Source organism: Cimex lectularius, unplaced genomic scaffold, assembly GCF_000648675.2.
Source record: "Cimex lectularius strain Harlan isolate CLEC.00 unplaced genomic scaffold, Clec_2.1 scaffold104, whole genome shotgun sequence".
Classification (NCBI taxonomy): Eukaryota; Metazoa; Arthropoda; class Insecta; order Hemiptera; family Cimicidae; genus Cimex; species Cimex lectularius.
The window spans coordinates 29,939-174,117 of NW_019392737.1; the positions used below are offsets into that span (position 1 = coordinate 29,939).

Consider the following 144,179-nt stretch of genomic DNA (forward strand, 5'->3'; position numbering starts at 1 on the left):
AATAAGTAGTCAATTTTACTTATGATTTGAAAAATGATGAGATTCAAAATTGTATAAAAAATTATTTGGCTTGTTTTACAGATTTATTCAAAACGTTTTTCACTATTCGGGCATTTATTCCAACCTACTGTTTCCTGATGATGATCAAAGGAAATTTACAAACCTTTAAAACTAAAGACATATAATTTAAATTTAAGACAAGAGAGTACTTTTCTTAAATGCATTTCCATTTCTTGATACATGACACTTAAATATAAATTTCTTGGGTACTAGGAAAGTGAACTAATTTGAATTCACATGAACCCATGTAAAAGAGAGCCAACCTTTGTTCATTTATTGTTTAAAGAGAAATACGGGATAACTTTTTCGTTTCGAGTAAGTTTGCATACTGGAAAAACATATTAAAAAAATATATATTAAAAGACTACTTCGATTTTTTTATGTTTACTTAAAAGATAACAACAAATGTCTAAATTCTTGAACAATGAAATATTCGATTTGAAGCATGAAAGAATAGGTTTTGGAAAAAAACCAGTTCACCAATGAAGTACTCCTTTGAACTACGCCTATTGTTCGGCGTTAAGCATCTGCATTCAACGTCAATAGTATTCAAATTCATATTGCCAATTAGTCCAATAAGGCCACTTGAGTGAAACCTAATTAAACAGCTTAGAGTGCATTACCAGAGATCGAATGTTTGTCTAAATTAATTTTAAATAATCCATAAAATAATTCATAAGATCGATTACTTTAAAAAACCTCAAGCGCCAAACATTCAACAGACAAGCTGAGAGATAAAATATCAAAGTTAAAACTTGGTTTCGAATTTAGATGGAAAGAAGATATTGAGGAGTTTATAGATTCCATTAATACTCAAAATGGGAGGAAAACTCGAAGAAAGTACATTTTTAAAAAGTTTGTATAAACTATTATTAATTAAGGTTTTTAGTTCAGATGAAAAAAAGTTAATGGCACGAGAGGGATTCGAACCCACGACCTTCGGCTAGATACGCCGCTGCTCTACCACCTGAGCTATCGTGAGTCGTGACCTCGATCCACTCGGACACTAACCTCCCATCTAAACCCCACCTTATGAGTTTTCCTAGAAAAATGGCAAAAGGAGTGAACTTTTTTTCATCTCAACTAAAAACCTTAATTAATTGTCAAGTATCAACAATCTAGAGCTAATGAATGAAAGATCGAGGGACAATGTGTAAGAAATGGAAAGAGTAGACGAGACGTAAATGTGTGTGAATTTATAAACAGTGGAAAATGTGGAAAACAGTGAATGATAAAATGGATGAAGGAACGAGAAGAATCTACCGAATATTTATTTTAACTTACGATTTCCACGTTTATTGGAGAGAATCTATCAAATTTCAAAAATAGAAAGCGGTTTTTTAATTTTTCCCGTTAATGACTATTTTGTAAATTATTCAACATGAAAAGATAATATTTGAAGGAGGTTAGGAAGCCTTGTTACTTTTTGAACTTTTATGTCACGTTGCACTTATCTACTGAAATTTTTAAATGAAGAAAACTATTTTTACATTCCATTTCATTCCAAAGTAGATAAGACAAGTATTTTTTTACATAAGAATTTTAATACGTAATAATAATTGTATTTAAAAATTAAAAGTAATTTTTTGTTTAGAATTTCAAAATTTCTTATCCACCGAAAAATTGACTAGTTCCAAGGAACATGCTATATTCTGTTTATAGCAGTAAAATATTGAATATATAACTGACAGGCAAAAATTCCACACAGCTTGATTTGTATATATTTTTATATATTAATCAAAGTTTCACGTTTTTTAACGTTGAATTAATTGAGTCTGTCTAAAAGGATTTAAAAAAAGTAAATTGGTAAGGAAAATTAAAAATATAAAAAAGTCGAACAGATTAAATTTGTTTTAATTTTGTTGTAGATTTTTAATTAACATTTCAATATCGCGTATTTTCTCCTCTCGCGTTAATTCCATTTCGAAGACGCCTCGGCATCCTTTCTACCAGACTGGAAATGACTCTTTGCTGGAGGATAGCCCATTCTACACGAAGAGTCCTTTCAATATCGTGGAGTGTATCAGGAAGTGATGGACGTGCTCTTAATCGTCTTTTGAGGTTTTCTCATAAATGTTAGATGGGGTTCAAGTCCGGAGAACGGGCTGGCTAGGCTAAAACCCTGATGTTATGCTGTTGAAAGTACGTTTGTACTATGCGAGCGACATGTGGACGGGCATTATCGTGCATTAGAATAGAATTGTCGCTGATTTCATCGAGGATAGGTAACGCATTGGTGTTCCAAAATTTCATCCACATAGCGAGTGGCCGTCAAAGACCCTCCCCGAGCAACAACCATCTCTGGGCGACTCTCCATTCCAATTACTGCCCACATCATCACTGAGCTACGTTGAAAAGGTTGGCTCTGGGAAAATTTACAGGCCTCGTGCCTTTCATTTCGCATTCTCCACAATCTTTCACGCCCATCTGGAGATCGTGGAACAAATCTACACTCATCTGTAAAAAGTAAAGAAGACCAATCTCCAATGGCTGTGTTCTCGAGCAAATGCGAGCCAGGCAACTCCGTGTTCTGGTCAATTCTGGTCCTCTTACGGAGCGAAACGCCATTAGTCCATACTGATTTAATCTTCTTCGAGCAGTGCGTTCAGAAACTTGGACACCTCGAATTTCCTGGAGCTGATGAATCGAATGACCAATAAGATGCCGGTTGCGCAAAATTCTCAAAGTCAAAAACGGCCATCTTGCGATTCTGTCATCCTAGGGCGTCCAGAACCGGGCGTTCTATGGTAGGACCCAGTTTCTCGAAAACGTCTAACGGCGTCCCGCAGTGTTTCGTAGGGAATTCCGATGGCAATAACCGCATCCCTGATGGAATGTCATCGTCAATAAGTGCCAGACCATGCGCAACATCCTCAGCACTGAGTGGCATTTTTAATTTTAAAAATTGAAATTAAGAAAACAAAGATGAAAACTAAACGGTTTAATGCTTCAGAATTTAAATGTGATGGAATAAACATTTTAAATTCTATAAAAAGTAAACGTTGAAAAATCCTTTAACCTTGTTTTGGATTAAGCATTAAGTGTGTTTACCTCTCCTGGTGGTTTGTCATTCAGTTATCAAAAAGATCCAATGAACAGTAGTTTTGAAGAGTGTTAAAATATAGGGGTTTTGTCCTAGTTAACTGGTTAATGCATATTGGCGGTTACTTATGTGTGAAGTACGTGTTGGGCCGGCCCGAAAACCAATTTACGACCCTCGCCCTCCCACGAGAAGACGGGGGTTGGAGGTAATCAATCCGCTCTCAGCCTTGAGCCACTCCGCCGTTTGCCACCCCGGCCCGGCCCCGGGGAGTCGCTAATAGACAGTTCACAACTTTCAACAAATAACGGGAAATTTTTCGGAATGAAAACTGTCCATCTTCGTATTCTTTCCGGCCATCGGAAAAACAGAAGACTTATAAAAAAATACGATTCTTTATCGCCGCCCCTCCGCCCTCTTGTTCGAGATAAGTCTTGGGTCAACTCTTGATGATAGGTGACAAGGTGAGCCGAGCTATTTGTCATTTGTCACGTTTCCCTTTTTTGCCCTCCTTTTTTTGCGAGTATCGCTGGAACGGTAAGACTTTAATTTAAACTATTTTCCTTTAGTTGGAAATTAATTCCTTCAGGATGGCAAAATCGGGAAACAATAGATAAATCTATTATAAGAAATAAAATTTTAATTTTTTACTTCATTTATTGGTATCTACAACTGTACATGTATTATATTCAACAAGGAGATTGGATTTAAATTTATGTTTGGGGCATTACTGGCGTTATAGAGAAAGCTACCCCGCTCTAGATTAATAAAATGATATTAATCATTTAAATGGATTCTTATCCATATTCATTTCAGCCCTTTACGTGGTAATTGTGGGGAATGAAGTAATTGTATTTGTGTGTTTGTGTGATTTTGTAATTACTGTGAAAACGTCTGTAATATGTTTTGATGGATGAAAAAACTGTTGGCCTGTGTAGATCTCTGTGAAGTGTGTTATTGTTTACGTAAAAATGGGCAAAAACAATTAGTCTTAAAATATTGGATTGGAAATTTTGTAATCTTTGAATTTTGGAATATTCGGCCGTTCATTATTATTTGGAGATCCAGAGATGCGGTCTGGTGTGACGTAGGTTTTAGAAAAACGTTTTCTTTATCGTGCCAACGTTTCAATCTTTATGGAGATCATCTTCAGAGCCTGGGATTCATAAACATTGTTTAAATTATACAAATACATGCAGGATGTGTAAAAATGCATTTTTTATTATGCTAGAAATTTTAGACTCAATCAAAGTATTTGTACTCACTCCAAGTGTTTGTTTTATGTGTAGATGTGTCGTGTTGAGAGTGCCTGTGAGAATTGATGTTTTATGTTTATATACATTGGATTTTGAAGGGAAAATGGGAATGTAAGTCCAATGTAATTTGCCGGACAGTTAAATAATTGATTTTGTAAATTACCTCTCACTTAGTTGTTTCTGGTGTGGGATCTTAAATTTTGGAAAAAGTTATTAAAATTACATCCCAATATCTGGATAAGAGAGTGAAGCTGTGATTGCAAAAAAACCAAAATCGTACAGCACTGGCTACTCACCATTTTGAACACAAACACAATTTCGACTTCAACCATCCAAATATATCACACACAGAACAAAACAAACAAAAACGTAACTTTTCAGAAATAAACAGGGGATAAACATGGATGGCATCATTAGAGAACAGACACGTGTAACCTCAGCCGGACCTACTATCATCACATCACACACAACATATAATATAACATACAAAGCAATAATTACATTCCTAACATCAAACATTTCTACATAGTCTAATTATTCAACAATTTGGCTTTCCTTTCCCTAATTATCCCTGCCTATATAATCCTGAAATGATAATCAGGCCAAGGCCAACCATTACCCATTCTTTCTCATTGTCCACTCCTCATATAAAAATGCTTTTCTGTCCCTACTTCACCACCCCCTTCAAAATCCAACGTATATAAACATAAAACATCAATATCTCACTGGCACTTTCAACACGAGACACAATAATGGCACATCTACACAGAAAACAAACACTTTGAGCCCTGAAGATGATCTCAATAAAGATCGAAACGTTGACAGGATAAAGAAAACGTTTTTCTAAAACCTACGTCACACCAGACCGCATCTCACGATTTCTGAATAATCATCGACTGACGGTCACTAAACACCACATATTTGGTCGATCCATAAACTTGGCAACCGTACATCGAAATAGGTTTGAGAATGTATGCGTATGATTTTCATGGTAATTTTGATTGTCGGTTGAGTAGGTAATAAAGCATTTTAAATCTTTGTTGAATGCCTGTTTTTTCAATCGTGTGTTTGGATTCCAAGCTAGCCTTCTATCAAATGTAAGTACTAAATAGTTAACTTTGTCGGATTGAAGAACAGGCTCATTGTATAATTATATGATAGGACAAGTCTGACGACAGTAAAGGTGATATGTTGTGACTTTGAGGGGTTTAATTTAATATAAACCACCAGAACAGCTGAGTCATACTGTGATTATATTCTAAATGTAAATTTTTTTTAAATACTTTACCCATCTCAATCTGATCAAATTTAATGGCCGAACATCCCTCGTCTTAAAGAAATTCCTGGGGAAAAATATTAAGCTATCAACTTTCGGCATTTTCCTCTCCCAAGCCTGACATATTTCCGAATGAATATTGGCACTACATCAACAGTTTTTTCACGACGCTTTTCCGCCTCCAGCTTAACTTTTCAAACACTATCAATCTGCCAGTGTTTAAAAATTTATAAAGATTTATTATGATCTCAACCTCAATTAAAGAAATTATTCTTCTAAAATTAATAGCCGTACTTTTAGTGAATGTTTCAAAACATCAAATATTGTTAAAATGTATAAAAGTTTGGATAAACACCAAATCTAACCAGTATCTATTTGTAGTGATTTATTTGCTATTTTTTACACAAGTAAATATTTTACGTAATATAATTAGTAATATGGAGTTACTTAATACATGCACATGTACCTGATAGCTTTTTTGAAGATGTAGGGTTCCTGCACTCTAAACCCGAAATCTTCTTACAACATGACTGCAGATTCGCTTGCCCCATAAACCGGTTGTCCTGATTTCTTGGCTGGTGGCATTGTAGAGGGGAATTTGGAAGGGGTTTGATTGCTTATTTACCCCGTGGGTTGGTGTAGTCCACCTTCTTTTTCCATGCTTTCCTCTTTTCTTAGTTTGTTTCAAAGAAATGAAGCAGCCGGTAGGTTTTCTCCTGATTCTATCTAGCTATTTAATCTCGTTGCCATATCTTCTCTTATAATAAAATAATTGATTAATTTTGGACCGTATTCCGCAGATATAGTCCGCTTTCAATTGTATTTTTTTTCCATTTTTCTTCCGATTTCAATATGTCATCTTTCAAAATATTTTTTACGTTTGTATACAACAGATAGGCAAAACGTTTGTACGCCTGTTACTCTATTTCGAAGCAACATTCTAACAATATCGACCGTTTCGCTTTCAGATGGTGTTTTATAAAAAAAAAAATTTCAGCGTCATTCATTAGGCCTGGAAAGTTCAATATTTTTAGTACTTTCAAGAGGTGCAAATGATTCCCTCCAGTCCGACAGAGTGCATAGCACCACTTTATAAAGCTGTTTAATGGAACTTTATTTAGCTTTCGCATCAACACTGGAAAAGTTTACTGTTGGGCCAGACTTTTCATCCACGAACCACTAATCTTCTAGGACAATAGTTAACGTTGAGGCTTTGAAAACAAATCAAAACATAAATTCTCTCTCATTAATTTTTCTGGGTTAACAATCATCAAATTGCTAACACAAACAAGTTTGTTTTTAAATGAAAATAATTAAGAATATCTGTATACAGAATTTTTTTTACATCATTTGTAGTAGATATATAATTACGTATGTACTGGTATCAATAAAATATAAAAATATTTTATAATAATATTATTTTTTAAATGCCACAAATAAAGCTATTAAAAAATAGATCAACAAAAAGCGAGTTTATTTATTTTAACATATTTTTAGACTCATCATAGAATATAAATACTTTAAATTCAAGGTAAACATACACTTTACATTTCTGCAATGAATAAATCTCACTTTATGTCAAATAAAAAGAGGACGAGTTTGTTATTGACTAATTAGAGAGGGGATCAGGAAATCGCAATTAATTACAGACTAAATCAGTCAAGTTTATTATAATCTTGGCAGTTTTGTGTTCATAAACAAGGTGTAGTTTTGTTCGAGGGGAAAATCAACAGATCTGCCGAACTTCAGCCCATTAGCAATTTAGTCAACCTTAGAATCTGAAGCGCAATGAATTAAATACAAACAAAACTACGCTTTTCACTACGAGAAAGGAGGAAAACTTTTGATGAGTGCTCTGAAAACGAACACGGGATTGTTATCAGATATAATACTTTATGAGGTATTCTATCCAACCATAGTCAACAAATAATAAAGGCTATTAAAAATCTACTAGACACTAAATATATTATGGTCCGTAAGGCCACAATTAACCGCAATTTGTCTCTGTATATCGTTTATTATATCCCAACGTATATTAATTGCAAGGTTTCATAAATTTAGAAACTTTAAAACCTGAAATTAGTCTCTTATCTCGAACTGTAAATTATCTAAGATAACACTGAACATTGTTTCAATAATTATTTATTGCTTTTCATACTACATACTTTACATAGAATAGATTCTATATCTTCTTATTTTGATTGAATTATATCATTATATGTACTTCTATATGATGTCCATTTAAGGAATAAACTCAACTATAATATAATTTGAGTGATATTTATTTAACAATGCACAGTTTACACACATGTACGTTGTACTGTATGTAAGTTGTAAACCCAATTGGTGTTACCACGGAGGTCGTACCGGTCATCGAATTCATACTGTCATCGTGGATTCACTAAATAAAACGTATTTCAGTGCCACCAGAACGAGGTTTCTATCTTGACTCTTTCCTGAGCTATTCACGTTTTTCTGATTTTAATCTAAAATCAGATTATTTTTTTTTACATAAAATCGTAATTTCTCAACTTCTATCTTAGAACGTATTTAATTTTTGTTACCTACTAATAAATGTTTTTTATTAAAAATAAGACATGTTTATGTTCTTGGGTTGCTGGCCTCCTTGGGTTCGATATAACGTTTTTCAACCTTGCAAAAAATATTTCACTAAGGAAAGCAGTAAAAAATGTAAAAGTATGTCCTTGGAATACTTATAGAATAAAGCAACTTTGGCGAAATCAACAGAAAATTTTGATGGAAAAGTCGTTACACGAGCCACAATTAAATATTTTCAAAAAAACACGGGTTTTCCCATTTGTTATTCTTTGAACGGCTACACTGTATTCGAAAACGCGAAATTTTAAACGAAAATGTTGTTACCTTGTAGTCAATTTTTTGTAGTTTGCGAAATAAAGGTAAGATTTGTTTGTTGTTGTTAATGACGCTAAAGCTGAGAAATCACGATTTTATACTAAGATCACAAAAATGTATTTTCGCAGGGAAGAGTCAGGATAGAAATCTCGTTCTGCTGGCAAGGAACTTTTGAGGTGAATCCACCATGTCAGTATTGACATTCAACCCTGTTACTCCCTATATCAATAAGCAAACAAATATATATATATATATATATACACGCACTGTACAGCTACACAATAATAATATATTATATTTACAACATTATGAGGAAATACCGATATAAATAATTTATATTAAAAAATTAAAAGAGAACCCACCAACAACTCACTCTTATGTCAAAAGACAGTCTTTATGCCGGATGCCATACGCTCCCAGTAAGGAGCCAAGGTGTGGGACTCCTCGATCAGAATTAAATTCGTTTTTAATACGAAATATTAAATATTTCATTGCCTGAACAACCTTTCTCTAAAATGGGGCCACTTGCGCGGGTTGCTTCCAAAGCAAGTGTCCTTGTGTCAATCGGGTATGGCCTATTCTCAAAGACAAAAGTTGTTCTATGTTGCTTTGGTGTGAAAGCAGCTTAATAGCAACTGCATTAAAGATAAGCAGAAGGTTCGTTATTACTTTTCATTTGAGTTTTTAACAAATTGTTGGAGTAATAAAATCAAGGCGTGGGAAGATTTTATCGAAGGCATAATCCAGCGATTCAATTGATAGAAAGTTAATAGCAGAGCAAAAATTATCTACTGCAATATTTCAAATTTATTACAATATTCTATTTCTCTTGCTAAAAAATGTAAAAATACTAGTAACAAAATCCTACTTTTTCTCCCTTTGGCAGGTGCGAGAAATATTAAGAGTGGAAAAAAATGGAAAAACGAAACGGACAAACTCTGAATTTCTAAATGAATTCACAAATCAGCATCCACTCTAGCGCACATTCAAATGGTTCCTGAATTATTCAATTACCTACCGCCGACAATAACACGAGAGAAATATATCTCTCTGGGGACCGATTGCGCCATCGCTTAAACGCGAATCATTTGTTTTACGAAGGTGGGAAATTAAAAAAACAAAATAATTTTTACCTCTATGAAGCCTCGTAAACAATTTCGTTTTAAATACGAAATATTAAATATTTCATTGCCTGATATTAACTCCTGTACAAAAATATAGCTGCGTTTGTAAATTCAGGTATTGTAATAATTTTTAAAAAATTGTAGGTGAAAAAATTAAATTGTTTTACTATAAAAGGATTAACCGTGTAATCATGTTTTTACATCACTGATCATAGTTTTTTTTATTATTTGACGATATTTCATTTAAAAATATTTGTAAGTAATAATTGCATAAATGCATAAAAAACGTTATGATTTAAGAATGTGACCAATAACCATTACATTATTCATTTACTGATAAGGGAATTCTACGTGAGATCACCGATGAACTATTATCATCAAAAAACTTTTTATTGCAATCGGTGATTCGACGTCCATAGACTTCCCACGTCAGTACATTGGTGTAATTAAAAAACAATGGATATACAAAAAAGTCGTTACTATCGACGAAAATATGACTGAACTGGGTCTTTACCAGAATAATGCCATTTATAAATGTTAAAACAAACTTTTTATTATTAAAATGCATGTATTTTAATTCAAATTCTTTATATTACACTTATTTAAACAGAAATTTCAACGAACAATATATACATAAATATAAAAGGTTAAGTCATGCACACATTTTGGGAAAGAATTCTTCTACCTTTGTAAGACCATCAGATTGTTTTTATTTTCTTAACTCATACGTAGCGGTAGTTTTTAATTACATTCTCATTGAAAATATTTGATTTACATTTGTTCATCCGATTACTTGGAAATATGAGAAAAATACAGACAAGAAAATTAAAAGGTTGATACAAACAACATATTAGGCTGTTACTAATTTCAAACAAAACTTTTCACTAGCCAGGCTTAAAAAATTAATTTCTGACGTACAGAAAGAACAGAAAATGAATACAAAAACAAACAAATATGCAAACTAACTCAGTTACCAGAAGGAATCAAGATACCAATCAACCACAACTTACACACATTATTTACTATAGTAAAGAAAACTACGGGGCGTGCAGACCAATAAATATGACAACCATAAAAAAACTCTAAATAAATCAACGCCAAAGGGCACATTTAATAACAAATGTAGGAACTAACGATTATAAGAAAGTGGGCGAAGAAATTAACCCAAAACAATGGGAAAATACTGAAACCGCCTGACAAACGACCAAATTACATGTTTATTACCCCGCAGAAATCTCAAAAATTTTACTCTAACTGGAAGCACTTGAGTTTACTTAAGTCTGCTTTTTATCTGAGAACATATTGATACAAATGTCAAAAAACAACGGATAATGAGAAATATTAGCATTTAATTGTCTCGACCTGCTAAGTCAAAAACTTGTTCCAAGTTCGTATTTAAACTGTCAAGCTCGTCGGATAAATCTAATCAACGTCCAACAGTTCAAAACAATGTTCAAACAACCATTTGGAATATCCTAAATGCTATTTTGATAATCTCGACTAAATAATTAAGACAGATTAAGCTAAAGACAGGACGCTGTTCAGCGAGAAGACAAACTTATCTTTAAATTTTTAGTTATACCAAGTGTTAAAATAAATCGTAGAGAAAGTAAAGACATGACGCAAAACTGAACTTTTTTATTCAAAGATAATTATCGAACAAATTGAAGGTAAAATTTCCGTAAAAGCACCGATAAATGGGCCGGATATAAAGCGAATTTATCTGTACAGGAATTCCTTTCAAACCGCATTTTCCAAATAAAGAAAGTCAAGTGCGGTAGAAACTTGTGTTCACCTTGATGCTTTCTGTACCTTTATGTTCAAAAACCCGAGCATGAAATTGAAATCATTAAAATAAGTTTAGAACCATAATAATCATGCTTTCTTTAAAGGTTTTACATGTTCAATAATGTGAATAATGTGGAAATTACAATACGACATGGTTATACAATACAACCAGGCGTTAATTTGAAAAATTAGAGAGGACTGAGTTAACGTTGTTGACCAGAAGTGGCGAACAGCGGCACTCTAGATGTCCTGTGTCAATCTTACATAAAGCACCTGCCAAACTGTCCAACAAAAGCAGATTTGTCACACTCAAGAGTGAATCGCCGCTTAAACAAGTTAGGGGAAGTGAGAAGGGCATGAAGAGAAGTTCCACACTAGTTTACCTCACAACAAGCTGGAACATGCCAGGCGCTACTTCACCTTCCAAGTGATGAAGATTTCATTGAAATAATCGCTGCCATAAAGAATCATTTCATTTCAAAATAGGTCAATTTTTTAAACGTTCAAAAATATTTTTCAATTAATTAAGGTTTTTAGTTGAGATTAAAAAAAATTTTCATCTCAACTAAAAACCTTAATTACTTGTAAAGTATTAATTGGTCAAGCGGACCACGGAATTAGTGAATTTAATGAATTAAAATGAAGTACACTTCACTAAAGCTCTCCGTCGCCATTTCAATTGTCGTCGAGAATCCAAACCGATTACACGACATTTGAAAAATGGCAAAAGGAGGGAGAACTCATAAGGTGGGGTTGAGATAGGAAGTTGATGTCCGAGTGGATCGAGGTCACGATAGCCCAGGTGGTAGAGCAGCGGCGTATCAAGCCGAAGGTCGTCGGTTCGAATCCCTCTCGTGCCATTAACTTTTTTTCATCTCAACTAAAAACCTTAATTAATTGTAAAGTATTAATTGGTCAAGTGGACAACGAAATTAGTGAATTCAAAAATATGTAAAACATTGAAAGGTCAAAAACAAAAAATCAGGAAATATTGCGATCAATTTTCAAAAAATAAATTAAATTAATTTTTGAAATATAGAAGAGCTTAAATGGCCGACTACCCGTTGGATATCACAGCCGAGGGATCAAACAACTTTACAATACTATTTTTTTTATTTATACTCAATTAAAATTCCATGGGCTATGACGGTATTTGAACGCAGAACCACCATCACGGCATATACGAGTCGGGCGCACTAACCACTCGGCAACCACGGTTTTAAAACATTTCAACACGGAAGTTTGTGAAAAATAAAAAAATAAAAATATTATTTTAAGCTGTTTTATAAATAATTATTCCACAAAATTAAAGTTTAACATACAAACTTTATATGAACAAATAGATCGTACATAATTTCCATCATGTATGACTTTTATAAATTGTTGATCAGATATGTGTTTTTGGGATGGACATGAAATCTTTTTTGCGAGACCCTTTTCACGTCATTGATTTGTGGTTACCAAGGTATGCATGTGTAGGTTGAATAAGGTTAGGTACGATGGGTTTAACGTTACGGACTGATTAGGTTAAAAAAAAATTTAAGTTAGGAAGAAGTATGGAAATTGGGGTTACGTTAAGTAGGATTAGGGTATGTAGAGTTAGGGGTTAAGTTAGGTTTGGTTAAGAATGATTAGTTTAGGTCAGGGTTAGGGTTAGGAAGAATTTCTAAGTTATGTTTAGGTAGGTATAAATTTGGATTAGGAAGGTTAAGTAAGGATAGGTTAGATGGAGTTAGTGTTAGGCAAGATATGGTTAGGGTTAGGAAGAGTTAGATTAGGTAGGGCTAGATCGGGATCGTTAAATGTGAAGGGGGTTGAGTTAGGACGGTGTAGATTAGGTAAAGTTAGGGTAACGCAAGGAAGGGTTAGGTACGGCTAGGAAGTAAAGTAGATTAGTTGGGATTAGGGTTACGAACGGGTTAGATCAAATTTGATGGGATTAAAGTTATGGATGGTATAAGTTAGGTTTAATAGGGATTGGGTTATGGTTAGAGTTAGGGATAGTGTCTTGTACGGGGTTGGTTAGTTAAGAAAGAATTAGAGTAAAAGTTTATGGTTAGAGAGAGTTACGTTACATATTATCCATAATTCAACGTTTTTTTATCTAACGGTGAAAGCATTTGATTCCAAAGCGGGATTTAATTTATTATTAATAACATAGTCACATGACATGTATTCTAGAAAAGAAGGACGACGTTTTCACAAAGGAACAAGAAAAGTGGTCACAAAAAGTTGCCTCTGCATGATTGAACCTTTTATTATTTACATTTTTTTAAATTTAATTATATAAATGTAATATAAAGATTTTGCATAAAATACCTATATACATTTTAACAATGAAAATATTCATCCATTTATGCTTAGTGGTCTGATTGTCCATAATTATTATTTGAATTAATTATTATTTTTATGTAAGGTCTTGGCTGAGATGAAAAATTTAGTGTCACGAGCGGATTCAATTCGTGAGCCGAAAGTCGTGGGTTCGAATCCCACTCATAACGCTAACATTTTCATCTCAACCAAGACCTTACACAAAATGAATAATCAATTGGAATGAAAATAATATTTATTACTGGGAAAGTCCCAGTTCAGTCATATTTCCACCGACAGTAACTTATATATTTTGGTACAATTGTTTCATTTAAACTTCATTCATTTACCCAGGTGCATTGAGGTAATATTTAAACAATGCAATTGATCGATCATTTTCATCTCAAAAGTTGATATAGAGGACGGGAAAGGAGTCGACAAAAATGAACTGTTGATGTTCTAGTGCCAGCAGCCATTCGGAAACATCCACGAAACGGGCCTGGGAGAGGAAATTGCCGAAACTTGATTGCTTTATAATTTTTTCCCCAGGAGTTTCTTTGAGCCGAGGAATGTTCGGAAATTGGATTAGGTCGGGTTGAGGGGCTGCCGGAGGAAAACGGAGGACAAGGCGATAAATCCAAGGAACGTAACATCTTGGCAACCGGCCGACCCTTCTTTGCATAAAATGTAAGAACAGATAAAAGGATTTGTGATTTTAAATCTTTCCTTTCCGCACTTTCCGACCGCTGAAAAGTGTATAAAATGTGTATACAAATGTACGAGTGAAAGGTAATTGTGTAGCTACATTTTTGGAAGACACATAGAATTTCTCATTTGATTTTAATAAATTGATAGGCCAAATCAACTTTTTACATATGAAAAAGGTACTTTAAACTATTTCGTTTTTTTTATATTATATCTGTGGTTCCTATGCTGAAAAAATACTATTATAACGATGAACTATTAAGGATTAATCATTATTAATGTTTATAAAAATACAAGCTATCAACAAATTGTATTAATATATTCAAGATTTATTTTTATTAAAAAAATATAATTCATTTCTATTATTTAATAATTTACTATCAAAATTAATTCGCTTGTTACTGAATTTAAAGGGACGCTAACCAGGACTTGATCCAACAATAAGTCAATTATTGTGGTATTTTATTTAATTGAAAGGTTCACGCAATCCTGGCCGGGGCGGTTCTGGTACGGCGTAGGGTTACAAAGGGACCCTAGACAAAGGAAAAGGGTCTCTTGTGTAAACAACAAGATAATCACATAGAGTGTTCTTGCTTTCGTGGACGGCTCAAAGATTTTCGCTGTGGTTATGCAATAAAGACCTGACCTCTCTTTAGATTTAATTCATTTCTGGCCAATATCCAACGATCGCAATATCGTAAACAATAATAAATCTGTTCATTTTCAGCGACAAAACCGAGGATGAAAAGTCACTACAGAGGCCATAAAATGGCCGTCTGGCTCAATTTAATACCCCAACTCCACCAGCCTGGAGAGCAGGATGTCAGCATGAGACACCACCACTTTCACGAAAGAGCAAATCATTTTTATGCAGGTAAATATTTTGAATTTCAACTTAAAGATTTTGAGATGTGTGAGTTAATAGTAAATAAAAACAAATTGTTCTGTTCGTTTTGAGTTTTGTTTGTTATAAAGACTCAATATTTAAACAAAATTACATTCTTAAATAATAAATACCAATTATATTATTTGTTCATCAGAATTTAATTACTTAAAATAATAGTCTTGCTTTAAAAAAATTATTTTACCCTCATTGCCTGTTAGATTCATACTGCTTTCAGTTTGAATTACATTGTGTTTAAATAATTAACTGTGGGTTAAGTAATTTTAGATATCATATTAAATTTATAAACGTAGGTAAATAGTTCTATATGTGTATTTATTTGTTTATGACTATACTATACCTACTGTATAGTTTTCATTAATTTACTTATAACATTATTATCGAACATTAAATTATACATAATAAACTTTTACATCACAATAAACCATTTTTATTATATAACTAAATTTATAAGCCAATTACTGTTACCGTTGTTTTACAACTGTTTTGAAACTAAATCTATAATTAAATTACTTCTGTTTTATATTACAATGCTATCATCGTCTAACATAAAATTTTGTTTTAGTATAATATTAATGTGTTTCTTAGTGACGGGGTGTTTCATAATATGTTGAAGTCGTGGGGAGCGATCAAGAATTTGATAGTTTAGAAAAACACCTTTTTTTTTTCTTTTTTTACCGACGCTTCGACCTTTATTCGGGTCATCTTCAGGGCATAAACTGTGTTGCTATTCTTGTAGTCATAACACTTTCCCACAAAACCAATATGACACCACAAGAATAGCATCACACTTTATGCCCTGACGATGAGCCGAATAAACGTCGAAACGTCGGCAAAAAAAAGATGTTTTTCTTAACTACCAAATTCTTGATCGCTCCTCACGACTTCAACAAATTATAGTATTAATAATTAAGAGGAGATTGGTTTTAAAATTTAAAACACCTATAAAAATCTTTTATATGAAAGGTTTATTGTGTTTTTATAGTCAGGTGATCTCTCCTATTATACTATTTATTTTATTTATTGCTCCACTCTACATACTTTTTTAAAAAATTTCACCTTTTCATATTTTTATATATCCCACTTAGGTCAAGGCGTTTTATTGTAAATTTCGCCCTTGCGTATATCATGTTGATTTAATAAAAGCTTTCTCAAGTTCTCGTTTAGCATAGTTTGCATTAAAAACGTTTTTCTTGTCGTCAGCTTTACGTGCAGAAAAGTTTCTTATATTGTTCAGAAAAAAGTTGCAAAAACGAAGAAACGCTTTCGCTAAAGTAGACCAAAAAATTTTATTTGTCAAAAGTCGTTTGAAGCGCCCGCCCATCCCTTAAATACGAATTACTATAGCAAAAACCGTCCTGTGTTTCATATAAACATGCATTACCCCCTCTGGATTTTATATAATTTCTACGTTATCACAACTCATATTGGTTTAGTGGTCACAATTGACCATATTAATTATTCCAATTAATTATTCTTTTTATCGACGGTTTTTGGTTGAAATGAAATTCCGAATACCGCTCGTGACACTAATTTTTCATCTCCACCAAAACCTTAGATAAAAAGATTAATTAATTGGTTATTACCACCGTTCGAAAATGTTATATATCTGGTTTCAGGTTATGTTAACTACGTTTAGATTTCATAGCATTTTAAGTGAGAAAAAGAAGGTTAACATTAACCACTCAAACGTTTTATGTGACATCTTTCGTTATTTTTTATTTACAAAGACCGATTTGGCTTCATTACGAAATGAAATGTTTTAATGTAACCCTCCAAAATTTTCCGGTAGACGTTTTAAATCCAACAATATTTTTATGAATTTCGAAGTGAAAAAAAATTCGTAGGCATTTGCCAGGCACGCGAAAATTTTGATTTTCCGGAATAATTTAATTTTAGTGTTTTTAGGGTGAGAAAGGAATATAAAGTTTCCTTTTTAAATTTAAAAGTATCGAAGATACGTTTGTGTCTTTGTTATTCATGTATTTCAAGTTATTATAAATCACTTGATTGATATTTGTATCTAAGAGAAGAAAATAACGTGCTTTATAAGTTACTACATAAGATATATAATATTCTATAAGATTTATCTATCTAATCTGTACTATACGATCTATTATACTATAGAATATCTTGTGGATCGGTGAAATTGATTCAACTATATCCCTATTTTTCTAATTTTAGAAAAATCGGAAGCAAGAACGTATAGAAAAAAATATTCTTTGATTTTTACAAAAATTTGAGAGAAAACACTTAATTATATGCCTTTTTTAGGTGATTAAAATAATTAAATCTATTTGTTTGGTTATTACATGTGCCATTTTGAGAGCGGTATTATCCCGTTAATTTTTATAAATGGTCCAATTTAAAAAAAAAATTAAAATGCGTAAAAGCGGCTACATGCCAACTTGCCGCTTGTTTATTGAGACTATTTTTTTAGTATGTAAATCTAAACAAAACCAAACAAAAATTTTCACTCGTTTTCAACACCAGTCAAAGCCGTTATTTATATAAGAATTCTTATAGCAAATAAAAAAGCCATTTTTCGGCTGGTAGAGGGTAATTTGTTTTCTCCGATGTCCTGTGTTCCACATAAAAATTCATGAGTCCTCTGGTTTTTTTTAAATAAATTCAACGTTATAATAACCGTTAGAAAACGGAATATTTTTACTTTCAGCCTATATCAACAACGTTTAAATCAACAGTAAACCGAGGTCAGGATTTTGCCGTTATGTGCAGTTTATTATGACGTGATAATGCCCAATAAAATTTTCTGTAAATAAGGAGAGTCGTGTGGAAATCAAATATTTTCATTTTCACATTCATAGCGAATTGCACTTAGCAGTGTGAGAAATAAAAAATGTTCTTACATTGGATGCAATGTACATTTTTATTTTACATACACAAATCGCTTATAATATTTTGCATTTTATATATTTTGTCTAGAGGATTTTTTTTACCAGCTTTTCTTTCATTCATTCCTTCCGTAAACAAACTTTGTGTCGCAACATTTTTATATTCTGGTGTAGAAAATAATACAATTTTAATTAAAAAATTTTAGGACTTTTCTAAATTGTTTTTTACCAGTAGCGAACTCGTGAATTATCAGGATTTCTGTTTATTACATTTGATACATAAATATGTTACAGTTTTTCAAATGATTATTCAGACATCGTGAGATGCGGTCTGGTGAGATGTAGGTATTAAAAAAATATTTTCTTTATCGTGCCAACGTTTCGATGTTTATTGAGATCATCTTCAGGGCCTGGGATTTACGGACATTGTTTAAATTTAACAAATACATGTAGGATGTGTAAAAAAGTGAATTTATACTACGCAAAATATATTTTTTATATTCAATCAATGTATTTCTACTCACTCAAAGTGTTAGTTTTCTTTGTAGATGTGTCATTATTGGATATTGTGTTGAGAATGTCATTGAGATATTGCTGTTTTATGTTTATATATGTTGGATTTTGAAGGGGTGGGGAAGGAAGTCGGTATAGAAAGACATTTTTGTATAAGGCATTGGCGTCTTTGAGGTGAAAAGAGCCGACGAAGGGAAAAAAACGTTAGTAATGGTTCGACCAGATTATCCTTTCAGGATTATATAGACGGGGTTAAATACGAAAAGGAAAGCTAAATTGTTGAAAAATTAGACTATGTGAAAATGTTTAACACATATATCATCACATCACATTCCACACATCAAACATTTTCACGTAGTCTAATTTTTCAATAATTTAGCTATCCTTTTTCCTATTTATCCCCGTCTATATAATCCTGAAATAACTATTACCCACGTTTTTTCCCTTCGTCGGCTCTTTTCACCACAAAGACGCCAATGCCTTATACAAAAATGTCTTTCTATACCGACTTACTTCCCCACCCCTTCAAAATCCAATGTATGTGTACATAAAACAGCAATATCTCAATGGCATTTTCAACACAATATCCAATAATGACACATCTACACAAAAAACTAACACTTTGAGTGAGTAGAAATACTTTGATTGAATATAAAAAATATATTTTGCATTGTATAAATTCACTTTTTTCACGTCCTACGTATATTTGTTTAATTTAAACAATGTCTGTAAATCCCAGGCCCTGAAGATGATCTCAATAAAGATCGAAACGTTGGCACGATAAAGAAAATATTTTTCTAAAACCAACATCACACAAGACCGCATCTCACGATCTCTGAATAATCATCGATTAACGGTCACTAATCACCACACAGTTTTTCAAATATTTATGCACATTTTCTTTCATTTATTTATATATAATTTGTATTAATAATTTATGTAGACATATAGTGGAGATACTGCCATAAAAATAATTTTCTGAAGAGCGGTGTGCAATGGTTGTTAACAAACGCCCCACACCTTAATCCTAACGCAATTATTTATTCCAAATATTGTAATTTCAGGACTCCTGAAAAAATGCTGAATAAATCATTCTCAGAATGTTTAGTACTACGACATGTTTACAATAGCATAAAGAATAGTAATGTTAGTTTATTACTTATGAAAGCAATTCGGCTGTGTCAATTAAACTTTATGTCCAATTTTAGCCAAGACCGTTTACGCAGTTAGTTTTCCATTTTTTGAAAAATCAAACTGAAACATTATTTTTTAGAGTTAAAAATTTTGCTATTAATTTCTGACTCTAATGTATTAATAAAGTAGGGATAGAAATTCACTTTTCTATGAGGAGTCGGCTTCTTTGAAGTCTCTAATTCTAACCATCTCTGAACAATCATTATGTACAACGTTGAAAGATCGTTAAAGTAAATATTTCAAAAATATGGGTTCTAAGATGGATCCTTGTGTAACTCCAAAATCCACTAAATTGTATTTTACGTCATTCTATTAAAAGCAAACACTTTTTTTTATTTGACCAAATGACCGGATGGGAAGTTGGTATCCGAGTGGATCGGGGTCACAATACCTCAAGTGGTAGAGCAGCGGCCTATCAAGCCGAAGATCGTGGGTACGAATCCAGCTCGTGCCATTGACTTTTTTATCTCAACTAAAAACCTTAATTAATTGTAATACATTAATTGGTCAAGCGGACCCCGAAATTAGTGAATTTAATAAAATAATTTATTGATATACAATAATCTTGAAATACATGCATAACCATGGCAGAAAACTATGCTTTAAAAAATTTATGGCAATTATTTAATTTTTTATCAGCTCTTAGGGAAGAAAATTGTCAAGAACACTCGGACACGTTTCTAATAATTTTCGACTTTTATTTTTGACTGGGGCTTCCCAAATGACCTAGATGTCGGAAGCCCCAGTCAAAAAAATAATAATAATAATAATTTTCGACATTGTACTACCAAAAAAGAGTCAATAAATTCGTTGATCCTATCTACGTACCCTCTCCCCTGTACGTATAATACTTACAAACACCTTCAACGGTTTTAATTTTAGAAATTATTTTAGTATTATTGTATACTCTTTATAAGTAGAACAATCATGATGATAATTTTATGAAGTTTCTCAATTCCAAACAGTACTGAGCCGTGATATTCGATGAGTAGTATCCGAGTTGTGGGAGTGTGGATAGGATTTTGATTTTACCGTCTAAGCTCTGAAAATTATTTGGCATCACATTCTGCTGGGTGCAGAGCCTTGAAATAACAAACTTGCCTCATTGCCTCCTCGGAGAACTGCGATAAAGGTGAAAGCGTTCACTGTGATCAAAACTGAATAACGTGGGAAGTGAAAATTGTCTCTAAATTAAAAGGGGCATGACGCACTTCCAAGATTAAGATATCGTTCTGATTGGGTTCGGAAATTGAAAACCTCTTGGTCAACTCCAATCATTTCCTTCGGTGCGATTTCGTAACGAAAATTGGATTTTTTATTTACACAACTCTGCTATTTTTATGATAAGAGCAAGTTGGACTCCTAACGAATACAACTTGAACCTACTTTAATGTTTAAGCTGATAATCAAAGATACACTCAGCATTTTATTCTTTTAACTTTTACTTAAAAATGATAAACATACATTTATTGATGACATTTTTATAACATTAAAAAAAACATTAGGTTATAACATTTTTTACAGTTGTCAACACAATTTTCAACTTTTTTCAATATAATGTATAATTAAAACTTAACACAAACCTCTATTATATCAGTCATGCTGGTCGAAACTGAAATTTCTTTAGCTAAAACGTATAAACACTGTCGGCTCCAAATAATTTGAAACATGCTACACATTCCTGCCACAAAAATGCAACAATTTTTAACTAAAACTTGTAAAAACCAAAGATGAAGATATTAAAAAAAGATATAGGTAGATAGCTCGATAGTAAAGATAGATAAAGAGAGGGTGAGGGAGAGGGAGAGAGAGAGAGAGAGAGAGAGAGAGAGAGAGAGAGAGAGAGAGAGAGAAAGATGGCTATAGAAATAGCTAGATAGATTAAAGGATAGAAAAATAAGTAGTTAGATATATATACTGAAAGATAAAAATAAAGATAGATAGAGGGGGAGAGGAAAAATTAAGAAAAGGTTGGAAAAAGATTTAGACAAAGAGAAAGAGGGGAAGAGAGAGAGCGTGAACTAGGTTTTGTGAATTAGCAAGGGCAGGAAAGAGAAAGAGAGGGTCAAGAACATATATAAAAGAGAGAGAGAGAGAGAGATGACTATAGAAATAACTAGATAAATTAAAGAATAAAAAAGTAAATAGTTGTAAGTAAATGTTTATTCTGATAGATAAAAATAAAGATAGATAGAAGGAGGGAAGAACAATTGAATGAGATTGGGAAAAGATTTAAACGAGGAGAGAGAGGAAGAGAAAGCGATGACAAATATAAAAGAGAGAGAGAGCAAGGGAGGGAGAGGGAGAGAGAGAGAGAGAAAGAGAGAGGATCGAAAGGTTTAAATAGAGAGTATGGAAAGAAAAAATGAAAATTTGAAAGAGCGAGTCAGAGAAGAATTAAGACAGAAAAGAAAAAAATGTGTGCAGGGGAAGGAGAGAAAAGGAGAGAGATGGAGTGAGTGAATAAGTGAGAGAGAGAAAGAGAAAGAAAACTGAAAGTAAAGTACAAAAAAATATTGAGAGTTACAAGGGAAAGCGGAAAGAAAATAATTAAGATAAAATGAGTACTAAAGAGATGAAAGGTATACGGGGAAGAGGGAGCGAAAGGGAAAAATAAGTAACATGGAAAGAGAGGAGAGAAAAAATTGAGATAGAGAACTAGAAAGTGAAAAATGTTAACGAAATAAAGAAAGTGAAAAAAGTAGAAGATAGATTTTTTTAGGAAAGGATAGGATAGATAATAATTTATTTTTCTATTTAATGTCACTTCTTTTTTTTTTCTATTCATAGTTTCACGATCAATCATTTTTCGAGCTAGATGTAGTTAAATTGAATTTCAATATAGCAAAAACCTCGCCTTTAATCACAGACTTCTCCGATAATACAACCCATAAATCAAAAATTGGGGCACCGGGAGTGTTTGACTCGGGTAAAATTCTTGAGGTGAACGAAATTTTTTTGACATTTTTACACAGACTATTTCCTTTGTTCAGCTGTTTGAAACCGATCATCTTTTATTCGTTGAAGGTTTGAAAGAGCCGTCACACGATGTCAAAAATTATGGGAAGAAACCCTACTACCGTATTCCATTATTCCCTTATCTTTCATCCTAAATAAAAACTGACAAAGTGGCTGAAAAAGAAGTCTCCCTTCGGGCGAATCGATTATACTTGGAAAAAGGGAAATCTTGTCCCCTTTCAACAAGTTAACTCTTAAACGTCGTCGGCTGAGTGTATATATTAATTTTCTCATCAGAGAGAAAGATCATCTCAAACATTCTGTGTTTCAACACAGACACAACAGGTAAAATCGAAACGAGAAATACTACATTGAACTTTTTTTAAACATGCGAATCCCTCAAAATATTTAACAAAATTCCTTTTTAAATTGATGAATCATAATCAAAACGTTTTTTAAACTCTTTCGGGAAATACGCATTTTAATTATTCCAGGAAGAGCTTCTGGAGGTCTTCTTGACCTTTGGGTCGTTCTATCCAGCCACAGAAGTTTGGTAGGATTGCGGTCGGATGACTGTGGTAGGAAACCCAGATTATTTTTTTATCTCTGGTTAGTTTTTTCTTTGGTAATCTGACAAGAGATAGAGTTTAGAAAAAAGATTTCCGAGGAATATAGCGACAAAAGGTTTTAGCCTAAAGCAACCCTCGTAATCACAATGATAATTGTGTAATATATATGAGGACGAAAATTGTATATTTATATACAATAATTATATAGTGCGATGACTCAATTTTTGTAAACATTAACATTTTGTCCCTCTTTGCCATTCATTATAGACTTTAATTCGCTAGTTCGATAGTCCTATATCATAGAGAGAGAGAGAGAGAGAGAGAGAGAGAGAGAGAGAGAGAGAGAGAGAGANACTTTTTTTCATCTCAACTAAAAACCTTAATTAATTGTAAAGTATTAATTGGTCAAGCGGACCAGGGAATTAGTGAATTTAATGAATTAAACTTTATCTAAGTAAAGTAAAACCTTTTCTAATATTTATTCAGAAATCGTGAGATGCAGAAAAACATTTTCTTTATCGTGCCAACGTTTCGATCTTTATTGAGATCATCTTCAGAGCCTGGGATTTACAAACATTGTTTACATTGAACTACTCGAGTAGAAATACTTTGATTGAATATAAAAAATATATTTTGTATTGTATAAATTCACTTTTTTCCACATCCTACATGTATTTGTTAAATGTAAACAATGTCTGTAAATCCCAGGCCCTGAAGATGATCTCAATAAAGATTGAAACAGTGGCAGGATAAAGAAAATGTTTTTCTGAAACGTATATCACACCAGACCGCATCTCACGATTTCTGAATAATTATCGATTAACGGTCACTAATCACCACACTTTTCTAACATTTTAAAGTTCATATTTTTTAGTATAAATTTTATATTTTGTAAAAAATTAATTAGCGATTTGATATATAAAACTTGTATAAATTGTGTTGCTCCACTTCTTTCTTTAATTTATATGAACCGACTGAAAAGACGGATGGAACATTTTGATGAATAATTTTTCAAACATCACTTTCATTATGACTACATTGATATTTTGTTTTCGAAAAAAAGCAAAAAGCCCCCACTGCATGTTATCCGATCGAAGAAACTAATAAGCATTTCAAATCTATTCAAGCCCTTTGAAATAAGGATCCCCGTCCCACGTTTCAAAGCTTCGTAAAAAAACACTCCTTTGTGAAAGAGACAAGTACGATAGTCCTTATCTAAAAAGAACTTCAGTCTGACATCTTTTTCTGATCTATGGTGACAAATAACGAGAGGTCTATTAGTGTCACAAGGGGTGCGCACAAGGATCAGCTTGTGAACTTGGATTTTGGGTTATTTTGGGTCTCTACAACTCGTTTTTGAAAGAGCAGTTGTCTGTTAATTTTGAAGCAGTTGCATTTACCTACGAATATTTATCGATGGTGCTTGTGAGGGACCCTTGTGATATTCAACTAACAGCTAACAAAGCCTTGAACGGTATACACTCATGGGTTAAATCAAATTAAATTAAGTTTAATGGATACAAATCAAAGGTTATCTTAATAACCAAAAAAAGCCGCGTAATAATAATATTTATTTGGATCATCAAAAACTGAAGTTTGTTAAACATCTGAATTATTTAGGAGTTCCTTGTAATAGTTAACTGACTTGCGATTTTCATATATAAAAGAAAACTGATGATGCTATTCGTTGATATTGCTAACTCATAATAAGCAAAATGAAGCAGTAAGTTCCCAAGGCCTTAAAATTATATATGATGGTGCGATAATTTCTAGAATTACATACGCTTTTTCCGTGTGGGCTTAAAAGTTGTACGAGACATTGGCAAAACTGCAGCAAATCATGACTTTATAAATAATTAAAGAGTATCATACTATTTCGTACGAAACGGTTTGTGTCATTGCACATATCAAGCCTACAGGGAAAAGAATAAAAATTAAACGATTTCACGAATAAATGAACATGAACTACATATGATCGACCCTTGCGATATGAAGAATGACAACATCGGCAGATGCAATTGACATTTAATATCGACAAACTACTAAAAAATCGGTGAATAATTTTCACTCGCGGAAGCAAGTCAGAGTATGGAATTGGCAGCGCTTTTGTTTGTTTAACGAATGTTATAAAAATTTATGAAACAAAATACTGACTACATAAGGCATGTTCCAAAAGTTTTTCTTTTCGCATTATTGTTAAGTATTATTAACATAACTTGTTAATATTTTATACTTATTTGAAAATTCTCCATGAGATTTACATCGCTTTCTCAAGCCATATTTGCATTTTTGTAAAGCAATCTATTTATTAAATATTTTTAAATTCTGTGTTTGAAGCCAATTCGAATCATGTAAACAATTTCTAAAGAAAATTACGTAAAATTTATCTTTCACTAGAATTTAATTTAATATTTTTTCTATAAATTCAGCTTGAAATTGAGAAAAAACATGAGATAGTAAATAGTGTACTACTTCATTTTTTTTACTATTGGTTTTCTCTGGTTTTTAAATTCATTTACAAAACACAAAAAAAGAATGGAGAACTTTTATGTGAGTAAGACAATATTAAATCAACGGTTAATTGAAAAGGAAGGTTTAAATTATTTAATTGCCTTTTATTCGAAATATTTAATTACTCTAAAAAGGTAATTCACAGAATAAATCTAAAGCGAAATCTCGTTCTCAAACGAAATATAATTTTAATTGCACTCTTCTCACCCCTCGCCAATTTTCCCCGACAGAAACATTTATCAACGACAGATTTTCTCTTTGGAACGAGTTTGCAACGAAAAAAGGTGTCTACTAATGAATAAGGACAATTTAACACAAGAAGGTAAATTTCTGACTAAGTTAAAATTATTATTTACTCGTTAGAGGGTGATGATACCATGATTCTGTGTTAATATTTTCTTTGGTGATTTATCAGCCTTCTCAGTTTAAATATATTTTTCTTTCCAAAAGGTAGATTGGGTATGAGGCCAGGAAGACAGAAACAACATTTATTTTCTTGTCGAGCTTTCGACAGAATATATCGCCTTCATCAGGACTTCGAAAAAAATCGTTATATTATATGAACAGGTACATGTGTGGTAGAAGCCGGTAGAACTATTCTGTGTTAAGGTAAATTTTAGTAGGACCGTTACCGTCCTATTCTAACTTAAATTATAGAATAGGTTTAAAACTTATTGAATCATAATTACCTCACTATTAAAAGTACACTAATGGCCAGTTGGGGCAATAAACCTATTCTATAGTCGGAATCACGGAACGATCTGATTTTTTGTACGAGGAAAACGGATAAGCAACAATATATAGGAAACTTTAGAACATTTCTCTAAGAACACGAGCTATAAACTTAATAATACAGAGTCATGAGGTACATATTGGAAATGAAAGAGAAGACGGCTTTGCTAAAAAGGGCCACAAATTCCCTTTTATTGGTCCCCGACCTCCAATACTTCATTCCGTGTGCTCCGGCCATATAATTATTGAAGGCCGGGCAAAAACCAATATCTCAGAGATTCGCTATCTTACGGCAAGCAGTCCGAAGATAATTTATAAGCAATCAAACCCGAGGGTTGATTAATCCTGAATAAACGGAATAAATTCTTGCCCGATCGTTTCTATCCAATGTCCTTTAATTGAATTAATAAAACCCTTTTTTTATTTTCTAAATGAACACGTTTTAACATTTTATGTTTTTGTTAAAATATACCTAATTAGAAATATTAACGAATTATTAACATAGCGAATATTGCCTTGTACTCTTTCGTTTTTAAATATTTATCGAATCCAATGAAATTCGGTTTTAAAGAATTCAAAATTTACACGGCAGAAAAGAGGGAAAAAGCGCAAGAAGGAGTAGATGAAACAGAATAAGAAATAAACTGTCAAGGAAAGACCCTTTGAAGTTATGAGAATAATAAAGTCAAACGAAACGTGCTACTCAAATTTCACAAGATTGAAAAATACAATAATAAGGTAGAACAAAGCATATCAAATAACTTTTGTATAAATTCAATTTTAGATTTAACAATTTTATCGGTTTTTACGTCTATTTTTATATAATCAAAGTTATTTATTATCAAAGTGTCCATAAAGGAAATATATATAATTTGTGTTATTTCGGTTTTATATTTAATTTAATTTATTTTTTAATTATTCAATTAATTTTAATTGTTTATTCGTTATTTGTATTAATTAGTAATTAATTTAATTTTACCAACTTTTATTATTTTTATCAAGTTATTCTTAAAAAATTGAGTATAATTTAATTATAAATTACTTGGAGTTCATTATGAAGTGAAAAGGATAATTGTTTAGATAGATAGGAGTTAAAGGCTATACTTCTGAGAAGAGGAAGACAGCCCAGGATAAGCTAAAAGGAGGAAATAAGCATACAATATATTCAGTTTATCCCGCACTTATTCAGAGAGGATTCCCTTTTACCCTTGACCGAAAAACATGCTGATTGGGTTATCAAATATTGCAACCTTTTATATAAAACTTCAGACCGGTTTATATTTGAAAAGCATATCCGCATAAATATATCTCTTTCTCCAAATCTTTCTTTCTCCATAAATCTTTTCCCCATCTCACTTTACCTCCCTCTCTCTCACGCGCTCTCACTCTCTCTCTCTCTCTCATATATATATATNTAATCGTACTGTCACTTTCCTTCGTGTTCCTCATATCTCTCTCTCTCTCTCTCTCTCTCTCTCTCTCTCTCTCTCTCTCTCTCTCTCTCTCTCTCTCTCACTCATTTTATATATCTATATGTCGCTTCTCGTTCTATAATTATCGATGTCTACTTATATATCCAGCTATCTGTCTATCCATATATTTAGCTAGTTGTCCTCTGTCTTTTCTTCCATCTCTCTCTCTCTCTCTCTCTCTCTCTCTCTCTCTCTCTCTCTCTCTCTCTCTCTCTCTCTCTCCCTCTCCATCATTGAAGCAAGAATTTAGAATGATAAAGGAACTTTTTACTGACCATTTCACTTTAAATTAATATCGCAAGAATTTAGATAAGACTGAGACATCAGCTCGTTTAGCATGCTTTTGATACCGATAATAAAAGTGAATAACAGCTCACTAAGAAATTTTGATGTGGTGCCGATGAATGTTTTCAAATTTAGGGAAAAAAGGTTTACTTGTATATAGGAATCGTTCACTCTTCTTCCAAATAGCCAACGTTGCGGTGAAATGGTGAGAAAAATAATTTTTTGTTTAATGAATGTGTCAACGGTAACGATTCTTAATTTGAGAAATATTATTCATAATAGTTTAGAACCAAAGCCATTTGTAGGTTTGGTTGTAAGAGTGGGTGTTTTTCCCTCCGCTGTCATTTCAAGAAGGGTGACTACAGGGGTGACTAGGGGGAGAAATAATCGAAGCGACAATGAATTCTAACAATGGAAATATGTCCAGTCCAGTCGGTCGGAAACGTTTACAGCGGTTGCTCCAAGAGTAAAAAACAAGGACAAACCGATTGCTCGAGTCACATGCAAGCTTTAGTCGTGTATAACGCCCGCAGGGACCCAGCAGTCCGAGTAAAAGTTTAATTCACCGGGGTGTTTTTCAGGATCCAATGAAGTGAGTAAATCGTCCTTCCGCCCTAGCCCTGCTCCGTTAAATAACCCTTTAAAGTGAAGTTAATACGATCTTTAAGAAGTTTCTTAGACTTTCGATTCTTCTTGACCGCCTTACAGAACCTCCACCTTTAATAACTTTTCCGACCCTGTTCCCGTACTTTCACCAGGGGCGACATCGCCCCGGTATTTCAACTTTCGCCAAGGACCAAACAAAGTTGCACTATTATTAAAAGTATATCCAACACGTTCTTGCGAATCGATAACAATCAGAGAATGTCTTCTAATCCTGCAATATAAATCAGAAGACGGGGGAAATATAAAATGGAGATATACAGGGTGTATAAACTTCTGTAGTCCACCCATTTAATTCGGAAACGATTAACTTTAGTAAAAGATGGTCTTATACAAACCGAAAGTTAATTTTTGCTAGAAATCACGTGGTGGTAACAGATTTAACATAACTATTCGTATTAATTACTCATTTCATCTAAAGTTTTTGGATAAGATAAAAATTTATGAATTGTACAAATAATTAATGATTTCTTAAATGAAAAAAATAATTAATGTGAACAATAAATATGGTCAATTATGGCCACTAAACAAATATGAATTTATTAACGTAACTTTCTCATCAAGCTGGGAAATGACACTAACTTTTTAAATGAGAACTCCATATTTTTGTTGTAGAATTTGATTATAGAGGTTATTTTTTTGCCACTTTTACTGAAAGAAAAATTTTGATAGGATTGAACATGGCTGAGTTATGCCCGACGGAAGACGCATTGGGTAAGCTTTTTATAACTACAACGAGCCCCACCCCTTTTTTCGAAAACGATTGAAATTAGCGAAAAAATGGTCTAATAGCAGATTTAACATCACTTTCTCATCTAGCTCAGAAATGACACTAACTTTGTTATTTAAAATAAGAACCCTATATTTTTATTGTAGAATTAGATTATAGACCTTGTTTTATACCACTTTTACTGAAAGAAATATTTTGATAGGATCGAACATATTTGACTGATCTTGAATACCATTACCTACAGTTCACAAATTGGCATTGAAGACAATTTATAACTTACCTTTTAGGGATATTACACTTGAATACCATTACCTACATATTTGACTGACGGAATACGCGTGGGGTATGCTTTTTGTAACAAGATGGCCCACCAAGTTTATTTTGAAAACTATTAGAATTAACAAGTTAATTTAGGATAGGAATCGTCTCAGAATACGATTGGGATCATTGGGCTGCTTTTATCCTTAGCTTACATTATTTTTTTTAAAGAACTCTTTTTACAAAAAAGGATTTTTTTGTCATCATCGAGTCGATTTTATTTTTAAAATGACTCTCAGCTGTTATTACGTATTATTGTAGATTTGACCATTTGTTAAAATTTATGTATATGATAAATGCTCAAATACGTTCCCTGCGCAAAAAGGCACAGTATAAAACCCCTGCATTTTAAATCTAAAACGGGGAGGCCCTTTTATCTTTTTTGGATTTTTATCTTAACGACGAGGAAACACATTGTATACAGTAGTCGAAAAATAACTCGTTTTGGGTTATATAAAACATAGTCCACTCACGCGCATAACGTCGGGCATAAGTCAGAAATGGTTGATTCTATCAAAAATTTTCTTTCATAAAAATGGTACAAAAAAACTCTAGAATCGAATAGTACAGTAATAATATGAGATTCTCATTTAAAAAACAAGTTAGGGTCATTTCCCAGCTAGATCAGAAATGTGTGGTGATTGGTGACCGTTAATCGATATTTATTTAGAAATCGTGAGATGCGGTCTGATGTGATGTAGCTTTCAGAAAAACATTTTTTTTGTCTAGATGAGAAAGTTATGTTAAATCTTCTCCACCAAGTGATTTATAGCCAAAATTAACTTTGGATGTGTATAAGACCATCTTTTACTAAAGTTAATCGTTTCCGAATTAAATAGGTGGACTATAGGACTATACACCCTGTATATGATGGGAGAGGTGAGGAAAACAATATTTTCCGTATGAATTTCAATCTTTTTCATCCCGCTTTTTAGATGCATTTTTACGAAATTAGATAAATATGTCAAAATTCGGGATTTCTTGATTCAGTACGTCATTTATTTCTTTGTCTGGTTTATTTATTTACTGTTTTCTTTTAATTTTATTTTCTTATTAATGAATGATAATTTTACTTTGTTTATTTGTTTCATTTTATTTTGCTTTATTCCTTTACCTATCTATTTTTATTCGAATGTTTATTTATATTTTTTATGTAATATTTTATATGTAATGTTTTATAATAAAATAAATAATATATACATATATATATAATAAAATAAATAAATGAATAAACTGTTGAACTAAGGTTTTTGTGCGGGTGTAACTCCTCCATCCTCAAATGAAGCTCCCGGGGGTGGCTGATTGATGGGGGTTGCAATGGCCAAGGATTGTCTCCTCTTGCGATACCATGTAAAGACTCCATAAGCTGAGGCTGTGGCCAATAAACAGCAGACTGCATGGTCCATATGCTCATGGACGTTGAAATATAGGAAGTGCTGATGATTGGCGAGTGGTACAATTCTCTGTTCCTGTAGACCACTTTACTGCCGTTGATGTTCAATAAAAATACTCCTTTTAGTCGTTTTACTGTAGTCCCATCCTGGCGGCTTATAGGAAATACAGCCAAATACTGGTTGAGCTCACGTATCCAAGTCAACATCAACTGTCGCTGAACTAAGTTTATATATATATAAATATATATAGGNTATATAGTTTTTGCTATATTGCCTATATATGTATATTTAGTATGTTTTGCTTATTTTCTTATTTATATGTCTTTTAGTATGTTTGTATGTTTTAGAAATGAAAACATTTTTTTAGTCATGTTGATTCGTCACTTAGGATCTCTTAGAATCTTTTTTAGGCCTTTTGGGAGTGTTTCGTAGACGTCGGCGGGAGTGAGTATTGGATATCTACCCTCCAAGTCCGGCGTTACCAGAGATAGTTGCCGGCTGTTGCGTAAAGGACTTAAGGTTACAAAAAAAAAGAATAATTCGTTGGATGATTAAATTTATTGAATGACAATTTATGATAAAAATACGGAAACTAAAATCTGGCCAGAAACAAAACAAAGTAAACGAATATATAGAAATATAGATATATAGAGAATCGGTTAGAAGAAAGTTAATACAAAAATGGCAATGTTGAATTAAAAGAGTAAGGACGTTCGTACGTCTTGTTGACTCACGACAGTGAAAATCAAAAGGTTTGGCGCTTATCGTGGAGCTTGAGATTGGAGTCTGGGCCACTCGCCGGATGCGTTCGTTCGTACCCGTCGAAGCCAGAGAGCGACAGACTGGAGACCGCTGATGTACTTTCGTGCGTATGGGTTGAGTCCTCGGGAGAGACTCGCTGAAGACAGCTGATGTACTTTCGTGCGTACGGGTTGAGTCCTCGGGAGAGACTCGCTGAAGGCAGCTGTACTTCGTGTGAACAGGTTGAAACCCAAGGAGCGACTCACTGAAGAGAGCTTTTGTACGTTCGTGCGTACGGGGCAAGAACCAGGCGGTGACTCCCTCCTTTTACGAAGGATTGTTGAAAATTGACCTGTTTCTCCCTCCAGCGTCGTGATCCTCATACAAATTTCGTCTTTATAATTTTTAAAAATAATAAATTTAAAATAACACAGGATAAGACTTCTACTTAGCTAACATATCTAAAAATGTTTACATTGGCGTAAACAGGGAGGTTGATTACTTCTCTGGCTGTTTTTAAAAGTTGATATTCAGTTAGTTAATATATTTGGTGTCCTGGTCAGAGTTACTTCTTCTTGTCTGCTTTGTCGGAAGGATGAAGTCCATCACCTGACAGAATCTGTGATGCTTCGTAGTTTATTGTTTATGAAGTTTTTGCCTGTCTTGATCCCAATCTATCCGCATTTTATGTTTTAGGTGTGATTCTACATTCCCACGTGGGTGCGCTGTCATTGAAATTCCTTGTGTTGTTGCCTTTTTTGCTTGAATGTCAACTTGAGTATTGCTTTCAGAGAATTTCTCAACATATTATACCCCAATAAACCCGCCTCGGACATTGTTGTCAGTCCGCACCAGAGTAATTCACCTCTCTGGAAAAAATATATTGAATTTCCATGTGAACAAATAGTCGATGCGATCATTTTAATTGTTTGATGTCAAAAACGTTTCAGGAAGGTGGGCTAATCATTTAATCCTTTACTGGGAAATTTTAAATTTTGTGTTTTGAGCTGAGCTGTTAACCCATTCAGGGATGTGAGCATGACATCGCGCTCTTGCTTCCCACAGTGAGTACTTCGTAATATCGCGCTCTGGTCTCTTCATTTTTAGATTGAAGTTCAAAGAAGCAGTGTGTTGTTTTTATTCATCCGCGTACGTGAATATTCTCAACAATGGCTAGGGGCACAAAACTATTAGTACTATATACCCCAGATGCTGCCCTGCTCAAGCCTATTTTCATTTCGGGTGGCAGTCCTATGTTTGGAATCTGGGTCAAAGTCCAAAGTACTACAAAAGTAAGTAGCCGTGTGTCAACCTGGCATGGGATATTCTTCTTCGGGTAAAGATGACTCTTCTTCTAAGAATAGGTCATCCGAGGGCCCAACTATCTACAATACAAAATTCTATATTGTATATAGTAGCTATTTAATGATCACATTCATGTTGAAGACTCTAGATTTTTGCCGTTTTTAGAACACTGTCTCAGTGAAGATGATGACCGATGGGCCTTGTTTCTCCCGGCCGGTGGGAATTTTATTAAAATTGTCCTTCCTCCCATCAAAATATTACAATTTTACAAAAACAATCTTTAGAGAATTTTTCGTTCCATAATTTTGATAATTTGCTGTTTTAGGCGCAATTCGGGCGGAATCGTTCACCCGCATACCGCCGACGGTCGGTGGAAGCACGACGAACCCCGGGATACCGCTTGAATGTCCGCCGAACGTGACAGGTTCCAGCGACGAACCCATGGGACTCTCGGACATCGTTGCGAGCGGTGGCGGTCAGAAACCTGTCGAAGAAGAAGAGGAAGAAGAAGACGAGACGGATCTACTTCAACGACACTACTACAGCACTTCGACAGCCCTCGGAGTCACCGTCGGCGTCGGATGCCTTCTTCTCGTCTTGAACGCCGTCATCTTCTCGGCCATCTACTACCAGCGGAGGCGAAGAAAACGCAGAGAAGCTGAAGAACTCGAGCAAGTCGAAATCAAAACCCTATCTGACGCCACGTCCAACGCCATCCCCTTGAAACAACCGCCGACACCTCCTGTCAGGACGTCCAGTGTCCCCCCTCCGGGAACGGTGAAAAAAAGGGTTCAGATACAAGAAATATCAGTGTGACTTCCGTAAAAAGATATTTTTAGAACGACTGCTTGTGCAACCTTGTTTTAAATGTAATAAAATAAATTAATAAAAGTCGAGACAGTTTTAAAATATAAAAATTAATTACATCACCAAGTTTTTTCTTTAAACCTTTTCACGGTATTTGTATTAAATTAAATTCAAACATTTACTTTTATTCAGTTGGCATTCATAGAAAAGTTTAAACAATAAAAACAATCAGATTAGAATGAAGAGAAATACGAATTTTCTTATATTTTTTGTTGAATTTATTTTAGATGAGGCAGTTTTTTGATAAATTGAAACGCTTTTTTAAATTTAATAATCAAAATATTTCAGCAGAATTTATTCATTATTCAACCAACAGTTTAGACTGGTGTTGCAAAAAGCTGATCCGTTCAATTGACAATTTTTTTGTGTAAAGAAGTCATGCTCGAAACTGTGTCGCAATGAAAACACATTGGCTGTTAAAACAAAACTATAGTTTTAAAAGTTGTTGACTTTTAAATGTTCTAATTAATAAATATGGTGTACAAACTGTATTTGTGAGTGTTGACTTTACATAAGATCTTCAAACCTGTGAGTTCTTAACGAAGAAAACTTTTATTGATCAAAGTGCTTCTTTAAAAAAAAATACGTATATAAACACAAATAAAAACAAAAGTCAAAATGATTATATATATAATTAATAAATTCACTAAAATTATAATTATAATTGTATAAAATTATAAATATCTGAGGTAAATAATTTGATTAGCAAAATGAAAGTTGTAATATTTCTAAATTGGATAAGAAATAATGGTCATGTAAAACATTTATGTATGATTTTCGAATTTTGACGATACATAGCAAATGTTCTGTTCAATTCAAAAATTGTGGAGAAATTTGTGAATCTTTTTTTCCAATGGTTTAACAAAAAAATTCAAAGTTTAAAATGAGTTATAAATGTTATGACATTTTGTTCATTATTACATATCTTGTTAGAGTAATGTTAATGTCAAAGTGACCTAAATAAATTGTAAATTTAACAGTTTGTTAAATTCAACTGATTTCTAATTTATTTCCTTTTGTCAGAAAAAAATTGGTTCAGTCATTCTAACCAATATGACACAACCTAAGCCAGCCATATTTCAAATTCAAGATAATTTGTAAAAGTAGTAAAGGTTTTTCAATTCATGCTAGACTACATTAACATTACCCCAGAGAACTCAATATTCCTCGGGGTAATTGGGGATAAACCCTACCATTCATGCTAATAAATTACTAAATTCACTAGTTTTCGTGGCCTTACCACCATTCTTGACCAATTAATAGTGTGAATTTAATAAGTTTAAATGAAGTATACCTTTACTAAAGCTCTCCGTGGCCGATTTATTTGTCGCCAAGAATTGAATAGATTACACGACATTTGAAAAATGTCAAAAAGGAGGGAAAATTCGAAAGGTGGGGTTTAGATGGGAGGTTAGTGTCCGAGTGGATCGAGGTCACGATAGCTCAAGTGGTAGAGCAGCGGCGTATCTAGCCGAAGGTCGTGGGTTTGAATCCCGCTCGTGACACTGACTTTTTTATCTCAACTAAAAACCTTAATTAATTGAAAGCTAATAAATTACATTCACACGCCAGACTACATAGTACATACCCACTACCCCAGAGTACTCAATTTCCCTCAGGGTAATTGGTGATGTGCTACTTTTCACGCTAATAAATTACACTCATACATTCATTCACACTACCCCATAGTACTCGTTATTCCTCGGGGTATTAGAGGGATAACACCTTCATTCTTACAAATAATTACATACCAATAAATAACATGTATCACATAAATGAAGACCCAAAGATCCTATATACAATTAAAAATATTTATGGCCCTATGATATTGGAACAGCGATCTGTGCCTGCTATCGTGCTTCAAGGCTGTGCATTTGTCACTCGGGATGTTGTATTTTTTTCTTTGCTGACCTTTTACAGTCCATTATTATATGCTCTACTATGGTAAGCTGTGTAGAGACACAACAGACACCTATATCGTCTCACCCCCATTAAAAAGTGTCTAAATAATGATATTTAATGCAAATTTTATCTCTTTTTCTTTTCTAAATTTTGAAACCAACAATAATTTTTTTAAATTAAAACAAACAGAAATTATTATTTTCTCGTTTGTTCTTAATTTTTTTCATTGCAATTTCTAATATCAAAATAAAATAAAACGTTTTTAGGACTATCGAAATGAAATGAACTTTTATGAGTGTGATTTTTTAAAAATTATTTTGTAAATCAAAATTAAATAAAAATTATATACATATATAGACATAACAACTACCCGCTCACAATACACATTCACTCTAATAAATACATTCATTCCCACTTGGAAACACAAAATATCTACCAAGTACTACAGTACAATAAAACAGTCTTTCCTCCAAAAATTAGAACCCAGATGCATTGCTGTGTTCAAGCACAATTATCGCTTGGATGGCAATCCTACTCTCTCACACACATATGGATATCTAGAGTCAAGAAATGACAGTCCTCAATTATGTGGGACACATCGAGCAACCTTTCTCTACATGTTAGGCACATAAGTGGGCTTTGGCCTAAAAACAAGTGTCCATATGTCAACCTCGTATGGCCTATTAGTAAGGTATTATCTCTTTTCTTTGATTCAGATCCTCTGCCAGCCACCCAGCCATGCTCGAGATACGTCAGGGTTACACTGCTGATTCAGCCCACCAATGCTACCACAAAATAAAAGAATAAAGTCTTCTAATAAGCAAACATGGCATAAAATTTGTTGTTTATTATTTTCTGATATTAAAAAATCAAACTACGATATTTTTCAGACATGATAAAAATGGTTGCAGCCATATATCAATCAATCAACAGAAATAAATTATAAGAATTTTTTAGTTTAATAAAATTGACATTAAAACTAATGATTATAAAATCTCCAAATAATGTCAATAATCTATTGAGCTAAATTCCATTTTGCAAGAGAGCTAGAATGAAATAATTATACTTAAACATTAACAGAACTCAGGGGTGAAAAATGAATATATTATTTGACAAAACAAATAAAATCAGCTGAAAAAACTTTGCAAAAACAATTTCACACTTTTTTACATTTAACACTGAACGGACAACTGTCAAAATTGACTACATATCTACAAATATTTAACAAAAAGATCTACAATTCACAATGAGTTCTCAAAGTTCGCAAACGTCGTAAGTTAAACCATAAATGTCTGTTCTGATATAGCAAAGCTAGCATTTTGATGTATTCAACATATGTTTTAAAGAATGAACACCTGTACTAATTTATATTTTTTATTTTATATAGATTAACATCTTATTATCTACGATCATGATAATATAATTAATTTAAGCAATTTCAAACTTGGTTTTTAAATTGTTAATTTATATTATTTTATGTAATGTATATTCCAAAATTAAACTGCATATAAGTTTTACAATATACAGCAAATGAAATTATTACAAAAATAAAATAAAATCATAATTTATCAAATAGAACATGGTTAATAAAAAAAAATTATATTATATACAACTCATAATCATAATGGAAATTAGTGAATTATGCAGGGTGATGAACCTGAAGTTTAATTGTTCAGACCAATTACACAACTAACAAAATATCATGTTGGGACACTGCGTAGCACAAGTGGTTAAGGCGTCAGGCTCTCTGCTAGTCGATCCTGCGGTCGTGGGTTCGATTTTCACTATCACCTCTGAACTTGTTTTCTGACGCCTAAGGAGACTGGTGGGCACAATGAAAATTGACGTGGCAGTCAATAGAAGGTCTGAAGCAGGATCGGATCTCAGTGACCTCAAATTTGGTCCCAACAATTCGAAAATGAGTTATTTTGATAGATGAACACCAGCACACTGGGGGGTTATTCACAAACATGTCGCGAGCTCCCAAAAATGGAGCCAAGTAGGAGTACAATAAGCCGTGTAGAGCTTCAATGCTCACGGGAAACTCCTCCAGTTCCTGATATTCACCAAAAAATGCTTGTAAACGTTAATCAACATATGAAGCATTTTGTTCCACTACCTGTTGCTATCAAACAGTTAAACATTTTGTAGTTTCTTCCTTCCAGAATTTCTCAGTTTTGGAGCAAGGAACCCCTCAATGGATTTTCTGCAGTCCTCGAGTGAGCGTACACTTTTTCCAATAATAAGTTTTTCTGAGTCCAGAATAAGTGAAAATCTGAAGAGGCAATGTCAAGCGAATGTGGTGGGCGGGGTAGCACATCCCAGCCAAGCTCCAATAATTTATGATGCATCTGCAAAAACATGTAAGGGTGATCGTTATCCTACTTAAAAACAATACCCTTGTGATGAGCCAATGCCAATTGATTTTGGTCAATTTCTGAATTTAATCACTTTAATGTGTGCAATATGAAATAGATTGAACAGCTTGGTCGGGTAACAGAAGCCCACAAGGCACACCCTTCCAATCCAAGCAAATGCATAACTTTTTAATTTCTTGGGATGTAATCTGTCATTTGAAATTATGAACAGAAGGTGACTTCATTTTATTGCAATTTTATCATTAGATGGATAGCAGTGGTTAAGTCTGAAGGTTGGGACATTAGCAATATAATAAAATTAATAGAACAAAAATCCTATATATTTATATTATAATTATGAATCATGAATATGAAGCATTGCTTTAATGTAAATCTCCCACAGCATTTCAGAAACTTCAAACATTTCAATTGAATCTGCAAAAGGTGAAAATGAAATTATAATACCATATTTAGTGACCAAGCGTTTAGGAGAGAATTTCAAAATGATGACCAATGTACCAGGAGCACTAATGGCAGAAAACTACGGTAATTTTTGTTTTTTTAACATCTTATTATTAATATCATTGTTTTGAATGAAACATTTAAGAATCCCAAAACATGAACCAACAAATACCATCTATAACAAAAGTGGATCTAAACTTTCAATTAAACGGATTCTACCATAAATCAAATATGTACGAAGTCATGAAGAGAAATAAGAACCCACAGCTTGTTATAAGAAGAGGTCAGCCATTCCGAGTTACTGTAACTCTTAACCGTCCTATTGGCCTTGATGAACGAATCAAACTATTGATTTATGCAAAGGGTAAATAAAAGAATTGTTTTATTTTGGGTTTACAATTAAAAAAAAAAAAATAATAATAATCCGATATTTGTTTAATTTTGTGTTTCCATTTAATTCTGCTAGATCTAGATAGTGCTTCAGTAGAAGACAATACACACTTTACAATCACCCCTAAGAAAACGCAAACGGCACATTTGGATAAAGGAAAATGGGTCGCTGTCTGGGATTTCATCTCTCAAGATGAAAAAACTCTGTATATTCTGGTAAAACTGATATTTTTATTTATTTTAACAAAAATTTATACATATATCATTAACACAATGTAAAGGTGAAAAATGTCTACATTTTGTTCTGAATTTTTCAATTTAGTTGTTTTCTGTTGTACACTAGAAAGTCTATCTTCTGGTAAAATTTTGAATCTCAATAGTGTCTGAAAGACTGAATCAGCAATATCAATTTTACAAATGTCTAGCTTTGTTAAGATATATTTAATTACCCAACCATATTTGAAAATTTACAAGGTTGATCAGTACACAATATGTGATATTCATTTCAATCATCATCAGCTTTCAACCAATTTTCAGTCATTGCATGAATCAAAATTCCTTTAAAATTATCGTATGCGGCACATTTGTAAGTATACATTTTATTTTATTTTGTTTTTTATTTATTTATACAATATAAATAAGGCCTAGTAACGAATGTGACACTAAATTTTATCAGCTTCTATTAAATATATAAATACTCAATTAATTATACACAATTTTTTTTCTAAATGAAAAATTTGTGTCACAGGCGGGATTCAAACCCACGACTTTCAGCTCAATACGCCACTGCTCTACCACTTGAGCTACCGTGACTTCGATCGCCCATGCCTCAAACTTTTACCCGCCTGTGACACAAATTTTTCATTTTGAAAAAAATTGTGTAAAATTAATTGAGTATTTATATATTTAATAGAAGCTGATAAAATTTAGTATTAATCTAGAATCACACCTGTGAATCGTACACAGTCCCGCTAATCTAGTACAATCGTTAATAAAAAGTGTTTCTATATGAAGCCGCGATTTGCTTACAATTAGAATAAAATCGGGGAGTCGAAATGAGAAGTTTGTGGCATGGGCGATCGAAGTCACAGTAGCTCAAGTGGTAGAGCAGCGGCGTATTGAGCCGAAAGTCGTGGGTTCGAATCCCGCTGTGACACAAATTTTTCATTTTGAAAAAAATTGTGTATAATTAATTGAGAATGTGACACATTCATTAATGTGCATCAACATATTTAATAAGTCAAGTATTTTTATTTAATCCTAATATCCAATCTTTATGATTTTTTTGGGAATTGTAAAAAATTAAGCTGACCCATCTATTTCTATGAAAATCAATGATATTAATTCTCCTTCTCAAAGTGCTTTAATTTTTTTCCCAGTAGTAATAGCTGAGTTTTCAGTTCTGCCCAACAATTTGAAAAAATATTTTTTTATTTTATTGCAATGGTATAAAATTTATGATTGCAAATCAGGAAAAAATCTTTACCTATTGCATTTTTATGAATGGGGGGGACTATTACCCTGAGCTTATAAAAAAATGTTGGGCTACTTGCAGTAACGTAGTAACATATAACACTTTTATCAATGAGATAGTGCACTTTATGAGGCCTAATTAAATTAAAATCTAAAAACTCACAAAATTCTTTATCGAAAATTAAAGTTCAATCTGTCCCCCCCCTGCTCTGTTGGAAAGTATAGAAATCATTCATCATTTTAACATGGCGCAAGCGATATAACTCTGATCACTTTGTTGTTATAATTCTACCTAACACTAATTTTTGCAATTTTAAAAAGGTCATGTCATCGCATGATTCAGCAATAGGAAAATGGAATATGGAAATATGGTTGGACAACGGTATCCAAAGCAGCACCCCTTGGAAAATGGAAGACCCTATTTTCCTCATTTTCAATGCTTGGAATAAAAGTAATTTCATGCAGTATTTATTGATGTGATATATTGATATATTTTTATGTATAATATAATGCATAATTTTTTTTTTTAAGTTAAGTTCATAAGTGTTGTATTTCACTTTAGATGATGAGGCTTTTGTCCCCGATCCAAAAAGCAGATTTGAATACATTATAAAAGATGTTGGGGTTATTTTCCGAGGGATTCACAACTCTATAACAAAAGTGTTCTGGAAGTATTCACAGTACGAAGAACAAGTGCTCGAATTCGCAGTAGACCTGGTACAAAACATCGGCAAGTTGCCGCTGGCCGAATGTGGAAGCCTGGCCCTCGTAATGAAAAAGATCGCCGAATCAGTATGTTTGCAGCATGTTGGAAGAATTGAACAAAAAGTAAATCACTCTTTTAGTAGATTATACACCCTCCAGGTATTGTTGAGGAAATGAAAGCGGAAAACTACTCTACAGACATGACCATCTGGACTGGGACTAATACATTACTGCATAGGTTTTCAGTGTTGAAAACTCCAATTAAATATGTACACCATCATGTCATCTCTGCTCTCATTGTGTCATGTATCACACATATCAATGATTAATTAATCAAACAATCGGTTTTACTTCTTTTACTTTTTGCAGGCTTGAGAACTTTGGGAGTTGGATGTAGAAATGTGACTTGTTACAATTGGGCAATCAATCCAATAGAACCAATCTACACAGTAGATTTATTATACACCAGTAATGAAATGTCTGATGTTTTCGCAAGAAAAATGAATTCAATAGCGTAATTAATTTTTTTTTAAATAAATTACACTGATTAGTTTAGGAATAAAACTAAAATATTTTTAAAAAATGGTTTTCTTTTCTATTTGTTTATATGAACTGAGTTTCATTCTGTTATAGATGCTATTTTGTGTACACAGAAGTTTGGGCAAGGGGAATTTGCGCAAATAAGGAAGTGACCGGCTGGTACGGACTCACACCAGATCAGGGCCCATTCCCGATGAGACTTATTAAAAAAATATCAATGGAAAAGGAAATTCAAAACAAATCTTTCTACGGAAATTTTAATTCGGACTGTATCATCTGGAAATTTTTCCGCCACAACCTACCAATCAAACTGGTCACCGTTGATGTTAAAAGGTAATATATACAGTCTGAGTTGATTGATTGTGAGATCTAATTTTCAGAGGTTTGTTTTAGTATTGGCTCATTAGTGGCGACAAAGGCAGAAAATTCATGGCGTTTGTCAAATATTACATCATACTACAAAAAACAGAAAGGTAAGTAAAAAATTCAGTGTTCAAATATTTCTAGCATTTTTTTTTTTTCAATCATTAATTACCTACCTTTTAATGTTTACCATTACTATTTTTGTACTGTACTAAACAATGTACAGTGCAGACAACAGAAGAAAAAATCAAGGAAGTTGTACTTTTCACAAGGGAAGAACCATTATTCCAGAGATTTTATGTTAATAATGAAAACTATGATTTATCATTTGATCTAAGTGTTAATCAGACCTTCAAGATTAATGAAACTATACGGTAAATATTTAAACTGTATTAAGATCAATACAATTTTTTTTTAAATTATTTCTTTCAGTGTCACATTTGGGGTTAACAATGTTTCCAACATTGCCAATTATAGTGTAGAAATCCGGGTGATAGTGGCTTCAGTTTTATGCACTGGGCAGTTTGTCGATTGTGTAAAAGATGATAGAAAATTTATATATTTGGAGCCAAAGTCCTGTATGTTTCAAAATTTTTATTGACAATGATCAAATCAATTTTTATATGAATTTTATTGTTTCAGCACGACACCACACTTTTATGGTTCCAACGACGGAATATATACCAAAGTTATCTAATGAATGTATTTTCAAAGTCATGATGCAAGCATACGTGAAAGAAAATACTTACGACTATTACGAATGTGTTTTCATTAGAGCTATTTTGCCTGAATTGATGGTTTCAGTAAGTTTAACCGTATTTTTATAAGGACCTCATTTAGGTTTGCTTCAAACATTACCAAAAAAAGTAGGATATGTACACATTTATCCAAGTCCCTCGCTTCTATCTTTCAAGAAACAACCGACTGCTGCTATTGACAACGTGGCGGACCCAATGATTAATATTCATATTTTTTTTTTTTTTTTTTTTTTTTTTTTTTTTTTTTTTTTTTTTTTTTTTTTTTTTTTTTTTTTTTAATTCCAGACATAGATAAATGTTAGAAGCAAAGAAGGAAAATTTAAGTAGTTTTAAAAGTACAATATAGGCTTTTGGTATAGCAAGAAATGTATATGACTCTTTCAAAGTAATAGTCCAATGAATAACTGTTCATCAGAAGCTATATTTCCAATTAATTATAGTGCCAGTACAAAATATTTTGGGTGTACTACTATATAATATTGTAATTTGTCATATTGTCAGACTGTAACTGAAAAGGAGTCTTCACAACCAGGGTTCAATGACTGATTAATTCTGCCACGATGAAACTTTTTGTTTTATGTGTGGTGATTAGTGACCGTTAATCGATAATTATTCAGAAATCTTGAGATGCGGTCTGGTGACCAGACCACATCTCATGATTTCTGAATAATACTTTTTGTTTTAGTTTGCTTCAACCAAATTAATTAATCCGGTGTATTTTGGGTCTAAACATTGTTCTAGACATCTTAATTTTCTTCATCAAATCAACAATAATAAGTCTGCCAAGTTTCATTTAACCAAACACATTCCCTCCTTAAATACATTTTTTCTTATTTACATACCATTCATTTAGTTAGGCAGTGGGGTACTCGATATTCCTACATCACCATGCCTTCTCACACTATACAATACACATTCATTTTATTTCCCTGCTCCAAGTCTGGGTGTATTCACAAATTTTGGTCATCTAGCCCAGAGGACCAAAATTTATTACTACTCTGTCAGGAGAATATATTGTGAAGGTTTGTATACTGCAAGACCAGGCACTATCAGAAAATTACTGCCGGTTGTCTTTTAAAGAGTTTAAACTTAATTAAAAAGAATCAATTTCTTTACTACATGACAAACAATGAAAATGAAAGAAAGAAAAAATAGCAAATAATGAAAAATAAAAAATATTTAGATATTTAAAATAAAGTACTTAAATAAATGACAAACTAATTTTGAAAAACGAAGGACAGATCTCTATAGACAATATAGAGACCAAATTGCTGAAGAATGTATGTTTATATGGACTTTTGGGCAACTGAAGTTGAAAATTGACATTCATACATCCTTATGAATGACTAGAAGAAGTTCCAGTGTGTACTTCTTAAAAATCTACAAAATACTGAAAAAAAGAGAAGTTACGTTCATTCGTACGGCTGAACAATGTTGCCCCTTCTCCCACCAAATTGTTCTTTTCAGAAATTTAAAAATGTTTGGATATGGCAAATAAAATTGTATACACTGGTGTGAAATCATATTTCAACTTAAATGAAATCAGTCATGACTTTAAGTCTCAAGCTAAGCAAGTTTTGACTTTAACGACAAAAGGCTGGATCATCTAAAAAGTTGGCCAACTCAATTAAAGGCCTCATGATAATTGAATGGTATGGGAATGGACCTTGATTACCTTGGGCATCATAGCTGAGGCGTTAAGATGTCTGACTAGTATTTGCCAGGCTAGCAGTTCTGGATTCAAATACCAGCATAGCTCATGGAATTTAAATTGAGATAATTTGGTGAAAAAAAGGAGGTATGTACTATGTTTAAAAAAAATATGTTAAAGTGGTTCTGACTTCCCTCATCCATGGCGTTCAATGATTATAGTATGTCAGGTCATTTACTTCAGGTTACTTTACTTTATTTTTATATTGTAATTATTCTGTTATTTCTAGTATTACTTTAGCTTTTTCAGAAAATAACAAAAAATAATAATACATAAATACATTTATAATTCTGCATATATTAAATTTTTTTCTTTGAATGAATTATAAGATTGAGCCATACAATTTACTTGTAAAATTTCTTTTTTTGGGCCTGCATGATTGCTTGTTTCTGTCCATTTTCATGGATGTGACTAAAGCAGCAATGGTTCGCCGACTTTGATTCAAAACAGCCAAACTAAAAAATACCGTTTACAGTAATTAATTTAAAATAACGGCTTTTAGATAGAGCCATTTGCAAAAGTCAACTGTAAAACAATAGTCGAGTTGAGTTTTACTAATTCTACCCTCGAGACAATTGAAGAGGCTGTTCTAAGTTTGGCTGAACTGGACAGTTTGAATGTAAAGATTTTCAGAAAGTTTAAGTATGGCATTTTGAAACTGATCCTAATTCAGAATAATGTGCTATGTTGTTATTTCAGGATCATGCCGCAATCCTCAGTGCAGGTACAGTTCGCCATGGTCCCACGGCAGATCGGTACTTACCACATGGCCGCAAAGCTGTTGACCGATCACTGGAATGTTGTCAACTATGTTAGAATCCCTGTGAAACCACATAATCCAGGCAATGCCTTATTATAAAACTGTATCTCTTTTACATTGTCAATACACTGTACTACATTTTATTTTTATTAATTATCCATCATATAAGAGGGTTTTAATAGAAAAGAAATGAGCTTCTACAAAAGTAAATTTGGTATATTTTTAAAGACTATAGATTTTTAATTCATTTTATTTGAAATCACATTACAACCCACTTGATAAATTATGTTGTAAACACTGAGGTGGAATTCACTTTATTTGATGTCACACAACACATACATTTTTTTAATTTTCTGTACAATAATTTGAAAAATGATTCTTTAAATATCAATATGACAAAAATGGCCAGTCCTTGGAGTGAATTTGTTGTAACCAAAACACACCGAATCTTTGTCTTTGGTTCCAAAATGTATAAGATAATTTCAAATGACCAGTTCACAAAGTGCACAAAAAGCACTTTAAATGTTGTCTTCAACCTAAAATAGTAAAAGGTAAACTTTATATATAGCTTCAAAGATTTAAACTTAAAAAAGCACACTTTTCTTTATTAGCTTGATACTGTTTCCCTTCAAGAGAGAAGTTATTTTTAGCCCATTTGCATTTCAACGCCGACATCATAATAAGTATAAAATCACAACCTATGACAATACCCTCAGAAATTAAATAAATGAGAGAACCATGTGATTTATCTAAAATTCAAACAAAAATTACACATTAGAATAAAATAAATTGTAATCCTGCTTGTAATAATCCACTTACCGTCTAAGTAATATTCTTCCTCCACCATATTCTCGGATAAAGCGCGAACGACCCCAAAGTGATGAGCTGTTATTATAAGAAAAACATAGATTGCAGCTAAGACCCAAGCAATTTCTACAGCTATTATAGGCTTTGTTTTATCTCTTGCTCTTCTGTCCAATAATAGATTGGTTTGAGAAACAATCAGCTATGACTAAACATCTACAATTTCACCCTACATGTACTTCGTTGCATACCCAAAAGTCATCCAGATACTGAAGCTTGCAACAGTCAGCCATAGAAAAGTACAAAAGCTCCCAAAATGATGTCCATACCCTGTAAATTGTATTAAACCTCGTAAGCATTAAAATAAAATGCTTAATTTAAGCATGTTAATATTGAGAATAACTGCATAGAATAAATGCTTACCATTTAAGAAATTAGGATTTTCTTCTCAATAAGAAACTCTTTGATATGAACAATATTATTTCCAAAAAATATTTTTTTCTTCCAATTGAGTGCTAATTTTATTGAAGCAATATTATTAATATTTACTTAATATTTTATTGATTCCAAAAACAATTCTTTTTTATTTCAATTGGCAATTGAAATCAGATAAATCTATTTGTTAGTCCCAAAATTTTATTATACTACCAAATGGTGGATTGATTTGAATTTTTGAAAAATATATAATAAAAGACAAACATTATGGCTTATATCAAATAGTTATCGTTTTTATATTTTTACCATCAATCCACTAATACTTCCATTGATTCATACAAATGTGAGTATTGTTTTGGGATATTGTATCAGTATGATCTGTTATCTGTAACTACTATAACAGGAGAATATAATTATTACTACCACTAGTTAATGTCTTTACATTAAAGTTTTTTATTCTTTTCTTAAGAATAATTCTGTTTTATTTAATATATTCAATAAGAAGAAACAAGATTTGAGATGAAGAGGATGACATCTAACCTTGGCAAGGATAAAAAAATGTAGTTTTTCCAGATGATGGGTAATGGGGTGAGGCATGGGTAACTCTTTAGCCCCGTATTGTTTTTGTTTGTTTTATGTTTAGTTGGTTGTCTGTCCTCAAGAATGGTATACACATCAATAACAGCCAAATTAAAGTCATGGTATATTCCGATAATTTGGTGCTTGTTTTTGTCATCATATTGGAAAAGTTCTTTGAACAGTGGTGTTTGTCCTTAATATTGACAGATGTAAATAATTTTTAGGAAGGGTGAAAGACTAAAGATAACACAAAAGCAGTTTTATAAATTAGACAAATGTAATGAACAATTATAATTATTTAGGAATAATATAGACACCTAATTTTTTATTTACATATATAAATTTATATAAAAATATAAATAAAATTTTTCAGATAGGAAATACAGACTGCAATTGATTAAAGAGTTTAATTATTAATTTTTTATGTCTTTTGTGTTAAATATATTATTATTATGCTATATAAAAGGACTTCAGTTACTGATTACTAACATAAGCTCAATTTTACACATGTGTGTACATACATACGCATGTGTAATGAATCGAGCCTTGCTTATTTGCAGCTAATGGCGATTCCTGTTTTTGTAACGCAATAATCACAAGGTAAGACCTAGATGTTACCCACCCCACTGCTCATGTTAGGCTAGGTTAAGTTAGCCTTAGTTTATATCTAAATAATCTAATACAGGGTCTGTAGGGTACTCAATATTCTACAGTAGGCCCACTCACATTACACACTCACACAAGTAATTACATTTGCTCCGAACATACTAGGAAACCCCAAACGACATATTTATCGGTGCTACATACACAAAAACAGCCCTGTCTCCACCAAGAATCGGAACAAGTGACCTAAATATTCACTGCATTCTCAAGCACGGTTCTCATATTGGTGGCATTCCTACACATTTCCTAAATGGAGTCAGGAAATAACACCATCCAATGAAGAGGGACACATCGAGCAACCTTTATATACACTTATGCAGGTTTTGGCCAGAAGTGTCTGTGTGTCAACTTAGCATGGCTTTTTCTTAATCAGGTAAGGATGATGCCTTTGCTAAGAGTCAGATCCTCTGAGGTTACTTACAGTTAACTAGTAACATTTTAATAAACATTTTTTTTAACTATATGTGAAAGTATTGATCAGTGAAATTTTTACTCTTGTTGAGGTTAGTGTGAGTTTTATTATGTTGGGTTAGAGGATTAACCTATTTATTCCAAGCACTTCCTGGAGTGAGGCAGCCTATTTTTGGATCTCAGCATATTTGTCAATGGGAATGTGCTTGCCTTATAATAATAGCTAGCCTTAATTTTTTATATTAAAATTATGATGTTATTATGTGTGTGTTTGTGTGTTGTATATACACANTGTGTGTGTGTGTGTGTGTGTGTGTGTGTGTGTGTGTGTATATACAACACACAAACACACACATAATAACATCATAATTTTAATATAAAAAATTAAGGATAGCTATTATTATAAGGCAAGCACATTCCCATTGACAAATATGCTGAGATCCAAAAATAGGCTGCCTCACTCCAGGAAGTGCTTGGAATAAATAGGTTAACCCTCTAACCCAACATGTATGTATGTATATATATATATATGTTCAAGTTATTTATTCTGTACTTACCTAATATTTTGCTGAAATTGTGATACTCCTCCGCTTTCATTTTGATTCCTCGCAAAATCGTAAGGAATGTAAATCCAACAAATAGGCTAATAAGGTAAAAACACATCGCTTTGTTATGAATATTTTTGAAATTCAGCATACACCAATATAACATAACTGAAAGGAAGAGTAAAACACAAGAAGTGATCGACGTCGAAAAAACTATGGTAGGGCATGTTATCATACAGGCAGAGTCATGAAATGTCGTCACGTCAAGACATGTCATGTAATATGCATATGGGCTGACTTTTACTGAGTGATCGACGCAGAAATCGCGATAAAAGTGCCTCCCGTCTGTAAGCACACCGTGTAAGTTAAGAGACAAATTTTCTCCTTGCAAAACAGAACTGTTAAAACCGCACAGACTTCCGAAGCTAAAGCCGGGCTCGCGGAGGGAAGATACCACGTTGTCGGGGCGATGGAAAAATTCTAGTTTCGGAAGTGCAACATTTGTTTTGGCGCAGTTTCCTTCGACGACGCTGTAGCCATCCGGGCAGCATTTCTTGACGCAAGGGCGATCGCCTTTTGGAGAACAGACTCCTTCAGCCGTTAAGCAAGCCCGGATCACGACAGTGTCTGAAGACTCTGTCAAATCCAGGCAGACATCATCCGGGTTGAACCTCATCTCAGGTCGGCCTGGAACGCTCAAGACGATGGCCTCGCTCTCATCACGCAATACTTGCGTGTAATGCAGTACGAAATCGACAAGAACCTGTTTCTCGTCGCACATCTCCATCCCGTAATTAACATCCACTCCTCCACTCGACCTGGACATTAAAATATTGAAGAAAGCACTAGGCCTGCCCGTGTCGCGGGATTCCGGCCCCCAACAGGACTGCCAGGAGGTGTCGTAAGACCTGTTGAACTGGCAGCATTTCCGGACGTAGTTCATCGGAGGGACTCGGCGTCCCGGACCCGTACTACTCGACCCTTCGCACTTCGACTTCACCATCAAATAAGAAGCCGTCTCGAAAGAATTGTCGAAACAGTAAGCAGAAACGCCTTCTTCCGCGAATTCGACGGTGAATCTGCAATTCGGAAGTCCGGTGGTCGTTACGTTCAGGTAGTGCCAGTGGTGGGTCGAAGGCACGCACTCGAGTCCGGCGTTCAACGAGTGGTCCTGCGGGCAACATTTTCTCGCCGTGTAACTGAATTCTCCGAGACAATCGTTGTACGCTAGAACGAGGGAGATGAGAACGCTTTTCAGGCGCATGGCTGGGCGCTGAATGGCACAAAACATGTAAAAAAAGGAGTCACCCATTATTGGCCAAGCCCTTTTATACCATACAACTCCCTCCCACAACGGCAATCCTTTATTTATACTATAGTTTCAAATAATAATAAGTCTTAAATGAACTATCAAAACAACAGAATATCGACTATAGAAAATATTATGATACATTTGTTAAATTAAAACACTGACAGGCAAAACCCACTTGTAATATAACTTGATTTGTACATATTTTTAAATATTAATCAAAGTTTCACATTTTTTAACGTTTAATAATTGAGTCTTTGCCTAAATAGCAAAAAAAAAGTAAATTGTTAAGGAAAATGCAAAATAAAATCATTTAAAAATTTGGTTTTAATTTAATTTTTGTTTAATTTGTTATAATTTTGTTTTAGAGTATTAATTCATGTCAATATCGCGTTATTTCCTCTCTCGCCTTAATTACATCTCGAAGAAGCCTCGGCATCCTTTCTACCAATCTGGAAATGACTCTTTGCTGGAGGATAGCCCATTCTACACGAAGAGTCCTTTCAAGATCGTGGAGTGTATCAGGAAATGACGGACGTGCTCTTATTCGTCTTTTGAGGTTATCTCATAAATTTCGGTCGGGTTCAAGTCTGGAAAACGGGCTGGCCAGGCTAAGACCCTGATGTTATGCTGTTGAAGGTACGTTTGTACTATGCGAGCGACATGTGGACGGGCATTATCGTGCATTAGAATAGAATTGTCGCTGATTAAAGGCAACGCATTGGTGTTACAAAATTTCATCCACATAGTGAGTGGCCGTCAAAGACCCTCCCCGAGCAACAACCATCTCTGGGCGACTCTCCATTCCAATTACTGCCCACATCATCACTGAGCTACGTTGAAAAGGCTGGCTCTGGGAAAAACTACAGGCTTCACACCTTTCAATTCGCCTTTTCCACACTCTTTCACGTCCATCTGGAATCATAGAGTAAATCTACAATCTTCTGTAAAAAGTACAGTAGACCAGTCGTCCAAAGATCAATGGCTGTGTTCTCGAGCAAATGCGAGCCGTGCAATGTGCGTACTGTGTGTTCTGATAAATTCTGGTCTTCTTACGGGGCGAAAAGCCATCAGTCTATACTGATTTAATCTTCTTCGAGCAGTCCGTTCCGAAATTTGGACACCTCGAATTTCCTGGAGCTGATGAATCGCTTGAACAACAGGGTGCCGGTTTAGCAAAATTCCCAAAGTCAAAACAACGGTCATCCTGTGGTTCTGTCACCCTAGGGCGTCCAAAACCGGGCATTCTCTGGTAGGACCCAGTTTCTCGAAAACGTCTAACGGCGTCTCACAGAGTTTCGAAGGAACTCCGATGGCAATAGCGACATATCTCATGGAACGTCAATAATTGCCACACCACGCTCAACATCCTCAGCACTGAGTGGCATTTTTAAGTTTAAAATTGAAATTAAGAAAACAAATATGAAAACTAAACAGTTTATTGCTTCAGAATTCAAATGAAACTGAATAAACATTTTAAATTAACATTTAAAATCCATCAAGGATTAAGTGTGTTTACGTCTAATTGATATTCCCAATTTAAAACGTAGCATAAACAAATATTTATTAATAAAAACAATGAGACAAATTAAGGGCAGAAATTTTGCTTGTCAGTACATAAGCTACATTACATAGCCTTGTCTACAGAAACAATGATTTCCTAACATTCTTTCTCTTGTCTTCTAGTCCCATGATCTGTTTTGTTCCCCCTAAGTTAATAATTCCTTCTTGTGTGAGATTAGCATTTTTATAAAACCTGGAAGCTTTTTGATTTTAAGACATTTTTAAGAAGACGAGAAATTTGAGAGTTAATTCAATTAAATTAGCACATTTTTATTACTTGATTTCCTTGTTTACTTACGTGTTGTGTGCATCGTGCATTTTATTATTCCATAAATTCTGATATGATCCTCCTTTGCGCGAAATGCGTAAAAAGAACGGGGACTGTGCCAAAGTAATTAATTCGGTTATCCAAATTATATTGAAGAGGACAACGCAATCTAATTTTTTTCTGAGTACACTTAGATAGAGCTTAATTAAAAATCATCCTTGAAACTCATTTAAAATTAAACTTTTAATCAGCTAAAATCCAGGTTTTTTGGAACAAAAGAGCAATCTGGTATTTTTCAGCATTGAATAAAACAAAATAGCTGATTAGTGAAGTGCATTATAAAGAAATAAGAATATCCCCCCCCCCCGAGAAAATTATATAAAAATGATAAATATAACATTTTGGTCTTGAAATATTCATTTCTGACGTTGAGCAGAAAATAATGTCATTTTTTCTTAGTATTTATTTTCATTTTATTTATTTTTTTAAAATATTTTATTGGCATCAAACCCGGAAAATTTAATGTGACGTTACTCGTTGAGTCGCATCAATCTAAAAGACTAGTGGCGTCCATTATGAAGCCGTCAGGTTCGTTGTAAAGCCCCAGAAGTACTCTGATATGTTAGAATTCCTTTTTTTAATCGGCGTTCGATGAACCACCTTGATCTGGATTGTCTTTTCCTCCGAGATTCTGTAAGGGTAATTACAGATGACCAAAAAAGAGCTTTCTCTATGCTTGAGTCTAGATGCTCGAACAAAAAATTATAAACAAGCAAAAAGATACAGGTTTTGCAGTGGAAGTTCCACTAAATTCTGGTTCGCTCTCGAAGAAGTCGAAAATTTGAAATTAAAGTTATGTGAAAAGGTCAACGTGTAAAAAGCCAATAAAATATCAGTTTTGTGTTCCGTTTTATGTGACCGATGAGAAGTAGCATTCAAAACTGGCTATTCTTCCAAAGAAGCCGCCGGAAGACGCCACGACGCTTCCCAACCTGTAGGCCCAGCGGATTTAAGACTATATGTTAGTACCAATGCTGGTTCGAAGAAATAGAAATAGCCTGCCAAACTGTGACAGGTTATGGGCGACATCTGTGTTTGGTCCACACGGAGAAGAGGTCATACTGACAATACTGTACGTAGTCTTACAAGAATAACACAATTGCATATTTTGCCGGGAAGTGACCACTAAGTCTTCTTTATGAAGGATTAACAACGGATAAGCAGATTTTCAATCGTAGAAAGATTGACGTACAGTGTGGGTGAGATGAAAAATTAGTGTCACGAGCGGGACTCAAACCCACGACATCCGGATCAGTACCGCCGCTTCACCCCCTTGAGCTCAAAAAAGAGGGAAATTATTCTCGATTTTACACAAAATTTTGAATCAATTTAAATCATTACTTTGGTTAAATAGGGCTAACTAAAAAACGGCGTACAGGTGAAAGGTTGAACTAACCTGAAAAGTGAAATAACTCTAATACAATTGAGAGTCAGACTTTGGACAACATTGACGTCTGTCGCACCTCTTCTTTGACAGAAAGACTTTTTTTTCTGCTGTTCGCTTATCTATGAAAAAATATATGTGTATGGTTTGTGACATTTTTTTTTCTTTTTTACAATGGATACCAGGGATTGGAGGAGTTCCCTCCTGAGCACTGCAGCTGACCTGTACAGCTTATTGTACTTTATCCCTGGCTCCATATTTTGGGCGATGGCTCGCAACACAAATGTGAACTTGAGCCTCCGTTGTACAGGTTTAGGTACTCATTTTTGAAGGGGGTTGGGACCAAATTTAGGGTCGCTGAGATCCGATCCCACCCGTTCCATTGATGAGAGCCGTGTCAATTTCTTTCAATTGCGGCCACCGGTCCCCTTAGGCGTCAGAAAAAGTCCAGAGGCGACGGTGGGGATCGAACCCACGACCGCGGGATCTACTAGCCGAGAGTCTGACGCCTTAACCACTTGGCTACCGCGGCCCCCTTGTGACAGTTAGTATGAGGACGAAATAAAATTTTCTTGCCATAAGGGATGCCCGGTTATTAGAGGTTTGGAAAAGATCGATTGAATTTTGGTACATCGCCGGACTTGTGCATTGGCTTGGGATACGGTAGCGGGCACAGATCGCTGTTCAGGTACCTCGGGGCTAATTGAATTTTTAAATCCACATATGTAGTATTGGAGGTGTGTGTGACGTCTGGGAAGTAAAGGAAATTGTGAGATTTCCTTCTGTGGTCTTCGGGATGATGAAACAGTAATATGATTCTTACTGATCATCTTGGTCACCTATCCTCGACGGGTTGGTCTGTCAGACGCGTTTCGCTGTCCTCAGTGTGTATATGTGATTCTATTAAGTTAATACTGTTTTCTAAGGTCAGCACTATCTTTGTTTTTCCGCTACAGACGGTAGAACTCCAAGGAAATGTCTGTAGGCAGAACCAACGAGGATAGACAGACAAGCCGGACAGAGGATCTAGCTAATGATTCGTCTTTCCGAACTCACCATACTTCTCAAGTTATTTAACAAGTCTATAGCACCTCCGGGAACTTTGAAATAATCCCCGTTCAAATTATGTTTATCGATTTCAAGATCTGTATTGGGTGGCTGCTAAGCCCATCACACTGCGTCCATCAAAATTGGACTATTGTGCTCCTCCATGCACTCATTATAGCTCACCTTCCAGCTTTAGGCTTTTCATTAGCCTCCTTAGCCTTGGTACTACTCAGGATTCAGATTTTTTCCCAATGGCAAGTACATATTAGCATAAAATTTACTAGGTTGATCTGTGCGTCGGTGAATACATGTCAAACCGCTTCACTTACTGGACCCGTCTACACTTGCGCCATTTTCAGTGAGAAACTCGGTTGGCCGCGTAGGTCCGTACGGGCGTTTATTGGTGGGTTATGTTATATTTTTTCTTTGAGTGTGCTAGTTTCTCGATTGAGTTTCCAATCTATTCGATCCAAAGTTCTACGTACAATATTCCATGTCACAAAACATACCACCCAATCCGATCTAAATATACGTCCCAAAACTGGCCCAGTCCCGCAAACTGTCTTCTCATTCAATCCAGCAATCCGCAATCTATCTAGCTCAACCCTTTCTGTAATTTGGTCGTTAATGAACAAAAGGGTTGTCACTTAAACGATTTTTGAAAATCGTTTGCTTTAAGTAAGCAGGAAACAAATCTGTGTTGTTAGTGACTAAAATTCTTACCGTAAAAAGGATGGCGATGGACCAGGCGTTATGGATCAGGCAAAAAGTTAAGGACAAGCAGATCAAGATGATCGGCAATGACCGAACTTATTAGCGAGAATGGAGAGGATATGAATACTCTGAGCTGGGGTGATTGTCTTGGAAATAAAAGAAAGTAATTATCTGTACATCTTTATGTTTTGTCCGTATTTGAAAGTTGACAACCTGAACAAACGAAAGACTACCATTTTAGGATATCGTTTTAGAATAAATGTAAAAGCGGAGAGTCAGCAACCAGATTGGGACGTTCCAATTTCTGCAGATTGCAATTTGCAGATTCCGGAGGGCCGGTGATAAAATATTTTTTTTTATCGATGTTTCAAGTTAAAATAAATAATGTACACTTTACTTTTAGGGCACATGGCATGAAATCCTTATGCTTATTTCGGTTAGGTTGAAGAGACGGAAAGAGGTTGTATTGAGTAGGTTGAGAATAGGGCAATGCCGGACTACCAAAGGTCACTTAATGACCCTCCGCCTGTATGCGGAGCATGAAATGAAATAATAACAACAAAACATATTTTACTATCATGTTGCATGATGACTTAAGAAAATTTTATTCTCTCCCGAATACGCTGGATGAACTATTAGGGGACAACCAAAAAAATTTGACCAAATCATTATGCTTTTTGATAACAGCAAATTTAATAAATAAAATGTGATCTACTATACTGATAACGATAATTAAACAAATAAATGAATGAAAAGTAAATAAAATAACTGGAGCATCGGCCCGGCCCGGCTGGATCGGAGCCCTAGGCCAAAGATTCAGGGCGAACATGACCCTTGGTGGTTCCTGTCCCTTGGAAAAAAATATTTAAAAAATAATTTAAAAAAAATAAAAAACCTCTTCGTAGGCAAACAAAAAAGATCAAAATCAATCATAAAGCGTGCTTTAAATATTATAATATGTGAAAAATTAATTTATTACAAAGTTATTTCTCGATTTCCTTAATATGTATCATTAAAAATAACACAATGCAGAGTCTTACCACTGGAAGTGAGATTCTATAATTTAAGTTTTACGTTTGTTTACAACAAATTTTCAACTTTTTTCCCCTGCTAATTTATAACAGCAAAATTGTTAGGCTGTATATTATAAAATAAATATATAATCAATTGTTCGCTAATATTAGCGGTTGCAAAAAGAAAACAAAAAGTATAAACTAAATATAAAAGTTTGGAATGACTTGTAGTCGAATATCGAATTAATTGGAATACGTAAATTGAGTAATTTTGCGTATACTGGCATAGCGTTTGCCTGTACTCTCTCGTCGCAAAATATATATACTTGAAAAAAGGTCACAATTAAAGCGGCTTATGAACTTTTTTAAAATCATATCGTAGGAATCAAACGGCTTGAAATTCCTAATTGATTGGTACAAGCAGAAGACATACATCTTTGCGGTAGTTTTCTTGGAGAAGGGTTGCCGACAGACAGCCTGTCGCATGAAAGCATGCTGTCGGACGTGCTTTTCTTCAGCGGGTGAGCGATTTTCACCTCGTTGCTCAGAACAGTGAAAAGCGTTGACGTGCTTGGCCTGTGATTCTTCGGCTTCTCGTTGCAGACGACCGCTTTCAACTTCCCGTGGATCGCTTTTAAAATCTTTTTCTTCAAAATGAATATCGAAAAAATCAGGATGCCCTGAGATGCGTTCAGGAAGTCGAGGGCGGCCCAAACCAGAGAGTCCTGTACACCGTACTCGGAGATCGATTCCAGAAGCCAGCTGATACCCATGACGACAAACAGCTTGAAGTTCATGATCAACCTAGTAAGGAAAATGACATTATTTTACAATATAATGAACTTTGGTGCTTCGGTTTTACTTGGACTTGTCGGCTTGGAATCTCTTCTCCGCCAGCACGCTGTGGGCTACGCGATGCAGCTCGTTTTTGACATTTGAACAATGGATCGCGGTCAATATAAAGAAAACAGTGTTGCTACAAACAAATACAATCATAGGTCCAAGAAAAAACAGGAAGTGTGCATATGTTCGAACTGCAACACAAAATCAATGTACGGTTAAATCACACATGAAAAACCTTTGCATAACAAATCTTTTACTTTTGTAACAAACAATCATAAATCAGAAAATATTGAAAAACAAAAGAAGTAAATTTCAAATAGAAGGTTTATCTTGGAATGATTCTTTTTTGATAAAAGTAGCAAGTATGATTTATTAAAAAGTAATATATTCACGTTGACAACTAATAATAACTTATAAAATTTAATCTTTTAAGGCAGTCCTATGCTTAAAATAACGTACTTTCCATCCCAATGAAAATTTCCTTTATTAGAATGATTCCAATGCCTAAAAACCTCATAACCTTCATCATTCTACCATCCAATTAGGCTCTTGCCCATAATGATCAAAATCCTAGAAATCAAAATCCTCTTCCCATTCTTCATTCCCGTTTAAATATCATCGCTACCACGCTTCAGCAAAAAGAAGTTCGATTGGGAATGGTACAAGGGGCTGCTCTGGAAGCTTAGTCTTCTCTTTTAACTAATACCTGATCTTAAAATCATACCTAACCGATAGATACTTTCAAGTCGTCCGTGGCCCCTCTCTATCAGTTGGCTATTGCGTAGATGCACGAGTACCACAAGTATCTTAGGACCCAACTCCCAAGCAGTATACTCCGCAGGCCTACCCTTTCAGAAACTATACTTATCGATATCCTCCTAGACGATACCGCCAACCTTTGTTTTCATAAAGATCTTGTCATCTCAACCTGCAAACTCATATCACATCCCTTGAGCAGTGGCTCAAGCGGTGGAATAATAAACATACAAAAACGTGAACATGTCACATTCACTCTTTGAAAAATGACCACAGCTCTAATTAATATCCCTCTCCCACCGTGTAGTCAGCTTCCTTGAGTTATAAACTGATAAACGACTTATATTGAAACCCACACACGCGACTTAAAAGACAAGTACTAAATAGACGTTTCAGCCTTTAGGACTATTCTACAAACGATCAAAACTGACTACAAAACAAATGACTCATTTATGTATATTTCAATTGTAAGACCCAGGTGGACATACGGCTTATAAATCTGGAGTTCAGCAAAACGTTCTGCTACAATAGTCCCAGTACAAACTGTCTTCCCATTAAGAACGTTTTCTGGTTCTGTCAGGCGTATTTCAGCATTGGGTCAACTTCTGGGGTTTGTGGATGGTATTGAGTGGCGTGCGTGTGTGGGTGCCCTTGGATTAAGCCTGCTGAGCTAGAATTATTGCAGTCGGTTCTTTTGCTTTTTAATTGAATATAGTGTTTTGAATACGATAGGTAGACCAAAATGACCATACTAAAGGTTCAACATCCCAAAGACCACACCAAGAAATGTCAATTCATCCCCTCTTTCCAAAGTTGCAGAATGCTGATGCCTCCATGCCATAATGACCATTTTTATTGGATGGTGGCCGTTAAAAACTATGACGCGAGACAGTTACTACAGTTCTTTTTGACGGAAAGTAAGATTTTATTTATGTTCAAATCAAAATAGTCCTAAAAATTGTTCTTCGTATATATCGTTCATACGTCCACAACGAAAGTTATGAATATAAATTTTAGCCGATTTGCCTTGATACTTACGTTCGAAGAAACAAACTTTAACGCCGATATTCGGCTTTAAGGAGGCAGGAAACAAATCTGTGTTGTTGGCTACCAAAGCTCCCACGGTAAAAAGGCTAGCGATGAACCAGGCGTACACCGAGTAGAATATGAATCTCCTCCTTTCACTTTTATTTCTGCGCGTAGGTGATCTAAACGACCTAAAATATAAATTAGTTGTTAAAAAGAATCACTGTTTTTAGTAGGCTGAAAATAAACACAAGCATACCTATTAAAATCAATGATTTTACGTATGTAAATGTAATTTTTTGACGTTTTAATTAAACTTAACCGAGGCGTACCTTTCTTGCCCAAAACAAAGGGGTAAATAGAAATTTGATATTTTACAATTAATTTATAACGTTATTGTGTGTTTACTGATCTTGTGTGTTTACTGAGGCGTTAACGTAACACGTTGATAATTAAGCGGATGAATTCCGAGTTGTTTACAATCCTTCCAAAATTGATCTAACCATGAAGTGCGATGTTACGAAGATCAATTTTAATATTTATTATATCAAATGTATTATGAATAAGTATTATGAAATTAATCTCAGGATTATCATGAATATTTTAAAAGCCTATTGCCCAGTTATAATTAGATAGTCGATCTAACGTAACTGTAATAATTTAACATACATCTCAAAACTACGACTAATTCAACATAGAAATGACGTAAAAGCCTCTTGCTACAAACAAATAATAATTTCTAACGTTTATTAATATTCTTATGTTACAAAAGCGCTAGAGTTTCTGTTGGAGAAGTGGAGAAGTTATCATTTAAATGCAATACACAATATACAAATGGAAAGAAATCGCCTTTGGTACTTAGAAGCGAAGGGGTCTTAGAGGATTTTCGGGGTGAAAGGTGTTGGACTGGGGGTTGGAATGAGGGGCTATGGTTTTATAGACGAATCTGTATTGACTTCTTACGATTTCGAAGAAAAATTGGATTTGGAGGAATGTATGAACAGTAAAGTTAGATAAGAAGTAGAGCAATAGTACGAAATATTTGGGAGGATTATTTGAGGATGGAACGCTTGGTTGAACCCCACAGTTCGATTCCGTCCGGATTGCTTGTATCAATGATGTGTACACGAGGCGTTTGTTTTGTAGTGAGAGTTTCGATCTGTTTTAAAGTAGTCTTTTGAGTAAATTATATCTTCCGTTTACTTTTATTCTTTTGAACCTAGTATGGAGGTTCCAGATAAGTCTTTTTTCGATATAAAGTCCAAAATTGCGTACGTCATTGGTTGTTGGGAAAGGAAGGGGTATGTAATAGATTGGCGAAGTAATATGGCGGAGGATGAGTCGTTGAGTCTGATCCTATATTTCTTGAACCAAACAGAAGGATGGACGTTTCTGAAGGTTAATATTGGGTCTAGGTTCGCTGAAAGGATGATGATATCATCAGCGAATAATGCATTGAGATTAACAGGAATGTCTGTAGGTAATGGAGATGGTGGTACCAAGGTTGCTGCATTGCAGAAAATCTGCTTCAGCAAAATGGATGGGGGAGAAGGATGTTTCGATTCCTACATTAAAATATAATTAATCGGACATCGTGCCTCCAGACCGCATCTCACGATGCCCAATAATGGACTAACGGTCACTAATCACCACACCTTAAAATATACTTATCGGACGCATAGGATTTTTGATGAGGTAATAGGGATGGGAAGTAGATGATCAGTCCACTTCTTTTTGGTCGATTGTGGGGTGGAGTTCCAAGTTAGTCTTTGTTGGTAAAGTCCAAAATAGAGGACGACATTGGTGCTTGACAAAACTAGAATTATAGAAGTAATGCGGTGAAGGGTGAAGGTTGTTTGTTGGCGTTTAGTACGATCCTTTTCCATTCTTCCTAAAGTGCTTGGGCCATGAATTTCGGACTAGAGTGATTTCGTTCTTTATAGATATTGGAATAATTGGTTGATCCCACATAATCCAGAATGGTTATAGTATTGATGTGTATATAAAGTGATGAGTTTTTATTTATTTATTTTATTTATTTATTTATATATTTGAGTCGAGCGTGTGGATTCCAAGCAAGTCGATATAAAGTCTCAACTTCTACATGTTCTACAATCTAAAATAATCTATCAATTCTAAGCAGTGGGTGAAGATGGTATTTCAATTCACATCCTGGGCTGTACTAACTTACTAGAAATGTCTCTATTGTTAAATTTCTTCCTGAAGTCTTCATGAGATGATCTTGTAACTGCTTTGTCTGCAATTTGCTCTCTTTAGTGATTTGTCTGTTGTTTTATCAAGATCACCAGTTATGATGGCGAAATGCCAAAACAAACAGGATATGGTGACCATGATTGTACACGACCAAAATTACACCTCTATGAGAAATCGTTTTAATAGAGTTTTGACATGCCACGATCACCCACTGCTTCAGATATCTAATGCGTGTGGTGATGCTGATGATGATGATTAATATTAGAAAGTGTGGGTTTTAGTTCCCCAAGCATTGCAGCTTTTTTGCTTTTTGTACTTTCCTAGTTCCTTAGTTCAGTACAATTCAGTACAAATATTTGTATCCCAGGTTATTCTCGATTGTGCGGTTGCTTTGCATTCGAAGATTATAAGGGTGGCTGTTTCTCCTTCTTTGTTGTAAAACTACATCATTGCATATGGCCATGTTGTGTAGTTGACTTCTCAGATGCCAGTGACCTGTACATAGCCATTCTCTCTATCTGCAGCAGTGAGTTTGCCAGTCTTGATGAGAGGTGTTTTAGCATAAGCGTACTGGGCCTAGCATTTTTAGACTTTATCCTCTTCTCCTATTGACTTTTCTGGATCCACTTTGTGATGGAAGAGTTTGTTTTTGTTATCCCAAGAATAGGTTCAGGCTATATAGTCTTGCAGATCTGTCTGCCTTTTCATTACCCGGCTAGGCCTTTTTTTTCTTTCTCTGAATATTCCCCCTGTAGGGCTCTAACAGGAATATCTTTTTTCGGCCTTCTGGCTCGGCCTAGCGGTATTTTCCACTTCGCCTATGAGTTTCGAATTATTCATGTTTTTTGAACACGTGGGCTGTTATTTCATATGGTGCCCCGCACGGACACTATAGGTTTTCTTTGAGACGGAAACTGTGCAATTTTGCAGCAAAATCTCCATGTCCAGTCGGGGACAAAAATGATTAGGTTTTTATCTTCAGTCTCATGGTTATGACTGGGAATATGTGGTGAGTCCCTTTATGGTTGAATCCCACCGTCGCTGCCGTTCTGCTACTGTCCATTCTATGGTTTCTTTTACGTTTTTATCATTGGTGATATGTCATAAGTAGTTTTTAATATCCCAGATCGAGTTTCGTACCATTAACCGCAGGGATCACGTATTGGGACCTTACTCGTGGACTATTTTTTGATAGCCTGCTACACGAAAAAGATCTTATTGCCGTTGCCTAAGTGGACGACCTAACAGTTCCCTGCAAGCAGACGCGAAGAGAGGTCTAAAGATAGTTGGGACAACAATTGTGTAACAATAGTCGATAAATGGTGTACTACAAGAAAGTTAGGACTAACAAGTGAAAAAAGTAACATAATTATGCATAAAGGACAACGAAACATGAGAAGCCCTCCTGTAATCAAGATAAATAGACGAACGATCCCTTGTCCCAAAGTTAAACTGTTTTGTTTTGTAGATTTGTGGTGTGTTCCCTAGTTCTTTCTTAATGCAATGTTATTAATTTACTTATGTTTACGTAAAAATATTGTTTTTTTTTATACATATAGTACTTTACGATAAAATTACTAAGTGTCGTTATGAGTATTTGTAAATCATTCCTAATAAATTGCATATGTTTTTCTCTAAATTTCATTAAATTCGGTTTTGAGATTAGTTCACTCTATTTTCCCCACAAGGCGAGGATATAAAGTTTGCCTTTCACTCTCACTACTATTCTTTTTTTTAATTTGGAGTCATAACGGGCTAGAACGTGACCGAAACATCAAAAATATCCCGATTTGTTTACTTCTTTTTGGAACACACATACGGTACAGATCAAACATAGTGGTAACAATCGAATCTAAACAATCCATTTCTTAGGATCAGTAGTTACCAGCGGAGATCTATGAGTCGGCTAATCTAATTCTCTCCTTCCTCGGCACTTAGACCATAGTAAACTAGAAAACGGCTGTTATTGTACTCAACGCAAAAGGGATCGTAAAACGTGGAAGCAAAACAAACTCGGTTTTGACATTAAAACAGCCTCCAGGGACTGATGTTTTTCTAAGGGCGATTTTTTGAAAAAACAGAATACAAAAACAAGTAATAGCAATTCAGAATATATTTTTATTTTTACTAGTTTTCTTTAAGTCTGAGACATAATGGATTAAGATACTGAAAATTAGCCCTAAGTTGCTTCGTGATTCAAGTGCCTAAATTTAAATTTCCTTCAAAGAACCAAATTACTCAGTCAATGCTTAAACGAAAATGTCTATTTTAATCTTTGATATCTATTAATCACAATTGTTTTGTTTTGAATGAATAATAAAAAGTTTTAATATAACACAAACGGTTGAAAGTGAGACCGAATACCAATTTCAAATAAATTACACTTTCTTTAAATACAGATGTAACTTATTTTAACTTATGTTTTGCTATCTATGAACTAAATAAAGACGGCGCGAAGGTTTTAAAAGCATGTTTGTTTCGATTTTTAATTCATTGTTTACAATTTTATTTTGATCTGGATCAAATTGTATCCTGGTTGATTTCAAATCAATTTTGAAAACTTTGAAAAAATGTCAGGTCCAATAACAAGAAAAACAGCAAATTATAGGCCAAACAATCGTGTATTTGCCCAAATTGCAATATTTATGTATGAATTTTAACGTACTACCAACATAAAATACTTGCATTTCATCAAAACAATAATCGCATTTTAAACTCTAGAATTTTCCTTATATTACATGTCAATTTTGTTTATAACATACAAGCAGTCTGATGTAGTATGCTTGTACTTCCTATACGCACTAGATTTGATTTCATAATCAGTTAAAATTGTAAATTTACATGCTCCAACATGAAATTCGTTTATTCCCTCTGTTTTGACCCTATCACCAGAAACATTCACCAAAATTATTCATTTTCCTTACCATTATTTAAAGCTCAATCCTAAGAACTGCCTTTCCTAGTTCATTGAAAATTATCTATCTTAACGCCCATTATCAAATCTCAAAAATCTCAGCATCTCCATACGCCATATCAACATCAGTCTGTTGCCAATATGTGGCAAGATTCGTGAAAAATTCTTCCTAAAACATCTATACCCCAACCTTGAAAAGGTCCAGAATCATTCCATCCCTATATTCAGGGTGGTAGACAAAACCGCAATGGTATCACCGAGTGCTCTCTTAGCCTATGATCGAATGTGGCACCCGGGCTTGCTCTGGAAACGCCAGAATAATTCACTTTTTACTTCATCCGAAAATCCCGTTTGTCCAAAAGATCCTATAACTACGAATCGGATCATCTTTGTCTCTTATTCACAAAGCCGAAGCGGGTGTTATGCATGGCAACATCTTTGATTCCATCTTCTATTCGGTATACACTGCGGACATTTCTATCAATCCCGATACAACACTCCTCACAATACAAACGATACGCTATCTTTTCAGGAACACTAGAAGGCATCATTGCATCCTCATTTCAGGGGAAGGTTTCCCGCTCGGGTGCTTTTCTAGAAGTGAGGCTGGCTTTATAATGAATGTGACACCCGGGTAGAAACTCCTGGATATCCTTGAATTTACTTAATAACTCGTTCTACTAAAATTTTAAATGTCCGAGAGGTAGTTTTAAGTTCGAATCAGAACATTCTTCTCCTTCAACGACTATGACAAAGTGGATGTTCCGCAAGGCAGCATCCCTAGTCCTATTCTTTATTCAGTATAGGCCGCAAATATTCATATGATTCCGGTACAGTATACCTTACATATGCAGACGATACCGCTACCCTTTCAGCAAAACAGGTTAGGCATCATTGCATACTCGAGTTCTTTCCTAGACGAGAGCCAAGTCGTCCCTTGGATTGTGGCACCAGCTTTCGCCTAGAAACTCCAGGGAATCCTTAAATTTACCTAGTACTTAATCCGAAAATCCTATTTGTTCAATAGGGATCTTCAGGTACGAATTGAAACATCTTTGTCCCCTATCATGCCCGAAAAGGTGTCTCGCAAGGCATCATCCACGGTCCAATCCTCTAATCGATATGCACTACAGACTTTCCTATCAATCCCAAATAGTCGTGGTGTTCATAAAACTCCAGGGCAATGTATCTTGTTTGGATGAACGATTAAAGAAATGAAGGAACAGATCTCAACAAATAATCTTCATGCTTCGTAGCATCAACTCTTTCCCCGACTGCTATAATTCTATTCCTCTCCAAGCAACCATGTTGTTCGCTATTTTGGATTTAATCGTCAAAGACTTACTTGTAACCCTCCATACTACACACACAAAAAAATATAACTGAACATACGATATAAACTACTCAAAATACTACTTGACACGAAACGTTGGTGGGAACGCGCGATTGAAGCGTATTATGAATTGTTGCGTAAGATTTGTGTACGACACTCCACGGGGATCCCGGGTGTCGGGGTTGTATTTCCAACTTTCCTGGTTATTCCCCTCCATCCGTGCACAGTATTTCCTAGGTTGCTTTCTTTTCCAGTCCATCCACACTCGTCGTCCTCCTTACATCATCCAATCCCTCCAATTCAACTCCTCACATCACACTCATAACACCCGCTCATCCCCAACCGACCTTATCCTTCCGCAACATACAATCCATACCTTCGAAAGATCCTTTCTGATCCGAGCCCCTAAACTCTGGAACTCCCTCCCCCTTTCTATTCGTCATGCTGCCTCCTTTTCCTCCTTTAAATCCCACCTGTATAATCACCTCCTCTCCCTCCAAGCAGAGACCTCACGTTAACATTTTTTTTTTTATATTCTTGTAATTTTCTCTTCTGGCCGCCTTACTGGTATACATTGTGCCAAGATTTCTATCGTTTTTTACTTTTTACTTCATACAAGGAACTTCCTTTATTTATTTCATGTAAATTATTCTTAGGGGACACCAATCCCAGAATAAAGTTATGTTTCTTCTTCTTCTTAAACTCTCAACAAAACAAGCGCTTCTTTTATACATCACTACAAAAAATCTGGACGGAATCGAATTGTGGAATTTAATCGTGCATTCCAACCTCCAAAGATTCTAGTCACTCTAGTCCAAAATTTTCGGAATATTGCCCAAGGTTCCTATTTCTTATCCAAATGTCTACACCCCATTTACTTCGAAACCGTAAGAAATCGATACATACGCCTTGGTACAACCCTAAACCCTTACCCCTATATAAAACCCTTCAGGGCAATCCTCCAAGTCGCCTAAAATATAAATGTTTTCGCGAAGTCACTACGGTGAAGAAATTAAATAATTATGATAGGAGTGTAGTTAATGGGCTACTTTTGCACTCTGATGAGATTCAATATAAGGACAACGGAGTTACTTGTAGCACTTTTAAATAGTCACATTTAAATACTAAATAATTTATTTTTGGCTTTTTACAATAGAAAAGTAGTATTAACAACATCAATTTTTTAAATTTATAAATGTCGACTAATGAATAATTTAAAAGTAAACATTGAGATTTTCTACTCACCCGAAGGTCCACCAGATGTCAAAACTGATCACGTTGAGCCAAGCGAAGGCACCGAGAAACGCAAACTGGTTCACGTGAGCTGTAAACAATGGGGGAAAAATAGATCATTTAAAAAAACAAACAATTCTAGACTATTTAATCCCCGGGATTATTCACTCTCTCCGCCAGCCCGTTTGAATTCAGACAAAATTTGGTGAAACTGCGGCTTTTATCCTGGACTTGTTAACAAGAAAAGGATCCAAAGCGTTGTCGGCACTAGAATGATTTTTGTCGTCGATGGTCATCGATCATTTGTGTTTCTAACTCTCCCATCTGTCAGATCCTTGCCTATTTCATTAATGTATAATACAGACCCACGACTTTAAAAGCCCGTCTGGCACACCAAAACACCGGAGGCTGACCAAAATGGTCCGTTACGACCAAACTACAGTCATCACTCCGCAGACCACGTGGAGAAACTCATAATAAAACTGTTTCTTTAAAAATATACGATTTCATTTAATAAGGTAGGCAGAAAATCATTTACAACCAAGATCCTGCAGTGGTAAAAATGGCAAAGGGAAAAAAAGATTAATTAATTAAAGCAGCCTCAATGTGAAAGAGATCGATGTCAATATTTAAAATTCATCCTTGAGAGCAATCATTTTTGAGAAAATGTATGATTTCTAGCCACCTGGGTATCTCTGGAATGAATGAATGAATAATAGTATTTATTTACATAGAATACAAACAAACTCAAAATATTTTACAAAACATACTTTACTGCATGGACAACAGTCAGCCGGAGTTGATGTGAGCAAACATAGAATAATAATAAAAAATATAAAAAAAGAATACATTAAATAATTAAATTAATGAAAATACTATAAAATACTGAAATTAAATTAAACAAAAAATAAATGAATAAATAAAGCAATACTAGAGAAGAAAAAAAGAAGAAAATCGAAGAAATAGTAATAATAAAAGCTAACAAAATAAAGAGATAAAAAAGAGATGAGAAATACTAGTAATTAAAATAAGCTACCGCTGAATTAACACCTATCTTAATTACCACATTTTGATTAAAACACAATAAAAACTTGGTATAAATACACAAGTACATGCCTCGTACAAACCGTGTATCAATGTATGCAATATACGATATTAAAAGCAAAATAAAACAGTAAGCAAGGAATTAATTTAATTATATAAAGTCCTTCTATCGTCGTTGATCACAGTATGTATCATTTTATTACTTAGTTGGTACTCAGGATAAATACGATGCATTTTTTTGTCATGGAAGCATAGAGAACACGAGTAATATATCCGCAAATAGAAGAAAAAAGGTTTTAAGTAGTTTCTTTATCTCTATTAACTATTTATTTTCATATTTGAAGATAATTTTCGACTGAGATCAAGACTAAGTGAAAGGTACATGATAATAGAAGAAGTTATCCGAAATGATAAATGATCATGAATATCAAAGGTTTATTTTATTTTCAATTGATATTCTAATTCTATATCAAGAAAATATGCATTATTGATCATTCTTTTATATTTTTTAAAGGAATTTTTTTCAAAATTTTGCCAATTGTTTTGTTTAACCGCCTGATGCATGTTTCGTATTTTGTCTATGCGTTATTTGGACTGTCGAATCCTTTTAAATAGGGTTAGTTTAACTTCTGAATCTCTTTATTTCCTTATTTGGGATATATCAGGTTTTTTTGAGCGTTAGGCAACTTTCAGCTAATCGCATTGTTTTACCCTCCCAAAGACCTTTTGATTGTAAAACTTCAATAATGATATATAACTAACTATAGGTGGTACATAACTTAAACTAGAAACACCAATGTAAAACAAAAATTAAACATGCGAACTCAGATAATTATCAAATTATCATTCGCAACAATAAGTGATGATGAATAAAGAATACTTTTTATATCAATAATATATTTAAAAAAAACTGCGTGAGCACAACAAAAATTGTTTATTAAACGTATCACCCTGAAGGGGAATACTATATATTCACTTAAAAAATTCTACACATCCTTGGAAAAGGTAAACAAACCGCTTTGAGCAAACACAGATAAAACGTCCAAAAGAAGATCCTTTGACTTGGGTGAGATTGACCAATTGATTCCACGAAGTATGCTCACAGGATGAATAAAAATACTACTAACTTTGGATTTACACTTTTACATCGATAAAATGAAAATCATACTGTTTATTTGGATTATTTGGACATAAAAGATATTCGGAGTTTATTTATGTCTGTTTTCCACTGTATAAGTTAAAATTTTTATTTTTATTACAAGGGGAGGTTATGGACTTGGGATCACCGATTTCAATGAAACTTTTGTTTGATACTGGGTCGAAAAATATTAGGCAGGTAAGGAATTTTTGGAAACACAACGATGTAGAAATTTAACGCAGCACTCAATTTTTCTACATTAATTACAGGTAGAAGCTATCGTAGTCAAAATAAACAATAAATAATGCTTTGTTTACTTTGCACAAAAAGTAGCATTGTGCTCTTCCATTCTGCTTCACCTGAAGATCACATTTAGTTAACATTTTTCCTTCGTTAATTTCATTTGATATTTTTCTTATTCTTAAAGCTATTTTGCAAGCAAGGCATTTGCATGAGCATGACAGTGCCAGAGTCATAACATTATTAGAGGAAGTTGCCAGGAGACTGAGTGTAAATCACTCTACGGTAGGAACGGTTCTTCGGCGCTTCAGAGATTCACACTCGAAGGCCAGGACAGGATAGACCTAAGTCTACAGACGAGAGAGACGATAGATATATCTTTCTCTACGGAACCGCAGCATTACGGGAAATGAGATAAGAAATCTGATAAGACAAGTCCGAAATGTTTCGATTTCCTCCAGGAATGTAAGAAGACGGCATATTGGAAATAACCTCAGGGCTCGTGGACCTATTCTTTCGCCTGAAAAGAAAATGGCAATGGCTAAAATACATTAAAATTTACGTGTGGTTTTATTTGTCCATCAGGTATTAGAAAAAATAATTAAAATAATATATTTCTCGGCCCTTAGGTCCATTGGCAAGAATGCTCGGGCACGTGTTTAAAATATTTTTCGACCTATCATCACTAAAAAAAGTTTTATTGAAATCGGTGATTTGTCGTTCGTAGCCTTCCCTTGTTTGTTAAAAAGTAGATTGACCAATTGGTTCCACTTTATCGAACCTGGTTCTTCAGCTCAAAGAAGTGACCACTCCATTAGACAATCTGGCCTTCGATGGTTGCTACCACTGGTGAGCAAGTATGGAGAGAAATTGGAAGACAAAAGAAAAAAAATTGTATCTGGGACAGGGCAGGTTGACTAGAGCTCGGCTACTTTGCCTTCTGGGCTTGATTAATTACCAAAGTAACACTTGCTCAATACGCACGTAAAGCATGGCTTCGCAGATATGAACTTATACATTTCAACTTTTAAAAATGAGTTTCTCGCCTAGAAAGAAAATATATATAAGTTTATTTTTATATAATTTTTTTTAATTATATAAAATTGGTAATATCTTGGATCATAGTTGTACCATTGTAAATATGGTATTTTCATTGTTTTCCTTATATCAACAAGCCTTGAATTTTCCTGTCTTTGGTTGTTGTTTTGCTTTGGTTTTTATATGGCAAATTTTAGCTTGACTTACGCCAGACTGTCTTTTCCATGACGTTATAGCACGCTAAAAAAATCTATACTACTGTAAAATGTTGCAATAATAAGTAGTAGTTAGTAAAATTAGTGGGGGGCGTCGACACGGCGCCCATCACTGCAAGGTAATGGTCCCGGGTTCGAATCCAGCGGCCCTGCATTCGAACCCGACATACTTACAAATGGGCTTTTTCTTCAAAAACTCTGGCACCCCGAGGGTTGATATAACTCTGCTGTTGCGAACACTCGTAAAAAATAAATAATAGTACAATTAGTGATAAAATTAGAAGTTAACTCCCAATATGAACCCAAACTCTTATATCCTTAGATTTCGTAAAATCAGAGTAGTCACATCAATGTAAAAAGTTAATACACATTTTTTATGCAAAAGGCACACAGTTTATTTATTTATAATTTCTACTGTAAATGTTCCGCTAAAAGATTTTTTTTAAATGAATTTTAGACTCGTGTCTGAGCTTTCTGGTCAATAGGTTCTTTGAAGCGGAAAATTTAAGTGATATACATGATGTTTTTTTAATATACTTTTCTGCCTGTATTGTGCATGTATTTTGTTATTTCCCAAGTTGCATCTGAGTGAAAAAATTCTTGCTGTAACTGACGAGGTTGATATGAAACATGGCACATATTTTATCCACTGTTGGATGCGGATTACCCTGTATAATATCAAATTAATAGGTTTATAGTGAAGAAGTAAATGTATACTTTTAAAATGTCATCTTTTCGAAAAATATATTGTTGAAATTATTTTAAACCACATTTTATAACTTGTTAAAAAAAAATTAATACACTCACCGCTTACTTGGCAGGAGAATTCACTAGTTAGGTAGCTGTTCTGAATTAAAAAAAGGCAAAGGTAACTGACGAACAGGCACGACAAATGACACATAAGTGTCTTACCATGGAGGTTTCTCAAGTTTGGAAGGCACGCGTAAACCATGAGTGTGAGGAGTACGAAGAAACACGATATGGCCATGGACCAAGCGTTAAATTCGAATACGAAAGATTCTTCATCTTGCTCGGGAAAACAGCCGAATAGGAAAACCCCGAAGAAATCATCACGGTCCGCGTGTTCCAGGCAAAATTGGTCCCACCCGGAAGGATCTCCGTCTACGAAAGGCCCCTCTCTAAATAACACTAAAGACGTGTTGTCGACTATAAACTGGGAATTACAATCCATCGGGTAGTAAAAAATCGCCGGTATGGAGTATTCCTGGGGTAAAAGTAAACCGTCGGATTGGTTGTAAACTCTCAAGGGGTTAATTGTGGCGTTTGAGGGTGCGCAATCTCTTCCGACTTTCGATTCCCCTTCGGGACAGCACTTTCTCAAGCAGAACTTCTCTCCGTCGGGGTAACAGGTCAATCCCGCCAAAAAGCAAGACCTCACGACAAGAAGATCCCTCGCATCTGCCAAGTCGACGCAAACTTCGTCAGGGTTGAATCTCATTTCTGGATAATCCGACATGTTGAGGACGATGGACTCGCTCTCCTCGCGCCTCACCCGGTCGAACGGCAAGGTGTAATCTGCGAGAACGTAATTCACAGGGCAGACCGGAGCCCCGACGTTGATATCCACAACACCTTCGAACCCCGCCATCATCAGGTTGATAAAATCATTCGGCCACTCGACGTCCACGTCGTCCTCGCCCCAGCAGGACTGCAGCGCGGTGTCGTACGTCCTATACAACGGGCAGCATTTTTTCACGTAATTTATAGGAGGGACTCTAAACAATGGTTCGTCGTTTTTATCACATATGAACATTTTGTAAGAATCCGTGTCCGTGGAGTAGTCGATACAGGACGCCCAACCGCCTTCTTGGGCGTAAGACACCGTGAAATTGCAATCGGGGATACCGTACGTAAAATTCATGTAATACCAACGATGGCCTGACGGCACGCATTCGTTCTCTCGGTTCAGAGAATGCATTTGATCGCAACATTTTCTGACAGCATGATTGTTAGCGAGTGCCCGAGGGAAAACGAGAATCACCGCGAAGACTATCACAACCATGGCAGAAAGCTGACTGACGGACAACTAAGGCTCTCTCTATTATTAGCCAACCCCACTTTCCACCTACCTTCCCACCCTTAAAGTCAAACAAAAATTGTTTACTTTACTCCTTTTTTGCGGGCTGTACGGACTTACATATAAATTTTCTAATGTGCCTTTAACATACATAAATAGGCAACTTTGGAGTTATCCTATCCTATTCTTTATCGTAATATTTACACAAATTTAATTATTTTTTTAATTCGATCAGTGTCTTTAAAAAATGGCTACCGTGAAAACTGTAAGAAATAAATTACCGGAATAAATTCGACTAAGATATCCAACGTACTTTCAACTGCAAGGCCGTTACATAATCTTAAATCATTTTACTGTACTTAATATTTGTACAAGGTCTTAAAGTTGTCAATAGGGAAAAAAGATTTGTCGACGAATATTGTTCATCGTATTCCCAAGTCAGTGTCAACAACCTTACGATCTAACTGTTGGTCTTTTTTTAATTGCCTTTACGATTTGCCGGTGTTTGTTTATTTAAGATTACAATAAAAATAATAATAATAAACGAATCTCATAGGGTTTTTAATGCCCTTTTCATTGATGTAATCTTTTTACATTAGGGTTAACATTTTATGAGATACGAGGTACTTTATGGAATAAAGTTGTGAAAGGTTGAAGTAATACAAAAAGTGAAATATCTCGAATACAATTGAGAAATAGACTTTAGACTTTGGACAGAAGGGACTTTTTAGTACAATATGACATGAAGACCTCCTGAAGTATTGACGTCTGCTCATGATTCACTCCGTATATTACAATTGTTGTCAAATATTTTAAACAAATTGTATAATATAATTATTCATTTTGAGACGTATTGTGTTTTACATTTTAATACACTGTCTCCCTTAATTTCAGCACTCTCTTATTTATTTAAATATTTATATTATCAGATTTTCGTGATTATTGTTAACCTGGAGCTCTTCTATGATATTCAGATGACTCATTGATAGAAATAGTACGTTAATGAGCATAAAGGGGCCTAACTATGAGCATCATATGATCTGGGATCTACAACAACCAATTTGCAAGCCGAATTAATAGTCACAGAAACAGACACTGGCTGCCTCAAAACAACGCATACCACCACATCCGTTTTGTGGCATGTACAAGAACCAAAGAACTGAAATCTTCAGATATTAGTGAATACAACAAATACTGGGACATGCCTCAGTAAAACGCCACTTTTATTCATTATGAAGGGAGACCAGAGTCGGATCAGCTATGCGGATCTAACACACAGCCACCTTCTGGGTCAAAACCCGCATAGAGAGTTGCTCAGTCTTTCAAATTTGGTGGAATAGTGCCATGCCTTTACCCCTTACATGCAGCGATTAGGCAGACCCCTGACTAAATGGTCAATCGTTGGATCCTCTGTTCCATTTCTTCCGGAAGTGCGCCAAAAAACCTAATTTAATATTGTTATTGTATCAAAACAAGTGTTTTACATTGCTGTTAAAGAATTACTCCTTTGTATCGCACTTTTCAATTTTAGACATTTCATATCTTTATATATATAAAGTGTGAGGTTTTTGTGCCGATAAACAGCTGAGGTTATCAACGGCCCTCTGCGTGTTTCCTTTTTTTTGTCTTTCACGCGTGTTTTTTTGTTTTAAATTGCAGCCATTTGAGCGTCTCGATCTGGTTACTGACTCTCTGCTTTTATATGTGTATACGTTGATATCCCAAAATGCTAGCCTCTTGTTTGTACCTCAGGTCATCAACAACAGAATGCACACAAAACCTACAATACATAAATACATCACCACAATCATAAAAGTCTGGTCGCATTCACTCCCCCACGGCACTCGATATTCCTCGGGGTGGGGTTGAACTTGCTCCGTTCTCGCTAATAATTTACTTTTACTCCCCAGACGTCCCACACTCGGCCCCAGAATTATCGTAATTAATTAACGTAAACAGCGCAGCATCCATGGCTATTTGCTTTATTTGCAATAAAACTGTCAGCAAGGATGACAAAAAGTCTATCCGGTGCTCTGCTTGCATGGGCCTGCTACATGGAAGGTGTGTAAATTTCACTGAGGATGATATCGTATCGTTAAATCGCTGCAAAAACAATGGCGTTGTCCACCGTGCTCGAGCTCCAACAGGAAACTCTCACCCACGAAGCGGTCGGTATGCTCTCCGCCGATCAACAATCCTGCCAGCATTACTGATACCATTTCTATTCTTGAGGCACTCACCCTTCTAACCCAAGAAATTTCCGAGATCAAGGCCTCCATCAGTGGTGTCGACAGTATTAAGGTGGACATCAGGGAAATTAAATCTACTCTCGATAAGCAAGCCGCATTGTCGTTTGAAAACTCTGATCGTCTAACGAAGATTGAGGAACACCTCGAAACATCGAAGAAGATGTTCCAGGAACTCTCTCAAGAAAACTGCAACCTGAAAACTCGAATTTTTGAACTCGAAGCCCGTCTCAACCACTCGGAACAACTCTCTAAATGCAGATCGGTTGAGACACGAGGGATACCGGTCAGCCCAGGCGAATTCCCGTCTTCACTCGTGTCTCAAATTGGGTCGCGGCTGGGACTGAACTTAAGCCCTACCGATATTGATATGGTCGAACGCTTGAGACCTCGAAAAGATGATCCCCGTCCTCCCAGCATAATTGCGCGCTTCATGAGACAAACGTAAGGGACGAGCTGATCCGTCTCCGGAGGATCAAAAGGGACTTCTCCACCAGACACATAGGATGGGAAAGCACGGTGAACCACCCCATCTATATCAGCGAGGATATGACTTCCACAATTAAACACTATATTGGCTGGCTAGACAGTGTACGGCAGCTGGGAAGCTGAAATATGTTTGTCTTTCCAATGGTCAAATCCGATGCCGAAAAGGAGACGGGCAGCCGGTGTTCATCATCAGCAAGCCCTCGGACCTAGACTGCTTCCGCTGACTCCCTGGCCCTCGTCACCATCCTGATGTCATCCACTTTTCCACAGTTCCAGCCTGCCTCCGACTTCTTATCGCCTGCTTTTATTCTTCATTTCTTAATTTTTAATTTTATTATTATTATTTGTACTTACGTTTTGATCTTTAATCTCAAACTTATGTTTTTCTTATTTTTACTTCTTTTCTTTCCTGAATCTCTGTTGTTTTGTTTTCTCCTAACTTTACCCGTCTTCGTGATTTGTAAAGGTCTGTCAACAATGACTATTGTTTAACGGTCTGTTATGTCAACGCCCAGTCCCTCCCTGCCCATTATGATGAATTCCTTGTACATTTCACTGATAACTTCTACCACATAATTGCTGTCTCCGAGACTTGGCTTAAACCAACCGTCCCTTCCTACTCCGTATCCTTGCCTAACTATTCCCTTCTCCGGCACGATAGGCTAGTCCGGACCGGCGGCGGTGTTTGCTTATTTGTCCACAACAGTCTACAACGTCGCATCCTTGAAACATCCCCAATCCTCGAATCTCCCCTTATAGATTTCATTTTTGGTGAAATATCTCTCCTTTTCCACCGTATCCTTTTTGTAGTTGTTTACCGACCCCCTCAGGTTCCATTCCCTAATTACTTCCTTTCCACCTTATACAACTCTCCTTTCTATATTCCAACGTGATCATCACAGGTGACTTCAACGCGAATTATTCCTCTGCCTCCTACGACAAAGACTCCTTGAAAACCTATGGTTCTCCCTTAATCTCTCATGTATTCCATTTAATCCCACACATCACACTGCTTCTGTATCCACCTGGCTCGATCTTATGGTTGTGGATTCTGCCGATAAAATTCTATCCTCCTCCCAATACCATATCTCCTTTCTCTCCTCCCACGACTTGATTCAAATCACATATAATATTCCTACCCCATGTCCCGCACCCAAAACCATAAGGTTCCGTCAACGTAATACCCTTTCATTCGAGGTTTTTAGGTCAGATCTGGAGTCGGTCGAGTGGGCCAACGTTTTCCTTGGCTCATCCATCGATTCCATGGGACCTCCAATCCCCTCAATATCCTTAACAAACATGCCCCCCTAAAACCCCACACTATCCGTCGACCTCCTGCTCCCTGGTTAAACGACGAAATTAGAGCCCTAATTAAAAGGCGGGAAGCGGCAAGAAGGCGCTTTCGTCGAACCAAACTTCCTGAAGACCACTCTTCCTTCCAAGCCCTTCGCAATAAAACCCAATCCTATATCCGTCGTGCCAAAGCCCTTCATTGCCAAGAGGCAATCTCCACCACTCCTGATCCTAGAAGCAAAATGGAAGCTCCTTCAGAACATTGGCATAGGTCGCTCATCTAACTCACCATCTTCCTATCCGTTCTCCCCTAATGAATTAAACACCCACTTTGTCTCGCCCAACTCTTCTTCATCAACGCCTGTCCCCATATACGCTCCCTCTGGACCCTCATTCAGTTCGTCAAACTTCCATTTCTCCTATCTAACCCCAACCGAAGTCCTCGAGGCCAGAACCAAATCCCACTCCAAGGCCATTGGAGTCGATGGCATCCCTATCCATTTTCTTAAACTCTGCCTCCCAATATTACTCCCTGTTCTAGTTCTCATCTATAACTACTCACTCCAAAACTCTGTTTTTCCGACAGCCTGGCAAAAAGCCCTTGTCCACCCTGTCAATAAAGCCCCCAACCCATCCTCCCCTACAGACTACAGTCCCATTTCCATCCTCTCAAACCTGTCCAAGCCCCTAGAAAGATTAGTCCAAGCACAAGTCTCCAGGCACCTTGAACAGTCCCATCTTCTCAACCCCCTCCAATCTGGCTTCCGCCAAGGTTATTCCACCCAATCAGCACTAATAAAAATTACCAGTGACCTCCACTTAGCAATGGACCAACTGAAAGTTACTATACTTGTCCTTTTTGATTTTTCCAAAGCCTTCGATTCTGTCCCTCACTCTTCTCTCCTCTCTAAACTCGAATCTTTTTCCTTCACTTTCAGCACCATCCATTGGTTCCACTCCTACCTTACCAATCGCCACCAAGCTGTCTCCCTTCCCAATAGTCCTATAAAATCTGGGGTGCCCCAAGGCTCTATCATCTCTCCTATCCTTTTTTCCATTTATATCAATTATCTGCCTGACTCCATCCAGTCCTGTAACTATCACCTATATGCCGATGACTCCCAAATTTACATATCCTTCCACCCTTCTGATCTTCACTCGGCCATTCTCAAGATCCAAAAAGACCTAAACTCCATTAACGAATGGGTACATAAAAATTCCCTAGTCCTCAATCCGTCCAAATCCACCGCCATAATTATCGGGCCCAGGCAACTCCTCAATTCCTTCCCCAGCATCCCACCTCTCATGCTAAATAACCATCCCATCCCCTTCTGCTCTTCGGTTAAAAACCTAGGAGTAGTCTTTGACCAAAACCTTTCCTGGCATTCTCACGTTTCCCAAATTTCCCGCCATTGCATTGCCTCCCTCATCCTGTTTCGTCGGTCCTGGCTTCTCTTACCTTTCTCCACCCGCAAACTCCTTGTATCTTCCTTTCTTCGATTATAGCTGTGTGGCATATGCGCGATTGAAACGTATTATGAAGTGTTGTGTAAGAATTGTGTACGACACCCCACAGGGATCCCGGGTGTCGGGGTTGTATTCCCAACTTTCCTGGTTATTCCCCTCCTTCCGTGCACAGTATTTCCTAGGTTGCTTTCTTTTCCAGTCCATCCACACTCGTCGTCCTCCTTACATCATCCAATCCCTCCAATTCAACTCCTCACATCTCACTCGTAAGACCCGCTCATCCCCAATCGACCTTATCCTTCCGCAACATACAACCCATACCTTCGAAAGATCCTTTCTGATCCGAGCCCCTAAACTCTGGAACTCCCTTCCCCTTTCTATTCGTCACGCTGCCTCCTTTTCCTCCTTTAAATCCCACCTGTATAATCACCTCCTCTCCCTCCAAGCAGAGACCTCAAGTTAACATTTGTTATTTTTGTTTAATATTCTTGTAATTTTCTCTTCTGGCCTGCCTTACTGGTATACTTTGTGCCAAGATTTCTATCTTTTTTTACTTTTAATTTCATAGAAGGAACTTCCTTTATTTATTCATGTAAATTATTCTTAGGGGGACACCACTCCCAGAATGTTATTTCTCTTCTTCTTAAACACAGACACAACACAAACATACATAAACGCTGTACACATTTAAAAATTCATACAAATTTATATAAATTTCAAAAAAGTTCTGTGTCTGAACAGCAATCTGTGTCTGCTGGTGTGCCCCAGGAGTACTTTTATAACTTCCAAATTCATATTTATGTTTATTAAGTAAACTTGAATGCATTTAATTTATAAAATATTTTTATGCAAATTACTTCTAACTACTGGATTTAATTAAAAAAGAAAGGTTATCATGTACTATTAAAAACAATTGATACTTATAATGAAACCTCTGAGAAAACATTCGCACCTAATGTTGTGTGCATAATTGTAAGAGAAGATAAAAGTTAATTTAATAAAATACCTCATAATTTTCTTTGAAAAATGGTACTTTGTAGAAAAAGTTTTGTAAACAATTGTACCTGGATTAATTTATAAAATATGTTAAATAGATATTGAATTGTACAAATATGTTCATTAGATATTTTTTTCACTAAAAAGTGGTTAAATAATAAAGTATAAGAAAGGGGGGGGCTGCAATTTTGATATTTTTGAAAATAGAGAATTGTAAGAGCTGTTTTACATTTGTCCAACAATATTGTGCTAAAACCAAATAGTACATTTTTTAGTACAATTTAAAAAATCTAACTTTTTAAAATTGCATTGAAAAAACATGGGATCAAAATTAAATAAAATTATAAATTGATTGACATATGGATGAACAAGCTCTCAATTATTACATGTTTAGATTCCATGTGGTATTTTACATTATCTTTTGGGCTAATTCTTGCTTTGTGTTTTATTTACGGAAATGAAAATTAACCTACTTAAGTGCTTGCCAGGAAGAGTCGAAAACAGTTTGAACAAGAGGTATACACTTAAATAATTTCTCACGGACAAGCAGTGTGAGCCCAGTATCCAGGAATGAGGAGATAGCCTGTTGGTTGAGATTTATTATATCCTTATTATAAATCTTAGTTTCAAACCCTTACAAATCAGCTTTAAAAGTAAAGTGATTAATGTTCAATACACTAGATCCCCACACTCAACTGATGTCTGTAAGAGAGACATTTCGAAAATAAAATGTTTAAAACACATTTAAAACAATTATGACAAATACAAAAAATAATGTTATTACGAGACATACGATAATTTTTATAAATATTTTCTAAAATTAACCAGTGACTAAATGGTAAACAAAAAATGACTCTCTTTACAATAATTTTTTTATTTTCAATTTTACATAGATAAAAATAAAATTATATTGTCTAAAATAATTTAAGTTGTGCATATTTTTTTATACATAATAGATCACAGATTTTTACACATGTCAAGGCTGTTTAAAAAGACTCTTTATTCAATTCATAATCAACCTTTTTGTCAATTTGCTCCTCATCTATCGTGATCTAATAAAAATAAATAAATTATTGGCTGTTTCACATATTAGTAGTTATAATAAAAGTAATTTACCGTGTTTTTGAGTTGGTTGAACTTTTCATTTGTTTCCTCCTTTCCAAGCCTTTCCATGAATCTTTGGCGATACAGTAGAACTGTATCGATATGTGTTTTGTGTCTTAAAGCAATATCAAGAGCTCTATAAAGATCAATAATGTGTTAAAAATTAACTTCCTTTTGAAAAGAAAAATTTATACCTTTCCCAATTGTGTGTGTTGATATTTGACATGATTGCCCTAAACACAAGTCCATTTTGTAAGAGAAGAGTCTCTGCTTCTTGGATGTTACCACCTAACAGTGACATTTCCGCATTTTGAACTGCCCTTATTGGAATTTCCTAAAATTTACACATTTAAATATATATCTCGATTATGTAAATGTTTTTATAAGTGTATTTTTATTTACTCTAATATGCTGTATGTACAAAACTTTGTCATATTGGTTGATAGCTGCATAAGCAGCTTCAGCTGTTTCCAAATCTTTTGCCTGAGTCGCCATAACAGCGAGGCAAGCCCAAAGAGCATCGTCCTAAAACATTTTGTTATAACAGATCGTCATGAAGTTTGTAGGAGACACTGACTTTCACTAATCTACAGACACGCAGCGCATCTTTCCAAGATGATGACATAGCGTATCCATGTAAAATCGCAACGTAGGGAGAAATCCCGTTATTTATGAGAGCTCCATCTGACCTCCTTATGGCAACATGATTGCCTATAAAGCTCACGATACTCGGACGGTGACCAAACTCACTGAAATTTGATCAAACGTCAAACTTGTCAATTACTACAATCATTTACGCTCATTTCACCTTGATTCTTTTGTTACAGAAGTCCTCCTTGTTAATTTTTTATCAACAAACAATATATATGGGTAGTACCAAATTATTAAAGATGTGTCTTGAATTGCTGCTATTATGTTAAGATGAGAGTTCCATTTGAATGACTGTACGATGCTTCCTGTTTTAAAAGGTAATATAATTATAGTTGAGAAAAAAAATATTTATCTTACCAAGTTTGTCAATTTTCCTTGCAATAGACAGCCTCGGTTGGACAGTAGCGATGTAGAGGTCCCGTGGTCTATCAATGAATGCGATAAGTCGATCTAAAGCATTACCACCATGACTCAAGCCAATTTCAACCAAAGCATTTGGGTGCTGCAAAGATGGGCCTAGCTCTTTTCCGTTTATGTCAAAAAGCTGAATCACTGTAAAATCAGAGTGTAATCATTACTCTATAAATGGCGATAACGTTGAAATCTGTACCTCTTTCATCGGCTTGATCGCGCACAGCAAGAGAATCAGGCCCCAATGAAATGTGCAGAGGATTCAGGATGCTAGGATTCAAGCTGGCCCATCTCGGCGAGGAAAGTAACCTTCCTTCGTAGCTATACAAGTTAATGCTCGTTCTCTCAACCAACAAAAACTGTCTAAGTTCAAAAGTTTCTAAATATGGTAAGGTGTTATGCTTTTCAAAATATGCAATAATAATTGAAAATTCAATTTTACTTTTCAGCGAGCAGAACGATTGAAACCGATCCTTCTCTCAGGTCCATTACGATCGGTGTGTTCAAGTTGTTAGTCGAGTAAATGTAGAATTGGGTTGTTGTAATGACCACAAGATGCTTGTAAGCAAGGGCGAGGTGAATCACTCTCTCAGGAAACTCAATCGTGTCCTCACCTGTCTGAGCCACATTATTAACGACAATTGTCTTCCTTCTTGTAGCCACTGCTTCAAACTGGCCCCATTCTACTTTTCTAAAAGTAAACAGTTTTGTTTAGTGATTTGCTTGAACTAATTCGCAGGAATTGCATCTCACCTGCCAATAACATGGGCCAACAAGAGTTTGTTATTAGCACATCCTGCAGCTAACTGGGTACCATCGGCCGACCAAGCAATGCTGTACAAACTACCAGTTGAGGGCTTCTCTAAACAGTGTGACCACTAAAATAATTAAATAACATTTCAAAATTCAAATTTTATATATATTTATTATATCCATATATAGATATAGATATTTAGCATGTTAGTTTTATGTGTAGCACTTGATAAAACATATTTATGTGCATCCTACTTATCCCACATATTAACTCTTCACTCAGACCTAAGCCATCCCACCCATTACGCCCCTCTAAACCGTTCACTCCATCAGAGATCCGTATACAACTCAGTCCTTACAACTACTTACTGCCCATTCAATTGGAAACTGGCCCAACAATGGCCATTGATTTGCTGTCGTTACTTTACAGAATCATTGAAAAACTCCTGAAACACAATATCCCGTCTTTTGAAATCTTCATTGTCATTCCATCCCATCAATCTGGTTCTGGCAATGTCTCTCTGCCATTCAGAAGGAACACTACACCAGGGAAATAAAACGGCTAGGGATAAATTCCCAGAAGATAGTCATCTTCTCTAACAGTCAGGAGCTATAAAGGCCCTAGTCTTATGCGAGGAGAAGGCAAAGAGTTGGAACTGCACGGAGTCCTTGACGGAAGTCAGTGACACTAAGGACCTGATCGTGGCATGGGCCCCTGTGGTTCGGGGCATAGAGGCAACGAAAAGGATGACATGTTGACCAATAAAGGAGCCAACATGGACTGTGCCATGAACTCCTGCCACAAGAGAGGATACATCTTAAAATGGATCCTTAATGAGTCCAAAACCTGGTATAAGGCAGGAGAAGAGATTCATAGAAGGACCATTTGCAAAACCTACAAAAGAATTATTGGGAGGCAATGGCAATCGAACCAGGATTCTGGTTGGACTCCTAGCACCCTTAAGAAAACACATGCACCGTATAAGAGTACAGACAGTAGAAACACTGTGCAGTTACTGCCAGGAAGAGGAGGTGATCATAGAACACGTTTCTATGAAGGTCTATGTAGGTGCAAGTTCTTGCAACTAGGACAAGAAAAACTGCAAGCAAGATCACTAAGCTCTGGCAAAGCTATGAGGCTGATTAACAACCTGAAGCTGGCCAGTGAGTTATAAAAACAGGGGTGCACAACAGATCTATTCAGGTCAAGGTGTAGAAGACCTTGTGAACTCCTCTTTTATCCCTATCCACACCATTCAACAGTGCCACTGGGCCCCCCTCCAGGAATGCCGCTTGGGTTCTTTGTTAGAAACGTACAGGACCATCTCTCCTGTTTGGAAGAACGGTTCAAGAAATGGAAGATCACTCAATAAAACCAAATCTCAGCAAATAAACTTTACCCCTCACCATATCACCTCTTTCCCCTGACTACTACAACTCCATTCCTCTCCAAGCAACCAATGTCGTCTTGGAAGATTTGGAACCTCCTCACTCGATTAAAAAGAATAAAACTGAACAGACAATTTACTCAAACTACAACCAATCTGGTCGAAATCAAACTGTGGGGTTCACCCAAGCTTTTCAACTTCGAAAGAAAGACTCTCCAGTCCATAATCCTTTGAACCATTGCCCAAGATCCCTACTGCATAACAAGCCTTACTAGTACACCGATATTCAAATACCTTTGTCCTCGGACCGCAGAAGGCTCCTTAAATCCCAGAAGCATCATCCCAAATGCTTCTAGATTATCCACTAAAGTGCCATTGATCAAGGAATGTAATTAATAGATTACATGTATTGTACATACAAAATTACATAGATTACACAATAATGCTGCTTGTAGCACCCTAGCACTGTAGTAACATAATAATTTTTAAAAAAATTGTTTGATCATCCTATCGTTCTTGACCGCCTATTCACACTGGTTTTATATGTCAAAAATGCTGGACATTCTTCAGTGAAGATAATCCATGTGCTATATTGTTGGTTTTATCCTTTTTATAAATTTGTAAAATTGATGGAGAGATGTGAGACCCTCTTATCACAATGTTTCTCAATATGTATTTATATTATTGAAGGTTATGTTTAATTTTCATCTATATATTTTCCCGCTTTTAACAAATTTGAAATTTATAATGCTACATAACATGTTATAGCATTAAACATAATACTTTTGAAAATACAATATCATTTACTAGTACATTTACAGATTTGTAGTGAGGTCTGTGAATTAATGTGAAAATGTGAAAAGGCTTGCTCGGGTGTTTCCGATATTCTAATCTGCCATTTCTCGTTATTTTCCTCTGACTGATGCATTCGGGCCTTACATCTTTAATAGTTGATCAAGCTACAGTTTAAATGTACTATCAAAATTATAAAAAGTACACCATGTTTGGCAATTATTGCACTGTAATTTTGGTCCAATATTTAAAAAAATCAACACCCCTTAATTAAACATTAATTTTAATTGTCTTCTAATTTATTCAGTTTAGAAATAGCTGGAGTATAAACAGAGTAAGATTGTGTACCCAAGAAAACAAGACATAAACATTTTGTCTCCAGGACTGTCGTCAATCCGAAGAACAACAAAAACAACTTTGACAAATAAACACACAAACAAAAGTTTCTAAAATTGATTATTTTTATTTATAAAACTTTTAAACATTTAATTGTAAGGGGTTAAAAGTTTTATTTTCAAATAAATGTTAAAATGTCATGCTTAATGTTTAAAAAAAATAAAAATAAAGTTTTGTCTTACATTACCCCTGATTTATCACATAGACGCAACGTGTTAAAAGATCCGACAGCAAACAGTTCACCACTTGGTGACCAAGCCAATGAAGTTATCGGATGCTCATGAAGCATGCTTGAAAATAACAAAGCTCCAAAACTGTCCCATACCTAAAAAACAAATTTTGTCAAAAAAAAGTTCAATTTTTGCACTTTATTATTAAGCAAATTTACTTTGTATCGACAATCTTCTCCTCCAGATATAATTCGGCCATTAACATAATCCCAGGCAACTTTTAGAATAAGACCTTCATGAGCTTTCCACTAAATATGGATCAAAATAAGTAAAATATAAAAACTTTCAATCATTCTACTGACTCTGTTTGCTTTTGTGTTGGCCGCCAAAGGTTTGATGACTAAATGTTTCCCCTGGGTGTAAATAACTAGTAAAGAATCAGCACTCCAACAAGCACTATAAATCGGTACACCTCCGCTTTGCACTGCCAGAGACCTCAGCATACCACTTCTCGACCAAATTTTCAGAAAGCCGTCCTCACCACCTTTACAGAAAAGGAAGCGGTGAAAAAAATTCACAATTATTTTCATAATTGTCATTACTTGTCAAAAGGCTGGATCCATCCGGGCTCCACTGACCTACAAGTACTGCGCCTTTGTGCGCTTCTACGCTCTTTTCAATACGACCGCTTTTTCCAACAAGGTGGAACTTGCCTGGAAACAGTTTTCGAAAACTTTACTTTCTCATCCCACTCAGATATTGTTTCATCGGTTTACCATCAGATGATGTTATTAATAGCTGGTCTTGACCTTGTTTCCTTATACTCGGGTTTCTTGAGAATGAATGGAAATCGATCGGATACACATCACTTGGGAGCTCACATATTTTTTGGGAATCTGTGGTTACTAAATTCCATTTCATTAACAAATGATCATCCCTGAAATAATCTTATTTGTAGGAATAAAAATAATGTGGAAACATAAATTTCTGTTTTTTTTAGCATTATAGAAAATATGTAAAATGTCTTCAGTGTTTATTTTGACTGCATTGATACACAAAACACTGAGAATTCTTTGATATATTGTACCTCCGGCAAAAATCTTTGCAAATGAAAAATAATAGAATGAAACACTTTTTAGCGTCTTACCCACAAGACATCACTTCATCCGTGTTATTCCAAGAAACGCAGCAGACTGTGTCTTTGTGTTCAGCATCTTTTGGAAAAGAAAGTTTCAACTGCATTCTGTATTATTTAAGTCCCAGAAAATGGATAAAATGTTGGTTAACAATAAAACTAGTATAAATATTGCCATATGCTTCACTCATCCACTGTGCACAACTGTTCATGACAACTGTGTTGCCAAGGCAACACTTCTACAAAACATTTCACGCTGTGCAGGAGTTTTTTTAAAAGAGTAATAATAATATATTTTACACAATTAATCCAATTTACAAAATGAGTTTAAATAAGAAATATACAATATGAAAGCAAAAATAAGAAAACAAAATAAAAAATTACTCAAGTATCAAACAATATATATAGTAAGAAAATTAAAATAATGTACTAAATAAATATCCCTAAAAAAGATGACATTTATCATTGTTAATTTAATTTTTTTAAATGTCATTGTAAAATAATATATTTTAAAATATTATATAAATAATATTAGAAAACAATTGTATAAAATTATATTGATTAAATAAATAAAAATGAGTATTTTGTGCATATTCAGTTGAATTTATTCAATAAAAAATTTAATTATAAATAATATAAACTTAAATATGGAAATATATACATACATATACAGAAGGACAAGTTAAATCATTTAAATGAAAAACATTGTTATAGAAATAATGAAAGATAATTTAACTTAAAATTCGACATAATAATTCAAGATTTAACATGTCTGCACCTTTGACTGTAGAATGAAGAAAAAGAAAAAAAGAAAAATTGTGAGATTTGGAAAGTTATTGGCAAATGCATCTTTCTGTCAATAGGAGTATTTTTACTATAGTTTGTAGAATGGTAGAAAATGTGAACAATCTTGCCTAGACAAGTAGCTCGGTACAGAAAAGTTAATTTGACTGTCAATATAGTAGTTAATTATTTTGAAAAGAATAATAAATCAGACCAGAGTCTCTCTTGTCTCCAGGGGAAGTAAATTGAAGCACTGATCAAATTGTCAGTAGTAGTTGCATAGGCAAGATTTCTGAGAAATTAAAATTGTACACATTGAAGTTTATAAACAGATTTCACAGTGTAGCAATTCCAAACAGGAGAACAGTATTCAAACACTGATCTTACAAGCAATATGTAAAGAGTGATCAAGACATTTGGGTTGAGATCAGAAGAGTAACAGGGTAAAACAACCCAACATTTTTAAACTAGAAGATTTAATGCAATCAATATAGGCAAAAAAATTAATTTGCGGTCAAAAATAACACCGAGGTCTTTAGAAGTTTACAGAACAATAAAAAAAATATTTGTATTATGGTTATTATTTATGATTTTTTAAAAAAGAAAACCCCTAGGAAAAAAAACATTTAACTATAATTTTAATTTTAATTTACAGAACTTTAGAAAACCGTGTAAAATTTTGTTATTTAACAAATTTCCCTATCTAATAAATATTACATTATATTATAATTAGGATTTTTTTTTTCAAAACTGCTCAAAGTATATAAAAACACTGAGATGTAAAAGTAAAAGAAAATTATATTCTGCTATCCAGCAGTGATTTTATGTCCAAACTTCCTTCCTATGTGTACAATCGATGGCTAGGACCAGGTAGGCAATTAAATATGTTTGCAATGTAAATTATTAACACGAACCCAAAGGAAATGTCACAAATCAAACCCATTACCACATAAGATAAAAGCAAAACCTATGATTTAAATACTAGTTGTTAAAAGTAAAAAAATAAATAATGAGTCACGCCTTTTGTTGTTCTAACTCTCACCATTACTCTTGAGTACAAAAAATATTATTAGCAGTATTAATGTTATTTTAAAAAGGAAGCCACATTCATTTAACAAGTCAAGACGTTAAAATTATTGAAAATTTATCTCTTTGCTGGGTCTCTGTGCACTCGTGTTGAGAGAACCAAAGAGATATTGCTGTTTTATGTATATATACATTGAATTTTGAAGAGGTGGGGAAGGAAGTCGGGATAGAAAGACATTTGTATATATATAAATTTTATATATATATATATATATACATATATAAAACATCAATATCTCACTGGCACTCTCAACACGACACACAAGAATGACACAACTACACAGAAAACAAACACTTTGGGTGAATACAAATACTTTGAATGAATCTAAAAATTTTTATTATTGTATAAATTTATTTTTTTTAATCTAAAATGTTCTAGCATTGTTTAAATTCACTTTTTCACATCCTAAATGTATTTGTAAAATTTAAGCAATGTTTATAAATCCCAGGCCCTGACGATGATCTCAATGAAGATCGGAACGTTGGCATGATAAAGAAAATGTTTTTCTAAAATCTACGTCACACCAGACTGCATCTCACGATCTCCAAATAATCATTTTATATTATGTAAATGTTGTTTAATGTAATTGTTTTTATTAATTGTAAACTGATTTTTATTAAACTGTTTGTTTTATACTTGTTATACTTTAATGTTATTTGTTTTATTAATTTGTTTGTTTTTATTTACAATTTGCACGTGTTATTTATTTTACTAGTTGTTTTATAGTGTAAGTTTTATTAGAATCGTCCATCATTAACTTAATCTGTCAAGTAATTTATATTTTTAATTGCCCATGTATTGTTATAGTGTAAATGTAAGTATAAATTATAACATTTAAGAAGTAAATTGTAAAAAAATTCAAATTTTTTATTAAGCACTTGCAAATACCTTTTACTTCATTGCTATTGATTTTGTGCACAGGATATTATTTTCCTTTGCAGAAAAAGCAAAAATTTACCGATTTACGAAAATTTATTTAAAGTTAGTCAAGACAGCCATACCGACAATCGAGTTGAAATGGATTAGGATGCAGGAAATCTACGGCCTCTGTGTTGAAAGGGTTAAATAAACAAAAAAACAGTTGAAAAAAGGTTAAAAATTAGGACAAGTAGAATTAAACATAAAAGCACTGATAACAATATTCCCTATTTTAATTGGATCTCTCCTTAGGGGATGAAATTGAAGTGTGACTTTAAGTTTTAATCCCCAGTAGGTTTAGTGGCTGTAGTCCATTGGTATATGGTCTCTCTCACAGACACTCTCTCTTTCTCTCTTGTGTACAGGGGGTGGAAAAAGTAGATATTCTTCTAATTCTCTTTCTTCAAATCAACCTTGATATCACTAATGGCAACCTGTGTATACATTATTGACATGTTAAACAAAAACAAATCTCAACTACAAAATAAATCTTTATTTATAAAATATTATTTACAAAATGAATACATTATTAAAATAATTTAAAAATGAGAGATATTTAAATAAAATATTGCAAGGAATGCTGATTTCTAACTGGATTCCTCAACGAACAGAGTATGAAAAAGAGAGCCAAGAGATGGCAGATTGCTTAGCATGATCAATCTCAACGTTTCCGTATATTGCTTCGGTGGTCTGGAAGTCGATGTGTCCCTCCACATATTGCCGTTTGCATCGCGTGTGAAGAGAGCCGGAGATGGTACATTGTCCCTCATGTAGTTCCAGACACAATCCCTTAAAATTTGAACAACCTAGAACGTGACAATCGTTAAAACGGAATGATATCAAGTTGAAGCAAGCAGAATAGAATTACATGTATTGGAAGGACGTAAGGGATTACATCTCCAAGAGCAGTCAAAGGAGGAGGTAGCAGTTGTCCCAAAGCCATTATCTGAAGTATTTTGACTGTTGTGTACACCAAGGCTTTGTTATGTCCTGGTCCGTGCCCTTGCTGACTCTCCGCAAACCACTGCCCTAACAGTGTTGCAATCTATAATTATAACTCATTTTAATTTCTACGATGAAAATTGAATATTTGTGTAAAAATGAAAAACATACAACTGCGCGCAGAATAACAGAACAGTAACACAATGCTGGTCTATGGTGAGCAATAAAAGCCAAAAGGGACCACACAACAGGGACGTTATCTAAAATTCTCCTAATGGACAAATCCCTTTCCACAGTAACCTTAAATAATTGAATTGAAAAAAAAGTACATTATTACTTTTATAATTTTTAATAAAAATTTAAGACAGACCTTACAGAAGTCTTCTTCTGGCCAGGGTAAACCATTATACATGACATCAGGTGAAATAAGCTCAACGAGTAGGAGAGCGACTGAAACCACAGCATCCCGTGATTCCTCGTTTGATTCGCCTGTACAACAAGCTTTTAAAACTGAAAGCAAAAGATTTGTGTTGTGTATGATATCTTCGTACGATGTTGGGCAGCTTGGGCTGGCTTTTCTCTTTCCGTTGCCGATAATTCCAGCGTGAAAAATTGATGAATGCCTCTGGCCCATTAAAGCAGTATGACCCTGGAAATTTATAGATAAGTTTGGTATGGTCTAATGGGAAAATAAAAAAAATAAAAAAAACCTGTACCTGTTTCATATTTTCTTCCATTAGACTGATTGTGGACTCAATAAGAGGAGGAGAGAAATGGGGCATGGCACCGAATAAAACTGAAGGTTTGCGGAATAAGGCTCCTTCTAAAATTTCCCTTAGGGCGAATATCCTTCGGCTTCCTGACTCCTGGCAGATCTTTTTTAATATCAAATTCACAGCCCGCAATCCCTTCATCTCTTCAATCCCTTCTAAAATGCAAAACAGCAAACCAAATAAATTTTATTTATACATTTTTATTTATAATTTTATTTATTATCTTGTGAAATATTTCCATTTGTCTGCAGAGTAATATACCTGAAATTTAGACATTACGGATCAGTTTGGTCTGTCCAGCCTCGCTGGGTCGATCTGTCAGACATATTTCAGCGTTTTGTCATCTTCTTTGTGTAATAGGCAGACCAAAATGATCGTAATGACAAAATTTTATATAAACATTAGCGTTTCAATTTACCTGAGTACACTAAGCACTTGTAAAAATAAGTGATAGTAGCTTGAATCACCGACTTGCTCAAAACAAAATGTGGTTGTTTCCGATACTCGGATATCGGCTTCCTTATTAGTTCAGTGATTGTATGTGCTATTGAAATGTCATTCTCATCGCACAATAAATTTGAGATAATTAGGAGATTGTCATAAACCGCCTCGAGTATAGGTAGAGAAATTAATGTACCGCTTGCCTCCCATCTAAAATTACAAGCAAAAATTAGACAAAGAAGACGAGTAAAGTTGATATTAGGATAAGTGCACAAGCATTTCATTTCCTTGCCAATCAAACATAGCATTAAAGATATCTCAGAAGCATAATTGAATCACTTCACATTATATGATGCTATAGTTTTTGTTTTATGAATTTTATCCACATTTCCTTTCACATTTGATCTTGAATTATTTCACCCTCCTTTATTATTTAGTGTAAAAGCTGGAGAGAAAGGATGATTACATTAGTACATACATCCCGTTTGAAATGTAACATCAAAGCATTTTTGCAATATTTTACTTTTGTACAGGAAAAAAACACCAAAAGCTAAAAAGAGTGAAGTGCTTAAAAGAAATACAGTACCAATATTTGTTTAATATATTTTTCACTTAATATTTGTGAGTGAACACTGTTTTTTTTTTTTTTTTAATTTTGGCATCAAACAATTATACAGCCATTTACAAAGAATATACACAATTTAAACAGTTCATATTATATTTTCACAGACACGTAATTTAAAAATTGTAGTATCAAGTTATACACTCTGGGATTCTGAATAGAGCTCTACTTTCAGTAGTCGGGTGTTCTACTCCTTCTTTCTCCAGATCCTGATAGAATTTATTTCTGGCTGACGGATTTTGGCTGCAGTGAAACATTATATGCATTAGGTCCTCCTTTACTCCACATGTGTCAGAATTTGGGTGTTGTTTTGTGCCAATCTTGTGAAGATACGCTGCACAGATGCCATGGTTTGTTCTTAACCGATGTATGGTGGTTATGTCTTTTTTTGCCGTGTCTAGTTTGTTAAACCATGGTATTGTTTTCACTAGTGGAAATAATGTTTTATAAGCCATTCCCTTATCCGAGGCCCAATATTTGAAAAAGGTCTGTATAAGGAATCCTTATGATTCTAAGGGTGAGTAACTGTGTGGCATTTTTTGCAAGTTTGTCGGCTGTTTCGTTGCCGTAGATGCCCGTATGTCCTTTAATCCACATGAAACAGACCTTTTTTTCTAAAGTGGAAAAGTTGTTGACAGGCTTTTTTATATCAGCTACAATATAATTCTTAATGTTAGTACATGAGTTTTGCAAGCACTGGATTGCACTGAGGCTGTCTGTGCAAATTATAATGTGATTCGTTGTAGGAAGGTAGAGTGTAAAGAAAGTTAACGCTGCCTTAATTGCTAATAATTCCGCCGAATAAATTGATATCTCTGCCAGCAGAGGAATTGATTCCCCTTTATTGATGCTAGGGCAGAACCAGGAGCATCCAACCTTACCAGACATGTAAACAGTTAAGTGGTCTTTAGGGAAAAGTTCTGAAGATCAGCAAGCACTTGTTAATTAACTGCTATGGGATTTGTCCGGAGTAGTCTCTTAGTACATAGCAATTAAGGGCGTTTCTAATTATTTTTAGCTCTGTAGAGAAAATTGGAGGGGTATCTCTTTGTTCGATTTTTTCTGGATATTTTGCCAGAGAGGTAAAACTCGTGGTAATCGGTGGAGGTTTTTTCTTTTGCCAATATTTTTTTGTTAGATTCATTATGGACAAATCACAGATGCACTGAGCAAGAGATGTTTTTTTCACCATTTGGCGTAACACAAACCGTACTGCCAGTTTTTCTCTTCTATGTGACAGCGGCTGATCGTTACATTCAGCTTTGATAACATCATTGGGGGTGCTCTTAAGAGACCCCAAACAAGTTTTGAGAGATTTGTGCTGTATGATGTCCAATTTCTTTAATTTTGATCTAGAAGCTTGTCCGTAATAAATTGATCCAAAGTCAATTATAGATCTAATTGTTGCTTTGTAGTAGAGTAAGCTGACTGTAGGATTAGCATATCCTGAAATACATTTCAGTGGATTATAAAATTTCTCTGCTTTGGTCTCAATTGCAGCAATATGGCCATTCCATGATAACTTATGATCCAATATTAATCCGAGAAATTTGACTTCATGGATCTTGTAAAATAACATATTTTTGATTTTTCTTCAGAAATATTTAATCCGTTGGTGTACGTCCAGTTCAGTAATTTTGTCACCACCAAATCCATGGCCTCTACTGCCGCTTCTGCTGATTTGTGAGTGGAGTAGACATATGTCATCCGCCAGTTGAATAATTTTAATATTTTTTGTTATTACATTTTCTACATCTGCAACGTATAGCAAATACAGCAGTGGGCTTAGTATTTCTCCTTGAGGCAATCCAATACTAGCTTTCCTCGGTCCAAGAGTGATGTCATTTATTTGGACATATATGTTCCTCTCTGAGACGAGAGTGATTGTGTTTTTAATAAATTTGATAGGTAAACCCATCTTTTGCATTTTTTTTGCTAGAATGAACAGATTGATGGAATCAAAGGCAGCTGATATGTCCAGAAACAATGCTAAAGTGCTTTGGTTATTCGTGAAACCTAGTTGTATGTCTGTGACTAGTATTCCATGGGCATCTGTGATTGAGTGTTCTTTTCTAAAGCCCGTTTGTGAGTTGGGCAGTTTTTTATTGCTTTCCAGCCACCATTACCATTCTTTTGAATGTCTTAAGCAGACAGGAAGTAAGAGATATAGGGTGGCATGAGTTGAAGTCTGATTAAGGCTTTCCAGGTTTCAGTATTGGCATTATTAATGTGTCCTTCCATTGTTCAGGAAACTGATCTTTTTCCCACAAATGGAGGGGTTAACTTGCTAAAGTGAGTTACTTGAGAAATGACTTCCTTTGAATTTCAAAGACTTACTTCTAATTCAGATGCTAGGGGGGGGGGGATTCTCTGTTGTCAACATGTTAAAAGACATTCTAGCCATCCAAATGAAGTTGAAGACATTCAAATCAAGGCAGTAATCAATGAAGATCAACATAATCTTGAAAAAAATCCCCCCCCTTTTTTACTTAGGAAATAATAAGGAAGGGGGTGTCGGTGGACACAACGGTTTAAACGTTGATTCAGCACTCATCATTGTAAGGTAAAGGCCACGGGTTTGAATCCAGTGACCCTGCCTTTGAACTTGACATGTTAAAGTTGTTGTTTTTTAACAAGGATATAAACCACTCCATTCACGCTAATAAATACATTTGTTCTAAGAAATAACACATAACTGTCACATACATAAAGGTCCAAAGATCTATATACAGTTTAAAATACTTATGGCTTTAAGATAATGGATTACAGAAAGTAATGTGATTTTGTTACAATAAATTAAAACAGATAAATTTGTAACAAGTTTTTATTTTTAATCAATGAGTAATATTTAGTGACTGTTAATTAATGATTATTTAGATATCATGAGATGTGGTCTGGTGTGATGTATGTTTAGAATAACATTTTCTTTATCATACCAATGTTTCAATCTTTATTGAGATCAGGGCCTGGGATTTATAAACATTGCTTACATTATACTAATACATATAATATATGAATATGAAATTATACAATGATGATGCCTACATAACACCAGACTGTATCTCACGATCTCTAAATAATAATTTTTAATCAATGACTCACCCTCGCAATCAACAACCTTTTGCCATCTAGTGTGCAAATTTTTAATGCCAGATCGATAAAAAGCAATTGGTTTTTCAGCAAAGTATCTAGAGATGGCTTTTTGTATATCATCCATGTTAAAAACATTTTTGCCACTTAGAAAATGTTATAGCAATTGGAATAAATGGAAATCAGATGGCCCAATATCAGATGAGTATGGAGGGGTGAGGCTTCTTACTCCAATTCATTAATTTTTTCCAGGGTTTGCCTTGTGCAGTGTGGTCTGGCATTATCTTGTTAATTGTCTTTTCTGTTGACATTCACTGGACGCTTTTCAATCAACGATGATTTACTCGATTGAATTGTTCACAGTAAAGGTCTGCATTCACAGTTTGTCCAGGTTTCAGCACTTCACAATGAGCAATCCCGTGGAATACTCCACCAAACACAAAAGCGCCTTTTTGCGGTGAAAACCTGGCTTAATTGTATGGCGTGGTGATTCATTTGTAAAGATCCTTTTGCATTTTGGATTATCAAAAGGGGGATTAAAAAATGATTCTGTATTGTGACGCTGAAGCAATAAGTTGCGTGTGGTGGACTGGTTAGCTTTGTTTTCTTTGGACAGACTAAATGGGACCCCAAACACCTGCTCTGCTTACACTTTACTAATCTGCTGCAAATGTTCATGGATAGTTGACCAATGTTGTTTAAGTGTAACAGCTATTCAATTGTCTGAAATGGATTTGCTTCCACTTCCGCCTTTAACATGTCACTGTCTAAAGTTGTTCCTTCCTGATTGATAGGGGTCAAAAAGATTTGAACTTAGCACCAACCACCTTTGCCATTTAAAAAGTGAAAAAGTTGCGATATAGTTAAAATTAAAAAGAAAATAAAGTTGGATATGTACCTCTTCTGGTATTTGGCTGACAAAAAAATTTAAAATCTAATTATTTATGAGTAAACAAGTCACTCTAACCTTAAAATGTCTTTGCATGACTTTGAAGTACACAATGAGCTGATAACAAACTAATACTGACATGGGCAGAAACGACATTATTTTCCGGTCCCCCGGTCCCCCCCCCCCCAAGACTTCTTTCTTTGTTCACTTATTTTGTTAGTTCTTTGTGGTTTGTTATTTTGTCCTCTACCAAATAATTTCTCCACATGTGGTTTCACTCTATTAAAAGGTGTCCGTGTTTGATCTGGGTATGACCTAGGCACAACCTGGTAAGTACGATGATTACCTGGTACTTATTAGTATTATTATTTTGTTTATTGCTTCCCTTGTGTGTGTGTGTGTGTGTGTGTTTTTAAGTATTATTTTTGGTTTTTCTTTACTTAATAAATCGAAAAGTCTACAACAGGGCAAAGATTTGCTTCAGGCAGTAGTACTTACTTGACTAATTTTGTTATATTGTCCCAAATTCTTGATTTATCTTCGACTTCTCTTTCTTTCAGCGCGTAAGTAATAGCTGGGCTAAGAACGTTGGAGCTTTTATAGCCGAGGGACAATTTAACAACAGAGGCTAGATGTTCATCGTCTTTTGATCTCAACAGTACATAAGCGACACACTGTGGTAAGATGGATGGCTGCTGTTGGCCTGTAAATCAGAACCCTTCATAATTTCTGTTTTTCTTTTAAGTACAATGATGAAAATACCAATGAACGAGATCATAGAAGATACAGCATTTATGTGAGATTTATTCTCGCTGAGAAGCAACGGAAAGATGTCCTCGATATTTTTCTGTATTGACTCTAAAAATGGCACTTTCGATGCATTCCCTTTTATGGCGATTTCAATTTCTTTAATTAGAAGCTCTGAAAATACAAGTCATTAGTTAGGACACAAACTAATTGAAAAGTTTGTCATACCGAGGACTTCTTCAGCTACGGAAGCGATTGTTGGATTGGAATCAGTCGTCGCATCAAGAATCAAGAAAAATATTTGATCAGCCCTTTCTGTCACTGAAAGTATGAGATGTATCAATAGGTCGAACAAAGATTGCCTTGATCCGGCACACTGGGACCATTCTTCACCAAATCGTTCCATCTTTCCATAAATTGGTGTCTTAACTGAAAAGAAATATTTAAAAAAAAATCATACAGTAAAATTATTAATAATTATTTTTTATAACAAGCTTACAGGCTTCAATGACAACTTGGACTAAAGCAGAAAGTAGTACAGAAGTTAAAGAGGACAGCTGTAAAAGATACGGTACTGTGCTTAACTTGTCAATCACCAAGTCCCTCTCCTCGATGACTTTTGGTACATTCAAACTGTCCTGTAAAAATTAAATGCGTTTAATGTATACAAACTTCCAAAGGGTTGAAAAAACATACCTTGAATAAAGTGAGCATAGATTGCTCGATAACATCCTGATAGCTACCGCTTAAATGCATTAAAATACCAATGATCGACTGGAACTTTGGTAGCTGATAAAATGGAAATGTTAGATAAATGATTTATATATTAACTCCAAATATATTTACATTTGTATTTAGTTTTTTAGTTATGTAATCCTGTAATCCGCATCTTAAAACCCTGGAAATGACCGCTTCTGGAAAGCGTGTTCCTATAAATGCAACTGCCCAGTCGAAATGTGGACTGTGTTTAACGCACGTGTCTAAAAACATAAATTTTAAAAATAAAAGTTCCTTTAACATCAACTGTTTTAAATAATAAGCACCTAAAAGGACATCTATGCAACCATCGCTCTCTTCACTCCCGATCAAATGTTTCAAACAGTTAATATTGAGGTCGATAAGAGTTCTTGTGGCTTTACAAGTAAGCCACTGGTGTAAGCTGTCGTTCAATGAGCCATTTACAGGAGAGCGACCCCTAGATGAATACTGGGCTGACAGTTTTCCTACAAAAATAGTAGTAGTAACATATAATTATAAAGTACGGTACTTTTATACAGTTGGGCTTCCAACTATCCCTTAGCTGTAGTAGACAATAGTTACAAATTTTACTTTACCACTTTACAAATTAAAAAACAAAATCATCAAAATTCCATGTACTATGCAGGGTTCAAACCTAGAGCCCAGAAATAGGCCACTGTTGTCTCCAAAATACTTCATCTTAATATAAAGAAAAATTAATAAACTAAAACTATACAAAAATGAAAAAGAAAAAAGACTTTAACATTTATATTTTAAACGTTAATGAAATACCTAAAAGTTCAAAACACCAGTTTGATACGATAACTGCCCATCCCAAGGGTTGGCTTGAGATAAAACTGTGCAATTCATTGTGAACCTCGTCAAGAAGAGAGTTGTCCAAAGGATGCTGCGATGATAACGACGACGATGACAACGGTTGCTTGCCTCTATTCTAAAGACGTTTTCAAATTAATGTATATACCTTTAAAAACCAGTGTAAATACCATTACCTCAATTTCAAGCATGTGGTTGAAAGTGGATTGGTCGAAAATTGTGCCAAAATATTCGAATATGGCATCTCGTGATGACGGTAGTGCTTGTAGCAGTGCAAGAGCTTTTCGGGTCAGCTCAAACATATCGCATTCTTGAGGCTTGGAGGCATTTTTTATAAAATAGCTGATCTCCGCTCTGAGATCTTTTGGAGGTACAGGTTTAATAACGCTAATAGATGTCATTGCTAGAAAAAAAGTTTTAAGTTGATTTTTTTAAATGTTTAAAACTATCAACACAAATTAATAATGCATAGACACAGATATATCCTATATAATGTCAGCAAAATGATCGAATATAGTGGAAACTTCCTAGCCTGAATTATTAAGGATTAAGTCCTGTTAGGTCTGTTAAACTGGATTCCCCCTGCACGAAACTCACTTGCGCGACTGTTTTGTGAAACATGTCTCATGATATAGAGACCTAGCCATGATTGCTAAACTTTTGGCACGAGGATGTTTCAGGGTGAGCTGACCTGAACCAGGAAATGTGCATTAATTATTCGAATGTTTCACAACTGATTTTTGTGGAATGCTAAATATAAAACTCATCAGAACAAGAACAAGAGAGTGGATGCGTGGAAGGAAATTAACTTGGTTAGGGAATTCTAATGGGGTTCACCGACGAAATAAATCTTTGATCCACCATCAGCATTTTCTGTGTTTGTTTTTCAACTTAAAGTATGGCCATGATAGCAAATGCAGCTAGTTATAAATGACATGTTTGTCTCGTGCAACTGATGACTCAACTTATTTCACCTCGAGGAAATATTACCGAGACGTTTTGCTACACAATTAATTAAGGTTTTTAGTTGAGATAAAAAAGTCAATGGCACGAGTGGGATTCGAACCCATGATCTTCAGCTAGATACGCTGCTGCTCTACCACTTGAGCTATCGTGACCTCGATCCACTCGGACACTAACTTCCCATCTCATCCGCACCTTTTGAATTTTCCCTCCTTTTTGCCATTTTTCAATGTTTTCCGTTTTGCTAAACAGTTGCATGAGTGAGTAAACCCAGTTTTAGGTTTTCTTCATATCTGACAAAAATCACTTATTCCTCTCTAAAGGGCAGATCCTTCAGGTATCCCTAAATAAGTCATTTTTGCCTTCATTTAAGATTGTCATGGGTGTTCCTCAGGGGTCTATCCTAGGTCCTACCTTTTTATTATCGTTCTAAACACACTCCCCTGTATGAACAAAAAGTGCCAATTGGTCCTTTATGCCAATGACGTTACATTATATGTATCATCCTGGAGACTAAGCGCTTTAGTAAATCAATTAAACCTTGCACATACAAAAACCTAACGTTTCTGTAATAGGAGTAAATTACAAATAAACGTAACAAAAACCGAGGCTATCTTTTTTATGAAGTGTAGACTACTCATCAATAATCAGGAAATCATAGGGGATACTAGCAGAGCTTGGTGTCCTGACAGATAGAAAACTTCATTTTACAGCACACATTAACCAACTGATAAATAAAGTTACCCTAGAAATCAAAACTACCCCTTTTTACTAGGGAACCAAAGTTAAGTGTAAAAAATGAAATCTCCCTCTAACCACCATCGGTACTCCACAGTTATAGAGCACTGGTAGGAAATTTTAAAAGCTACAAGTATTCCAAATAAATTTGTAAGGCTTGCTACCTTGTTTCCACATTACACAAAACTTTCTGACCGCCATGTATTCACTGTAATTCAAATTCTGCAAGGGACACTTCTCTTTACTAAAGTTTCAATAAACCCTAACACCATGTGTAGAGCAACAGGTACATAGGAGTAAACTGGAAGCACAGAAGGGTGAAACCTAATTAACAACCGTTAACATCTCCATAACCCAAAGCCATTAACAATCAAATGTACATAAGTAATTTATGTATATATTTATTGCATGCAATACATAGTTATACATATTCAATACCAAAGATAATTATTTATTTTATAATATTATAAAAATTGGTGCCTCTTCATGGATTTCCTTTAATATGAGGAATGTCCTGCCAAAGTGTCTGTGCTGTAAACGGGCTGTTTTATATTCATGAACGATATGCACCGATGTCGCTAGCTCCTCCTGACAGAGCCGCTATGATTCTGTCTCAGCTTTACCCATCTTCTGATGAGAGTTAAGAGAGCAGTGGCCGGTATAGAGGCCTATAATTCTCCTCAAATCCTACCAGCTGAGAGGAGGAGTTCGTTTGCTTTCTGTTTTGAGAGATTTACAAATCTTTTAGCTTGCCTTATACCTGGAGTGTTTGTCCAGTACTTTCTCAATTTACCAGTTCCAACTTACTTCCAGTTTCCAACACTCCAGAGTACTTAATTGTGATTCTAGTCTCATGGTTAAGAGAGTTGCCCCTTTTCTGGCTTGTTGGTCAGCCTGTTCATTTCTGTATAAGCCTTCATATCCGGGAACCTACTTTAAGGCAATCTTGTTTGAATTCCCAGAGTCATTGGGCAGTTTACTGCACTCTCAGATGTTTGGTATCCTCCTCTAGCTCGTGTGACTTCTTTTTAATTGCACAAAATTCCCTCGTGTCCTGGTACCCAAGATTCCACCAGGTTGTACTACGTGGATAATTGAGCATTTAAAGAAACAGATAAGGCTTAAAAGAAGTAAATCTATGAAGAAGAAACTACAACCAGAAGGAGAAATTGTTTACAAACAAAACAAAAAACGAAACTGAAACTAAAGCCTGATTCACACCTTGCGAGTAAGGATGCAAGTTGATCTTGCCATTCAGTGGTAAGTACCGACTGGCAACACCTGTAAACACCTTGCGAACCAAAAATGTTTGATTTACTGTCACCCCTATTGATAAGTAGCATAGGTTTTTGAAAGATGCACACCTATGATTAACTATTAATGTACAAGGAATTCATTTTAAATTCTATTGAGAATAGTAGTCAAGTTGATGCAGTTTAAAGGATATTGCTAAAGCTTTCAATATGGTGGACCATGGATTACTTTTGGGTAAGCTTGAATAATTTGGGTTTGGCGGCAGTTTTTTTTTTTTGCTTGGATTAGATCTTATTTCTCAAATAGAATAGTTTAGAGGTAGGCTTTCTAGAACCATTACAGGTGGACATCTGGTGTCCCCCAAGGATATCACTTGGGTTCAATTTTATGTTTAATTTTCATCAGTGATGTGTCCTGTCAAAGATACAGAATTTTTACTACTGGCAGGTGATATAAAAGGTTTTGCCGTTGAAATGCGCATTTCCAGGAGGAATTACATATGTTTGCCTCTTGGAGTCTGAGGAATGAACTTTCTCTTAATCCTGATAAATGTAAGTTTATATATTTTTATAGAAGGAAACATCCTACCCTTCCTCCTACTTTTAACTAGCATCTCGTTTGAGTGGAGTGTCTGAGATTAGTGACTTGGGAGTAAATATTGACATGTGTACATTTTCTCTGCAAATTAATTTAGTTCTGGCCAAGAGTAATAGAAGCTTAGGGTTCCTCAAGGGGATCCATCAAGTTTGCAGAATATTACTGCATTAAAACATCTATATTTTGAGTTGGTTCAGAGCATAATGAGCCCAGCAGCTTGGTTTGGTTTCCCTGGGGCATTCAATCTAAGATCAATTAAGGTGTTCAGTGGAAATTTATTAAATACCTAATCTGAATGAATGAATGAATAAACATTTATTAAAAAAATACTTATACATTGTGTTACATAACATTCATTAAGCAGGGGAAGTGGCGGGGCACTTTTACGTCCTATTTCAAAACTTTTTCCTATCAATGCACCTAGTCCTAGTTGTTATTTTTTTAAATTAATCAAACAAGAAAATAGTTGGAAAAATCTTCTTAAAAAACCCACTAGGTATCAAATAGGATAACAATTAACAAATGAATTAACAAAAAATGTGTTAACAAAATTATAAATAAATAAATGAGAATAACAAGAACAATGCTACACGGGTAATTGAATTATCACAAATTGTTTTATAGTATCACAGCTCTAGAGGAAACAATAAATATATCACAGATCCTAAATTTATGTATTGTGCCTAATCTTTCTGTTTCCATGGAAAGTTTACATCATACACTCCTATATCCCTACAAGTAGTGTTCTTGCTGGAAGGACCCATAAAAAAATTCCTGGACAGACGTTTTCATTATTAGCAATAAATACCTAATCTACAACCTAGGACACCAATGGGATAGTATGACGAATGGTTGAAACTGTGCGAAATGTTCTCCCTTCAGGATGGCTCTCTATTGATGAAGATGTGTGTCTTTTGGAAGGTGATAAATGTTAATTTAATTAGATTATAATTCATTTATTGATTTTGTTATTCTGTAAACTATTTGTATTTTTGAATTTTAAATATTGTTATGTGACTGTACTGATTAGAGGGTCATCCCTGTTATGCACTAAAAAATAAATAAAATTAACATTTTCCTTGGGTGTATCAAAATCGTGATATTCATAGTGCAGGTTTGAACACATTAGTAAAGTTAATAAACATAGAAAATTTTACATTCCTTCTTTCATAGCAATTCCTCTAAAAGTTCCTTGCATGATTAACGAAACTGAACAATTAGATTTTCGAAACACTTGTCTATGTGCATAAAACATTTTTGTGATAAAAGGCAAGCTGTCACAAGAGTAAACATAAAGTTGTTTTGTCTACTACTCGCACAATGTAAACGAATAATACTAATTAATTGCCGGTAGCTGGAACTAGTCAAAAAGTGTACCTCGTGCACGCCAGTTACTAGCAATGTGTAAACAGCTATTGCCTGCCCCTGATGGTGCCAGCGCCGGCATTGCCAGTAAGTACCTCAACTTGCATTCCAATAGCTGGCAATGTATATATCATGCAAAAGTACATACTAACGATAGCATCCTCGACCAAATGCCTAAAGAGTAGCTATGCCTGTGTTTCAACAGACTAGAATCAAATAAATCGGTTGTGTCTAGTGTGCTCTTCTGTTGCAATAATAGCTAAAAGGTATGTCTATAGTTTATAGTTTTTTACATAGTTGAAATAAATAAATACCTGCTGATATTGAAGGCTAGCGCCCTCAGCAATAGTCCTGGTGTTATATTCAAGTCCAAATTTTCTATATTGTCAGTTTCTTCGGCCAATTTATAATTATTTCTCAATTAATTATCCTGTATGGTCGAACCGGCTAGAAAGTAAACAAAACCTCAAGACCTCCCACGTGATATGTCAAGAGAAGTCGCCGTACAGAGATTAAAGCCGAAGGGCTTTATTTTCCGTTATGATCATGATTAATAGTGATCATTGTTTAAATATAATTTGAAAAATAATAAAAAACTTAAAAGGAACTGTAAAAGTGGTTGGTTTTTGACGTTTGTACGTTGTGGTTTCCCAGTAACAGCACAGAGGTTTCAGCTATCAGTGAGGACTGAGGTGTTTTCATCCTTGCTCCTGTCAAAGCTTTAAAGTATAAGCTAATTTTATTAAGTACCAGGTCGGAATAGTTCTATTTTAATTTTGTAAATTAATTTTTTATCACATCTTTTGTGGTGATGTTAAAACAATTTGTACGATATCTTCATGCACATGGACCCCTCTGGGCCAGTGTCAGCAAGAGTGATTTGGCCAAGCTGCGCAAAAAAACTGGCTACACATTTGCCAACTGCAAGAAAGCTCTGGAAGTCAACAACAATGATCTCTCCTTGGTAATACTTTTTATTTTCATTGGTAGCCAAGTAAAAAAATTGCAATGATATATCAGTGAGCGAATTGTGTCATGTTAAGTTGATGGTAGTCTGCGAGTCAGAAGTACACGTAGAGGGTGGCTCTGGATCAGTTTCAACTGACGATAGCGCAAAGTCACTATTGCAAGAATTCAGTAGGTCTTAAACTCAATTAGCTCCTATGCTGTTGAAGACGAGCTTAACTTGAATGTTGAAAAGTTCTAGGATATTGTGTTTGGATCCAGTTGTCACCTGTTAACAATTGCCCTATTTTCGTCTGACCCATGGTCAAGAACCTTGAGATTACCACCATATAACCCAGATTTCCCTAAGCTGCCACCCTTCATCAGTTCTGCTGTACCAGTCACATTTTCCCCTTAGTAAGCGTAAACTCTGGTTTCCTCCCTTATTCACCCCCACTGGGAAGCTTAGACATTACCGCATACCTACGGAACCTCGGGCGTCATCGGCCCTGCCGACAATGGAATGACTCGGTAGATTTTGTGCAAGCAGACTTTTGTGGCATATTCAGAACAAACAGAAAATTATTCCATTTTTTTTTTGTACCATCGCGGCACAGAGCTTTTTATTTATTTATTGTTTTGTTTGTGTCATTATTTTTCAAGTAGAATTTTTTTCTCAATAAATCTTTTTTTTGTGCTGTGTAAGCATGTGAAAAGATCCATTTTTTTGTGTCCTCTAACTTTGGTTTTTCAATTGGTTATTTGATTTAGCTGAACTGTTGTGTCATTATGCAAATTTACATTGAATTGGGTTTGAGGTACATCCAGATCAAAGGAATTTAAAAAAAAATGGAATTGGAAGATGAAGGGAAGCAGACATCTAATGAATTGTTTTGTACGTTTTATCTTTGGCTCCCCAAGGTGATCTCACACAACTGATCTGTACTCTGTTTGAGTGATTATCTTATTGCAACTAATTATTCCTTTATCTGATATTTTACCATTCCCTTCCTCACTCTGTCCACCAAGGCCAATCCATTTCCACTTTTAAATAAAATCTCTTTGATTATGAAGAAATATCTTCTTCCCATTCTTCCCATTGGTATGCGTAATTTCCTAGTTTCCTCCTTATTCACTCGCACTGGGAAGCTTAAAGACAAGCTTAAACATATAACAAATTATTTTGTATGTTTTATTTTTGGCTTCCTAAGGTGATCGCACATGACTGAGCTGTACTCCGAGGAGTTATCTACCACAAGTGATAATTCCTTGGCCTCTTCCTTTATCATATATCTTCCCATTCCCCTCTTTACATATCTAATCTCTTTATCCCGTTAACACCCGTTCTTATGACCTCTGCATTCTGTCATTCATTGCTTTCAACCTATGGAATTCCCTTCTTCAGTCTATCCGTCAAGGCCAATCCCTTTCCACTTTTAAATAAAATTTCTTTGTTTAACTCTTGTTCTTACAACTTGGCACTGAAGAATTTTTAATTACCCCTTTAATTTAATTTCTATAGTAAAGAATTTTCACATTATATAATTTAATATTTTATTAAAAAGGAACTGCAGTGGCTGAGAGGTTACGGTTTCCAACTTGTATTTGCCACACCATTGGTTCTGAGTTTGAATCACAGCAGAACCCATCACTTGTTAATTGATGATAATTGAAAAATGTATTATAAAGTGGTTTGACTGCTCATCTGCTACACCCAATTTTGACGTGAAGTCTTCCTGTATGATAGGAAATACTTTACTTTTTATTTTTGTAAATGGACCTCTTTGTATTAGCTTTATCAGGCTTGAACCGCTGTAAATATTTTTTATTCATAATTAATTATCTAAAGGGATTGAATAAAGTTAGTTTTTCAATTCCAGTTTCAATTTGAAAGTCAAAACGCGTACGAGTAATAGACAAAGATGGACCCAAGTTCCAGCCAACTCAACGTGTTTTCACCTAGCTTCGTTTCGCACTTTCTATTTTTATACTTTGTTACCATAGATGAAAAATCCATTGCCAAAGAAGTCTACCACACTGTATGATAGTCATTTGAACATACTATATTCAAGTCTCTTTTATGTTAAATTTAAATTAAAATCTATATAAGAAACATCCAAAAGATTAGAACCCTGGCTTGTAGAAACCATTGTTGGAATTTTCTTTAAAGCTTCCATTTCAATCTTCAAGCATCATTTTTATATTGAAAAGCAAAAGGGCATTAAAAAAAATATGTACTGGCTTGTAAAGTAAGTCTGTAGCATTTTTCAATAATTTGATTTTATCTGTTATGGTTTGAAGCAATGTTTATTAATACTATTATTATTATTTACACACTCTGAACAGGGAAAAGTTAAGCTGTTTTATTCATCAGTTTTTCTGAAATCTTCTATTTTTACAAGTTGTTTTGCTTATTTAAAACGGAGGGAATAATAGTACAATTTTAATTATTGGTTTTTATTATCTCAAAGAGAAAACAACTCTTCAGGCTGCTTAGAAAACTGTTTGGGACAATGAAATCAACCCCGTCGACCTCATTAGAAGTGCTGCTAAACCTACCACCATTGAAAGAGATCTAGAAAAAGTTCATTTAGAATCCAAAAACATTAAATTGGATGGGGATTAAACATTTCAGGCATACAACAATAATACACTCATTTCTAGAAATGGGTACTGACTATATTATCTCTGAAACATTCTACAAGCATTCTATAAATTCTCAACTATAAAGGAGAAGAAGAAATCAAGAGGAAGTAAGATACAATATGGTCCATACAGATCTATACAAATGGATCCAAAACAATTGAAGGAACTGGATCATGTATGAAAATCAATCAAACTCATTAGGGAAGTATATTTAGAAAATCTTAAAAAAAGTTTGCTCTGACGAAAAAAAAATCCTCTTAAGGTCAGACAGCCAAGAAGCTATAAAGCATTAACATGTTAACAAATCTTGTAAAAAAAAAAGTGAATGCATCCAACATCTCCAAAACCTGGGGAAAGGATGATATCTTGTGTGCCAGACACAGCTTATGGCAAAAGAACCCTTACAAAAACTGGCAAACTCAATGCTATAATTAGAAAGGATAACACGAGAGTGATAGGACTATATACTGTCATCTGGAAAAACATCTACATAACAAATTAACATAAGTAAATTTTCAAATATACATTTTTAAAATTTTCCTTAATTACTAACTCAAAAAAAAATCGTTATACTATATGAACAAGTACATGTGTGGATAACAGATAATTTGTTAATACAGAGTCCTGATGAAGGCGATATATTCTGCCGAAAGCTCGACAAGAAAATAAATGTTGTTTCTGTCTTCCTGGCCTCATCCCCGATCTACTTTTTGTACTAGAGTTTCACAGCATCTGAGAGTAGCTGGATATGTTTGTTGGATGATTATTTGACAGAAGAATTTATGAACTGCATCTACATCTTGATTCCGTCCTAAAATTCAATGTCAATGACCCATTTTTAAAAAGATTAGTAACGGGATGAAAAGTGAGTCCTTTACAACAGTGTTCAGTCAGGAAAATCCTTGTGAAAATGCAGCAGCCCACCATTAACAAGTCCAAAAGCCTACATCCCAAAGGAGTAGTATTGTTCATTTGGTATGATTGGAAGGAGGTGCTTTATTATGTTTATTGTGCGCTTCTTCCGCCCAACCAAACTGTTAATTCACACAATTTGAGATATTAAAGTATAAGAAGCATTGCAAGGGGATTGTTTTTCTACAGACAGACACCCGTTCCAGTTACATGCTAGAAATTTTTAGAGATTGGATGACATATGCTGAACCGCCCATGGTATACTCCTGACATCCCCCCCTTCAGATTTTCACTCATTCCGGGCTCTGCAAATCTTCTTTTGTTATGAAATTCTCATCCCTTTTCCTCCTCTCACAGCTTTTATTAGTACAGGAAACACTATTTCATTTGCTTTTTCTTCAAGGAAGTGTACATCCTGATTATATCAGTGATACCGTGGGACAGGGGCAACTCCTACAGACTCCATAATAGATTTAGAAGTGCTTATATAAAAACCCATTTCCTGGGTGAATTCCAAGAGCATTAGCTTGTTTAGCAACATCTATCAGATAGCTTTCCTGTGCCTGAGGAAGGCCGATGTAAAATGCTTCATCTGCCTTTTTGATACAGAGAGAATCAACATCCTCACTGCTGAAAACGGCCATTGAAAATTGTTTCATCATGCTTAAACTTTTGACAGACATTCCTACAGAAAGAGTAAAAAAGTTCTGTAAATAAAAAATAAAATAAAAGCCCTGCTGAGAGGGGTCGAAATGGGATTAAACGATGTTATCAATTTGAGAACTTCAGAAAACACATCAAGGAGTTCATCGATGAAAAGCTGAGAAATTTTACTATGAAGATGTTACAAAATTACATGGAAGATGTAACATATCGTGGCCATTTACAAAGTAATGCTAAGTAAGACCCCTTCTATTGTGTTAATAATCAAAAACTAAGGATAAGAAAATTACGGTAGTTAATAAATTAGGAAACATGCAATAAAATGGAAAACATTTCAGTTACATACACTGGTATATTCTACAATTTATTTTAGCAATTTGTATCACCCTGTAGTTAAAATTGAATACCTATTTTTAATTTTTTTTTTCTTAGGCTGAGAAATGGCTGAAGGAGCAGGCTCAGACGATGGGATGGGCAAAGGCGACAAAGCTCGAAGGTCGAACTACTCTCCAGGGCCTGATAGGGCTCGCAGTAAAAGAAAATTCTGCTGTCGCCGTTGAAGTCAACTGTGAAACTGATTTTGTTGCTAGAAACAAATCATTCAAATCTTTAGTCGAAGTCATATCCAATGCCTATTTAAAGGATGTAGCACAATCAACAAGTTCATCTTTAACGAAGGTAGTATTTAAATACTTAAAATTCATAATTGTAGGGGTATCTGTTGGATTTTTTATAATTACATTTGGAAAAAAATCGTGTATTTTAAGACTTTAATAGATGGCAAAGATCTCAAACAAATTCACAGCACCGATGGCAAATCACTTGGCGACCACACTGCCCTTGCTATATCCAATTTAGGAGAGAATATAACAATTAGGAGAGGCATGAGCATCAAAACTCCGTCTGATATGTTTTTAGCTGTTTATGCCCACCCCAAGCCGGAAAACCCTTCTGGCAAAGTCCAATTTGGAAAATATGGCGCTGTGATTGTCTATCAGACGAGCAAAAACGATAACAAGGTCCAGCAGTTGGTTCAGCAATTATGCCAGCATGTTATAGGTGAGTAGAGGGACACTTGAGATCCCAGGCATTTTTTGACATTGAGCTTTTTTCCAGGAATGGACCCTTCCAAAATTGGCAAACTAGGAGAAGATGAACCTTTGGAAGACAAGGACAGTGAAACAGTCATGATTCATCAGGAATTTCTTTTAGATCCTTCAGTCACAGTAGGACAACTAGTAGAAGACGCGCAAATTAAAATAGTTGATTTTATTAGGTTGGAATGTGGAGAAGCTCAGAAAGAAGAAGACAAAATGCAATTGAGCCAGTGTTAAAAATAAATAAAAATAAAATCTAAACAAAAAAATTGTAGTACTCTACACTTTGTGGTCAAACAGATTGTTTGGCAAAATAAATTCTTTTCTGAATCTTTTCAAATAAAAATAAATAGCTTTTTTAATTTTTTTATTTTCCTTGAAGCTAAATTTAATATTAATAACCATGGGGCCTAGGTGTCCGCAATGGTTTAGGTGTTGACATCTCACACAGGCGCTCATCACTGTAAGGTAAGGGTCCCGGGTTCGAATCCATTTGCTTCAGTGCTGTTTTTTATGGTACACTCCAAAAATGGAATTTGAAGAAGAAAAAATCCAGAATTATAGAAAATAAACTTTGGTTTAATGTTAAAAGTTTAAAATATATTTACAAAAAGGCCACCTATTGGTATAGTAAGAAAGTACTGCCAGTTTTGAATTAAAGGACTGATTAGCTCAATATTCACATTGTTTTATCTATATTATTTTTTATTCAAATACGCTTGTTTAATCCCCAAATTAAAAGGCTTTATTTCTCCTCAATTTCTGTTTTCAACTTCTTTAGTCGTGTTGAAAAATTTAATAGGTAGTCATTTCTTTGGACGAAACACATTTTTTAAGACAATGTTTACTTTATGAATTCCAAAAAGGGAACATTATAATAATGTAAATGTTCACAAAGTACAATGGTGATTTTCTCGATTTAGAGAAGGAAATCTTGTTCTTGAGTATGATGCTTGCAGTGGATGTAGTTTTGATGTTTACAATGTCATATTGAGGTGTAGGCTAGAAGAATATCCCTTTTTGACGACCCGAGAACTAAGAGAGATGTTAGAAGTTTCACACACACCATTGGAAAACACATCCAAAGACTGGTTTGTTCAAAAGTAGGCCATATGAACTCAATAAAAAGAATTTGTCGGATTGCATCTCAATTTGCTCTTCCCTACTCTGTCATAACTCTTACAACCCATTTCTTCATAAAACAGGTGAAGGGTCCTACAGGGAGAGGTTTTGAATCCATTTATTTTTTCTGATAAGTCTTGTTTTACAGAGAGATGGACTAAAAGAATTTCACATTAAAAATGACAAAGATCTTGTCATTTTGAAATTTGAGGATGATGTGGTGACAAGCGCATCTTCTAGGCGGGTCCATAATAGTTTAAATATAATGAAAAAGTACTGATCATCAATAGGCCGGATTGGCAAAGAATCTTTTATGTAGGTACTGTCAATAGGTGACCCTCGGAGGAGAGGAATCATTCTCACCTGATTAAGAATAGGCCATGCAAGTTGACACATGGACAATTTTTGGGACAAAGCCCGTGTATGTGTCTTGCACTTAGAGAAATGTTGCTAGATGAGCCCCACTTTATTGAAAGGTGCCATTCCTTGGCTCCATATAGAGAGCGTGTAGGAATGCCACCCAACAAGAGAATTGGTCTTGAGCACAGCAGCACGATTTCCATATCCTATTCTAATTTTTAGAGGTAACAGGATTTTTTCACATTTTATTATAAATTGTATTTTATAGATATCTCTTTATGTATATTAGACTGATTGTATTTATTAGTGTGAATGTGTAGTGTGAGAGGGCTGATGACAGAATATTGAGTACCCCATTGACCCTCAGTTAGGTTAATTGTACAATAGGTATAAAGGGTGACAGAGGAATCAACATCAAGGTGGGTGATTCTTGAGGCCTGCATTTATTGTAAATTGTACAAAAGCTTGAAGCCAGCAGGCTACGAGAAGTGATAGGATTGGCTCTTTACACATATGTGAGTATGTACATGTCTGTAGTTGATAAATCAATAATCAGTACTGATCTTTAAAGTTTCTAACCTAAATGTTAATAAAACAGTAGACCCAAAAGAAATAAAGTATTTTTGCAAATGTTTTAAACTTACCATTATTATGATTATTAACGCCACTAAGTTAACAGCTGTTTGTTTGTTGAAAATTAAGGAACTTCAGGGAGAGATTTTGAGTCCGTTCTTTTTTCTCTTTATATTTCTGACATGGAGACTTGTTTTACATAGGTCGGCTAAAGGAATTAGCATTAAAAGGGACAAAGATCATGTTGAAATTTCTGGTGATACTTGCTTATTATTGGCAGGGAGTCCAAAATAGTTTACATGTAATGAAATAACCTACAATTTGATCCTTACAGAACTTCTCCTCACTGGGTTGGTCTGACCAATCAGTAAGTATCAAATTATGGTTCATCACCACAGACCACAGGATGAATCTCATGATAATGGAGGATTATTGCACAGTGCACACTGCTCAAATTCTCCAACCGTAAATAAATAATATTCAAAAAAGTGTTTTTGTAAACGGTTTTAGTACGTTTTACATTAACCATTACATTCACTAATTTCGTGGTCCGCTTGACCAATTAATATATTACAATTAATTAAGGTATTTAGTTGAGATAAAAAAGTCAATGGCACGGGCGGGATTCGAACCCACAATCTTCGGCTAGATACGCCGCTGCTCTACCACTTGAGCTATCGTGACCTCGATCCACTTGGACACCAACTTCCCATCTCAACCGCACCTTTTGAATTTTCCCTCCTTTTTGCCATTTTTCTAATGTCGTGTAATCGGATTGGATTCTCGGCGACAAATGAAATTGCCACGGAGAGCTTTAGTGTAGTATACATCATTTTAATTCATTAAATTCGCTAATTTTGTGGTCCGCTTGACCAATTAATATATTACAATTAATTAAGGTTTTTAGTTGAGATAACAAAAGTCAATGGCACGAGCGGGATTCGAACCCCCCATGAAAAATGGCAAAAAGGAGGGAAAACTCAAAAGGTGGGGTTGAGATATGAAGTTGATGTCCGAGTGGATCGAGGTCACGATAGCTCAAGTGGTAGAGCAGCGGCGTATCTAGCTGAAGGTCGTGGGTTCGAATCCCGCTCGTGCCATTGACTTTATCTCAACTAAAAACCTTAATTAATTGTAATATATTAACCATTACTATGATAATGAGTAATATTTTTTGTGCAACTATTTTTGAACACAACTGTGAGTTTACAACAATTTTTTGTTTCACCACAAAATTAGGGGTTATGTCTAAAGATAATAAATCTTAAAAAAAGGGTTAAATAAATAATAAAAGGCAATTTATTTTTTTTATGTGTGTGTTTCTTTTATTTATTCAATTATGAACCTATACAGCTAGAGAGAATAATCACAGCTGAAATTAAAATAAAAGTAAAAATAATACAAAACATACAAACATACATTTAATTTTTGAAAAAAAAACTTCTTTTCATCCACAAACATTCATTGTTACATTTTTATTTAGTTATTAGAATATTAACTAATAAGTAGTAGGTCTTTATTATATAAACAATTTATTTAAAAAAAGTTCACTGAATATATTATTTTAATTGTTTTTTGTACAATTATATTTCCCTATAAATATACAAATTAAACAATAAAATAAAAGGAACAGTGTGCCTACTTCACATTATCCTTGGAATAATGCCACTTAAAATATGAAAAAAAGTCTTAATCTTTTGAAAAAGTCTAAAAATTCTTTAATAAAGTCTTTGATTTCTTATTTTTACAAATCTAAAGTCGTTCTCCCTTCACAAACATTTACAGATTTATTTATTTTTTAATTACACAAATTTTTATTCGAGTGTTTGGTTAAACAATGCTGTGAAGATTGTAATTGCCACAGTTAAGACGGTACGTGTGGTTCATGAAAAGGGAGACCTTGGTAAAAATATACCTCTTTAAACAAAAGAGGTCAAGTTTAATAAATACAATAATAATTACAAATATAACCTGAGGTCAAGTCTTTACAGGATACGTGGAAAGTAAAATTTTTTCTTCCTTTTTCAGTGCTGCCCGGGGGATTGGGGGTGGGGTTTGAAAAAGTTCGCCAACACTCGTCGTCGTCGGCTAGGTTTCAATTTGCCATTTTTGTCCTGCATTTATAAAAGACTGGCAAATTCTGTTCTTGCCGAAATATAACCTAATGTAATTTATAAAATACCGTGTGGGAAGATTTCTTTAAGAAAAACACATATGACAATATACATATACTTTTTCTTATACAATTAGAGGGGGCTACTTTTTTTTTTCTTTTTGAAATTTTTTCTTTCAAAAACTTGTATACACATAATAAAGTGCAGTTTGAACTGTACAATGGCTTGTCTACAATTCTTGGGTAAAAAATTGACTACAATTTTTTTTTGTGATTTTATATCTCATTAAATCGATATGATCTGTTAAACTCATTGACAAGCGGCTTCTATTTGATCAATATTTAAAAAAAATATTTTAAGTGTTTTTATTTATTTATAATTTCTTTTAATATATAGATTCTTTTAGTTTGATGAATAAAGACATTAGTATAAAATGTTAAAAATATCAATCTTATATTTAAAATTCAAAGATCACACTTACATATAACACATAGCTTAAAACTTTAGATTTTAATTAATATTGACCAGCAAGTTGCCGCTTAGAATTGCTAAGTACATACAAGGAAAAGAAAAATGAGAATTGGCAAAACAATGAATCGTTTTTGTTTACTTTTTAATTTGTTTAAACTATAGCCACTTTGGCAGAAAATGGATTTTCAACTGGAGGGATAAGTTTGGGTTTTTCATATTCAGTCTTGGTATCACAAGTGATGTCCAATCATTGTTGATCGCCGTACAGTTGAAAATCCACCTTGACACAAGAGATTAATATACTAATAGTATTTACACCGATTCATAATTTTACTTTTTGCAATTTGAGCATTGAATTCTATTTATATTTTTTTCCTTCACCACAGTAATGGCCTTGTTTTGATCAAATACATTTTTATTTTATTTTATTTTTTTTTAAAGGAAAGTATAAGAAAAAAAAAGAGGCCGTCATTTTCTTCGATTTTTCTTCTCTAGCAACAAGAGAAATTTTAATCAGAAAATCAAGTAAATAACCGATACAAGACAATAAAATGACCAAACCATCGTTTGCCATCCCCCGATTTGAAATTAAATTAATAAACGCATCCACGAAATATTGCCCCATTTTGCACTCAATTTATATTTATTAAAACTACTAATTACAATCTAGATTTTACTCAGTGCAAATTTCCCTACAATGTAAATTGAATTGAAAAGCCTACTTTTCCATTAATAATTGTTTTTTTAACTATGAATGTCACTAGTGTGCTTAGTTTTTTTTTTTGTTTTTTCCTTTTTTTCCTTTTTTTATATAATTTTATTAATTTTTTAAAATTTATTTGCTTCTTTTTTTGTTTTTTGACTAGTCGGGGTGGGAATTCCCTCTATTATCCTAAAGAAAATAATCCCCTCCGAAAGGAACATTTACAATAAATTATAAAAGTCTCTCTTCCTTTTTTAAAACAAGAAGAAGAGAGAAAAGTATACATTTATTTACTCTATACAAACAACAAAAGTTTTGGCAATAAAAAATAATATATGATATTTATATATAAACGTGACCACGCCATTGCTCTGTAAAGATAATTTTTTTTTTTTTTTAAATTTCAGGCCGTACATATGGCACATACATTTTTCCACAATCTAAAACGGAACAAATCTCAAAAACCTAAGTTAAAAAATACAAAATGAGAAATGTTGTTTAAAATAATTAAAATAATTTACTTACATCAAACATTTTTCGGGGGACATGCACCGCATTATCGTTTTGATTTAATTGATCATTACAGTTAATATTTACAAAAAAGATTAAATGACCTTTGAAAGTGAACTTTTCGAAAACAGTTTTGCTTCTCTTAAGACAGAAATATCATGGAAATGGCCACAAAAATGTATTTGGTATGTTTTAATTCACCCAAATAGAAAAAAATTCTGAGGAGATGATCCTGCAGATATCACGCCAAGTCTATGTACAAAGGGTGGGGTGGGCGGAAGATCTCGCAGTATTAAAAAAAAATGCATGGAATACAGTTCATTCAAAGTTGAAGAGTAACATTTAACCTGTAAGGTCGTTTACAATCAAAGGTGTTTTATTTATCATTTTATGTGGTGAAATTGAGCTTGGGTTGTCCGTATGTTTGATTCTTTCCAAAAAGGAGTGACTATACAAGGAATGTGGTTGGACTAGGTCGCACCTCCTTTTAAACCGTCTACTGCTCATCCTCTTCCTCCTCGCTCTCCCCGTCTTGACCATACATATCAGCCAGTTTATCAAATCTTGGACCCCAAGTTCCAAGATAATCGTAATCCTGCTGTTCATCATCAGTTCCTGAATAAAAAAAAAAAAATCTATAATATGCATTTCTCTATAAAATTTAGATTATTTTTGTTTTTTAATTTTCAATTTCTTACCAGAGGCGAGAGAAGAAAGGCTTCCTGCAGTTGATCCACCACCTTCATAAGCATAATTCCTCAGATCGTCAAAAGGAGGAGCATTTGGATCGGCATCAGCCCGCTTCTTGTGTTCCTCGATAAAAAGACCTACGTTGGGCTCTACAACTCCCACCATTCCAGCCGGATCTGTAAATGTTGAAATGTTACAACAAAAGTTTTGGAAAAAGAGATAAAGAGATTTTTTTTAATGTACTTACAAGGCATTTTCGTAGGAGGGATTTCTGGATGTGGCCCTCCTATAGGAATCTGAAGAGGGGTGATATCGAATGCAGTCATATCATCCTCACCACCCCCTTCATCATCATAATTTATAATATTTTCCCTTACATCATCGTCCGGTCCTGGATACTTAATGTGAGACTCCCTCCTTCGATTGTACACGACGAAGACAAGAACAAGTACTGAAAAAAGCAACAAACTTTAAATAACTACCTTGAAAAATATAGGTATATTTTTATATATTAAATATATTATAATGTATTTACTAGGATACTTGAAAAAAAAATTGAAACTGTTGTGGTGAAATGGGTGAAATAATTTCTAAAAGAGGAACAGAACAATATAACAGTGATTGAAAAGGTTACATTAATTAAAAAAGTAATAAAACCAACAAGGAATAGTGAAAAATGTTACTTGTTATGTGCTATCATGCTAAATTATACAATAAAAAACAGGATGGTAACCAAATGTTACAATTAAAATTTATAAGCATGCGGTACTTCTACTATTAAAACATTAAAAAAAAAATCATAGCATTTACCTTATACCTTAGAAGATTGTTAGTTTTGGTTTTTATATGATTTGTTATTTCAAAGGCCTTGTTTAACTTATTTATTATTTTACAGGCGAACCCTATTAAAACTTACTTATGAGCAAGGCGAGGCAGATAACAAATGAAATGATGAAATCTGAAGACGCCTGAATCGCACCGGCTTGGAGGATATTGCAATGGGGCCCAGTAAAATGTGATGTGCAATGACAGGCATAGCGCCTTTCATCGGCAAAGTCTACACAGACTCCTCCGTTCATGCACGGCTCCCATTCGCATTCATTTACATTAACGCATTCAACCCCTCTTCCGGTCAGCCATTGAGGACAACTGTCAATGCATGAGTTTTTTTAATAAAGTAAAATAAAATGAAAAGAAAAGAACAAAATTAATAAATAAAAGTAACAAAAGAAGAAGAAGCCCTTGATCTCTTTTTCTAATTCACATGTATCAATATAAAAGTCTGAAATTAAATAATAAAGCTGACGAGCACTGTCTTCACAACACATACAATTTTATTTTCTCACATGGTATATGGGGAGTTTCTTTACACAAACATACTTACGTGACACTTTGCGACCTGGCAGGTATTTTTTTTTTTTTTTGCACACTAAACAATAAGCAGGAATTAACTAAACAAAAAACCATGCTTGATATAACAAAACAGGGACAGTTATAACAGACGAACGTGTAATTTTTCTACATTTATCATCTTTCTTACTGAGAATGATCAGAAGGCAGACAAGTATTGCTGCGAGAGCACCCATTCCAAGCTTTAGTGTTTGCCCCTCTTGGACGAGCTCGCAATTCTCTCCCCAGAAACCTTCTGGACAGTCACAGCGATACCTGAGCCTGGGATCATGGTTGATGCAGCGTCCTCCGTTCCTACACGGGGACTCGAGGCATTCGTTTTTATCCGTGCAGCCCTTACCATCGGGAGACACTATTCTACCTTCTCCACACCTGTTTTCATATCCAAAACAAAGTATTTTTTTACATTAACTATGTAAGGGATTTTTTTAAATTGTAATAAATGGTCAATTGAAGGCAATATTTTTTAAAACTGTAGAGTTCTGATGAATCTGTGTTGTCCCTGATCTGATCTGCCTATTCTAACTTGTTTTGTCCACCACATTTTACCATCTTCAATAAATGTTGGCCTTGTATATTGTCATCTATGCCGAATTGACACAAAAAACAAAACAACACAGACAAACCACTGAAGATGGAGCTTGATGAGATCCATCATAGGCGAATGGGGAGATGCTAATATACTGACGGCAAAAATGGTGAGAACATGCAGACCAAGGTCATTGAGACTGTCACGCCACAAACTTATTTTTATGTTTACCAATTGGTTCATTTAATAAGGAAGAAAGCTTTTTCAAAAAGAAAGACATAACTTAACAGTTGAATTATCCAATTATCCTCATAGAAGCAGTGCACTCGGGACATGCACTAGCTCAATTTTCTCTAATTTGGTAAAAAGACTATTTTGGCTTTTAGAACAAAATTAGGACTAACTGTTTGATAATAAATTACATGCGAAATCCTAGAAATGTATTTAATCTTAATTTGATAATTGTAGCATATTTTCTATGATCTACTGAACATTTTTAGCCACACTTAACCTGTCCAAAACTTCCTAATTCCAAAAACCCAACTTTTTACTGACTTCTAGAAAAAAATTTGGATTAACTGTTTATAAATATAATATATGTGAAATCCTAGAAACATACTAAATCTTAATTTGATAAATGTTGCAGGTTTTCAAGGTTTTCTATGATGATAGGACCATTTTTAACCACAGTTAACTTGCCCAAAACTTACTAATTCAAAAAAACCCAACTTTATACTGACTTTTAGAACAAAATTGGATTGACTGTTTATAAATAAAATTTATATAAAATCCTGGAAGTGCCTAGAAACATTTACTTTTGTAATCCACAGAATTCATGGTAATCCTAGAAGATTCTTGTTTATTTTCTTTCTAATCCCAATTTGTCCATCATGTCCCTTTTCTTAATTTTTTTAAAGTTAGTGTATGGTAATCCTATGCCCCCTAAGCTTCTCCCCTCTCACTTGTCTCTTAAATTAGTTCAAAACTGTGTAAAACTAGTCTTCTCTACATTATCTGGACCAACTGTGGGCTTTTTACGATCGGGAGCTGGTGGACTCGGACTCAAACTCTGTCATCACCCCTTCGCCTACTCGCAGTAAATCCCCAGGTAAGTAAAGCCCTTTTATTGCAACCCCTTATTATTTTTTTAATTCATAGCAAATTCCTTTCTTTCATCTATTGTTTTTTTTAATTTTAATTTTAATTTATTTGATTTTATTAATTTTTATTTTTGACAAAAGGGAGTCTGCTCAACAAAGTGTATTAGGTCTTAATTAAATAATTGTTGCATCTTTCCAAGGTTTTCTATGATCTATTGACCATTTCTAGCCACAGCTTCTTACTCAATATTCTCTAATTTATATACTTAAAAAAAACCTGCTCGTTTTTAAAACAAAATTTGGAATTGTTTCTAAATAAAATTCATGTAAAATCACAGAAGTGTATTTCATCTTATTGATCTATTGACCATTTCTGAAATTTATTGAATAATAAAAGGTTTAAAGCCTTGAAATTTAAGTTCTAAATGAGAGAACTGCAAGAAAATGAAATTTAAGTTCAAAAGCTGAACTTATAATCTTCTAGAGAAGATCTACTAGGATCTTCCTAGTACAAAGCACTTGACTTCTGTCAAGCCTATTTGCAGTAGGAAAATGTACTTTTACCTTAGAATAGTTTCAAACTTGTAAAATTGAAATATTACATTATTTTTTTATGAATCATTTGATCAATAATAAGCAAATTTACCAATGAAATTTGTAATCAACTATATTCAATATACTGATTAGTCAATTATTTTCACATAATGATTTGTCAATTAGTGAGCAGACCCTGCAAGCTGTTTGTTTTTAGTTATTTAAATTTAAACTTACGTGCACTCATATTCATTCCAGAGATCGACGCATTCAAATGGATCTGGACATATTACGTTTGCACATGGCTTGTTTGACGGGCAGTTCTTCTCCAGGTTCCTTGTCATTGTTGCTTGTCCCCACTGAGTTCCATTCATTGTCGGAGGCAATGGAAGTGATTTTCCTTCCAATCGTATATCATCCAAGCAGCCTAAATTATAAAATAATTACTATTTATGTAATTCGTTTAGGCTTAGTTAAAAATACCTTTTTGGTAATCAGCATAGACTTCAAATGTTCTAACACCGGTGTATTCAGCTTTTCCTCCTGCATAGACTCCTTCTTGTTTATCTACGATGAGCCATTGGTGGCCATCAAAGGAAAACGACTCATTGTAACGTCTACCTTCTCCACCGTCTAATTCCAAAGTGGCAGCTGAACCATATCTGGAAACTTTTACTGTGTGCCATTGCCCATCATCTACAGTGATTGCACTAAGCCAAATGTCCCTTTCTTCTGTCCGAAGACTGTTCAAGTTGTATCTAAAGTGCAACTTACTGTCCTTGATCTGTAAAAAAAGAAATATAATATAACAGCGAAATTATAGTTGAATTAAATTGTATACCTCTAAAATCGCATATTCTCGATTATGTTGATCACTTGCTCTAAAGAGTTCACCATGTTCTTCTCTCGTTCTAAACCTTAGTTGAAGTTGGGTTGAAAACCTAAAGTGAAAAACTCATGAAAAAAAATTCTTTTAAGACTATTTCACAGCCATTTTCAATACCTGTCTGGCTCAAATGAAAGAGCGTATTTGACATAAGACTGTGGTTTGAAAGTTGCAGGGACTGTGGGAGTTGTGCAACTCGGCCCAGCGTAGCCGGGAAGGCACTGGCATTTCGCTTCTGTGAAACTTCCAACACAGGTGCCATGTTCCCAACACCTGAAGTTAAATTAGTTTCAGCATCATTTAAAGCAAATTGCAACAAAATTTTCAAATGTAAATAACCAACCTGAAAGTCGATTCTTGACTGTTACAAACTTCTTCTGTCTGTGGACAGCCTGACACCGAATTCCTAGACAGTCCAGGATGTGCTAAATCGTATAACTGAAAAAAAAAAAAAAAAAATTAACTATCGTCAAACTAGAAGGGAACGTAAATTATTACCTTGCTATTGTGAAAAATGTTTCTTATACAACCATCAAAACCTTTACCATATGGCATAGATTGCCAATGGTAATGTGTAGGGTCAAAATCTTCAACATATCTAAAAAAAAAATTAAACATTTTATGAAGATCACCTTTATTATTCAGATTTTTGTGGCAAGTTTGTACCTTCCACCGACTTGCAGTGGTGTATTGACATTAAGGTATTCGTTGAACGGTGGTATTGTGCCTCTCGCTTGACACGAAGAATCATCAAACTCTGGAGGAGTGCCGTCTTCAAGTTCTGATATTTCAGCTGATTTGCAGAAATCTACGACTAGACGGACGTTTTCTGTATCCCAGAAAACGTCAAGCCTGTGCCATTCTCCATCATCGAGGGTCTTTTTCGTTTTGACTTTAAGTTCAAGTGTACCTGAACCGAAGTCGAGAAGAAGACGAGGGTGTCCCCTGTCCAATTCCAACGAAACAAAGTCTGCAATAAAAAAATTCAATTAAATCTCTGAAAATCATTTTTAAACAACTTGTAATGCAGATTTTTTTTTTTTTTTTTCAGGCATTACAACTAACTTTAATATGTAACAATAAAATATACACAAAATTAAAAACAAGAGTGGAGAAAATATTGATTGGTACTCCAAAGATACTAAAGCATTGCCTGTTTAATTAACACTTGTGTCATTATCACTTTCATTGTCACTGTGTAGGAGATCTTGTGGTATTTGTCGAGATGCGAATTTTTGGATGTGCTAATTTATAATGGGGGTTAATTACTTTTATGGGGGTTTACAAACTTCATTATTGGGAATGGATTTATCTTGATTGAAAGGAATATTAAAGTATGTGGGTAGTTACATTTGATACATAAATCAGGATTTTTCATAGGATTGGATGGTTTTGGCTGGAGAGGATGGTAGAATGTTTCGCTGAAACTCATACTTCCATTCTGTACGTCCCTCTTTGGTGTTGTGAAGCAGCCTTTTATTTTTGAGAGGTAAATCAGAACATTTGTCAAGGTTTTTTTTTTTTTTTTTTTTCCTCGGGGGCTTCCAACAATAAAGTCATTTCAGCCCCCTGTCACTGCACTGTTATGGCCGATGGGGTACTCAATATTCCGCCATCGGCCCTACAGTCTAAAAGACAAATAAAACTCTTACAACAAACAAATAAATAAATTACTTACAAATAAATACACGACACAATAAAACACAACACAGATACACTTATTTACACAGATATTCTCGTTTTATACACTATTTGCAAGTGAGGAAACACCCCCGTTTCTCTTAAAACGCGGAATAGGGGATCCAACATCTGACTTACTCCAAGTACGGTTTTTATGTTGGGGGTTCATGCCTACTCGCTCCCTGTAGGGGGCCAAGGCACGACTCTCCTTGACAAGATGAGACACCCTGAGCAACCTTTCTCTACAAGCAGGACACCCATGCGGGTTTTGACCCAGAAGCAAATGTCCATGAGTCAGACGGGTATGGCCAATCCTCAACTGAGTTAACACGAGTCAAGGAGTTGTTAATGAGCCCTTTATCATCATAACTAATTGATGTTTCAGTCATGTGTGAGGATCCACATCAAGTGTTTGTCTGCACCATGTCTCAAGTTGGGAGTTAAAGACTCATAGGGGAGATCTTTTTACGGAGAGTGAAGGTAGGTAATGAGGGTGGATTTGTCTGCGTTAAATTTTATCTTTTTTTTCATTCAAAGCTCTAATAGAGTGAGGTGTTGTTGAAGGTTTTGAGTGAAAATGGCAGGATCAAAGTCAGAATCATCATCAAATGCAGATGTAGTGGGTTGAGGACATGATGGAATGTCAGCTCTATCTCTACCTGGTTGTGGGGTGAGAACACTACAGGGAAACCAGTGCGGATAAAGGAGTGTACAGAAAGGAATTGCTTTCAATGACTCGGAAAAATTGGCCAGTGTGATAGTTGTGCAGTATGGGATAGTAGGTGGAGGAAAGTAACTGAGAAAGAACGGCAAGCTTGAATGCCAAACTTGATCAAAAGCTTGACTTAAGACAAGAAAGGCCCCAGAACAGTAGTGCTCTAACTCAAGGGAGGAGGAGACAATGTCTACCACATGATAGTACTGTTGGGCAGTAGAATGGCAGTTGCAAAAACCAAATTGATTGTCAGGTATTATATTTTGAGAATTTACAATTGGAAGAATTCTTTTTAACAGGAGGGTTTCTCCAAAATGGGTAGTAGAATTATTGGCCTACATAAATTAGTAAAGAAAAAATTTGATGCAGAATTTCTAGAAAAAACGTTTTACCTGAAACCATAAGTTCTTCGGGTTCAGGAGGAACAATAGGTCCGTTGTAAAGCAGCTGGCCGTCAGGTTTCCTTGTGATGAATTCCAAAGATAAATGTGATTGATCACACATCTCCAGTGATGGATACCACGCCCAACCAGTGCCTCTGAAACTCCTTGACACTTGTTGACATCTCGGACCATTATAGCCACTGGGGCAGTTACAACTGTAAATTCAAAAAATTAGAATTTATTTAAACTCTAAGCAAAAATTATGAATACATACCTTAATCCGTATCTTCCTTCGATGCATCTTCCACCATTGAGACAAGGTGATGTTCTACATGACTCCCCTTTCGTGAAATTTCTTGCGCCACAGGTGCATTCTGCAATTACGTCGACTCGAACACCGACGAGGGCTGTTTTGTTGGCATTAACCATGTAAGGCAGGTTGGATATGTCTAGAGAGTTTGTGCATGATCCTTCACAATTTTGATTCTCATATAGGCACTCGTCTATGCCAACCATTGTTATATTAATACCGACATCTTTTTCAATCTGCAAACATCATAATTACTGGAAATTCTTGCACAGATATTATAATAAATACCTCTTCTCTGTGCATGAGCACTAAGCCGTTGAGTTTGACCGGTTTAAAATATGGTGAGCCATGTGCTGAAAATCTGACATCAGTAACGGGAGGATATCTTCTTCTTAGCTGTACACTAAATATATCGACTTTATCCCTGTCTGTGTTCAGAAGATCTGCCAACTTATCTCTCAAGCTCTCAAGTTTACTTCTTACTATTGTCTGAAAAGACATATTATTTAATTAAAGTAGCTGTAAATTATTTGATGCAACTTACTCTATAGTTCCATATTCGGATAAAATCTTCATCTGTGATTCCTGCTATTCTAATTGATCCTGATTTAACCACAGCCTCATGAGGTATTTCTTTAACCGTAACAGTCACATTAGCTGGTATATCTGTCTGTGTGTGTTTTCTGAAATTCATAGTTAAAATTAGACACAATTAAATTTTTATTACTGTATAACTTACCTATCATAAACTTTGAATCTTAAATGGTATTTTCCACCTCGTGTTCCATGTTTCATTGTAATCATACCAGTGTCTTCATTCAGTTTGAACCTAGGATGTTCTGAGCTTTCCCAGTAAAATTTCTTGTCTGGTAGATCCCAATCATCCAGATCGTAAACATAAACCCTTCCGATTTCTGTATCTGGTGCTTGTCCCTAGAATTGAACCCATTTTTATTAGATCAAATCCATTTTATCTTAATCAATCAATAAAATTAAGCCTACCATATAGTTATATACAAAAATGTCTTTTGATCCAGGTTGCATTTTATTGTCGTTCACATCACCAATTACAATGGTTAAAGTGCTTGTTGCAGACATAGCTGGGTTTCCTGAATCCTTGATGACAATCGGGATTGTGTATTCTTTCTGCTGTTCACGATCGAATGACCTCAGTGAAGAAACAACAGCCATTCCGTCTCCATTTGCTCCCTCTAAAATAAAACAATTGATTTAACATAAAAAATAAAACACACTTGAATATAATTTTCTTTACTTTGGTCATGTTCAACTTTAAAGGATGCTCTGATGATGTCATCAGCATTCGGATCCATCCTGAATGTGAATGGTGGGCCGTTGTTTTTGCTTCGGTCGTCATCGTCTGTTGCCAGCACTTCGACTACTTTACGAGGCGGGACGTGTTCAGGCAATACAGGTCTGTATTCTTTGAGGAACATCGGTGCGTTGTCATTAATGTCTTGGACAATCACAGTCAGAGTTGCCGTGGCTGTTTTGGGCGGTACACCGTCGTCTATCGCCAGGATCTTGACTTGGTGTCTTGGCGTCTCCTCACGGTCGAGCTGCCTTTGAATCGTCACTGTACCCTCTTGACTTATAAGAAACTGACGTTTACGGTCTGAAGTCCTATCGATTGCAAACGACACTCTACTTTTTCCACCTTGATCCGGATCACTGGCTTTAAAAGTCTCTAATGCTTTACCGACCTCGGCATTCTCATAAACGGACACTTCAATATTCGGTCTTTCGAACTGCGGTTTATTATCATTGATATCGCGGAGTTTAACAACCACCCAAGAATAAGCGACATGGTATTTGTCATTATCATTGTCTTCACCCTAGTATAATAATTTGTTAAATTTTTAATATCAAAATTCATTATTTGGGGCAAAGTTATCTTACCTTGTCATTAACTTGTATTCTGAATCTAAATCCATTACTTTGAAGTTGATCTTCATAATCTAATGGTTGGACTATTTTAAGCGAACCAGTGCCATCGTTGTTTCTCACCATGGTGAATTTATCTGCTCCATATCCACTGTTTTCAATTACCTTTAATATTTCAACATTAGTTAAATAACTGTTTAAGTTTTGCATACGAAGAACTATTCAATTATTAAGCAATAAACAACAAATATCATAAAATTTAGGCAAAAAGAAAATACCTTGTACTGAAATTTGTTGGTTTCATCTTCGTCATGAACAGTGACTGTGAGAATAGGCGTTTCAGGTAGATTCACTCCATCAGTTTCATCAACTTCAGTAAACCATTCATCTTTTGTGAACATGGGAGGCATGTCATTTATATCTTTCACTCGTATCGATGCCGTTCCCGTGCCTAATGTCATGTAATTAACATAAAAAAAGATATTTTTATTTTAAAAACAAAAATAAAATAAAGTTACCTTTTAACCCCCCTCCATCCATTGCAACGACCTGTATCGAATAATCTGGGGTTCTTTCCCTGTCAAGACAGCAGACAGCCGTTTTTATAACGCCTGTGTCTGATTCTATCTCAAATATCGGTGACCCAGTTTCCTCTTCTATAACATTCTTTTCTATTGAATAAACTAAACGAGCATTGGTCCCTTCGGATGGGTCATCATAGTCAACTGCTGTCATGGTCATGACTACCATTCCTGAAAAAAGAATGGATTGTTTGAAATGTTTCATTATAAAAAGAACATTTTGGTTTTTGCTAAGTACAAACCTGCTGTTCCATTTTCAGTGACATTTCCAAAATAAACGCCCTGAGGAAACAAGGGCGCGTTATCGTTGATGTCTTTCAAGTTCACTTGGACATCGGCATAGCCCACAAGGCCTTCTCCGCCTTCGTCTTGGGCAAAAACTGTAAACCTCCATTGAGGCCTACCATTCGGCTGGTCCCTGTCAAGGGGCTAAAACATGAAACAAAAGCAAAATGAAGTAAACTTTAGAAAGGTGTTAATTATTTAGCAGCAGCTAAGGGGAGAATTTTCCATCATTTTACACTCCCTTGGAAGTTAGTACTTGCTCATTAAAAAATTATTTATAATTAAGGGTAAGAATCTCAATGACCTCATTACTTAAGCTTTACAACCATGAACAAATGAAACTTATAATTCACATTCTTAATACTGGCAGTGTTCATTTAACCACAAAAGAAAAAGAAAAAAAAAAGCTTTATTTATTTTCAATTTGAAAACTGTTAAAATTATAAATAATTAAGCTTCCATAAAAAGGCATTTGTAATCTAGTTAAATATTATGATACCATTTTTTAACTAATCTCAATTAAAAATGTTAAATGCGGCTACATTGTGATAATTTTAATGTGTCTTCTGAAAATTTGAACTTCTTTTATGTAAGGGTAGCACAAGATAAAATTGGGCTTACACTACGTTTTTTTTTTTTGTACAAAAAGGTTACATGTATCTTCTGCTGTAGGTAGGAAACAAAAATTTATCTAACACAAAGAAAAATTAAATTTGGCCACTTTTTAAGTAGCGATCGTCGGCTGGGACAGTAGAAATCGAGACAAAATGAACAGATTCGGCAGAAACAATTTGATAATAACTAATGCTTCTACCTCGTTAAATCATTTTGAAGGAAAGGTCGTCCAACCCTGCTTCAACGCTCCATTGGAAGCAATGAGGGCTTCTGTTAAATGGCCCGTGAAGATTCCATTGAAAACGTTATGTAAGAAGAGTTAGGATTTTTTTAATCGAAACAACGGATAAAACGTTAGGAAAATATTTTTAAAAAATTACTAGTACTATTGAAAATGAAAGTTGGCAAAGAAAATGACCGCTCACGGAAGAACTGTCATCAATTTAGCTGGAACGTAATGAAATGTATAATAATGGGAAGACGTCCGTTGGGACCGGAAAAATTTGATGATTTGAAATTAAGTCTAAAAATACAAATTAGTTTAAATATCTTAAGAATTTTTAAGTTGCATGGAATGTAAATTTCGGACCTAACTGACTTTTTTATCTCAACTAAAAACCTTAATTAATTGAAAGATATTAATTGGTCAAGCGGACCACTAAAACTAATGAATTTAATAAGTTAAAATGAAATACACTTCACTAAAGCTCTCTGTGGCCATTTCATTTGCCGCCGAGAATCAAATAGATTACACGACATTTGAAAAATGGCAAAAAGGTATGTTAGGTCCGAGTGGGTCGAAGTCACGATAGCTCAAGTGGTAGAGCAGCGGCGTATCTAGCCGAAGGTCGTGGGTTCGAATCCCCCTCGTGACACTGACTTTTTTATCTCAACTAAAAACCTTAATTAGTACTTAGCTTTCACTGTGCCCACCAGGGTTAGAAAAAAAAATTGGCAAATTATCTTCATAACTGTGTCTGTATCTTGGTTCATATCATTTTGGTCCACCTATTTTCGCTGTTTTGGTCTATCAGACTTTGCTAAAGTGTTACAAACTAAACAGCGGATATAAATAGAACCTCGTTTTGGCAAGGACTCGGCTTATTTCGCAAGTGACGCAGTCGTGGGTTGGCAAGTAACTTTATCTGCACTACTCTTCGTAAACTTCAGTTAAGCTAGTCGTAAAGTTCAGTATGTTCTTGCAATGCAAGATTGTACAAGCAAAAAGAGGTTAACAAGGCTTTTGAGAGACTCAAAATAAAACCAAGACGTGAACATAGGAAACCCTGGATCAGGTTTCTGAACGGATAAAGCCGGAGACATTTAATCCAATTATACTCCTTTATCCAGGGGGTTTAAGCCTACAAAAATTATGTCAAAAGAAAACACAGTTGAAGGCAGAAAGCAAAGGTTTGAATAGAAAAGAAAAAAATACGATCGGTCGGTTGACTTACCCATTGGACTTAGGAATAATAAAACGGAATTTGATACATTTTAACAAGTCGGTTTGTCTAAGCATCTGTTGTAATATCGTTAGGGGCATTTTTATGGGTTCTGGTAATTTCTAGTTAAAAAAATAAAGAAAAACATTGCCCAATAATCGCAGTCAGAAAATATCAATATAAAAGACGTCTTATCATCGAGTAATACTTAATAAAGTAAATAATACCACTTTTACCATCGATATTAACAGTCATGTCTATCGAAATTAATAATGAATAAGTCAACAAGAAAGGTATTTTAGGACATCTTTGGCCGATTTAACATTTAGTACATTCGTATGATAAAAAAAGTCCCACAATCATAAATTTATAGTGAGTGTTTTTAAAAATGGAAACCAATGGACAAACATTGATGTTTCGATAATTATCAAACATTTATGGCATTTCTAGAGTGTTTCAGGTACGTCAGCAAAGGCAGAAAGGCTCTTGGCAAAACAAAAGAAATCTATGTGGAAAGCGGTATACTCTTTTACCAACACGTTCGCTATTCAACTCGGTTATTGTTGCAATTGTTTACTATTATGTTTAACTTTGGACCTGTGCAGCACCCGTAGAAAGCCTAACATAGAATTTTTAAACAGCTTTTTTTTCACTGAGTGCAAAACAGACCGCAATTTATATCCAGTGTGGCTCGGAATTACCTCGAATCGTTGGAATTTTCATGTTTTTCTAATACAATAGGCGGAAATGTATTTTCCAATCATTTCTATTTAAGATGCGTCCAACCCCTCAGACCAATTAGATAATTAATTGTTGAAGATTAATCTGTGCCGTCCTCGTTGAGTAACGTACAGAAAAATTACCATTTCGAGGGTGATAAGTGAACACCTGTCAGAGAAGAGTGGAAGTTAGACGTCACATCCAACAAATTAAGAACGATGAAGCCGGCTAATTAGGGGCGGGCTTATATTTAAAAAAGGACCCGCCAGTAAGATAAAATAATGTGCAAAAATGGTTGAGCTATTCATACGACTTTCATTGTTTATGAGAGAGAACTTGTGAAAAAAAATTTCTAATAGGTATAAAAGCTACTCTCAAGCTAATCTCAATTAATTTGAAGATTTATTTGTTATAATGTAATGAAAATAATTTTAAAATTGAGGCAAAAATCATAATTAACAATGTTGGCAAGGAAACGCGATTATGAAAAGTGATTAACAAGATAAAAATTCTCAAAAATCGTGAAAAATAATGTGTATGGATTATCTCAATTGATTAATTTCCGCCTTATTATTTATATTTATATTATATATAATAAATTGTTTTCCATTCTTGGTTTCAGAAGAACAAAACAAATGGTAATCTGAGGGGGCGGCGAGGTCAGGAATATGTCGATGTAGACATCCCAGTCAAGCTCTAATCATTTTTACCGAGTGGGAAAGTTTGTGTGTGGTCTTGCCCTGGTGGAACACCTGAGTAAGATGTAACTCCGGTACAGATCTGATGGCAAAGCGAGCATAAGCCCCGAAATGCATAACCAAAAATAAAAACCTACAAAGGTTGGCGCAGTGCAATTTATTCAAACCTTAAACCGAAAAAAACGAACCAACCAAAAAAAAAGGTGTGAGAAAATATTCTTCGGTTTGCAAATTCTAGGTTTTTTTTCTTGAATCGTATGGTTTAGTTTGATTATTTGGGGGAATGTAGACATCAGAATGGTTTGCCAGCTTGTAATCCAACCAAACAGATGGTATAAGCAACTTTGGCCGTATTTTTGTGGCGGTTCATCGTCAAATTTTACGATCGTTTTTGTATGAAATTTTTGTATTGTAAGAATTTTTTCATGAATCGTTTTCAAAATAGATTATTTTTGTTTCGTCTGATTAAAAAATCGCAGACACTAGCATTGTGGATCAGGTAAATTTTCTTCAGTTGATGTGGAACCCATATTGTTTCCCACGGGACATCAAGCTTTTATGCGACATATGAGACGATTTTCATCGAATATTGCCTTGATTAGGATGTCTTCAACTTCATTGGCAAGTGCATCGTTCGTCCGTCAGTGAAAAATCACCAGGGCAAAATATAACAGACAAATATTGTCAATTTCTTTTAAGGCTTCCGCCCCGTAAACATCACATAATCTTACGTGTGCTTGTGATTGTTTTTTTTTTCTTTTATAAAACGTATGCTTTGGTGTTCAAACGGGATGAAAATGCTTAACTAAACATCCATTCCACATAGTGTTTACTCTAAATGACAACAAATAAAAAATAATATGAGGCTTAAATTTCTAACAGGTAAACAAGGATTTAACTTTGCATCACCGTCTAGTAAAATTATTTTAGCCCAATGGCAACCCCTATACAATAAATTAAACCAGAAACATGTAAATTAACATATTAACAAAAAGTCTTAAAACCGAAAAGATTGAAGAGCAATTATCTCTCCTTACTGTGTCAAATTAAAGTCAAAAGACAAGACTTTTACCAACAGCATTTTTTTGTTTTCCACTCGGTTCAGAAGAAAATAAAAGAAAACTTAAAACTGTATTTCTTTAGCATTCAATAGACGATTTCCGCACTGCGGTCTAATTATCCAGACGGTTTTAACGATAAATCAGAGTCTCCAACACCTACGCTGCAGTTTAACGTGGGTGTTACAGTCTTTATTAATGACAGGTGGTCCTGTTAAGACAAAAGAGGTGGGTGGCGGGTACGGCGGAGCCTTCCGGCAAAACCATCAAACATACATATGGCATGGCTGAACGAGCCGTTTTCCGGTGGTAGACTGTAAAACGATCTTACACGGGGGACCGATATGGCTTTGGGGCTAGGCGCGGTCTTAAAAGACCCTCGTGTTCTTTTCAGGTCAGGGAGTAAGATAGGGAACAACGTTCCAAGGTTGCCAGCAAAAAGATAAATCTATAGCGATTGGATAAAGTTGCATCTCCTAGCAATTATTTGACTGAGACATAATTCGAAAAATCAGACGTTTCAAATGAAAATAGTTGCGTTGAAAACTTATATAACGTAATTAAATTTAAATAGAAAACAATTATTTACATAAATCGCACTTTTTCCTATTGTTACACTAGGGTTTTTTTTTAAATATAAACTTTGCTCTATATTTTTTTACCATTTTTACCTGTTTGGCTATTTGTTTGTTATTACAAATGTATTCGGCATTAGAAAATTTGCTTTGCAAATCTGATTCTGTAGAGCAATTCTATGTGTATTGAGAAACGTAATAGATGGAAAAGCTTGCTTTGGCAGATATCGATCTGGTCGTTGTCATATAAGAAAGGCAAAAACTTTGCTACATAGAAAAATCCTCAAAAAAATTAAAACATTGCATCGTCACATCAACGATAAGAGATACAGAAATCAAGTAAGAATGTTATACTTCTGACACGTTTCTACAAAAATACGAAATTACGAGTAATACAGCTAGACAATATTATGCAAAAGTAACATCAACTTAATAAATTATATAGAAGGTGTATTGATCGTTGAATCACTATTACGATTACGAGTCGTACAGAAAACATTCTTAAATATGCCAACGTTTCAAGATTGTATCGTCTCTTTCTCGAGGATTTATAGGCCTCTTAATTAGGCCGACCGGCCTCAAGTGATTTGTTTAATCAAGTTTATTACAAAAAACACAAAACAAAGTAGGCAAGAAATAGGGAGACAAGACCAGTTTTATCTATTTGGGAAAAACCCCTCCACATTGGCACTCTTTTCTCGAATACTGTTCACTCAATTTCACTGAAATGTTAATGCGTGTGGGTGAATGTTTGTCTACATGTTTGGCTAGAGCTATTTTATATGCAATAAAGATATTCAAATGTGCCGTATAATGTACACTAATAAAACCTCAAATATGCCATATAGGTTGTACTAAAAATATTAAAATACGCAGCATGAATGTCAGAGATGTCATTCGACTAATAATTTTTTAACCCTAAATTTCAAAAAATTTCAGTATAAAAAAAATCATAATTAAAAATATTATATAAAAAATAATTAAACCTAATCAAGTTTATGATCTGAATTAAAATTGACAAGGTGATGCAATTCAAAGTTATTGTAAAACTACAGCGTTTATCGGTCAACAAATATTTTTATTTCAAAAAAACTTTTCATTGTTGTCATGGTGATGAGAGCATATTTGGAGGAACTTAAAATCACTGGATTGTTGGTTCCCACAACTTTTTTTGTTTCCATTTAACATCTGATTAATATTCGCCAATTTAATCAATCCAGTTTTTTTGCCAAGAATGTTTTTTAATTTCTTAAGTAACATAATTCCTGCATCGACGGGGATTTTACTAATTTGAAAATAAAAATCCAACCTTTAGAATTGAATTTCGCAATTTTTTTAGTTTTAGTTACCTAAAATAAAGGCCGATTTATTTCAAGAGAATGCTATTAAGTAAGTTTGTTTGCATCTTAATTCCTGGAAAGTTAACTGACATCCGAATCAAATTTTAAGGTCTCGTTTTGCCTCTCATGTTCTTAGTTGTCTAATTTATTTTTATTTTTTATTTTTTTAAATAATCAAAAATATTTCAAATTGCAATATTAAAAATGTATGCAATATTCTTCCAATTCCCTTCTGCTTACTACACTTTGGAATACTTTTCTCGAATAGTGTTCAATCAATTTGCCTAAAATTTTACGTGCGTGTTGGCAACTATGTGACGAATAGTTCACATTTTTTTTTAAGTAATCGAAAATATTTCCAATTCGCACGATTATTTTAATATGGAAATTTAGGCAATATTCTTCAATTATGCAGAATAACATCTGAACTTTATTCACAGATCGTACAAATCCTGGCTTTAGGTATGGCTAACGAAACTTTCCTAAGGTAAGTAATTTTAACGTGATTGGAAGTTTATTTTGAAGCAAAATATCAATTTTTTCGAACTTTAAACTTTTTATTTTGGCAGAAAAGTTATTTTTCAAAATAATAAACTCACTATTAAGGGCGTTTGGGACAATAAACCGAGAACGACGATAAAGTTTCAAAACTTTCGCATTTTTAAAGAAATAAGTTTTTGTATACAACCTTGACGAAAATCTTATTATCAAGCATAATAATTAATCATTATCCCGTTGAAACTTTGTGCTTAAATCGAATCAAACCGACTACTTGACAGCACATCACCTACTTTCCGTTTAGACAACAATGGCCGACTTTACAAACCAACGATTGCTCGGTAATCAATGGTAAGTTTGATTACCTCTGTCTCGATCTATACATACAATAGTTGAACACTACTGAGTGTTCAGAATAGCATCGCTAAGCCTTTTGGCCCTTGTGTATCCTGCGGTTAGGGTAAATAATAACGCCCCCTTAGGGATCAAACACCGCTCAAAAACATCGATAACAGCGTGGTACAGAAATATAGGAAAATTATTTATAGCAGAGTCTCTACCGTCTGTTTTGTAGGGTTATGGAATTTGAATTACAAAGACCTATCAATTCGGTTATTAGAAATTCTAGGCTCAAAATGTATAATTTGATTGTAAATATTTTTTGCGAACAAAATGTATCAATAAGATTGAAGACAATGTTTATTTAAATGTTTCATGAACAGCTTAAATATCTGAGAATATTGCTGAAATTCAAGACTACAGTAAATAATTATGTAACGAAATTTCTCATAAGAGAACATCAAGAGGAACTATTATAAATAATTGATTAATTTGCCTTGTGAAATGCATTAAACCTTGGGTTTTGTTATGTAATCTCATATATCGAGGACACTCGATGCTTGCAAAATAATTGGGAAAATCTTCGACCAAATTGAATTTGTTACATCTTAACATCCCCGAATGTAAATCTGTCCCTTTCCATTAGACACCTCACTGTTAAGATTTAATGTATCGGAAATTAATTGTTAGAACCAGTCGACGAAATTAAAGAGCTGCGTAATATCTTCGACCCTCAATTGAAACTCATCGCATCTCAATATCATTTCTTTCAATGCTATGAGAAATCTCTTCCTTATTAGAAGTCGTAAATCCTTCAACATCTGAAAAGTAAAAATTATTTACTGCACAATGATTAGGCCTGCCTTAAAATATTTTTCTCCCATTTAGTCACCACATTATAGCATCCATAAAAAGAGCACAGGGAAATAGCCAAAATAATTTTTTTTAAGTACATTCACCATTAGTTTGGCAACAGGTCACAACTTTTTCAATAGGAATCAGTAATGATATCTTATCGTCCCTTGCATTTATAAGAAAAATCACAATCAATAGCACTGTCGGAAGGAGGCACCCGTTAGGTCAGAATCGTAGTAGGGGACCATCCTCGCTGATTAAGAATAGGCCATGCGAAGTTGACACACTAACTTTGGGCCAAAGCTCGCGTATATAGAGTAAAATTGCTAGATGTGTCCCACTTAATTGAAAGGTGCCATTCGTTGGCTCTATATAGAGGGCGTGTAGTAATGCCGCTCGATATGAGTACGGTAACGTGTATTCGAGCCCCCTGTTCCGATTTTTAAAGGAAACAGGACTGTTCTACTTTGTATAGTATATACTGTATATTTGTGTGTCCTCTATATTTGTTGAGAGTGAATATGTTTATTGGTGTGATTGTAGCGTAAGAAGGCCGATGACGGAATATTGAGTACCCATCAACTTTAAATTAGATTAGTTACACAATTTGTGTGGAGGTTGATGGAAGACTATCAAGTACTCTACCACCCTGTGTGTAATAGGAAAGAATGAGTGAGAGAATGGTGGTGAAGTACATCTATTAGAAATTTTGAAAAAAAAAAAACCAACACTCAGCTCCTTTGTCTGTAGTTTTAAACGGAAGTACTAAGAGTTTTTCTTTGTTTAAAATTTGCCTTATCCCTTTTTTAATATAATGGCCTAATTAGTTGATTATAGGGTTATTATAAGACTGACCCAAACCAAAACCCAAGATGCTGATTCTCAAGACTTCTGTAGTTTAGTAGCTAATACAAATTTTCATGTTCTACCTGTCGCGACCAAAAATCTTCAGCTATTGTATGCACATGTTTACGCCGTAAGGATTACTCGGATAAGATTTCGGAAAACCCCCCGCCACGTTTCCGGCCTCGTCGTCGGCCAGATCGAGTTTTGATTTCGTCGTGTCGTCGTCTTGAGTCATTGTAATTTTTATAAATCGTGGCCCAGTTTAAAATTTATTTTATTTCGTTTATTGTCTTCATTTGATGAATTTATCGTCGTCATCGCTCCGGTTGGTGAGGTTCCTGAGATATCTGCGTGGTGAAGGTCCCCTGTCCCGACTTTTCCTGTCTTTTCCGACCATTTTCCTCCTTGCATCCCCCTTTACTTCAGTTGAGGTAGCTGGACGATCATCACCCGAGGTGAGTGCTTTATTTCCTTTTTATTTGATAATTCATTTTATTTTAGTTTAATTTTAAACCCATACAGTCCACTTGATCAGACAGCACATTTTATGAATATTAACTGTATTACTCTTCTTTCTCTAAAATGCGTGGATCTGGCTTTGTTTACAATATGGATTTTTTCTGTACAACTCATAAGCAAATTCTGAAATAAATAAAATCAACATGGCAAATACTGATTGAGCCCATTTTCTTTTAATTCTGTACTAAGAACATAACATTACGTTAATTTTTTTATATTTACATAAAGATATGTTTAGAATTTTTAATAGTTTATATTTTGTTTTGATTATATATATTTTTAGAATGTATAATTTTTCTTTACTTTTTCCCATTTTTCTTAAACTGCTAAAAAAGGAATAGGGATTTCGCCAATTTTGTAGTATTTACTTTCCCTAGCATTTTTATTATTAATGACGTTAAAATTTATTACAAATTATTGTTTTTTACTGAAAGAAAATTTAATTAAGGGATTTTGAAAAATAAAACGTTTTAATTCCATAATGTTGTCTGATGATGAGATGTTGCAATGCTGCAGTCAGTTGTTGCAGGTCAACTGGCTGCGGATGATGATCGAAAAGCATCTCTGCAACGCATCCCATATGTGCTAAATGGGGGAAGGGGCAGATGGAAATTCCCAGGTTTTATGAACAATGATGAACACTGCCTTTATGAGGTCCGGCATTATCATCCAGAAATCGAAAATCCCTGCCAATGAGTTCTCGGTTTGAGGGATGTATTCTTCGATACTTTCTTGGACATAAAGGACTGCGGTGAGTTGCCTTCAACAATATGGAGTCAAGTTTAAATCTCAGCAGTTCTCCAATGTAATCCAAGTCCAGACCATTACACTGCCTCCTCCAAACTGTACTGAAGGGGGGACGAACTGGGGCACTGTACGCTTCCCCTGTTCTCGGTGGACTCTTCGGCTTCTGGTATCACTATACTGACAGAACCCCGCATCAATAAACATAACAATTGGTGTTCTCTTCTAGTTGCTCACAGTATCATATTCTCCTAAAAATATGAAAGGGGCACAGGATGTGACGCCAACTGCCTCTGTGATACCCACTTGCCAGTGACCTCGATGACACATTCTCACAATAATATTGCGAACTTGTCGTTCAAGAAAATGTCTTTCCAAGGTTAAAGAGAATACAACTAGATTAAAATGGAGAAAAGACGAGAAAAGGTGTTTGGTTTACAAAATGAGTAATCATCACGTTTAATTTTTCTTGAGCAAATCCGTTGTTACAAATGAGGATTAAATGTTTTTGGTTTATATTTCCTCTTTTGTTTTATCCAACTAACAAGAATATATCGGTTAATTTAATTAAAATTAATAGAATAAGAATGAATTACAAATATCCCTATTAATTTTTGAACATTTTTTATTCAATATAGACTAAACCCGCACGACCTCTGCGAGTTGCGTAAGTGTTGGTTTTCGCGCCGTTATAGAAGATTTTGTTGACCATGATGACAATATTATTGTTGCAATATTAAATAAAGTATTTTCTGAACTGTTTGCTTATTGAAAGATAGTAGAAAAAGTACATTAAATATAGTACGTCACTTTGGAATACTTTTCTCGAATAGTGTTCAATTAATTGCCTAAAATTTTACTTGCGTTTTGGCAACTATGTGACAAATAGTTCACAATTTTTTTTTTAAGTAATCGAAAATACTTCAAATTTGCACATTTATTTAAATATGGAAATTTATGCAATATTCTTCAAACATGCAGAATAAAATCTGAACTTTATTCACACAGCTATGATCCGACAAATCCGAGTTTTACGTATACGAAAATTTCCTAAGGTAAGTAATTATTATATGATTGGAATTTGATTTTGAGGCAAAGTATACATTTTTTCGAACTTCAAATTTTTTATTTTGTTATAAATTTTTAAAAATATTGAACCACTTATTAAGGGCATTTTGTCCAATAAACCCTTGAGAAAGCCTTTTATTTCTTTTTGAAGTCGTTTTAACTTGTGCACCTTTTTCGGGGTTTTTCTTGAGATGGGTCGTGTAAAATGAGTTTTCAAAAAGGCAAAAAAAGGTGTTTAAACCGGAGACCATTATACTTAGGTAAGAAGCCTCCAAATAAGGTCGGAAATTAATCACCAGGGATATAAACGAGAAAGCTGAAGGTGGAAATCATATATTGTACATAGCTCTGGAACGTTAAAAAAATACATTTTTTCAATAATCGCCAGAAATTCAAAATAGTTGTAAGAAAAAATGTTTTGAAGAGAGAGAAAAACCACACATAATATATGAAAATGACCAACTGTTGAAACTCCTTATATTCGCTTCTTCCAAAGTAAACAAAGCTAAACTCCGTCATTTTTAAAAACTCTTCCAATGCTTTGAAAATTATTTTACATACACTGTTTGACGCAGTCAAGCTTGAAGAATGTTTTAAGCAAATAAAATAAATTATATTTTGATGTTGTCTCCACTTATCCTCTCCCCTATTAGAGATAACTAATATGATCTGGAATAAATGTTAAAAAATGTAAATAGCGACAAAGATAGGAGTGACCTTTGATCATGGACTGACTTTTAATTATAATTAGGAATATAGGACTTTTCAAATTTTAATTGTATTTCTTTAATTAGCCCCATTTTGAATTTAATTAGCCTTTATGGTCCTCATATTACAAAAAGTTAATTAATATTATATATATATATAATAATTAATATTAATATTATATATGTATAATGGGATGTGAACAGTTTTAAAAATATGCAGCATTTACACTTAAGTTACCATTTAACACAGTTTTTTATGAAGAACTGAAAGTGTGTGAACAAACATTGCTCCTTAAAAAATAAAATAATTATCAGTGATACTAAAGTATTATTTAACTTATTGCATAACATTATAAACTGTCCAGTGCCAGTCGATAAACTCCTTTCCAACATGCCAAAAAAAAAAAATTAAAAAAATAAATAAAAATAAGATTCACAAACTTATTCTTAATATTTATATTAAAGTACAATAATATTGCTAATAAACCCATATATGAAGGTCTTGACTGAGATGAAAAAGTTCGTTTCACGAGCGGGATTGGAACGCACGACCTTAGGGTCAATACGCCCCTGCTCTAACATGTCACGTTAGCTCAAGTGGTTAGAGAAGCGATGTATTCAGCCGAAGGTCGTGGGTTCGAATCCCGCTCGTGAAATTAACTTTTTCTTCTCAATCAAGACCTTAGATAAAATTCCTAATAAATTATTTATATAATGCCTAGTTATCAAAATGGGTAGGTTGGCAAATCATGCATTTAGATTTGTTTTGTAACTTAGTGCCTAGATTTAAACCAAAAATTGTGTATACTTCCTTGTAGCTTCATGACATTATGATAAATATGTAAATTAGCTATATAGCTGGTAATAAAACATTACGATTATTATAAATGAACGTGTTTTTGAACCCTTTTATTTTTTACGCGGGCCCATACTTTTTGTATTTTGTTTGTACAAATGTGTTCAGCATAGCCACATATAAAATTTGCAAGTTTAAGTTGGGAGAAATGCAGATATAATGGAACAATGGTGAGTAATATTTTAAATAAGTAGGCAACCTCTAAAACTAAAGGTAAGAATTTTATGATCTTGATATCTGTTTTAAAAATCCCCAGTGGTTTTATTTTTTGTTATATTTTTTTGGTATCAAATAATTAAAGGTTTTTTTTAAAATAAAAAGTCAAACTCACCTTAAGTACAAAAATTTCCCCGGAAGTCCGGTTGATGTCGAACTTGCTGTTCGCCGGGTTGTCGGGGTCTATTCCTTGGCCTGTTAAGAAATAGACAATGTTTTGCGGCCTGTCTTTGTCACCGTCGGTCGCCGTCACCTGTAGAACGGAGAGAAAAAAAACACATGAAACGTTTGTTTTAGACTTTTCGATATTGTTTTAGCCCCCGGAGGACGTCAAATCTACTCGGCCATGGAAGAACAAGCGGAACTTTACAAAGTTGTGACAACAATTGATGAATATGCAATAATAAACGCATGATAATCAATGCGAAGCGCCGCATAAATTTTGTCCTTTTGTTTTTTAAAACATTTAAATTGCAGTTTAAAAAATCTTTTTCTACTTTTATATAATGTATTAATTTAAAAAAAATTAAAAGTGAAATAAAATAATGATATGTCATATAAATGAACCGATAGTTTTAAAATAAGGTCTTCAAATAAAAAATACGGAGTAGGCTTGGCTCGTTTATTAATTATTAAAAAAAAAAAGAAACTTTGTCTAGTTTACACACGGGACAATCTACTATCAGAATAATTAATACTAATGTCCTTATGAATTTTAATAAGATTGCTGTAAGAATAACGAACCCAAGTTCCACTCTGCCAGTTTAGAAATGTTACTCAAGGGGCTATTTTGCAAACGTGCAAAGGTAAATTGAAGTAAATCTTACTTAATTTGATGAATGCCAGTACAATATTAAAAAATAGCTAGGGGTGTTTGCAGCTAGCCTGCAATCTATCTAAATAAGCGGGTACAGTATCATGCTGTGTCGTTTACATTTTTTAGTTATAATAGTTGCTCAGTTAGAAAATTAAATGAAAAGCGTGGCCTTGAAGAAAGTCGGTCAACTTTGCTTGGAAGTTCAAATTTAATATATTTAGGTATGAGTAAAAAGCAAAACAAGCAATACAAAAGGAAAAAAGATGGCTGTTTGGGTAAACTAATTTGAACTGTTTCCAAGCAAGGATGATAATGAACAGTGAAAAACGCTGTTTTATAAAGCGATCTGGTGTTCTTGTGGTTATATCAATATGCAGAGGGTTATTAAGGTGCAGAATTTCTTTGGATGCGTATACTTACAAAAAAAGCGGGTCCCACATTTTGTACCTGTGACCTTTTGTTTATTTAAAGGGTAAACACTTGTTTAGTTTCCTTATGGAAGAGAAATTATACAGAAAAATCCGAAGGGCCAAGCGATTTCGTGTTAGTTATACTGCCACCTACCGTTAGGCTCCACTCTTAGAAAGTCAAAAGGAGTTTCCTATATGGGGTTGGGGGGGGGGATTTATTGTCATTTTGGCATCTTGTACTGGGCATTGTGACAGGTTGCGCAAGGGAGCTTCAGGAGGGTGAAATTAAATAAATTTTTACTTAATCTAGTTTGTCTTGTTTCTCTACCATTTCAGCGTCTTGCCCACAAATGGAAATCGTAACTTTTCAACTTGCTTGACGGGTAGAAGCCGAGGGAAAATTTCATTTTAATAATGAACGTTTGTTTAAATTGCGTAAGCAACTTCGCTCAGAAAAGTTTAGGTTGTTTTGTTTTTAATGATAATGCAATGGAAATTTGCTATTCTTTACTTTTCTTAAAGGGTAATGTTTATATAATTTTTACAAGCCCCATCTCTTTTTTGAGCGCTTTTAAAAACATCTTTATGTCTTGGGTTTTGTTTAAACAAAAACTATTTGACAATAATTGTAGAATAAACTTTGATCACTCATTACTTAAAAAGACGCGACTGTCTACAACAGATATGTCTACAAAATGTGACTAATTTTACTTGTTGGAAGTTTCAACAACTTTATTTTTAGCCAATGTTAATTCTTTAATCGTCTTGTATAATGAAGAAAGGAAGAAGTTCTTGAAAACCGTTACTGAACGATAGTCTCATTTTACTCATTATACAATCAATCTGACAACTTTACTCAATCAACCAACTATCACAATTACACAAATTTTCGTAGAAATCTGTTTAAAATGGTAATTTTTCCAAAATTATTCAGCGCCCGTCCTCACGACCTTGTGTCTTCCTTTATGGCCACGGACTTTAAAAAATGATGGGCCGTTATTGTACCAGATGAATTTTCATGAGTCGGTCGGAGGACATCAATCAGGCGGAAGGTAATTAATCTCAATTGATCACACAACCGCTATAAATATTTATACTGTGGGCGAAGACGCAAAAATGATTTCAATACGACAATACAGATAAAAACAATAAATCGCTTTCTGACTTTTGATTCTGTTTGGGTCACTTACCTGGAGTAGACGGACTGGATGAGGTCCTGCCAGCTCTTCCTGAATTAACGTCGAGTAGACGGAAGAGTTGAAGACGGGCGGTAGATCATTAACGTCATTTACATGGATAACAACCTGTGTCGACTGTTCGTTCAGACTATCGGAAGCCACCAGAGTGAGTTCGTACTTCAGGTAAGAAAAGATTCTCTTAATAAAACATTGCATAAAATCATAGACAAAGAAAGATTAATGAAAATAAAAGTCAAAAAATAAATATGCGTCGTCCATGCGCCTATTCTGTTAAAAATGAAAAACGACAAACGTCTATGCGGGCCTAAACATGCAAAGGGAAACGTGCTCCGTTCGTCTATGTGCGCTCTTAACCGGACCTGAAGGACTCGTTTGGGCAAATTACGATCGTCCTCTTCGGTAATTTGCGTCCTGTATGTGGGTCTCTCGAAGACAGGGGGGTTGTCGTTGACGTCCTTGACGTGGATGACAACCGTCGTGTAGTTTTCTTTCAAATTATCTGAGGCGGCCAGCCGCAGCTCATACTGAAAATTGTTGGCACTTGAAATTTGAGAAAGTAACTAATTGCTATTCACTGTCGAGTAGTAATAAATAAAAAAAATAAAAAGGAACAGCGACCGACTTGAGACTATCTAAGACTCACCAAATATCATAAAACACCTAAATAATTTGGATGTAGGATAAACTTGAACATTTTCGATTTGACCACCAAATTGATTATTTGGGCCTCTAATACATTATTTTTCAGGAAAACTAAGTTAGAGGTTCCACAAAAATTTGACGTTTGTTTAGAAGATTTGAAATGTTTAAGATCATAAAAACTTTCTTTTATTAACTTTTCAAACGCGAATAGAAGATAACCATTGTTAACAATTTTTAACATGCCCAGTATGCCACCAGATCCACCGTAACCTAGCAAAAAAATCAATACTGTTCATTTAAGTGCAAATAATGATCTTCATTTTCTATTCACGTTTGTTTTATAGTAAATGAAAAATAAAAAGAAAATTTTCATCACAATTGAAACTTCATATCTTTTAAAGCAAACGTCTATGCCTGGAGAAATAAAGCTAGGATACAATTCTATAAAACGCCGGACATAAACGACGGAAAGCTGAAGACTATCTTCAAGAATAAGCGCCTGAATATTTAATAATGATTTAAGATTAGATTAATTTATAAATAAAACGAACTAACAAATATCCTAATTTCGTAATTTACGCCAAGAAATTTCTTAGAAAAGACAGAAGAAATAATATTCAAATTTAAAAAAGCAACAAAATGAAGCTACGGAAGTGGGATCACATATTTCAATGTAAAATTCTTACACGGAAGTGGGATCACATATTTCAATGTGTATGTATGTAAATTCTTTCGTGATACTAGGTCAAAAATATTTATTGATAGTTCTTGACGATTTAAGTAATTTTAAAAATGTTGTTATGTATCTGTCGATTTGTTTTTACCTAAAAAATAAGCAGAATCGTTTAATTAAATGGGATCAAAGAGCTTACAAAAATACACATTTATGGGTAGGATTAGCCGAAAACAATTTTTTTTTCTCAGTGATGTTCAGTGATTCTAAGTGTTTCACTTAAAAATTCATAACCCATCATCATATCCAAATTCAACGCTCTTACAATCGTTGGATACTCGAAAAAAATGTGCCCGTCTTTAATTTAAGCCTACGTCAACAACGTTTACGCTTTATGTCTTTATAAACGAGGAAAATAAAGATAAAAACTCTTCAAACGATTTATTTTATACATATTTATTTATTTTATATCTGAGGTTTTAATTTATTTAGGGATGGCCAGGTTTGTACCATTGCGTTTATGTTACAGGGTTTTAAATTTCTGTAAAATTTTCCGGGGGACCGGTGGAATCGTTTCGAAGTTAATACTATTATTCTGATTTTCTAAAAAAAATCCAACGAAAAATTTGAGAATTTGTATTTGGCGGTTTTTTGGAAGTGCAGGAAACAAATATCAACTTTGTTTTTTTCCAAAAAACAAGAACAAAAATAACAAACAAAAAAGTTAACTCACATCGCGACGACGCTCGTTCACTACAACAAAATTGTATTTCGCCAGGTAGCGATAGCATGGACTTTTCGATGTTTACGCCAATGGAAACAATTTTTATTTAGCATAGTTGTTCATGATTAATAATTTAAGTTTGTATCTTTTTTCTTCTTTTTCTACGGAAGCATTCTGTGAGTGAATTAGGTAATAAGCAAAAATTTTCGAAATCTGAGAAGAAAGGATTAAAGGGAGTAAGAGAAAACTAGATTTTTTTTGGAGTTGCTCTTAAGTACGCACTACCGTAACTTCTCCTCTCGTCTTTTCTTCAATACTTTCTTTCAAGAAGTCTACACGAACCGAACTTGTTCCAGTCATCATCAAGTACCCACGAACGCAACTTCTTCCATCAACATCTGAGTACTAACGAACGTGAGTATTCCAGTTCAGCTATCCAGTGGTACACACGAAGGCGCACCATCTTCAGCGAAGTACTTTGTTCATCAAAATTAGTTCGTAATCTGCTCTATTTTTTAAAAATAGCTTTGTACATTGTAGTAAAATCTGGCTAGAATTCCATTTTTGTATTATGTTCATTTAGGTTTTTTTTTTAATTCTATATTTTTATCATTTGTTCATTTTCATTATTTATTAATATAATAAATATCATACTTAATTGATAAATCGATTCTTTTTAATCACGTTTAAACAAGTTATTCAACAACCGGCACTTTATCTGGTAGCGCCCGGA

The 144,179-nt window shown here is 34.6% G+C and overlaps 8 protein-coding genes across 20 annotated transcripts in view; 3 read left to right on the forward strand and 5 right to left on the reverse strand.

The window, feature by feature from the left end:
- The first annotated feature begins 3,362 nt into the window (after positions 1-3,362).
- On the forward strand, positions 3,363-34,498 carry LOC112126943 (neuroligin-4, Y-linked-like). 2 transcript variants are annotated; one of them, XM_024226994.1, is made up of 3 exons: positions 3,363-3,564; positions 15,161-15,307; positions 33,903-34,498. In XM_024226994.1, the coding sequence occupies exons 2-3, from the start codon at positions 15,175-15,177 to the stop codon at positions 34,391-34,393; spliced, it is 624 nt and encodes a 207-aa protein (XP_024082762.1). In that variant the 5' UTR covers positions 3,363-3,564; positions 15,161-15,174; the 3' UTR covers positions 34,394-34,498. The 2 variants fall into 2 exon arrangements, with proteins under 2 accessions (XP_024082762.1, XP_024082761.1); XM_024226993.1 differs by lacking the exon at positions 3,363-3,564 and adding an exon at positions 13,978-14,415.
- A 2,975-nt stretch (positions 34,499-37,473) lies between these two features.
- Positions 37,474-46,008, forward strand: LOC106665764 (annulin-like). Its single transcript, XM_014392464.1, has 15 exons — positions 37,474-37,618; positions 39,107-39,249; positions 39,311-39,529; positions 39,632-39,771; positions 41,350-41,479; positions 41,591-41,820; positions 41,877-42,039; positions 42,103-42,247; positions 42,367-42,606; positions 42,667-42,746; positions 42,863-43,010; positions 43,069-43,214; positions 43,279-43,439; positions 45,608-45,747; positions 45,805-46,008. Exons 1-15 carry the CDS (start codon positions 37,593-37,595, stop codon positions 45,962-45,964), a joined length of 2,271 nt encoding a protein of 756 aa, XP_014247950.1. The 5' UTR covers positions 37,474-37,592; the 3' UTR covers positions 45,965-46,008.
- Positions 46,009-46,094: 86 nt separating this feature from the next.
- Positions 46,095-47,216, reverse strand: LOC106665600. Its single transcript, XM_024226988.1, has 5 exons — positions 47,093-47,216; positions 46,903-46,999; positions 46,685-46,836; positions 46,464-46,614; positions 46,095-46,401 (listed from the first exon to the last, which is right to left on the reverse strand). The coding sequence occupies exons 2-5, from the start codon at positions 46,929-46,931 to the stop codon at positions 46,149-46,151; spliced, it is 585 nt and encodes a 194-aa protein (XP_024082756.1). The 5' UTR covers positions 46,932-46,999; positions 47,093-47,216; the 3' UTR covers positions 46,095-46,148.
- A 2,094-nt stretch (positions 47,217-49,310) lies between these two features.
- Positions 49,311-50,737, reverse strand: LOC112126941. Its single transcript, XM_024226986.1, has 2 exons — positions 49,472-50,737; positions 49,311-49,400 (listed from the first exon to the last, which is right to left on the reverse strand). The coding sequence occupies exons 1-2, from the start codon at positions 50,612-50,614 to the stop codon at positions 49,311-49,313; spliced, it is 1,233 nt and encodes a 410-aa protein (XP_024082754.1). The 5' UTR covers positions 50,615-50,737.
- A 5,858-nt stretch (positions 50,738-56,595) lies between these two features.
- Positions 56,596-86,199, reverse strand: LOC106665591 (intraflagellar transport protein 80 homolog). The gene is made up of 22 exons (XM_024227010.1): positions 85,996-86,199; positions 85,625-85,785; positions 85,451-85,561; positions 85,211-85,392; positions 85,067-85,156; positions 84,866-85,003; positions 82,103-82,227; positions 81,792-82,040; positions 81,549-81,712; positions 81,296-81,490; positions 81,096-81,243; positions 80,865-81,036; positions 80,690-80,812; positions 80,482-80,621; positions 80,300-80,423; positions 80,180-80,235; positions 72,745-72,753; positions 71,462-72,690; positions 66,992-67,070; positions 59,298-59,476; positions 57,523-57,694; positions 56,596-57,464 (listed from the first exon to the last, which is right to left on the reverse strand). The coding sequence occupies exons 1-22, from the start codon at positions 86,088-86,090 to the stop codon at positions 57,032-57,034; spliced, it is 4,374 nt and encodes a 1,457-aa protein (XP_024082778.1). The 5' UTR covers positions 86,091-86,199; the 3' UTR covers positions 56,596-57,031.
- Positions 86,200-89,246: 3,047 nt separating this feature from the next.
- LOC106665729 (integrator complex subunit 5) lies at positions 89,247-103,402 on the reverse strand. The gene is made up of 16 exons (XM_014392392.2): positions 103,079-103,402; positions 98,024-98,250; positions 97,806-97,965; positions 97,319-97,498; positions 97,122-97,255; positions 96,972-97,064; positions 96,775-96,913; positions 96,504-96,704; positions 96,291-96,449; positions 96,027-96,231; positions 90,905-91,137; positions 90,430-90,641; positions 90,084-90,362; positions 89,885-90,013; positions 89,640-89,816; positions 89,247-89,577 (listed from the first exon to the last, which is right to left on the reverse strand). Exons 2-16 carry the CDS (start codon positions 98,246-98,248, stop codon positions 89,359-89,361), a joined length of 2,745 nt encoding a protein of 914 aa, XP_014247878.1. The 5' UTR covers positions 98,249-98,250; positions 103,079-103,402; the 3' UTR covers positions 89,247-89,358.
- On the forward strand, positions 102,161-109,389 carry LOC106665730 (elongation factor Ts, mitochondrial). 2 transcript variants are annotated; one of them, XM_014392395.2, is made up of 4 exons: positions 102,161-102,320; positions 108,363-108,608; positions 108,698-108,989; positions 109,047-109,389. In XM_014392395.2, exons 1-4 carry the CDS (start codon positions 102,267-102,269, stop codon positions 109,262-109,264), a joined length of 810 nt encoding a protein of 269 aa, XP_014247881.1. In that variant the 5' UTR covers positions 102,161-102,266; the 3' UTR covers positions 109,265-109,389. The 2 variants fall into 2 exon arrangements, with proteins under 2 accessions (XP_014247881.1, XP_014247880.1); XM_014392394.2 differs by lacking the exon at positions 102,161-102,320 and adding an exon at positions 103,425-103,728.
- Positions 109,390-112,409: 3,020 nt separating this feature from the next.
- LOC106665649 (neural-cadherin) overlaps positions 112,410-144,179 on the reverse strand; it is a 538,139-nt gene continuing 506,369 nt past the window's right edge. For 4 of the 11 annotated variants that reach the window (XM_024226991.1, XM_014392222.2, XM_014392221.2 and 1 more), the window contains 24 exons: positions 141,767-141,931; positions 139,097-139,234; positions 125,843-126,029; positions 125,538-125,771; positions 125,298-125,470; positions 125,035-125,184; positions 124,391-124,970; positions 124,120-124,328; positions 123,857-124,050; positions 123,662-123,800; positions 123,406-123,606; positions 123,082-123,353; positions 122,817-123,022; positions 120,696-120,999; positions 120,528-120,627; positions 120,373-120,467; positions 120,147-120,302; positions 119,985-120,084; positions 119,627-119,927; positions 119,381-119,570; positions 117,111-117,352; positions 115,818-116,021; positions 115,579-115,746; positions 112,410-115,495 (listed from right to left, as the gene is read on the reverse strand). In XM_024226991.1, the coding sequence (XP_024082759.1) occupies positions 115,377-115,495; positions 115,579-115,746; positions 115,818-116,021; positions 117,111-117,352; positions 119,381-119,570; positions 119,627-119,927; positions 119,985-120,084; positions 120,147-120,302; positions 120,373-120,467; positions 120,528-120,627; positions 120,696-120,999; positions 122,817-123,022; positions 123,082-123,353; positions 123,406-123,606; positions 123,662-123,800; positions 123,857-124,050; positions 124,120-124,328; positions 124,391-124,970; positions 125,035-125,184; positions 125,298-125,470; positions 125,538-125,771; positions 125,843-126,029; positions 139,097-139,234; positions 141,767-141,931 (4,827 nt within the window). In that variant the 3' untranslated portion in view covers positions 112,410-115,376. Of the gene's footprint in view, positions 115,496-115,578; positions 115,747-115,817; positions 116,022-116,486; positions 116,720-117,110; positions 117,353-119,380; positions 119,571-119,626; positions 119,928-119,984; positions 120,085-120,146; positions 120,303-120,372; positions 120,468-120,527; positions 120,628-120,695; positions 121,000-122,816; positions 123,023-123,081; positions 123,354-123,405; positions 123,607-123,661; positions 123,801-123,856; positions 124,051-124,119; positions 124,329-124,390; positions 124,971-125,034; positions 125,185-125,297; positions 125,471-125,537; positions 125,772-125,842; positions 126,030-139,096; positions 139,235-141,398; positions 141,564-141,766; positions 141,932-144,179 lie in introns of those variants that run through there. The other 7 variants (XM_024226989.1, XM_014392228.2, XM_014392229.2 and 4 more) reach the window with 4 other exon arrangements.

Bases quoted from the DNA above. Each gene is read 5' to 3' on its own strand.
- LOC112126943 (XM_024226994.1), top strand. From the start codon at position 15,175: ATGAAAAGTCACTACAGAGGCCATAAAATGGCCGTCTGGCTCAATTTA. The intron at 15,308-33,902 runs GTAAATATTTTG...TTGCTGTTTTAG, and splicing joins AGCAAATCATTTTTATGCAG to GCGCAATTCGGGCGGAATCG.
- LOC106665764 (XM_014392464.1), top strand. From the start codon at position 37,593: ATGAGTTCTCAAAGTTCGCAAACGTC. The intron at 43,011-43,068 runs GTAAATATTTAA...TATTTCTTTCAG, and splicing joins AAGATTAATGAAACTATACG to TGTCACATTTGGGGTTAACA. The intron at 45,748-45,804 runs GTATGGCATTTT...TTGTTATTTCAG, and splicing joins AAGATTTTCAGAAAGTTTAA to GATCATGCCGCAATCCTCAG.
- LOC106665600 (XM_024226988.1), bottom strand. From the start codon at position 46,931: ATGACTTTTGGGTATGCAACGAAGTACAT. The intron at 46,837-46,902 runs GTAGGGTGAAAT...ATTATTGGACAG, and splicing joins GGGTATGCAACGAAGTACAT to AAGAGCAAGAGATAAAACAA. The intron at 46,615-46,684 runs GTAAGTGGATTA...TTTGAATTTTAG, and splicing joins GGAAGAATATTACTTAGACG to ATAAATCACATGGTTCTCTC.
- LOC112126941 (XM_024226986.1), bottom strand. From the start codon at position 50,614: ATGGGTGACTCCTTTTTTTACATGTTTTGTGCCATTCAGCGCCCAGCC. The intron at 49,401-49,471 runs GTTATGTTATAT...TTACCTTATTAG, and splicing joins GTGTTTTACTCTTCCTTTCA to CCTATTTGTTGGATTTACAT.
- LOC106665591 (XM_024227010.1), bottom strand. From the start codon at position 86,090: ATGCAGTTGAAACTTTCTTTTCCAAAAGATGCTGAACACAAAGACACA. The intron at 85,157-85,210 runs GTCAGTAGAATG...ATCCATATTTAG, and splicing joins CCAACACAAAAGCAAACAGA to TGGAAAGCTCATGAAGGTCT. The intron at 80,622-80,689 runs GTAAATAAAAAT...TGTAAATTTTAG, and splicing joins TGTACATACAGCATATTAGA to GAAATTCCAATAAGGGCAGT.
- LOC106665729 (XM_014392392.2), bottom strand. From the start codon at position 98,248: ATGACATCTATTAGCGTTATTAAACCTGTACCTCCAAAAGATCTCAGA. The intron at 97,499-97,805 runs GTATTTCATTAA...CTATTTTTGTAG, and splicing joins CTGGTGTTTTGAACTTTTAG to GAAAACTGTCAGCCCAGTAT. The intron at 90,642-90,904 runs GTAAATTGAAAC...TTTGCATTTTAG, and splicing joins CAAGTGCTTAGTGTACTCAG to AAGGGATTGAAGAGATGAAG.
- LOC106665730 (XM_014392394.2), top strand. From the start codon at position 103,576: ATGTTAAAACAATTTGTACGATATCTTCATGCACATGGACCCCTCTGG. The intron at 108,609-108,697 runs GTAGTATTTAAA...GTGTATTTTAAG, and splicing joins CAAGTTCATCTTTAACGAAG to ACTTTAATAGATGGCAAAGA. The intron at 108,990-109,046 runs GTGAGTAGAGGG...GCTTTTTTCCAG, and splicing joins ATTATGCCAGCATGTTATAG to GAATGGACCCTTCCAAAATT.